We start from the raw sequence: 127,272 nt of genomic DNA, 5'->3' as shown, positions 1-127,272 counted from the left end.
ACTGCATGTGTGTAGTGTACATTTTCTGTAGTGTACGCTATGTGTGTATTGTTCATTGTTTGTGTGTGTAGTGCACACTGTATGTGTGTAGTGAATGTTTTGTTTGTATAGTGTGTTGTATGTGTGTAGAATATGTATGCAGTGCATGCGTGTAGTATATATCTGCAGTGCATGCTTGTAGTATATATCTGCAGTGCATGCGTGTAGTATATATCTGCAGTGCATGCGTGTAGTATATATCTGCAGTGCATGCGTGTAGTATATATCTGCAGTGCATACGTGTAGTATATATCAGCAGTGCATGCGTGTAGTATATATCTGCAGTGCATGCGTGTGGTATATATCTGCAGTGCATGCGTGTAGTATATATCTGCAGTGCATGCGTGTAGTATGTATCTGCAGTGCATGCGTGTGGTATATATCTGCAGTGCATGCGTGTAGTATGTATCTGCAGTGCATGCGTGTAGTATATAGCTGCAGTGCATGCGTGTAGTATAAATCTGCAGTGCACGCGTGCTAGTGCGTGGAATCATGTCTTCAGCACCCGTGTGCAGTAAAAGTACACGTCTGCCCTACATTGTGTACATGCGTAGCTTTTGTAATGCATTGTGTATAGTATGTCCATGTATGTCTAAAGTGTGTAACGTGTGTATAGTTTGGTCATGAATGTGAGGATGAGGTCATATTCGTACATTGTCAATCGTAATAGGTAGAAGCATACGTGTGAAGCGCTTCGACATGTAGATGTGTTATTGTGGTATGTGCGAGTGCGTGTGCACGAGTGTCCGAGTCGGGTTGAACCCCGACGTGAACAGCCATTGTAAATATGCATATACTCACGTGTCTGTCTCTGTCTCTGTCTGTCTGCTTGTCTCTCACATCCAGATTCATTACACGACTCATGATACATTCCAATGATTATACAGTCTTAAATATTTAAAGTCAATCTGTAGTTGTTCATATGTTGGTTAAGGAAACATATGTTTGTTTGTTTTATTCGTTTGTGGCTTAACGCCACACTCAGCAATATTCCACCTGTATGACGGCGGTCTGTAAATACTCGAGTCGGGATCAGACAGTCCTGTGGTTGCCATCATGAGCATGGTTCTCCGTAATTGGGATACCATCAACCAAGTCAGCGAGCCTGACCATCCGATCCCGTTAGTCGCCTCTTACGACAAGCATAGTCGTCCCTTACAGCATGCATGGGTTGCTGAAACTTATCCTCGCCCGGATCTTCACGGGTATGGGAGTGAGTGGGTGAGTTGGGTTTTAACCCGCTTTTAGCATATACCAGTTATATCACGGCGTGTCAGCTTAATGTGGGAGGAAAGCCCGAAGTGATGCAGGTCTCTGATGTTTACAACTTCGGTGAAACCCACGAGCACGGGTATGGTGCTGACAAACGTAGAAACATAATTGGGACGAACCGGGATTCGAACCCACAATCATAGGTTTCTGGCGTGCCAAAGGGACGCAACTCAGCACAGCGAATCGTGGCGCCTCAGAGGACAGGGCCACCCGTGCCCCCTTCACGGGTTTGGAAGCACATGAGTAGCTACGGCTCAGTGAATTCCAGACAGATTCTCTTTCACGAGCTGAAAGTTACGAGTATATCTTATAACATTATAACATCCCCACTTTTAGACATTGACAAAACATCCTCGCATCTTTGATGTGTTTTTAAGCCCTGGAGCAATTTGTCATTTGGATCACGTGTTGTACAATTAAAACACATCTGTTACGCTACTGCATTGTTTAAACGCGCCTTTATTTTTCAGTAATGGTGAGTTGGTTGTCAGCTATAAATGCCCACATTGCCCTGAACTAACATTCCGACATGTGGACCTGGAAATGAATTGAAATAATTTCAGTTTAACACTCAGTGAAAGTTTGCAATTGTCGGACAAATATGTCGCTTTTTCACATTTAAAACATCAGAAAATAATTCTGTATAATTTTGAGTTACATTATGTTAACGAAAACGATGTCCATGTTAAATATAAGTAATTAGATAACATCCCATGAAGAGAACGAAGAAACAGACAGGAAACAGTTGTTTTTATCTAAACATTTTCCATGAAGGAATATTTGGTGAAATTCCCCAAATAGGGATGTATTTTAAGTTAGACAACATTCTAGTACATGCAACTGTCAAGTGAGAGAAAATCAACTCGCCTCCTGCTTGGCGAATCTGTTTGACGCACTGATTGTGAGTCGCTTGCTCTCTTTAACCTGACAGTGCCGCCCAAGTTGCACGTACCGCGAGTTGACACAGGCGCCTAGACCGAGTGCGAAAACTGCTTCGCCCCACCCTTTATCCTGACAACTGTACCTTTGTATCCCGATAAAGGACTGTCACTGTCTATCTGTATCTAAGCAGGTAAATGTTTGACGAGCTGTCATGTTTATAGGGAATATAGGAAATATACCTGTCATGCATGTCTGAGGCCATTCATTTTGTTTTTAAACACTGGTTAAATGTTCAAGTAAATGACAAATTGCAAGACAGGTAGACAAGGAAATTAGCTGTCGCAATATACTGACCGCGTACCGTGTCAATGGGACATTGAGAAATTGGATATGGATATAGCAATATGTATAGTAACGAAGTTCTTTTCTTAAGCGGATACGTTAATTTTCAACAGAAAAGTAAAAAAATAATGTACATCAATCTTAAATAAGTTATTAACTAGCTTATTTTGGCTGAAGTGATAGCTAGTATTTGTGAATAAGTTCACATGTCGTTATCGAACAATGAGTCTATTCCCGAATACATAATTATTTAATACGGGCAAACTGATTTATGTCAAATACAGGACGTCTAACGAAACTGGAAAAAACAATCTGAGACTATGCATGATAGTTACCTCCTAACTATACTATGCATGGTAGTTATGTTCAACCTGTAACTATGCATGGTAGTTATGTTCAACCTGTAACTATGCATGGTAGTTATGTTCAACCTGTTACTATGCATGGTAGTTATGTTCAACCTGTAACTATGCATGGTAGTTATGTTCAACCTGTAACTATGCATGGTAGTTATGTTCAACCTGTTACTATGCATGGTAGTTATGTTCAACCTGTTACTATGCATGGTAGTTATGTTCAACCTGTTACTATGCATGGTAGTTATGTTCAACCTGTTACTATGCATGGTAGTTATGTTCAACCTGTTACTATGCATGGTAGTTATGTTCAACCTGTTACTATGCATGGTAGTTATGTTCAACCTGTTACTATGCATGGTAGTTATGTTCAACCTGTAACTATGCATGGTAGTTATGTTCAACCTGTTACTATGCATGGTAGTTATGTTCAACCTGTAACTATGCATGGTAGTTATGTTCAACCTGTAACTATGCATGGTAGTTATGTTCAACCTGTTACTATGCATGGTAGTTATGTTCAACCTGTTACTATGCATGGTAGTTATGTTTAACCTGTTACTATGCATGGTAGTTATGTTCAACCTGTTACTATGCATGGTAGTTATGTTCAACCTGACACTATGCATGGTAGTTATGTTCAACCTGTAACTATGCATGGTAGTTATGTTCAACCTGTTACTATGCATGGTAGTTATGTTCAACCTGTTACTATGCATGGTAGTTATGTTCAACCTGACACTATGCATGGTAGTTATGTTCAACCTGTTACTATGCATGGTAGTTATGTTCAACCTGTTACTATGCATGGTAGTTATGTTCAACCTGTTACTATGCATGGTAGTTATGTTCAACCTGATACTATGCATGGTAGTTATGTTCAACCTGTAACTATGCATGGTAGTTATGTTCAACCTGTTACTATGCATGGTAGTTATGTTCAACCTGATACTATGCATGGTAGTTATGTTTAACCTGTAACTATGCATGGTAGTTATGTTCAACCTGTTACTATGCATGGTAGTTATGTTCAACCTGTTACTATGCATGGTAGTTATGTTTAACCTGTAACTATGCATGGTAGTTATGTTCAACCTGTTACTATGCATGGTAGTTATGTTCAACCTGTTACTATGCATGGTAGTTATGTTCAACCTGATACTATGCATGGTAGTTATGTTTAACCTGTAACTATGCATGGTAGTTATGTTCAACCTGTTACTATGCATGGTAGTTATGTTCAACCTGTTACTATGCATGGTAGTTATGTTCAACCTGTAACTATGCATGGTAGTTATGTTCAACCTGACAATATGCATGGTAGTTATGTTCAACCTGTTACTATGCATGGTAGTTATGTTCAACCTGTTACTATGCATGGTAGTTATGTTCAACCTGTAACTATGCATGGTAGTTATGTTCAACCTGACACTATGCATGGTAGTTATGTTCAACCTGTTACTATGCATGGTAGTTATGTTCAACCTGTTACTATGCATGGTAGTTATGTTCAACCTGTTACTATGCATGGTAGTTATGTTCAACCTGTTACTATGCATGGTAGTTATGTTCAACCTGTTACTATGCATGGTAGTTATGTTCAACCTGTAACTATGCATGGTAGTTATGTTCAACCTGTTACTATGCATGGTAGTTATGTTCAACCTGTTACTATGCATGGTAGTTATGTTCAACCTGTAACTATGCATGGTAGTTATGTTCAACCTGTAACTATGCATGGTAGTTATGTTTAACCTGTAACTATGCATGGTAGTTATGTTCAACCTGTTACTATGCATGGTAGTTATGTTCAACCTGTTACTATGCATGGTAGTTATGTTCAACCTGTAACTATGCATGGTAGTTATGTTCAACCTGTTACTATGCATGGTAGTTATGTTCAACCTGTTACTATGCATGGTAGTTATGTTCAACCTGTAACTATGCATGGTAGTTATGTTCAACCTGACACTATGCATGGTAGTTATGTTCAACCTGTTACTATGCATGGTAGTTATGTTCAACCTGTTACTATGCATGGTAGTTATGTTCAACCTGTAACTATGCATGGTAGTTATGTTCAACCTGACACTATGCATGGTAGTTATGTTCAACCTGTTACTATGCATGGTAGTTATGTTCAACCTGATACTATGCATGGTAGTTATGTTCAACCTGATACTATGCATGGTAGTTATGTTTAACCTGTAACTATGCATGGTAGTTATGTTCAACCTGTTACTATGCATGGTAGTTATGTTCAACCTGATACTATGCATGGTAGTTATGTTTAACCTGTAACTATGCATGGTAGTTATGTTCAACCTGTTACTATGCATGGTAGTTATGTTCAACCTGTTACTATGCATGGTAGTTATGTTCAACCTGTAACTATGCATGGTAGTTATGTTCAATCTGAAACTATGCATGGTAGTTATATTCATCCTGACACTATGCATGGTAGATATGTTCAGTCTGAAACTATGCTAGTTATGCTGTAACCACCTCGCGCAAGGACATATGTAGGGTAGAATTCCTTCTGATGCTAAACATAAAAGCAGGATACTGGAAGGTTCCTGTCTGTATCAAGCAGCGCCTGAGGTGACCCCTTGACTACCTTCAAGCACAAACAAAGGTTCAGATGACCCAGCTGTCGACACGCTGCAGATGCGGATGAGCATCTGTGGATTTGTATGTGGATGTGTCACAGAAGTAAAGTGACGGGCAAAATAAAGTATTCACATGAAAAGTGGATTTGACCCAAACATTACAAACATCGAAACGTTACTAAGCTGAAAACGAAACACTGCAAACTTCAGGTCGACCACGCACCTGTGATACCCGCTCAAATACCACCATCGAATAATCATTTCTTGTTTCATTTTTATCCAGCGTCAAATATGGGTGTACTTTCTTTTTTCCTGCAGTTTATATTTTCTATCTGAATAGCAACAAAAGACATATCTCAGTGTTCCCATCAGATCTTGAGGAATTCATTTCTGTATATGTTTATATACATATATATGTTCGAGGAAATGTAAGCGAACAAATTATACACGTGTGTCCATCATTTAAAAAGTAGGAATTTTAATCGTTGTCTCCGTTTGGATTCAGCCTTGCTTGATATCGACTATTTGATGACTTTAACTTTTTTAAACAGAAAACAGGTGTTGCTACTATACCAGCGTTAGAGCGTTAGAGCGTTAGAGCACAGCAGGCCTACTCCTGGTCAAGTCACGATGACCAGAAGCGCTCATACATCACGTGTTATTTAGTAACATGTCAGCATATGTCAACGGCGGCTGACCAACAACATTTGTGTGTGTTTTCACAGCGGTTATATGTAGTGGCACTGGGGGACTGTGAACCCCTGTCACTCCAGAATGTGGGGTTCCAACTCCTGCCTGATACTTTCAACATCAACGAATCACAGGTACGCTGTTATGTCCCACTTAATTTGATGTAGAGTCTGACGTTCTCCAAAGTAACGGGCTTTCACTGTTCTGAGGCTGATCTGTGAAGGCATTAGCGTCGACTGTGTGGCTAGCTGTAACATCTTATAAATGAGATGGGGTTACATCCACACTGCCAGCTACGGATAAAACGATTTTTGCCAGCTCCGGATATAACAACCACTGCAAGCTCCAGGTATACAACTACGGTCAGTTCCGATTATAACAAATAAACTCAGCACCGGATATAACGAAAAAACTCAGTTCAGGATATAACGACTACTGTCAACTCCGGATATAACGACTACTGTCAACACCGGATATAACGACTATTGTCAACTCCAGATATAACGAAAACAGTCAGCGCCGGATAGGACGACTAATGTCAGCTCCGAATATAACGACCACTGTCAGTTCCGGATATAACGACCACTGTCAGTTTCGGATATAACGACTAAGTCAGTTACGGATATGACGACTAATGTCAGTTCCGGATAAAACGACTACTGTCAGCTCCAGATATAACGACTACTGTCAGCTTCAGATATAACGAATACAGTCAGTTCCGGATATAACGAATACAATCAGCTCAAAATATAATGCTTCTAGTATGCTCCGAAGCGAATAGACATCACACGTAGTAATCAACAAATTTAAAATACTTTAAAGAGTTCACTGCATCTGTTCCTTCCCATGATAATTTGAAGAGAAATTCAAAACATTTATTAAATGGGAATTCGCTGTGCAGAGTTGCGTCCCTTGGGCACGCTAGAAACCTATGATTGTGGGTTCGAATCCCGGTTCGCCCCGATTATGTTTCTAGTTTTGTCAGTACCATGCCCATGCTCGTGGGTTTCACCGAATTGGTAAACGTCTGAGACCTGCATCACTTCGGGCTTTCCTCCCTGATTAAGCTGACACGCCGCGATACAACTGGAATACTGTTAAAAGCGGCGTTAAACCCAACTCACTCACTCACTCACTATTAAATGGGAAATTCGTGAATGTTCAGTTCTGAATAAATTCTCACTAACACGATGAGAGAAATATTTTATGGCGCATCAAATATCTATTGAAGGGGGATAACTCTTGAGAGCTACGTTTCACGATCATATGACAAGGCCAGACCAGGGGCACAGCGACGTGTTTGCGATGCACACTTTCTGCTTATTCGTATTATACCTATTTACTTTAGTACTCTTTATATCTGCCATAACCCTTTCTACATAAACAGAAGGCATATGCGTGTAATGTAGGTAGGAGGTGAGACAAAAAGTTTTTCTCATTTGTCAAATCACTCAGCAAATTAAACTTACGACCTTTAACGTACGTACATTCGACCCTTTTAGGTTGCTTACGAATACGTTTATGGTGTTTATATCACTCTGTTTAACTGTTACGTCACTACGTACTACTATTCTAGGCGTATGGTCTGTGTGCCATCGTTATGGTTGCTTTAGCGTCTTTTTTTCATTTCACTGAGTGTAATTTCACGCGTCTATAGTCAATATTCATCGATAGGAGTGAAACATGCTCGTTTTTACCGCGCTAAATTGAATTTGGAACCGAACGTGAGGTTTCAGACATTAAATTTAGCGCGGTTAAATCTACAGGTAACTTAGCTCCATTCCTCTATGACCAAATAAAACGCGAACTCTTTGATGTCCCCAAATATATTGAGTGAGGCGGCATGAGTCCAGTGGTTTTAGTAGGTTGTCGATCCGAATTTACGGAATCACCGACAAAAGCTCTTTTAAAAAATATGTCGCTCTATATGGTCAAGCAGTTAGTTTGTTTACACCGAAATACTTCACGCGAACTTATGACAGGCACGGAAAGCATGTACATATACCATGGCAAATTCGTAAACTAACACGAGGTTGGCACCCCTAAAGAAACATTAGCCAGCCTTGCAAAAGTTCCGTTCTACACCGCGCGCGTCACATTGTGACGCAAAAGATATGACGTCACAGTCGTATATAGAAAAGCGCCAAATAGCAAGCTGTCTATTGTCTACAAAACGTGAAATACTGTCTCCTTGAATATGTCTATCGTATTTTCTGCACGAAATATATTGCCAAACATCCTTTGAATAGTGTAGTAACCGCAACGTTCCATGTTTTAGCCTTTTCTGTACATTATTGCTTCAACTACACTGCTTCTTCACTAGCCTTGGTCTCACATCACCATTCCCTGTTCCTCGGGCCACCTGTAGTCGCCATAACGTCATGTAACAGTTCAGCTCTCGGATTCTGAAACCAGTCAATAAGTGCATGTCTTAATTTGAGTCAAGATGTAACACCCAGTACTTTGTAACTAGACAATCACTTTGTATGCAACTTGATCAAGTGGTCATTTTCCACGATAAAGGTCGGATACGTTGACACTTTCAATGGTATATCTCGCATACTCGAACACCATCCAGCATTGACGTGACTATGCTCTGTACTCTCGCATACTCGAACACCATCCAGCATTGACGTGACTATGTTCTGTACTCTCGCATACTCGAACACCATCCAGCATTGACGTGACTATGCTCTGTACTCTCGCATACTCGAACACCATCCAGCATTGACGTGACTATGTTCTGTACTCTCGCATACTCGAACACCATCCAGCATTGACGTGACTATGCTCTGTACTCTCGCATACTCGAACACCATCCAGCATTGACGTGACTATGTTCTGTACTCTCGCATACTCGAACACCATCCAGCATTGACGTGACTATGTTCTGTACTCTCGCATACTCGAACACCATCCAGCATTGACGTGACTATGTTCTGTACTCTCGCATACTCGAACACCTTCCAGCATTGACGTGACTATGCTCTGTACTCTCGCATACTCGAACACCATCCAGCATTGACGTGACTATGTTCTGTACATGATGTTGGCGTTTTATTTATAGCAAGAAATCGATTTTAAATTAAAAAGTTACAAAATGTTCAAAGAGAATTTCATATACGCTTATTAGTCATTTTTGTATTTTTTTCTCATTGGATTTCACTGAATGGTTGAAACAGTTTCTCCCCAACATGAATTGATCTCCTTGGTGATCTGCTAATGTCAATGTATGTAGATTGCTTTAGTTTACAAACACATCATACACAATTCCGTCAACACACTTGAATGTAAGGCCATTTATTTATTGGTTTACACTATGTTTTCTCTTCAAAATCCCATAAAGTTGGATCTTCGAAAGAAAAAAAATTGAATTGAATGTTTTGTTTTTATCTAAGTGATCTCTGTAACGTAGTGCCGGTCGTGAGAAATAAAGAAAAGGTTTATAGGTTATTTCAATGACAAGTCTCTGAGTTATCTTGACAGAACATGAATCATCTTCATCTCCACCACGTTACAGCAGTCGGTCTCTCCCCTTCATCAGCTGAATACACAAGAAGAAGTCAAATACATCTGGTGATGCAGAATTCAGCCGATGGAGTGGAATGTACCTGATGAAGAATCAGATGGAGTCTGGGCGTCGCACCCACGATTATAGGATTCTCGCATGCTTACAGGACACATATGACCCGTGAAGATTCGGGTAGACTAATCTTGGTCCTCAGCATTCTTTGCTCGTCGTAAGAGGCGACTGACGGGATCGGGTGGTCAGGCTCGCTAACTAGATTGATGCACGGCATCGTATCCCAATTGCGTAGATCGATGCTCATGATGTCAATCACAGGATTGTCTGGTCCATACCGCCGTCTTTCAGTAGGAAGATTGCTGAGTACGGCGTTAATCAATCAAACAAACCTAAGGGACATGATTCTGAACAGCGAATCACATCCGCTTAGGCTGCGTTCACACAGTGCCGATTATGGCTCCCGTTTGAGATCAGACAGCGCTACGACACGAAAAATGGAAAAGTCGGATTACTATCCTCAATGGAATGTCCTATCATTGTCTGAACGTAGTCGTATACGTTCGTAACAGAGTCCTACGGATCGGGAAAGGTCCGGAGAGGTCGGCCAAGCACTCCCGATAGTATGGTGCGTCCTGTAACATTCGGGAAACTCGATTTTGTCTAGTCGGATTACAATCCTGACTATGTCGTGACAGATTCTGCGGTATCGGATCAAAATCGTAACAATGTCCTGTGTTGTCTGGACAGTGTCCTATAGATCGGGACGCTGTCGTTATGAACAGGCATGAATTGTTCATTGCCGTTTCTTGTCGATTGTGTCCAGATCTTGCCGAATGCGAACCGTCTTTGTCGGTTCACTGTCCGGGCACTGTCGGATCGCATTCGTGAGAATCGGGACGCTGTTGGGACAGATTCGGTCGTTTTTTACCATGCGGAAGATACAAATCTGATCAGATTCGGATTGGAAACGTGAGAATCGGGACGAATTCTGCTGGGAACGGTTGAATCGGGACGCTTCCTGAACAATATCTGATTGTTGTCGTGATCAAATAAATGTGTTTATAAATTTGTGAATTGCCCTCCACGAATCACAGGATCTGGATCAGACTTTTGACAAATATTAATCGGGAATGGTCCTATGAAGGAAGGCAGTAAAGATCCTGAATGTGTAACTGCGCCCTTAGAAAACTGGGTCATCCGTGCCCCTTGTGTACTCATAGGCATGTATAGAGACATGGATAGGCTTCCTTTGAAATATTTAAGAGCTATTGATTACATGTCATGGGGTACTTGGTACAGTATTCCCGTAAGACGCCCCTCCCCGTCCCCATCCCTCCACCTCCCTCATAGGTTCGTGTATTATTTACCGCGACACGCAAGTTGTTGGATAGAGACGTTAGGAGACCCGTGTCCTGCTGTACAAGCGAGCTGCCACTGCTGAGTTGGCCACCACGGTGTATACAGTACATAATCTTCACTCTCAGTAATTGATGGGCACATCCAGTTCATGGTATTGACTCGGACCTATCCTGTCACGTGGATTACAGAACAAATCACCTGGTGGCTGGAACTTGTTTTCGACGTTGAGCGTTGAAGATGGTGGTAGTCTTTGGTGCAAAGTTTGAAACGATGTGGTCAAGTCAGCTCTCTTAACAATGAAGGATCTAACCTGGTAACTCTACTTGATGAATGAACAAGCGTTGGGTACATAAACGTCTCCACGGTGTGTGGGATCATCACAGAACACGAGCTTGATTTACGGATTTTCTATTCAGTAAATAACGTATTACTAAGGAAAGTGAAATTTTGATCAATAATAAGCAATATTTGCTTATTCTCAAGCTCTACAAGTAAGCTTCATTTTTCCTTCATGTAGTTTCGTAATTGCGTGGTAAACATGTTTGGAACTTTGTTTCTATAATAGAACACTATACCTCAACAATGGACATTGGCACAATAGAGCTTTAAGAACTTACTCAAAACTTTCTTTTTATTCTTATATTAAGCTATATAATGTATTTGAAAATTATCTAGATAATAAATATCTAGTCAATCGTATTGCTTTGAGTAATTTTAGATATTCTGATCATACTTTGCTAATTGAAAATGGAAGGAAGTACAATATACCTAGAGCTAAGAAGACTATGTTCAATTTGTGTAAGACCTGAAGCGGAATCTCAATATCATTTTTGTGTACAATGTCCCTACTATGACAGTCTGAGACGTCATGTTTTACCTTATTATTTTTAAACAAATGTAACTTTTGAAAAATTTGTAACATTCTGTAATCTAAAACCCCATGCATAATTAATGCTTTAGCTAAATTGATGTTTCTTGCTTTTAAAAAGCGTAATAATCTTCTCATTGGCGCTGAAATTGTCTAATTCTGATATCATATATTGTATAATGGGTCGGTGGCCCCTTTACTGAATTAAAGCTCTCTCACTAAGGGCCAGTACAGTTCATTGTTTGGATATGATATCGCTAACTTAAAATATTGTCAATTGAAAATCAAATATATGATTATATGATATATAATTTCTTTTGCTCCCCACTTGGGACGGTGTCTCAGGGATCGGTAGCTTCCGGCTGGCCGGATGTTCACGATGACTTGAAGCCATGTGTGAGAAATTAAAACAAAACAAAAAAACAACAATGAAAATATATGCTAGTATCTAATTTTAATTATTTAAAAGTGTGTACACAAGACTCGTGCTAGACTGCCGGCCCTTTCCAGAGGCTGGTTGACAGCTATAACGTCATTTGGATCAAGAGCGTCTGAATTAAAAACTCCAAGTTAATTACCAAATCGTCTTTATTTCTTTCACGTACATGTGTAGGTGTAAAAAAGTCAACCTGTCATTAAATACGGATACATCCTCCACGGCAACATCAACTCCCAGACTGCGATACATGCTGACTCTGTAACTGCAGTGTGTTTTTGTGTATTCCAATGAAGGAAATAGGAGCCTTGACATTTAGCATCCACTTAAACTGGCTGAGGATTGAGTGTAAGCTTCCTTCCTGTGCATGTCTTCTGGATTCAGTTCAAACATGTTAATTTCAAAACCATTTAAACTTTTTAAAGTCTTGACGTAAGGTAATTACATCTCAAGTGGACCGCCTCCATAGTCAAGTGGATAGAGTGTCTGCTTGGAGTGCGTAATACCAGTGGCTCGATCCCTGGCCGCGTCATACCAAAAGACGTTAAGATGGTACTTATTGTTACCCTGCCTGGTGCTCGGCTTTACGTGGATAAAACAAAGACTGGTTGTCTCGAAGTCCGTATTATCTGACTGAGTGGGGTATCCATGATAAACTGTCGTATGATTCTTCAAGTGCAAGCTCTACAAAAACGACAATAGTCCGGACTGGTACAAGAGGCACACATATACACCCACGTCGCTATGTAACTAACAAACTTGAACGCGACGTTTTACCTCATTTCACCCCATCCTACATCTCAATCGGATTAGATTGTCACTGGATTGTCTGGTCCAGACGTGGTTATTTACAGACCGCCGTCATATAGCTGGAATATTGCTAAGTGCGGCGTTAAACATCAAACAAACAAATCTAATCGTCGGTTCGAATCCAAGATTTGACCCAGTTATGAACCTTAGTCTTTCAACATCATACCTAGACTGACTTTTAGTCCGAGAAATATAGTTATCTTATTTAAAACTATATATGTGCGCAATAAAAATAATAAAATCCAAATGCAGCCCAGAACAAACCTTAATTTCAGCTGAGGCAATCTAGACTTGCCAAATCATTCTAGACTTGAGTTGGACTCTTTCGTTTCTGTAGGGTCTGGGAGACAGAGTACATGATACCGTCCTCGTGGGTTTTACAAAAGTGGTAAATGTGAAAGACATGTGACACTTAGGGCTTTTCATCAACATTAAGCTGACATATTGTGATATAACTGAAATACTGTTCAGTACCCTAACCCTAACCTAACCAGACCTGAATGCACTCATTCATCACGTGACCTCACGCCATCAAATACGTCGTGTCATGTCACGTCACGTCCAGTCCCGTGATGGCATGCAAACACCATTCAACGCAAACACCACGGGGGACATGTTGCAACATAATATAAACAGCTACGCAGAGGTAAATCTGAATCAATTCACAAAAAGTAATGACAGGCGGGAAGAGGCCGATGTTGCTATTGTTCCACTCAGCTATTAGCTTTATGCATGCTTAATTCTTCTATCTTTTTATCTCGCTACTCTCTGTTGTTCGGAAATTCGCGTCTATCTTAAAACAGCAACGGAGTGTCATCTCCAGACAAAGGGAGTCTGCCACCAAATGACTTGCATGTCCGCCATCTCGGATGTACTTAACAATTCCCCTTCCAATATAACGGAATTCTCAGTTTACTTAATGCAGAAAACCCAAACCTTTTACACTAATGAATATAAATGATTCGACTGTTATTGTTGTTCAAGGTATAATATAAATGGCGGGAATCCAATTTACATGAAGTAGCATGCCCTCGAGACATGGGGTGAACGTTAGTGCTGCAGCAAATCCCGTCGGGGTTAGATGACCTTGTAAGAAAACTAAATGTGGGTTATCTCCCTTTAATCAGTGTGCGCATTAAAGTCTCAGCGGTCGAAATTCAATTTCTTTACAGTAATATCCCATGGGAAATCCCGGTCTACCATTATCTTAAGGTTATATCTTATTCCATATACTCGCTGTATACATATTTCGGATCTGCCATTGATTCAATTCATCGTTGCTGCTCAATCACACCTTGAGAGTGGAACCCGGGGTCTGCATGATCGGCGTGGTGAAAAACAACAGTAGGGTGCAAGGTTTTACACAGGGAGGATTGGAGACTTCTAATACATCCCAAGACGGTCGAAACAATTCTAGGTTATATATCAGCAGTCTAAGACAGCTAATCCTTCACAATCAATGTCACTAATGTGAACACCTACAGTGCATATGTCGAGTCGACGTGGCGCATTATCGCATGCTCGTGGGGCATATGGACACCACGTGCAACGCGTCACACTACATCCGTTGCACGCGATCCAAAAGCTATCTGACCGCCTCTGGGATCTAGTGGATAGAGCGTCTACCCGGGGAGCGGAAGCTTGGTGGTCCGATCCCCTGGCTAGAAGATGGTACTTGTTGTTACCCTGCCTGGCGTTCGAGACGAGGGCAATAAAACAGGGATTAGTCGGATCGGGGTATAATGTGTCTCAGTGGTGTATCAATGTTAAACTGAGACCTGGTATCTCACTGGGCAAGCACTATACAAGCGGCATGAATCCCGACTACGAGTTGATTGTGTGTTAACATACCCGACGGTATGGTGTGCCTGACCCAGACTCGATCAGTTACAAACCGTCGTGAAATAGCTGGAAAACTGCTGACATCGGCGTCAATCATCACTCACTCACACTAACTGAATCATGTAAGTGTATCGTGCTGAGGCCACGTTGACACATGTTGGTATTCTAATAGTTTTAAATGTATCTCACAACAAAGTGATACAAGGAAATGTAATGCATTGTATCTGGTTTATTATCGAATCACGACATCTGATGCAAGCGTGAATACACGCTGCTGCAATTTCCAACAGGCAACATAGGCTACGGTCAGTATGGAAAACAGTCGATCGATATCAAAGAGAAGTGACACTAAAAATATCATTTGAAACCATTTCATTAAAACATAAAGTGAAAACAGACTGAAAAATCAATTATTTTTATGGCAAAATGTGCAGATCAAAGACATGAATGTTAGTTTAAACACTGGTTGAAAATAGAAATCACAGCGCGTTTCTATTCTACGTTAAGGCTTTGAACCAAAGAAGGAAATGGCAGCTGAACGCGTTCATAAAACATAGATCCAGGTGTTCGCGGTCTAGTGGTCGGCTCTAAAAATGACAATCGCCTAATGATTAAGGTATCGATTAAGCATTATAATCTTCATATTATGATGGACCAGCAAATCAAGTATTGCCTCTCGTTCTAATCTCCAATATTAGCATGCCCTCTGATCACGGCAGACGCTATTAAGCAGATAAGCTGTTAATATGTCGCGCTGCAAGGTATGTCTGGTCTTGCAATCAGAAAGGGATTTAGACATGAGCGATATTTGTATATGTGATTACACAGTTGTTGACTGTTGTCAGCGGGCAGACATTTCCAATGCATAAACTTCACGAGACTGTCAACACTATCCACTACAATGGGCGCTATGCTACTGTGAGCGACTTGTATGTGACATCGATTGATTGATGGCTTTGAGGCTTGATAAAAATTCGATTTTTTACTGTTATTGAAGAGCATACTTAATGCCCTGTCAAGTAATGGGCTTTGATTTAAGAAGTAAATAATAGCCTTCGCGTGTTTTAGAATTTCGGGGGCCACGTTTGTGTGATGAAGAAATTCTATGTCCGCTGTCAGAGAGACTCAATTTACTTTTGAGTCTTTACAGATTATTGTCTCTCAAAACGGTTTACTTTCGATCTACAATGTAAACGTTTTACATTAACGGCATGTAATATCGCTTTCTATATACCGAAACATTCAGTTTAAGATTAAATAACAATGGTATTACAATGGTTTAACACCACGGTAAAGATAGTCATTGAATCATATTAAAGGCCTGGAAGACTTAAGGTGACACGTGATATAAAATACGTCACAATTCAATTCACTTTCTGTACTCGTTAACAGTACAACATTTTGATGTAATCTCGCTGAACAAAAATGTTATGAAATCGCAGCTCGACTGGTACTTTTATATAGTATTGGCGTAATATCAAGGCAGGGTCCTCTGTGGTATAACTAAATGCTTTATCTGCAAGTCCACGCTACTGCTGTCAGTTCTTGTTGAACGCTGAAACTTTCTAAAGCATTGTCAATATTTAGAAGGCGCTCATATTAAAAAGCAATAATCCGAAAACACTAATAGAGCTCTCGCGAGGAAACACTGCCCTGACTTCCAGTTTCAAATACGTTTAGTACATCACGAAATCAGCCACGGTTTATAGTCTGAAAAAATGGAATCAATTCTATGTACCCATAAGAGATGATGAAAATAACTGTGTAAATATTTTCGTGTAAATGCAATGATTCGTCAAGTCGAACATCTATAACTCGATATGTCCTTTAATGTCATATGTATTCTGTAAAAAAAGAAACGCAAAAATGATTTTAGAGGTATATTTTAACTATATTTTTACTCACAGATGGTAATCTATTGTTCAAAATTGGAACACATCATTGCCATTAACCCAGTTTTAATATGGCACACAGTTGATTTTCAAGGTGAAGGTCTGATCTCAATATCTTGTATGGCCACCATTAGAGTCCAAACTGCTTGGCATTGTCGTCTCATGGAAGCAATCAGATCCTGAATTGTGGACTGGGGAATGTTCACCCACTCTGCCTGCAGTGCTTGTGTCAACTGTCGGAGGTTCTGTGGTTGTTGCTGACGTGCTCACAGTCCTTGCACCAAGTGTGTTCTACCAGTGAAGGAGATGGTTGGTAACATCAACACACTGCCACACCAAATCTGTCCACTCCCTGTATGCAATTTCGTGCATAACGTTCGCCGCGACGCTTGTAAACAAGACGTCGACCATCCGCACAGCGAAGTATAACACGTGACTCGTCACTGCACAAACTTGTCTCCATCGCAGTTGTGGCCATACCCTGTGACCTTGACACCATTGACGTTGCCGTCGATGATGCAGGTCCGTCAAAATGACACCTCGAACTGGTCGTCTAGCGATAATACCTTCAGCTGGTAAACGGTTCCTCGCTGTCTGGGTTGATATCGTACGCAATCCTGGTATTGCCGTGGTTGTAGAGTTGTAGAACCGTGACGGTTCTTTCACGTAATTGATGTAGCCGTATGAATCTGTCCTGTGCTCTTGTATTGATACGTGGTCGCCCGGATCTGGGAAGATTCCACAATCCTGTAATGGTGCTTGGCGCCACGTAGAAATTCCTTTCTACGGCCAAAGATCATTCTTCTGTTTGTTCATTCATTCATTCTTCTGGCGTTGTTGAGTTGGGTTCTTTCAGTCGTGGCATGTTAACGCTGCAAACGAAAACCCAACGGTTTTTATAACCCAACAAGTGATGGTGCACGTGCATTTCATGTTGGTGTGTTTCGGTGGCAGGCTCTTACGTGATTGTGTTTTTGCGATTTCTTTCGACACAAAGCAACCACAACCCATGCAGAAATGACCAGCTCATTTTTGGTATTAATTTTGTGAGGAGGTCGGCAACAAATATGTTCGATTTTACTACTTTTGCGTTTCCTTTTATGCAGAGTATATAATTGTATGTTCCAGCAGAACTAGATACCAGCAGTTCGAACTATGGTACAGTCCGATGTTCGAGTTTACGAGGTTCCACCTAATAGAAAGAAAGACGCTTCGTATATAACGAAGTGAGTTAAAGATATTTTGTTATACTCAGAGTCGACTGTGAGGTGTTGGAGGGTGTGGTATGGACCAACAATAAATCTCTTCTGTTACACTTCAGTCAGAAAGTACATTTGGTATAATGTAAGATCTCGTTTTACTTGGTTAAAGGATCTTTTTTACCCATAAATATATGGTCGGTCGTCGAAAAGAAATACAACATACATATGTCTTATAACATACTGTTTTGTGATATCTTAAAATAAGTCGGATCGGATCAAATTAAAAACATGATAATATCAAAGGGTTGCTTAGATGCCTATGTTGGCCTACTTTGAATTGAATTAATATGAGGGCATCTTTACCAGACAAGCGTGTCCACATGCCTGTATGAAAGCAGAAGATGATGTGTGTCCCTTGTAATGAAAACGCGACATCCAATCAGATCGCTGTTCTTATCATGACTTCACAAAGATGACTTCCACAGCAGACGACCTGGTCGATCAGAAAGCGGACCAGAATTGAGATTACCACACTGACAGACGAACAAAATGTCAGATTACCACAGTAAAGATAATTATTACTGCCTTTTTTCGCTCTTTCAATAATAGAGACATGCAGACTACACAGAATCAACGAACACTGCACATCCCTGGTAACATGAAACGCGCAGCAGGTGTCGTCCAAAATAGCACTGCATCTCAGTCACTGCCATAAGTGTACAGTCGTTCGAAACTGTCATTCCACGTTTGTTTTCGACGGATACGTACAACAAGTACTTCGGACTTAAAAAGCTTTATCGACCTGGATCACATACGTATTTGTGCTACTGGCTCATTAAAAAATTACTTTAGGTTTTGATAATTCTTTCTAAAGAAACGACAGGAGTCTTTAACGCTTGCGACAGCTGCAAAAAGATATATTCAATGAAATAAATTTCAATAAATGTCAACCTTTCGAAAAAAGTGACTTTCGTTTGGACAAAAACTAAACATTCGTTGTGAGCCTATGCGAGCACGATAGATGACTCATGTATTGACTTGACACCCTAAATGAATTAATTTTGTTCTCCAATTTCTATAATGCTCTAAAGTGTTCAGCGGATGACGGAAACACGACGTATTTACAAATGTAGGCTACAGAGGTAATTGAAGCCTCACCGATCTGCGCAGTGGGAGGATGGGCTCCTTCACCGCCGCTCTCTTTGACAACTCTGCTATTTCTGTTTCGTGCAAAATCATGTTCATGACATTCATCTCTGCCCGAACAGATGGCGGACCTTTCTATTTGGCAGTTGGTCTTCTCTGAATCAATTCAAATCTCGTGTTAGCGGAGTGATTTCGCTTAAAGCAACGAACCGCAGTTGTCTGTGGCACCAAATAGAAGTACATAATACGATTAAGATTCTCCCCGCACCGAAGCCGACGATCATCCGAATCATCAACATACCCATACACTTCTTCACACTACAGGTGGAGTCCTCTTGACCTTCACCTTCCAGACAGTCACTTGGCCAGCGTCACGTGACCTCGCGCGGCGTTGAACAAGCGCGTTATTATCGACCGGTTAATTGAGGTATACCGTGTCCATTGTGGAACCATGAACGAGCTGGCCAGACTTTGGTAGGAGACGTCAGCTGGATTATTTTATAGACCGCCACTGCGAGGGCAAGATGTCGGTGATCGATTTTTCAGAAAGGGAGCGCGCGTGAAGTGTGAGCAAATATCGCAGCTATGCGAGCAGGTCGGGTCAATACTGTGTGACGAGGTGGGGGAGGAGGAGGAGGAGGAGGAGATGATATTGGAACAGTCCAATCGCAGAACAGGGTCAGGATCAGATAAAATAGACGATGCAACTGCGGCATTTTGTTAAGGCTTAATTTTCGGTTTTCAGTGGTGACTTTGCCCATCTGAAACTGTCTACGGCACACAATTAACGTTGGTCTCCAGGGTCCACGATCCACCAAGCGATCTTAGGGCAACGACTGTCGTTAGAAACTTTAACATACGACTGGTGATAGTCGCAGCGCTCAGATCGATTTGTGCTACAAAGCCCATGTGACCTTAGAACGATGGTTTCAGGATAAACGAACACTTAGCCTATAAAAATATGCAATTTTGATAGAAACAAGAAACTCCAATTAAATAAAAAAGGCGACCAAGTGAGATGGGAGATTCAAAACATGAGGAAAATCTAGACTTGCTTCAATTAGAACTTTGCATAACAGAAAGGGTTGGGCGGAAGGGAAAAGAAAATGGTTCAGGGACTGTGAGACAGACTAGTGTCAAGACCAACCGTCCGTAATGGCGTGGTCCTCTCCCTTTGCCTTCGCCGAGGATCTGGACGTAAAATACTGGATCTGATGTTATTAGTGCATATCGATATCAGAGTATCAGAGTTAGTGGTTCTCCGAAAGACGTCTTGAAACATGTATTTAAAGAATCCATGATTGAATACAGATTTATTCATGTTACCAGATGACGTTTGTATACTACACATATCACGTTTGCGTCTTCCTAAGGAACAAACCTTTCTATTCATCTATATAATAGCTGCAATAAAGTGGAGCTTCGATCAGCCAAGCATTCGTATTTTTGCATCCCAATATAAGCTTGCATCCGGACAAAGTCGTCAATACTATATCTTCTTCATGTTAGCCAGAAATAGCTGAACTCCTGTATACCAAACGCCATTCTGCTCCCAGTGGCAGGAAGCGAATCACGTCGTGTATCGACACGTGCCTGTGGGCATATCGGTACCAGGCGGATATTGTTTACGTCAGGACTATATACTTGTCGAGTGTGCCAAATGTGTATATTCGTTTGACGTCGGGTCTTTCACAGTTGTCCTATGGTCATTGCGGATGAGTGAATATTGTGTGAAGCCACATTCAGCTTTATTCCAGATATCCCTCGACGGAATGTGAATAATCGAATCTGAACTGGGCAAACCAGTGACTTAAAATGTTATCAACGATCAACACCATCGAGGTGCAATCACGACCAGTGACGTCACCGATTCAATGACGTCACATCTTACAACAAGTCACAGAGTGCTGGGGACTTTACGAACCCGTGTCCCCATGGGGTTCGAGCCAGAAGAAAAATAAATTCATAAATAATACCCATGTAAGAATCGAATCCAGACCGTACGTCATACACGACACGCGTCTAACATCTGGCCACCTACCAGAGGAGCCGTGTATGTTTCGTCCAGTCTGCTGATTCCAGCGAATTACTTCCTTAAAGACCTCGGTCAATAATTAGGTTGAAATCACACCCTGGCCGAACTAATGGCAGCTAATGCCCCAGGCCGTGACATTATAGAGACATCGACCTCTTAGTGTCATGTCCAGGGCTGTTTATCTGGCCTGTGCGGATCATAAACAGGTAGTTAGCCTAATGCCGTTCTCGCTCCTAACACCACTTCCAAAGCCACAGAAAGGCATTAAGGCCAATCACGGTGCATGGCAAGCCAAAACCAGACGCATATCTTTAGCTGTATTAAAGCAATATTAAGTGGACGTTAAAACGTCGATGAATATTTATGATATTCATATTCCTTTAAACTAGCCGCAACATTAATAAGTCGGACTGCTCAGGTAACCAATGTCCCCGGGAAACAAAGCAGTTCTTGAACCTCTACCGGAATGCAATACCCGGGGGGACACCACCAAGACGTACGTCAAGCCAAATTGTCCGGATTTTGCTTCTCTTGTAATGTGTTTTATGGAAGGAACGGAACAAGAATTATTCCAGTTTGTATATTGTTGTCGTGTTTATTGCCCCAGGGCTGCCAATGGCAGTCACTGCATCAACAATGTGACTGTTCTGTATCTGTAATGAGAGAGGTAAACCGTTTGGATGGTAATGTATTCTCTACACTATTGGACATTATACATGTTTCATGAAACACAGATTTCCCCTTAAATAACTGCATTCACAACTTTCAATTGATAGGCCGGAAATAGGACAAATAAATGAAAACCTCGTTAACAAATTTTGGATACTATTAAACTATATCGAGATGTCAGTAATTCAAACACAAGCTGAGTGTGGATACGGCACCTATACCCATAAGAAGTCTGCAGACAAGTATGGCCTCTGCAAAAGATGTATCCAGTTCACGGAGTTTTCACTTCATTTAAAAAAAGAAGGTGACAAAGTGTACTGTGTCTTTTGTAAAAGCAAAAGAGCATCTATTATCAGCTAACAACAGATCAAGAACATATTATTTTATCGATTGCCGAAAACCTCGTGCTTAAACAGACAAACATAAGCTCCAGAGTGGTTGGTGATTAGCCATTACCAACTGTCATCTTACTGACATTCCTAATGGTACTAATGACCCAATCACATGCTATATCGACTGATTATTGTCAAATAACACATAGATTCACTGTATACATCTGTATTACCTTCGTGTATTTGCCCTTGTTAAAAGTAGCAAACGGACAGGTAGTTTATTTAATTGCAGATGTAGAAAGAAACGAGTCGCTGTGCAAATCAAACCGCCAATGCCTCAGGGGCGTCATGCTCAATATCTCGTTAACTACTGTAAAACAAGATGGGAGTAAATACTTCATACATACCTATACTCGTGATTCACTGTAAAAAACGAGGATAACACCAGCTGTTCACGAAACAGTGGCCTTGATTCATGATATACACAAATATTAACATTTCCTCAGGAATTGCATATCTTGTTGGAAAAAAATAGAACTCGAGTCTCCATGTTCATGTCGATGTGCGTCATCGTGGTTCAAAGCTGCAAGCGTTTATGTACATCAGTGGTAATTAGGGAGCGATTCAAAAGTTCAACGTCGCAGCAATAAAAACGAGCTAAGAAGCAGTCAACTTGACATACTCGAAAGTTCTTCAGCATCACCAGCTGTGTGAATCATTGCGAACTAATATTCGCTTGACAGGAAGGATGTCAATATTTGCACAAGAGTTTTGGGTAGAGGGATATCTAAAAACGAAGGAATTATTTTTAAGGCCTACATTTAATGTTGAGTAAGCGTCTATGTCGTACATGATATATGTCATTAACCTGTTTTAAAAGGCATTCATACGCATTTAGAAGTTAACAACATCATTATTGTTTGTAACAACGTTACAGTACTATAATGTTTATGAATAACAACATCATTATTATTTGTAACAACGTTACTGGCGTCAAATGTTTGAGGTTTGTGGCCAACACTATAAAACAACCTTAGTGTCACGACTGTCGCGAGTCTATGTTAAGATATGGGAGTAAAGATCACCTTAGCGCTGAGATCGCTTTGTACAACGGCACCCAGCACTATAGAAACCTACTTTGTCATCACGCATCTTCGTGGACAAGCGCTATAAAACCCAACTTTGCCATCACGTATCTCAGTCTGCCAGCACTATAAAACCCCACTTTGTCATCACGTATCTCAGTCTGCCAGCACTATAAAACCCCACTTTGTCATAACGTATCTCAGTCTGCCAACACTATAAAACCCCACTTTGCCATCACGTATCTCAGTCTGCCAGCACTATAAAACCCCACTTTGCCATCACGTATCTCAGTCTGCCAGCACTATAAAACCCCACTTTGTCATCACGTATCTCAGTCTGCCAGCACTATAAAACCCCACTTTGTCATCACGTATCTCAGCCTGCCAGCACTATAAAACCCCACTTTGTCATAACGTATCTCAGTCTGCCAGCACTATAAAACCCCACTTTGTCATCACGTATCTCAGTGTGTCAGCACCATAAAACCCCACTTTGTCATCACTGATCTCAACGCTCCCGTACGGCCTTAATCGGGCCTCTATCATCTAGTCGTTAAAAAGATTTAACATCGATCTTTGACTTTTAAGGATATTTTGTTATTTTAATGGACTCGGGTCGTTCCCAAAACTACTGTAGAAAATTGGCAAAGATTATCCATGACCTTTGAAATGCGATTTGTTAAAATACTGTAATTACAAAAGCATTAAGGCTGCCAATAATAAGCCCTTTGTATAATGAATGTCACGATATACGTGACGTCTGCTCGACGTCTGGTCCGAGGCCATGTGACCACAACTAGGTGGCCCTGTGAATCTGACGCACCAGGGATGTCATGACGTGTGCAAAAATTTGGAAATCTGTTGCCAAAAATTTGGAAACTTTCATCAAATATTTCATCCTAACATTTGTAAAACTTCTTGAATGGTAATTCTGAATTTGAATACATAAAGACAAAAAGATGAGTCTTGTTTCATCTGCCTCGAGCTTTTCTCTGTGTACTTAATGTACAGTTCTCCACATTTTCTTTAACACTTTTTTAGGACGACCGAATTAACCACAGTCAGCGAGTAATTGACCAGAGTGAAGATTAATCGATAGGTTGAGGCAGGGCTGATTGGTACATCATTTAGCACGTTGTTCACTCCGGATGGTCGTTACGTAGACACCATGGTAACTATCGAAACACGATACCCACGTAGTTAGGATAGTTTAGAGTGGGGAGGGGGACATCTTTATGCCAGTGTGGCCTAGTATTAGAAAGACCTCTTTATTCAGAAGTGACCTAGCCTATTTTCGACCAATATGACTTAGTGAGCCTGATTATAATGTACCCTATTACATCTCGGCTGACCGAATCTTCACTTACTGAGTGCTTAAGGAAGGCAATCTTCCCGTCAATACTATATGCCCATTGAATACTACATCGGCAACAGTTTGTGTGTACAGGGGTACAATACTATATGCCCACTGAATGCCAAATCGGCAACAGTTTGTGTGTACCGGGGTACAATACTATATGCCCATTGAATGCTTCATCGGCAACAGTTTGTGTGTACCGGGGTACAATACTATATGCCCATTGAATGCAACATCGGCAACAGTTTGTGTGTACCGGGGTACAATACTATATGCCCATTGAATGCAACATCGGCAACAGTTTGTGTGTACCGGGGTACAATACTATATGCCCATTGAATACTACATCGGCAACAGTTTGTGTGTACCGGGGTACAATACTTTATGCCCATTGAATACTACATCGGCAACAGTTTGTGTGTACCGGGGTATTTTAATAAAAGCGACAAAGCACTTTCTATATCCATAAGAAATCTCTGCTAACAGAAGAGTCCATTGTACAATTCCGACTATATCATGAGCATGTGTTTATGTACAACATTATGAATAGTGGCTCGACTATACCAAATACTTTCCGATTTCTCAGAAGTATTATAAGGAACACACGTTACAATTCAAAGAATATCGAATTTTAGCCTTCACTATATATGGACTTGCAGCAATTCAATGTATTGTGGTGCTGCCGCCAATAGTTTCGATGAAACTCACAACTATACAACGTCAACACCAGAGATTAAACAGTCTCGATTATCTGCAGAAACAGATTCCACTATTGGGCGAAAAGGCAAAACAGCGGTGAAAACTACATGAACGCATCGCTGAAAAACAAGTGATGACAAACACAATCCGTAAATACTAGAGTCGAGACAGTGCTTGTCTCTATTTCCCAAGATGAGACTTTAACATAGTTCGTAAGTAAGCATCTACTCTTTGAAAGACCATTTATAGAAGACAGTGTCATGCACGCTTACGTTAAAGCTGATTAACGTCAGAACCCACGAACAGTGGCCCTAACGATGAAGTTCTACTGGTGCGGTTAATAGAACCACCCAAAAGCTTCTCACCCTGAATCAACACAGATCAGCGAATGCGAATATGCCTCTGCCTAAGTGATGTCCTCGATCTACCTTCTCTCCTGGGTTCTAGCGTTAAAGTCATGAGTTTGGTCAGTTTTACCACTTATTTGTCAACCAAATATTTGTTTTTAGGAAATTATCCCATTTTCCTTCTGTCGTATGTTGGTGAGAAAGTACTATTTGTCAAAGTCGCTTTGAACAGCAGGTCAGTCCGGTCACAGCGAGTCAGCGTGATGTAAGAGGAAAGCCCGAAGGGACGTTTACCACTTCTAGAGATGTGTAAAAAAGGATTTTTTGTAAGAAATGATGATGTCAGCGTCTTCGCCATCGTTGCAACAAAACAAATTCAATGCTCTTGCCAAGTGGATTCTGAAAAACGGAAACTGGATTCAATTGGAATACCTTCTGTGCGTGCTAATGACATTTTATTTGAATGTAATTTAATGTAAAGAAAACGTGATTATACCAAATTACCTCCGTTCTCTTATAACAACAAAGACATAACTGTATGCCTGCACCTCACCTCGGGGATCTTTACGAGCCATGAGAGTATGGGTTGATTCAATTTCACCATTATCTCAGTGTTAGGAACCCTTTCACCGAGACGAAACAAACATTTGCAAAACAAACTATTTCTCATCTTACGAAGTTTCCATTGATTATGAGCACGTGAAGGAGTAATAAAGTTATATTTAAAATGTAAGACGCAGACGTCTACATTTCTATATTGGTCCGAACCTCCTCATACCAAGGTGTTCATTCCGGATTGTTTGACTTGGTATGTTACAGTCGAAATAACGGAGTTTGGCGGTATTCTATTATGAAATGCACAATGTATTGTTTTAAGATATACCAGGGTTGCACTAATACGGAAAGTCACTTCCGCCTGTGTTAAAGTACAGAACCATCCGTCTACTTTGCAAATAATGGAAAATAATTATGATATATTACACTCGTGTCCTTTAACGGGTTTTTTACTGGGCTCCAAAAAGATAAGGCTATAGTGACCTTTGAAATGGCCCTCCTTCACTAGCGGACGTATGTGATGTCGCTGGAACCATTGAATCAGGATATTGTCAAATTACACAGTATGCCTGTCGTTTAAAAAATAAGTGGCATTTTACCTAGGCTTTTTTTGCCGTGAGCAAACGGATACTTCATATCGAATATTGTGGCATCATATCGTTTGACTGAAACTACTGATAAAATAGAAGTCTTAAAATATTATGCTCAGTGGATCAATACTGAAACCAATGTAATTTGAACACGATCCACAAAAAAGGATCAGCTCAATTATTTTGTTTATGTTTATTTCGCGCGGATTTACGAACTCTCCAATGGAACATAACACGTAGTCCTCTGCACAGGAGGAACCAATGAAGTGAAGCCAAGAAAGTCCGTCGGACAGTAATTGAATGGGTGACTCCCTGGCGTTTCCTGTGCTTTCGTAAAGCCTGACAGTGAGGCACAGTTATTTGCGATGTTGTATCATGTTCTAATTGAATGAGTTCGACATTTTTAGCTTTCTGTAACGACACGTATGCAGCACTGGCCCATATTCTGAAACTACCTTCGTCAGTGAGCTCAAATTAGTGCTATCCTGCCTGTGAATAATCCACGATTAAGGGCGTTTTTAACTGATTCAATATTTGTTTTCATTGCTGCAGGATGAGGGTCAGGAAGGTTTAGTATACACGATGTCCGTAAATTATATAAAAGTGTCCAAGAGTTCCTGTGCATCACTGACTATCATTGGATGTAACAAACATGAATTCATCACGACAGTGCCATCATATGTCCTCTGTTAACGTCATATCATGCTGAATGTGGCGTGGGGTTAAATGTCAGTGCAGAAGTCAGTATCGGGCATGACCATCATAAGTAGTGTTACAAGCTTGCCAACGGTTCCTCGCTGACGATACGTGATGTTTGAGGAATGCTTGTGGGATGTCATTCCAGTTCTGGACCAAGGTCTGGATTAACGTCACTGGTTTGGAAGTGGGCGTAAGCGACGTTTCATTTCATTCAATACATGTTCGTTGGGCGACAGATCTGGCGTGAACAGCAAGCCGAAGGAGTCTGGGGATGTTCTGTTATCCAAGGAAGATTTAACCAGACCTGCAACGTGAGGGCTTTCACTGTCCTGCTTTAAAGTGATGTGACGTCCATGGTTGTGAAGGAACGGGAGGGTGGATAACGCGTCACGGTACTGTACACCTGTCGAATTGCCATCGATGGGCACTACAGGGTTCCTATGATGTGTACGTGATGCCTCCCCACACCATTACGCTCCCACCTAATGCGGAATATTGAACAACACACGCGTCCGCGTAACGTTCCATCCGACGTCGATACACAGGCTGACAGCCATCAGTGTTTTGAAGATGAATCCTGGACTCATCTGTGAAGAGGGCTAAAAAAAATGCGTTTTTTACTATAATCTGAACCTCAGATGTTGTCTTGATCATGCCAGACGCCCAACCCGATCACGTGGCAGCAAACATTAATGTAGGATTGGAAGTCATGGTCGGATGTTATGCACTCGTGATCTTTTTCTCACAGTCGTTGCACAAGTCAGTGGATGCTGCGGGTTGTCCATGTTGCAGTTGAAGCTGATTTCGGAGGTGAACCAAACGGATACGTTTATCTTGCCGACGTGACGTTACTCTGGACGTGATCTGGCCCTGGTGATGTCAGTCTGTACCCCATGTCACTGTTTGGTGTTAGGATGAACACCTCAACACCAAACATATTTTGAGCAATTTCCTTTTTAAGTATTCAAATTGAACACGAACACATCCACTCATTTTCAGTTAGTCGTGGCATAAAGTTTACGAGGTCTGCCCGTCAACAAGATTGCTTTTCACAGTTAAAACACCTCAACGAATGACTCTGTGTTTGAATCGACTCGGTCCCACGTGTATTGTGAATGTGTGGCAAATTTCTTACTCATGGGATTTTATGCAATACAATTTCAAGGCCGTTATGGGTAAAAATGACATAGAGTTTTCACGTGTGATTATCATGCATGATTCTGAAATATCCATGGCAATTTTATATTAATGGGTTTTTTATGGTGCGCAGGAATTTTTTTTACGCTGGTATATAATGATTCTACGCAAGAAACTAGTTTATCTTGGTACTGGAGACGTCAATTCTCCTTCCTACTTTATAAAACACATTTGCGTGTCATCTTGCATAAATGCAATATGTACCACGATAAAAGAATTAAGTGTGTTACAACTTTAAGCTTTCATAATCAGAAGATATTAACACGGTCTTTCAACTCTTTTCATAACATATACTGGTACATGACTATAAGTACAATTAGTTTTTTAGGCAATATGAGCATAATGTCATGATAGGTTTTCTCGATTGTAAATGTCTGCTGTAACTGACATTGAAAGCTTCTTCTGACAATGGCACCCAGCTACAATTTCATCGATAAACTTGATACATGGACGATAAAACCACTCGCACTTACAGCCCCCATTGTCTCTTAGCCGCTGTCCACATACCCAATGTACACATGGGATCTCGTCCTGCAACACTCGTGATTCGGGATTACACGAGACCACGTTGATGCCGCCGAGACAGCCACGACAGTTTCAGTCGTGTTGGAAGCCGCAACGAACAGACTGTGTGCTCGACAAAGTCGGATTGAAGTACTTTTTATGGACCTTTTGTTATAGGAAATGAGTCGACTGGGATACAGTGTTGACAGGTCGGACTTTATGCGCCGTAAGTCCTCAGATCCGCTTTATATGTTCAGCAAGACTTCTGTCTGTCGAAGACAAATACTCTTCGCGTGATCTTAATGCTAACTTGTCCAACGCAAAATGTGTCGTTATAAAATCGAACGTCGCGTGGGCGATGGTGGTTACATATGTGCGTATATGTCGCGAATAAACACTGAACAAGTGAACGGCTTACAACTGGTCTACCAAATGAAATAAACGGGTTATGACTAACCACATTTTGAATATTCTGATAAAAATGGGTGGAAACATAACTTAAACCTAAGATTAGAATAATAGAATAATTAAAGACCTGTCTCCAACCAAGAGGATATCCATGTGAGTGATTTAACATGCTGTAAAATCCTACGAGAAACACTGATGAAAATTAAAAAAACAGACACAGACACGGCCATTCTTCAATTTCTATGTACCTACAATCCTAGTAAATGTAAAATTATACCCCTTATAAAACCTGCCTTGCAGTTTTACAGCAACGTAAAACTATGGAAAAATGTTTATCTGAGCGTTAACTTCACGAAGCACAAGACAGCCTAAAAATCTCCAGAAATCCTTTGTCCATGTAAATACTCACAAAATACACATCGATGTGGAACTCAATGCCCAATGACAATTAATGACTGCAAATTTAATTTTTGTGTGAAGATGAACTGTTATTGTCGAAAACAACATGAACTGCGGCAGTAGAAATATTATATTTGTTTTAACATGGGCGTCATGTCGTGAGAATTATATTGGGAGATCTCGCATCCAACCGAATCGTAGTACACAGGCAGCAAGTTTCAAAGCCGTGTTGTATAAATGTAAGCAAACACAAAGGTAAATGCGGGAGTGGCCTCTTTACCATCTTTCCGTCTCATAAGTAGTGCACTCACACCATAATGTATTTTCGCCTCCCACAAATGTCACTTTGACGTCAAAGGCATATTGACGTCACAAACATAATGTTGGCCGTCGCCTACGTTTTACGTCTCACGCCATTGTCACATCATAGGTATTGTGACGACACAAATACTGCTGTTGGGCAACGTTAAAGTTTTCATTACACCCGAAGAGCCGTTGAGCGGCCAAAGACCAAGTGTACATAAAGGAGTTATGACAAGCACATGGACTCTGTTTTTTGGTATATTTAATGCTTATACGCCTGGAGAAATCTCAATCTATTTCTAAGATTTAGTTTGAGAATACAATATCTAACAAACTAGTTCAATTCTAAAAAACTCATATTTTATTAATTCTTACACGTGAGGAGATAATACAAACATGCACTTCTCGTGAGACTCGCGGGACTTGTGCTCAGCGATCTGGAATCCATTGCTATGTGAACGAATGCCTGGCGCTTTGTCAAGATACGTGTGATCAATTATAGTCAGCCTTGCATCATGATAACTCGCAAAGCCAGGTAACCACATGCTCTTGTATCCAAGGTGTCAAACCATTGATTAACAAACACGACAATAAAACACATGGTAGCGCTAACAACAGCTTGCAACACTTAGTCGCCCAGTTAAGTGCATTTCTGAATTGCATGTAGCTGTATGATCACGTACACGTAAATCTTTAGAATTCCAGAAAAAAAAGGGATTAATTTCGGAGGGTGATTGATGCAGGTGTACGTGTTCAGAGGCAATGTATAATCTCTGTAGAACACAACTCAGCTGGTGGCAGCATCATATTCTTAAGTGTATTCTTTCCTTAAGTAGTTCCATTCATTTACGTACACGACGGGTTTCCAATGGCGTATTTGCATAATACTGATTTTCATTTACAGCATGTCCCCTGGCGTGCTGTAAAGTCATTGAGCATTATCATCAGAAGGAGGGTTGAGAAGGATGTGTCCCATAGTCAAACATTTAAACATCAACACACAAAACCGATGTATATGTGAACGAAACTGTCAAATGTGATTTCAATGAAAAATCCAAGAAATTCACGTGTAGCTAAAAAAATTACGTTGAAACCAGAAAGCAAAAGCCGGAGGCAATAATGGTGCCAGATGTTCGGATGTGACCGAACACATTTTTGCTCTTGTATCATTGGTCGTGCGTGATTTCAATGACAATATTCGGTTGGTTTTTTACAAAATGTAAAGTCAAACCCAGATAATGAAAGAGTTCTGTGTGACAGACTTCATGGATGACTATGGATAGTAAGACTCAATGTCATTATGTACTAGCATGTACACTGTCCAAGTACGCTTCACGCGAGAGAAACGTTGAATTTATCAACCATAAAAACGTAAGAATAATCTAAAAACATACCTTCCTTTGAATACCGATTCACTAATCGTTAATACCGCATTTATATCTGTTGCGATTTTAAAATCTAACATGAAAAGTTCGTTGACAAATTACCTTCTGTCGCGATGGATAAAACAGATCATCAGAAAGGAAACATTTCTGATCATGAGTCAGAAAGATGTCAAGATAAAAGACAGATTTGTTTTGGACTGAACTTGTTAGTGACATAATGTTTTTTCGGCCAGTGCTTCAAGACATTGCCCTTGTTTCTCGGGAAGGAAGAACCAAACCAATTCTCGCTGATTCCCGGGGTGATGGCGATCCTGAAACTGCTGCAGTGTTAATTATTGATGGCATAGCACAATGGTCGGTTTACGTAGTAGTGCGCAAGGGCGAAACATATCGAAGATGTCAAGGTTCGTCTTTTAATTAAGCTAAGAAAGAAACAGTAAGAATGTTGTTTATTTTCTCAGTTATTTTATTCATTGCGAAAGGGAATGGTTTCAGATCCATTATTTCAACGTGAGCCCCTTGAAGTGTCTTCGTGGCACCACTGCACTCGGAATTGTGTCGTTAATGACCATCCTGCAAGTACAGGATGAACCTTCAATAGATGGGGAGTCCTTGAAAAAAATCTAGAAACCTTTCTTGCTGATTTTAGTTTTATTAAGTTTTAAGTTCCATGTTTTCATATTTCCAAATATGCCCATATCTAGGAACATTAATCTTATGGCACAATTCCAGCGAAATGTACAGTATGAATACAAATACCTCACAGTGTTGTGAAAGCATAATAAAAACGTAATGTTAAGAATATGACTTAAGAATGACATAATATCGTCTTTAAGAGGCCTCAATGAAATTGAGAGATTAATTTCATCAAACTCGGGTTCTTTTAGTGAGTGGGTATTGATCTCTATAACCTAATGATTCCGAGGATGAAATTGGTATTGGCAGCCAGGCAGCTGCTGAGACGGTCTTCAAGGCTAACATCTTTGCCCCAGATTCTCACAGTTTACTCGCGCTGCCTGACATGACAGGCTAGACTGTATGCAGTTCTCTTGTACGTGCAATGACAGACTTTGTGGTTATAGGGGTAACAGGACTGGCTCTGACCGTGTAATTGTATCAAGTTGGCGTGAATCCTTGCTTCCAGACTCGAATACTTACAGACCGTCACTATATGTTTGGATTAATGCTGTGGACGTCAACTCCGTTCACTCACTCACTATAACTGCTGCTACTACTACGACCAAAATGACTATTTTAGGGTGTCATTGAAGCATTTATCACCATGAGAGTCATCGCTTTAGAATTACTGACATCAACATTTCATTAACTGTCATCACCAGCAGCAACAGCAACAGCGAAATCTTCAACTTAAATATCCGCGTTTATTTTCTTATCGTTAGAGTCGACTAAATTGGTTCAGAGGGTCAGGTGACTTGGTTGATAAGACTTCATAATGTATAAGCCTACTTTATACTGCTGTCCGCTGCATCTAACAGCAAACAAACAACGCTTGACGTCCTTAAGGAGTAGAGAAGGGACAGTTGGCTCCTGGTATGCACGAATCTCCAGCAACCAAAGCATGTACATAAACAGAATGGCAATTTGAAGATTTGATATTTGCAAATGTCATAAATGAACACAGTAGGAATCACAAAGACCAATTATTGGTCATCAGCAAATTAGCACAACGCAATTCACCTTAGCTGCAGTGTCGGTTGTTCGATGATTGTACTTTGAGACTAAAGCTGTGCGAATCCGACTATATCAAAAGCAATTATTTATGGATAACTATCAAATAGTGACGACACCAAGTGTTCGCGAAAATGTGACACCCGTTACAAACACATGCATGGGTAAGTCAATTGATTATCTGGGGAAAAAAACACTTCTGGAACATACATGTATATTATAAGTGAGAACGGAATTGCCTCGGACATAATTTTGGTCAATGATTCGTCACATTTGGAAATGCCCTTCACTTAGATCTTCCTAGAAACGTTTCAAAAGCATGCTCGATTGCACCTCAAAAGTTGTGAAATGTAAAGATTGGAGCAACTGGAATATTGTTCGACATGGAAGAAAGTTGACTGTTGGGAAGTTGAAGTCATTCGTTATACAGCCTGGAAATGTTTTGTCACTTTTAATCTTTATGCATACCTCTAAATATTTATGAAACAGATGAGGCGATTTCACTGGTTTCGTTTATTTCTAGCTCATTTTGGATAAAGTAATTGACTATTTGACTATTATTGAATGGTATCAGACCATACATATGTGCCTGAAGTTTTGTTTAACTTCTTGGACAAATTAACTTGTTTTCGTTTTGTTCTGATTGTTTTGCCAAACGAACAAAACTTCTGACTCGTAACAGATGGGATGCTGTTTTCTTGCCTAAATGTCCCATCCTTAAATTCCATATAAATTTAGATCATCTAAGGGGAAGTGCAGCATTTCACATATTTCCTCACTAAACTTCATATGACATTTTCTTCCATTTTTTTAACAAATTGTCGCGAACCTTTGAAGATTGGAATGTAACTACACATATGGTCACCACGTGACGAATGCCCCACGGATCAAGGAATTAAGTTTTCCCTTAAATTTGACTAGTGGTGTACAAAATTGAAAATAGGAAAAAGACTGCAGTATACTTATTAATTGGTGTCTTCACGTCCTCCGTACAAGGCGCCATAGAGATAAGGCAAACTAGTAACCCTGTAATATATGTTTGATGTGTGAAGTCTTCCTACAATACGTGTGGCCAAGTGTGAATAACTGGTTTTAAGCAGTAACATGTAGACGATATTTCATGTATCAACGACAATATCTCCCTTCCCCCGTCACGAGATGAGAGCAACATGAAATTTTACGATAATCCTATTTATCATATACTTTCTGTGTAGTTTTTTTCATTGAAAATGTAAAATCCTGAAACGTAAATTCTCCCTACCTGATACACAGGGACGTTTCACCATCCCCTGTAATTGGCGCGTTGCGAAACGAACAGTCTCGATTGGCGAGTTAAATGAGAAATTTACAGTTTATAACGAAACATTTTCAAGAGGATAACAAACGGCAAGAAGCGATATGAACTCCACAAATGACCATCTGTCATTATTTTGCCTTGTCAATGAGGAACTAACGTGAAAAGGAAGTCAAAAGTTTGTGTACGTGCCAGATACTTACGATAAAGGGAGACAATTTGCGGGGAGGTAGCTCGTGTATGACTATAGTTCCGTCAAAGTGTTATGTTCACTGCTAGGGAATATCAAATGTTATGTTCACTGCAATGATAATACCTCTTTTCTCAACTTTAGGAGTACATAATAAGTTCTTGCTTCACTGACGAATCATAGATCCCCAATATATGATGAGATACATTTTGTCACATCTGGCCAATGACTGTATAGGAGTGTAAGTATCTGAGAACAGTTAAAACAAGGAATGTGCCGCAGTGATTCAAACGAACATAATTATACTGTATGATTTCCCCTTATTTTAATTAAAAATGAGAGTTAGCGTTTCAAGAACATTTGCATATTTCAAAAGTCACTATTAAAGAAGCTGGTAATGTCGTAACCAGCTCAAGCAAAAGGCTGACGTTACCAAAACCCGGAAACGCTGGCAAAGCGTAATGTCCTCAATCTTGAAATTAATCAGCATGTTCCTTTCACATGATATGCTTCTTCAATGGCATCCATACTTACAGCTGTTTGTGAAATCTGAACCGCGTCATGCCTCCAAAACACCTCAACTGAGGCCACGTGATCTAGACAGAAAACCAGCACAAAATCCTTCACCAACTTCTGCCGTTGAGGTCGCAGACAAAGAACACATTCACATTGCGACCCTAATTCCTTTTCTATATGCATAAAACGACAAAATGGTCCATTTGCCAATTACAAGTACTGGATTGACGTCAGTGGCGATACAAGTATGTTTTACGACATGCAATTCATCCCATGGATCCATGTGGAAAATATCATAAAACGACCATCCGTGACAAATGTTGGTAAATTAAATATTAGCCACATTAAAGCACTGACGGTTCTTGGGGATACACACATATACATAAGGACTGTGCCATAATGGCGCAGCATCATAATTCTCCAAGGATCCGTCAGATGAGACACAGCAATTTTCAGCAGGAACCCTCGATGAAGGAACATCACTTTAACTTCATTAGTTTCTGTGATAAAAATTACTGCTGTTTTTTTTAAATAAATGGTTTAAACGAAAATGACTTGCTTATTCGCCATTCGTTATCCATGGTTGCAGATTTCAAAGTCATCTCTGTGCAAGGCTTTGCAGATCAAACCTGATTAATTAAATGTAAATCCGCCCTACTCCCATCCAGGCTTTGATGAGTGGGCTTGCAGAGGAAGGAAGGAGAACTTGGCACGAGCACTCATGCCATATAATGCCTACATAATGATAAGGTGACTGATTAAGACATATCTATACCACGCTCGATGCACGCATATAGGTTAATGTTCAATGAACATTATTTCATATGTTAAAAGGATGACATCTTTTGAATCGATTGAACTATATGGGTCTATTTCATTATATTATTCCACAATTGCTGACATTTCAAGATGAAGAGGAAGATGAAATTGAGGACTTTTTAAAAAAGAAATGCGAATTTCTTCAACTTAATTATTCCAATTGCTGATAAGCGATTGATCATTTAAAAAAGTTGAGGTTGAGGTTGAGTTGAGTTGAGTTGAGTTGAGTTGAGTTGAGTTGAGTTGAGGTGACGTTTTAGTAGTTACTGCTATTTCTTTTCTATGACGATCATTACTAAGGTGGCACACATACCCTTTTCCCAGCCACTTGCGCTCGAGGATGCAACGACCGTAGACAGAATGCGCCCCGATGTTTGAATCTGCTGGTAGTATCTATGTAAGGTAGACAGACTGTCAGAATGATTGAAAAACTGACAGAAGCTAGATAAATTGACAGACTGACACATTGCTTGACAGACTGTCAGAATGTTAAATAGATCAACAGACTAACAGAAGCTCGACAAATTGACAGACTGGCAGAATGCTAGATAGATTGTCAGACTGACAGAATGCTAGAAAGATTGTCAGACTGACAGAATGCTAGATAGATCGACAGACTAACAGAAGCTAGACAAATTGACAGACTGGCAGAATGCTAGATAGACCGTCAGACTGGCAGAATGCTAGATAGATTGTCAGTCTGACAGAATGCTAGATAATTTGACAGACTGACACATTGCTTGACAGACTGGCAGAATGCTAGATAGATTGTCAGACTGACAGAATGCTAGATAGATTGTCAGTCTGACAGAATGCTAGATAATTTGACAGACAGACACATTGCTTGACAGACTGGCAGAATGCTAGATAGATTGTCAGAATGACATAATGCTGGATAGATTGTCAGTCTGACAGAATGCTAGATAGATTGTCAGTCTGACAGAATGCTAGATAATTTGACAGACTGACACATTGCTTGACAGACTGGCAGAATGCTAGATAGATTGTCAGACTGACATAATGCTAGATAGATCGACAGACTAACAGAAGCTAGACAAATTGACAGACTGGCATAATGCTAGATAGACCGTCAGACTGGCAGAATGCTAGATAGATTGTCAGTCTGACAGAATGCTAGATAATTTGACAGACTGACACATTGCTTGACAGACTGTCAGAATGCTAGATAGATTGTCAGACTGACATAATGCTAGATAGATTGTCAGACTGACAGAATGCTAGATAGATCGACAGACTAACAGAAGCTAGACAAATTGACAGACTGGCAGAATGCTAGATAGACCGTCAGACTGGCAGAATGCTAGATATATTGTCAGTCTGACAGAATGCTAGATAGATCGACAGACTAACAGAAGCTAGACAAATTGACAGACTGGCAGAATGCTAGATAGATTGTCAGACTGACAGAATGCTAGATAGATCGACAGACTAACAGAAGGTAGACAAATTGACAGACTGGCAGAATGCTAGATAGACCGTCAGACTGGCAGAATGCTAGATAGATTGTCAGACTGACAGAATGCTAGATAGATTGTCAGTCTGACAGAATGCTAGATAGATCGACAGACTAACAGAAGCTAGACAAATTGACAGACTGGCAGAATGCTAGAAAGAGTGTCAGTCTGACAGAATGCTAGAGAGATCGACAGACCGACACAGTGCTAAACAGACTGTCAGAATGCTAGATAGATTGTCAGACTGACAGAAGCTAGACAAATTTACAGACTGGCAGAAAGGGGACGCTTGTGGCCTAGTCGTCTAGGGCCCCGTAATTCGCTGTGTAGAGTTGCGTCCCTTTGGCACGCCAGAAACCTATGATTGTGGGTTCGAATTCCGGTTTCACCAAAGTGGTAAACGTCAAAGACCTGCATCACTTCGGGCTGTTTATTATTTGTTTTGATTGTTTGTTTGTTGTTTAACGCCGCACTCAGCTACAAGACGGCGGTCTGTAAATAATCGAGTCTGGACCAGACAATCCAGTGATTGATGTCATGAGCATCCATCCACACAATTGGGATACGATGACATGCATCAACCAAGTCAGCGAGCCTGACCACCCGATCCCGTTAGTCGCCTCGTACGACAAGCATAGTCACCTTTTACGGCAAGCATAGGTTGCTGAAGGCTTATTCTAGCCCGGATCTTCCTCCCACATTGAGCAGACACGCCATAATAGAACTGGAATACTATAAACTCACTCACTATAAATGTGACAGCGTGACATAATAAACAGAACGCTGGTATTTATCTATGCTTCTTTAACGTGTGTGTCACAACTCATTATCCATAGCGTATAGTAATTAGTTTATTGCAAATACTTGTACCTTCATTAATAACGATGACAATTAGAATTCAGAAGACGTGATAATTGACGCATGTAATGGATTAATCTCGATTAACACGTGGTGACGTATGACAACACGTACGTTTTGCAATATGCACCGTTACCCAGCTGTTATACCGAGGCAGGGCTGGTATTGTTGGAAGAGAGCATTTGAAAGGTATCATATGTGCTACTTTGGTAAATACAACTTCAAGCCTGGCACATGCTGATGACGGAACAGAATAGCTGCACATGTAACGTCACAACTTCATGAAGTCACATACTTTCAAAATTTGATTAACAGTAAAATATCGATAACTCGAAATACTGGGGGCCGTCGAGCGATTTCGAACAACCTGTAGTTCGAGACGTGGCAACTTGGTCTTTATTCCCATTAAAGGGTCTTTAGACCATCAAGTTAGATCGTTCCTTACGAAATATGACTTAAGGGAGTTCGCGATGCCACGATATTGCGAAAGAAAATGCAATAAAATGTTTGCTTTCGTCTAAGTCTACTGTCAGATGAAAATGTCATACAATGTCAACCATAAAGAAGCTGTGTATTAAAAGGCCTATCGATTGCTGAAAAAGCCTTGTGAGTAACGAGACAATAAGAAACTTCAGAGCGGCTGTTGTTCAATTAGCCATCACCAGTCCTCGCATTTCTGGCAACTTCAATGACACCATCACGTGATAACTATATCGGCTGGCTATGGTCATATTGCTCATACATAGCCGGTATTGCTATCACGATATAACATTGTCCACAATAGGCTGCCACACAGGGGATAATTCCTATTGATCTATTAATCCCAAGATAATTTATCCTGACGGTGCCATTGTTTCTCGAACAAGTTCTTTTCTCGCGAGAATTGCACGTTTTAGACATCTGCACGTTCGTATATATCATGTATTGGCACTTCGTGGCGTTGACTTGCTTTAGGAGTCGAATATGAGAATGGCACTAAAGAGAAACATGGTTTATTCTTGTGGCATTATAGAGCAAACTTGCCGTTACGCCCCTTGTACTAATGGAGGATTGACGTGGATGTACTGATGATATACTAGTGTGCCATACTTAAATACCTCATTCCTTACAATATATTGAGACCAGCCGCAACATGTGTTGCTTTTAACGAAACCGACATGTATAACCACCAGGCTTGATTGTGTAACTGAATTTTGAGATTGTTTTTAATAATGCGTCTGGCAAAGACAAGGGACAACTAACTATAATATTCTGCTTGAATTATTCCCTGTCAGGAATGCCTTTCGGTCGCGCTGGGGACTAAAAACGTTTTACAGTGCAGAGTGGGTTTTATAGTCTCTGTTTAATTAAATGAACAGAAATACTGACGACCGCCAAATGTCTGCAAGTGGAACAGTAACCTTATCTGGAAGAATTACACACATTCTGGCGGCTATGGTTATATCTCCATGATAAAAACAGCCATGACGTCATTGACAACTTTCCTTCCACTAATAGGACACTATTCTGGGTCTGTCGGTGCATTATTTAAAATTTGGTAATCAACGTCGCAGAGATGGTGCTTTGGGCATATTCTTTTAAATTAGTCGTGGTTTGAATAATAAATGTAGCCTCCTTGCAATACACACACACACACACACACACACACACACACACACACACACACATACATACATACATACATACATTTCAAATATATATTCAATTCTGATGTATACAGATACAATGAAATATTGATTATGGTTAAATGGATTATTCTACACCAAGTGTGTATTTATTTTATTTTATGATATTGACAATGTAAAATGTTCCTTTACCATTTGAAGCAAGACAATGGTTTATTTGCACAATTACATGAGCAAGACATGTGCATGTGCAAGACAAGAAATGTGCATGGTGGCTTACTTAGATATTAGATTATTATATATATTAAATTGAATTATTATCCATCCGCGGTTTAATTTTACACTGTCGTGTTTGTTTGATCTTTCTTGTATCATGTCGGTTCGTTATGCCAAAGGAAATCGAGATGCGCGAAAACAGGGATTGTAGCTAGCGTGACTTCAAGTCTGAGTTTAATGAGATTTCTCAAATATAATTGAATGAAGGGCGAGAGAGAAAACCAAACTGTCACTTGAAATAAACTTTATCTATTCACAGAAACGGGTTCTAGAGTCTAGATATTTTGGAAAGTATAATGGTTGATCACGCGAGAAGTAGAATGTGTCGTCTGCGAGAGCACGCGGGTTGTCAGAGCAGACGAGAATTGATCGCTTTGAAAGCGAGGCTGAGGAGCGACATCACATCCCGGAGTCTGAAACATTCACCCAGGAGCTTGTGAGCCAGGCATGGTCTGGAACAGCCAAAGGGATATACCAGCTGAAATGTTAATATAAACATCTTGCCTGGCTTCGCCGTAACTGTCGATGCTGGTGTAACTGATTTGAAGCAGCGGTGGAGGAGTGAATCGTTTTGCTGATGAAGTGAGCGTGACGGCTGGTAACGTGGAACATGCGACCAAACAACAATGGGTTCGATAATTGATAGCAGAGTACTGTGCTTCCTGGTGACAACGATAGCTTCAGGTAAGAACCGTTTCTGCATCTTCCCACTTACACCACTCTTCCCCATCCGACCCTCAAGGTGGGGGCCACACACCCAAACGAACACACATGTATTACAGTGCCATTGATGCCATAAGTGCATGGTTCTGATAAAAACGGACTGTCGCTGTTCTTGTAAGACACGATACTTCTATAAAGTAATATAGGCCACGATAATGAGCTTATTATAATTGACTGTATTATTGTAGCTCAGGTGCTTTCACTGATTACTAGCCAGAGTTACAAGTCTGATTTTGCGTTGCGTGATTAATACAAAGGTCTGCAGAGATGTGAGAGAGAATTGATTTTGTTTTGTATGATCCATGTTTACGCTTGTCGTTCTGCCAGAATAGCAAAGCTGGAATCTCAACCTGTATAGCTAGACCAAAACAGAGTGCTCAGTCGGGGCCAGTCAACGTTATAGCATACACGCTAGTGAGAAAAGAATCATAAAAGGTCGATCGTGGTGCAGATGCGTTGTTTCATGCCTGTTAGTCAGCCGATCTACACACAAAAATTCATACGTTATAACTTCATTCCCCTCACACCAGGGGGAATATGGAAGGTCACCAGCTTCTATACAGTGAGGACCTTGTAATATTACTTGCAAAATGGATTGTCCTTTATTGAATTGTTCGTAACTCACAAAGCTCGATTATACACCTTTCAGATCGGCTGATAATAACGGGATCGTTGTTGTCCCCGAACGCCCGAGCTTACACCGCGTTAAGCCTTCTCAGAGGATGCAGCAGTATTGGACATTCGGTGTCTGTCGGAATTGTTCCACTGTTTCCGAAGTGGATATTGTGTGAACTGGGGATGAATCGAATTTGATTGTTATTTTGCTTCAGATGAATGCTTCCTTCAATTGGATTCCCTATAGTTGGATTAGATCGTTGATATACGTTTAGTTTTCAGTCATGATACCACGTTCAATGCCGAAGTGCCTTTGGTAATCATTTCCAGGCCAAATGTAATGATAAAAAAACACTAGAGTGCAACGATATTGACTCGTGAAATAAACAATACCCGTTTCCAATACTCGTATTGTTAATAGGGACTTTAAAGAATATAACGCATATTATGAAAACTTTTGAAGACAGTTTGTATTTGTCGTATACATATTTGATGAGGTTGTTCGCATATTTGTTAAGCATCCATTAACTTATCATTTAATGTGCCATGGAACCAGCTACGGACTATATATACTTGACTCGCAAGTTCATTACACAATGTTAGTATTTTTGATTGGTCCGCCGCCACTTCTAGTTTATTGGAGTGATGGTATATTCATCGAGTCAAACCACGGCACCGAGGGAAAATACCACACTTTACCCATAATCGTTGCAAACATGATTAATTATTTATGTGATTACTGTGCTAGTTACGATCGTGGATTGTAGAACTGTCGAACACACTATGGGTAATTGTCTTTGTTGTATGTATTGGCTACAGCTAGTTGATATTCTACAGTGCAGTGAAGTGAAACGTCAGTCCAAATAAAACATGAATATTATTGGAATATCTACATTAAAAAAGTAATAAGGCATCTGACATTTATGAACGACACATTAGTTTCTTGTAGTATATTGGAGGTAGCCATTAACGAAGTCTTATACATGTGCTTTGGTGTTGTACTGATATAGTTATACCACCGTCATATAGCTGGAATATTCCTGAGTGCAACCAACCAACCAAACAAACAAAACTAGCCTTAATGCACACGTATGAGTTTCAATGTAGGTGTGGACCCATGAAGATCCGGGGTACAACTGGTCTTCAGCAACCCATGTAAAAAGCGACTAACGGGATCGGGTGGTCAGGCTCGCTGACTTGATTGATGCATGTCATCGTATCCCAGTTGTGTGGATCAAAGTGGAATGTTGCTGAGTGCGGCGTGTAGCAACAAACAAACAAACAAACAATGTAGTTGTGGCTTATACCAGTACTGAAGATTCGGTACAGATTCCATATGCTGTCTCCACGTGGAAACAAACCCGGATATGCTCCTCAGTGAACGGTCACATCGTCCAAAGGTATAATCCCCATCCCCTAAAAAAATTAAACCAATTTAGGGAACAAACATGTTTATAATGTTAATGTAAAATAAATAAAATTAATTAGGCCAGGCAATTGGGACTCGGGTGTAGATCTTAGGTTCCATTCAACAAATAAATATATTCCTTACAATGCTACGATGTATTTGCAATTGCACTGCATCTTCATAAAAATTGCAACCGTTTCATGAAAGGCAACAATGGGACTAATCTATTTATTCATGATACATCTCGATAAGGGCCGCAGTTCTAGACCCCCGATGCATCTACACGCTACGCACAAGTCGAAAATGAACAAACCAGCATTCTCAAAACCGGAGAGACGTGGGATGAGTAAATTGACCTGTGAGAAGTACATGCATACTCTATACGGTTATACTGATGAGTTAAATCATGAAAAAAAGAACTAGAATCGCATCTGTGACGTCAAGACAGCATTAAAAAAGCACGGGACGGACAATGCGATATACGGACAATAGATATCTACAGCTTAGATGTTACATGTATATCCAAAGGTCGACACAGCTCAATGATCGAGAAATCTTTACTTTTCAAAGTTGACTGCTTGTCTCTGAAAAATGAACACAGACGTTTGTGAAGATTGTACACTGGCATATCATTTGACATTTGAATATCAACGCTGAGAATGTTTATATTCCAGTGCCATCTGGCTAGCCTTCATTATCCGATCCATGTGTTCTATCGGCTTTCCCCTCCTAGAGTTTACATCTACAAGTTAATGTAACTCCAGATATCTTAGTATTGAGTTCATTATGTGTGTAGCAAGATGGTGTCGGATATGTACGTGCCATAGCTCCTTGATAAAACACCTAACTTCCAGATAGCATGGATGCTATACAGAGAGATAACATGTATGCTGTACAGAGAGAAAACATGCATGCTATACAGAGCTATAACATGTATGCTATACAGAGAGATAACACGTATGTAATACAGAGAGAAAACATGTATGCTATACAGAGAGATAACATGCATGCTTTACAGAGAGATAATACGTATGTTATACAGAGAGATAATATGCATGCTCTACAGAGAGATAACATGTATGCTATACAGAGAGATAACATGTATGCTATACAGAGAGAAAACATGTATGCTATACAGAGATATAACATGTATGCTATACAGAGAGATAACACGTATGTAATACAGAGAGAAAACATGTATGCTATACAGAGAGATAACATGCATGCTATACAGAGAGATAACATGCATGTTATACAGAAAGGTAACATGTATGCTATACAGAGAGATAACATGTATGCTATACAGATAGATAACATGCATGTTATACATAGAGATAACACGTATGTTATACAGAGAGATAACATGTATGCTATACAGAGAGATAACATGTATGCTATACAGAGAGATAACATGCATGTTAACGTTATACAGAGATATAACATGTATGCTATACAGAGAGATAACATGTATGCTATACAGAGAGATAACATGCATGTTAACGTTATACAGAGAGAAAACATGTATGCTATACAGAGAGACAACATGTATGCTATACAGAGAGATAACATGCATGATGTACAGAGAGATAACATGTATGCTATACAGAGAGATAACATGTATGCTATACAGAGAGATAACATGCATGCTATACAAAGAGATAATACGTATGTTATACAGAGAGATAACATGTATGCTCTACAGAGAGAGATAACATGCATGCTATACAGAGAGATAACATTTATCAGATAATGGGTAGGTTTCTCGGCAAGATAAAGCCAACGGATAAAAACGATATCCGTTGGGGTCATATGCGGATAGAGATGCAAATATCAAAGGTCAATTAGGGACTACTTTCACTGTTTATAAACAAACATGGCGTCGCCCTCGTCATTTGGCGATCGAGTCAGAATTAACCATCGGGGATCTGGATAAACTACAGGGATAATTGCTGGCATTATCAAAAGAACTAATATACTGAAAATCAGCGCCTAACTGTGACGTAGCTAAGGCATTTTATAAGTTTTGGCAACTTTGGAGATATAGATTTCGAAACAATTTTGCGAGGGCACGAGGCCTAGCCAAGCGGGATCAGTAGCCATATCTGTGCTTGTAGACCTCTGCGGCTTGAAACCTTCTCCACAAATTAAAAAAGTTGGATTTGGCCGAAATATGTTTGAATTGTTACCTTGTTTCGTTTTGTCGCTCTGTGTACATTTGACCGCACTTCTTAACGTTATGACAGGACAGACCGACTGTCAACAACGTCTGACCGTGGCCGTGACGTCTCATAGACTAGGGTTAGAGTAGCTTCCCTTTGACAAAGGGCAGTTACTCTAGCGGTCATACCGATGGATTGCCGCCAAAGGAAATAAAAAACAACTGTTGTTTTGCGTATATGTTGCTTCGCCACTGTATAAGAAACAGATTTCAGTTGGAAGTATATTGGCTACTGTCACTGTCCGACTGACACGTCACTTACCCTGTGACGTAATAAATATTAATGCGCGCATTTCAGGAAAACTTGCAATGTTTCGGTAATGTTTGTGAGAGAGGGAAAGCGATTTTGAAGCACCGAATTAAAGAATGACATTATATGATAAAGAGGTTATCACGCTTGTGTGTTTGGGGATGGTAAATATCCTGTATTAGGAAAAAACACTATGTATTTAGCTCGCCAAGGCTCGCTAAATGCAATGTTTATTCCTAATGCAGGATATTTACCATCCCCAAACACACAAGCACGATAACCTCTATGTATGCTATACAGAGAGATAACATGCATGCTATACAGAGAGATAACATGTATGCTATACAGAGAGATAACATGTATGCTATGCAGAGAGATAACATGCATGTTAACGTTATACAGAGATATAACATGCATGCTATACAGAGAGATAACATGTATGCTATACAGAGAGATAACATGCATTTTAACGTTATACAGAGAGAAAACATGTATGCTATACAGAGAGACAACATGTATGCTATACAGAGGGATAACATGCATGATATACAGAGAGATAACATGTATGCTATACAGAGAGATAACATGTATGCTATACAGAGAGATAACATGCATGTTATACAGAGAGATAACATGTATGCTATACAGAGAGATAACATGCATGTCATACAGAGAGATAACATGCATGTTATGCACAGAGACAACATGCATGCTATACCGAGATATAACATGTATGCTATACAGAGATAACTTGCATGTTATACAGAGAGATAACATGTATGCTATACAGAGAGATAACATGCATGCTATACAGAGATATAACATGTATGCTATACAGAGAGATAACATGCATGCTATACAGAGAGATAATACGTATGTTATACAGAGAGAAAACATGTATGCTCTACAGAGAGATAACATGTATGCTATACAGAGAGATAACATGCATGCTATACAGAGATATAACATGTATGCTATACAGAGAGATAACACGTATGTAATACAGAGAGAAAACATGTATGCTATACAGAGAGATAACATGCATGCTATACAGAGAGATAACATGCATGTTATACAGAAAGGTAACATGTATGCTATACAGAGAGATAACATGTATGCTATACAGAGAGATAACATGCATGTTAACGTTATACAGAGAGATAACATGTATGCTATACAGAGAGATAACATGGATGTCACACAGAGAGATAACATGCATGTTACGCACAGAGAAAACATGCATGCTATACCGAGATATAACATGTATGCTATACAGAGATAACTTGCATGTTATACAGAGATATAACATGCATGCTATACAGAGAGATAATACGTATGTTATACAGAGAGATAACATGTATGCTCTACAGAGAGATAACATGTATGCTATACAGAGAGATAACATGTATGCTATACAGAGAGAAAACATGCATGCTATACAGAGCTATAACATGTATGCTATACAGAGAGATAACACGTATGTAATACAGAGAGAAAACATGTATGCTATACAGAGAGATAACATGCATGCTTTACAGAGAGATAATACGTATGTTATACAGAGAGATAATATGCATGCTCTACAGAGAGATAACATGTATGCTATACAGAGAGATAACATGTATGCTATACAGAGAGAAAACATGTATGCTATACAGAGATATCAATGATAACAATAATAATATCAGCATCTCATTAACATGATATAATTCACTTCAAGATATTATCAAATCATCTGAATTTCTTATATTAGCCAAAGAATATATGGTATCATTCAATAAATCTATCACGATATGTCTGCAACATTGCCGATGTGATGTTAAATCTTAACTCACTCACTTACTCAATAAATTTATGACAATAATTATTTTACATTCTTAAAAGCTGTTATCCGTAAAATGGATATTTGGTGATATCATTATAAAATACTGATAACATGAATATATTTTTCACTTAATGTTACAAAAATGTTTTGAAGACCTGTGTGATTCAGGTAGACTAAAATCTAGTCTCTGAATTGAACATATCGTACATAAAAAAACAGTTGTTCAGTTATCTTAATAAAAATATAATAAAAAGGAGCCCAGTGACTCTCTTCATTTTCAGATACTGCAGTGATCTAGACATGCCAAACATTATAGACTTGCATGGGCTGTATTTGATATATATTTGTATCGGGGTCTGTAAGACAGACTATGATTCAGGTTTCAATGTGAGAAGAGATTACCATGAGGCCCGTCAGATGGGATAGATCTGGACCTTGTCTACGTGACTCAACCCTCGCTGGGTTACCAGGCATGCATGCTAGCTTCAAGCTACACCTGCACAACATATCCCGCCGTCCTCATTTCAGTTGTCATATTTATATTCGTGCCATTGAGAGTGTAGATGTACGCATTTAACCTTTGCATCTCCATATGCCCACACCTCTGGCTTATTAACTGTAGTACATTGGATTGCGACTCAATACAGATGGTATGGAAGAATGTCAGCAATTCAATTGGTGAACTTGTTTTTCCTGAAACAAAGCGGAGACGCAATTACTTTTCAAATGGCTGAATGTCTGTAAATTTGACCTGGAATTTCTTACCGTAATTGTAGACACACACACGCGCACGCACTTACGCGCGCGAGCTCCGAACTACATGAATTTCGAAGACGGGTTAAAACCTCGAACCAGATAGTACTAATAAATCGATCGTGAAACTTGACCTTGACCTCTCTACTCATCAATACGCCATTTTGTACATGTCCCTGTGGAAGTTTTGACTTAAAAAAACAAACACATTTTGGCAGCTCATCATTCCCAAGCAGTGCCAAAAAACAATCGGAAAACGTTTTCCGTGGATTAAAGACCTCGTCCGCTAGGGAATTAACGGAGGAAATCTAAAGAAGACAGCTTTATGACAACCAGAGGAGGACCCGCTTTGAAAGTGTTCCAGAACGACTGCAAGACCTGTCGATATGTTTCTTCCATGCAAAACAATATTTAATTACCTGAAGAGGAAGCGATCAAAAAGGACAACATTAAGGTACCCCTCACTGACACATGCCATCTCATTGATTGGCTGTCATCCAAGGAACGGTTCCAGTGTGGATGTCGGGTCTGTTGATGGTATCAGACATGATGATACTCACTGAAACCCCAGCTTACCAATCTGTAGACCATTGCTTCTGGTAAGGGTAAATGAAGGAATGGAAGCCGTACAAAGAATTAAAATAACATCTAGACGTTTATCGTTATAATTAAGGGCTATCAGCCTCCCATCGACATTCAATTCCCAAAGTCCTTTACCATTATCACGGGGATGTGGTTCAGCATTCTGAAAAGTCAATAGTTCTGAAATGACGTGCTGGTCAGCGATGTCTTTAACGTCTATTTTTAAAATGTGCCTGTGGTCTCGTGACAGACTCCGGGGTCAGTAAACATTAATCAGCTGTGCATAAACACCTTCACAATAACTCGGAGGAGGAAACAGTATGAAAACATAAATGTGAAGGTTGCTGTTATCGCCTGTAAGCAGTGCTCTTTCAGTTGTTCTGGAGCTTTAAGAACTCCCCTCAGGGTTTTACAAGAATCCCCTCTCTGTCTGTGTCAGCGTCAGAGCCCTGTGGGGAGTTCTACAGTACCCATGTGAAGAGCCAACGTGGCTGAGCAGTTTTAGTTTGCATGGATGTAAAACTATCGCACGAAACCTACTGACATTTCATCTTCTTCGGGCGTTACTTATATATCCTTAAGTATGATGTTACAAGTGCTTACAAACATATAAATATACATTTTGAATGAAATAAGAACATTGCAGTGTTTATCACCATCTTGAAAAGATATGATTAACATCGTTATATGATGTTAAAAGCAACACAATTGAGAGGAATCTGGCTTCCGGTGATAGGTGTACGAACTGATGCTAAAGAATGATCTACCCCCAACAATCTGTGACATTCCGCAGACAAGAGAATTACTCACTGAGAATCTTAGGACCTTAATTATTGTTAAATGTAGAGTCATTTGTCCTCAGTGATTGGTATATCCATCCATCTATGCGGGTTTTTTTAATCAATGGAATTGCTTTCCTAATTCAAAAACCATCAAGACACTGACAATGTTAATTTCATTTGACCCAAACTTTGCAAGGAACACCACACTACATTCCTCTACACCGGATTGTGCCGGATTGTGCCAGATTGTGCCAGATTGTGCCGTTCCAGTAATACCGTCTAGATTAACGAATTGCAGGTGGATTAACGAACTGTTGGAACGGAGAAATGGCCTTTCTGTAAAGACACCCCTAACAGCAATCGTCGGTGGGAGTGGTTTCGTTGACCAAATTAAACATGTCTAGGACAGGTTGGATAATCTTTAACAAACATAAAACTGGCTGTACAGTTATTTCATTTTTTATAGCATACTTTGGCCTTAACGATATTTATTATAGAAAAGATTTATTTGACTAAGCAGGAGTTTTAGCTAAAAATACTTACGAGAATTCGCACTCTCATCTGTCCCGCGAGGAGAACGAACAATCCATTTAAACCTATACTGACGAATCATTACAATGACACCAGGTGTTGTGGGGCGAATTAGCATGTCTATTGTGTCAAAGACACCAGGTGTTGTGGAGCGAATTAGCATGTCTATTGTGTCAATGACACCAGGTGTTGTGGAGCGAATTAGCATGTCTATTGTGTCAAAGACACCAGGTGTTGTGGAAGCGAACTGGCATGTCTATTGTGTCAATGACACCAGGTGTTGTGGAGCGAATTAGCATGTCTATTGTGTCAATGACACCAGGTGTTGTGGAGCGAATTAGCATGTCTATTGTGTCAATGACACCAGGTGTTGTGGAGCGAATTAGCATGTCTATTGTGTCAAAGACACCAGGTGTTGTGGAAGCGAACTAGCATGTCTGTTGTGTCAATGACACCAGGTGTTGTGGAGCGAATTAGCATGTTTATCATGTCAATGACACCCCTTGTTGTGGAATCGAATTAGCATGTCTATTGTGTCTTCGCCATCTCGATGTAGAAACAGGAAGGGCATTAGATGGACGAGATCCGGCAGCCAGGTTTAGGTCTCATGGCGTGGGTGAGGGCGAGGGCGAGGGGGTCACGCCATTCAGTTTCAAACAATTCAGACAATCAGCATTAACCATGTTCCGTCCAGTCGTCCAATTGGTTTAATGTGGTTAAATTTGAAATAATCAAAAGTGGATCCTGGAGAGCCGCACTCACTACTCAAGTGGTAATCAAGGAAACGATGCTTTATTTCCCCAGTGCTCGTCAAATACAGACAGACTGGTTGGAATATTTTATTTATTTGTATTGGGCATGTATCAGTGTTTACTTGCTTTTCTCAGTTTAATCTGTAGCATTGCGAACTATCGCGTCATCGTGCATGAGTTTACTTTGGTTTCGCTCGGGCCTCGAAGTTTAACATGAAGTGAGATTTTGGAGAAACAGACGCTGAAGTACTCGTCCTGTCCGGTGTCCCAAATTCGAATCGTTTGGACGCCGGACAGGACGAGTGCTGTAACGTCAAGGGTCAGATGGCGTAAATTTGTTCACTTATTTTATTGCACAAGTTTCAATTCTTATCGAACTACTCGCCTCGGCTATATTATAAGTGTCAGTAAATAAATGCATTCAGTATTACACCTATATATATTAATCAATAATATTCATAAAGAACATTCTGATTCACGTAACAGATTCATGCTAATAGACATTAATATTTAATCATCATACAATTTGGAATACAATGTCATCAAATGATCACAAAACAGTTTTGACATATGTTTTTCATTAATATAGGTGTAATTATAATATTTAATAACATATTTCGGAAGGTATACTCTGATCATATTCAAACCAATGTCACCAGTTTGTAGGCCTACATAGTTCGTTGTCTAAGAAGCCGCGTATTCGCCGTACAGATTTTCATTCCTTTAGTGTTACAGGATCCGATATTTGTGGGTTCGAATCCGCTTATACCAATTCTTGTAAACGTCACTTTGGCGTCTCCGCCAATATTACACTGCCGTGATATATTATGGGAATACCGACGGTATAATGGTCCCCCTGACTCGCTGTAGGCAGTATTTAATTTACGTGATATTATAGAATTAGGCAAAATCTCGATAGGTTCCAAACCTTTTATAAATCCCCTGAATCTAGACCCCATTTGTGCAGCTCATACAGAACAAAACGCAACGTTGATATACAGAGAGTTTTACATATCCGAGCGAGACACAGTAATATTACGTTATGAAAACCTTCCAGTTTTTTATCGGAAGACATGTAAAGACCTGCTGCCATTTTCATTTGCAGTCAATTTGTACAACCGATATTCTTTTCTTTTACAATGACAAAAATATCCCCGGATCGGAACATAACCACTATAGTTGTAAAAGTCATCTGAACATTAAGTACCTCCCACTAAGTTACCTCCGACGGTGTTACCAGCTGGGCGTGAACATGTCCCCACCTGTCTGTGATCAGCGGTAAGGGAAGGTCAAGGCCAGTGCTTCACCCCTGAGTTCAAAGGCCTGCGCAAAACAATTCATTATATTCCCAAGCCACTAAACACTCGGATAATTTTGTTATTCGAGACTGCACTGGGAATCGCCTTCATTATGACCCATGCCTCATTGTATCGATATATACTGTAAATTGTTCGCCGGATACGTCTGTACTAATTAGCAACATGACTTTCAATATACGCAAGGAACAGGGGGCTGGCTACACAACCTTGGCTCATGATAATATGTGTCTGACTACAATAACACAATACGTGTACGGTAGATCTCAAGTAACAATTAGAGACACAAAGTAATATTTGCCAAACCGGGTCGCCTTCCACGAAACCATCTCAGCGATACGACTGCCGTAAGCTTATAATTAGATGAACTTCAGACAGACCAAGGAATGGATCACTTTGTGGCCCGAAACCCTGATCATGTTCAACATAATAAAGAATAGCTTACCATTTGGCCATCACGACTTGTTTAATATTATATTTCGTATTCAAAACATATACATAAAGCATATCTTTCATTATTTTGTTATGTACAGTTTTAGCACCAAGCCACATGTGACAGATACGATTTTTTATACGTGTTATGTATGCACTGAACCCTGGCTAGTCCGGAAACAAGACAATACTAACGTTCAAATACAATTATAGGGGCACCATCTTTTATGAATAGTAAATCCGAACACATCTCATTCCTGACGATGGGACGGTACCGTCCGGATTCGATAGTACGATTCCGACATTTTTTCTTATCGCTATCAAAAAGCGATGATACCAGGTGTTCGCGTCAAGGTGAGCGCATCCTGTCCCACCGGTCACACCCGTAACAAACACATGCAAAGACAAGCCAAGCTAACTGCGAACACCATTTTTGTCATTGTTACAACAAATTTGGAATTGTCCTCCACATGTCAACTCGAAAGGGTGCACGGGAATCACGCACGCACGAATACGGTGTTAGCGTTGGGCGTCTCAACGTGCGTGATTCCCGTGCACCCTTTCCAGTTGAGTTGATTGGTTCAACTGTGTCATATGGCCCCGTGACGCATGGGTAACATTATGGCATTATGCAGATGGCTGTTTCAATGAATGCTCGTTCCACCCGTGACGAACAGGTCTGGTTGTTGATGAAATAAAGTGATAGCTAAATAGACAGATTTTTTATTCATGCACCGATTCTCTTTAAATGTAATATCCAGTTATGTATGACTGTTTAAAAATCTCATACCAACTTTGACTGGAGTAAGTCCGATAGTTTTCCAGATATTGAAGTAAACGTAGGTACCTTAAATTACCTTCCAGATTATACATACAAATCCTTTTTAGTTTAAAAGTTCTGTTCGTTCTAAGTTTGTTGTTTCCTTGTCGACCCGTTTCTCTGTACAATATAATCGTTTATACAACTTCGTTCCATGTGCATACGTGCAAAGTTGCCGGTGTGTTTAACACTCTGACATTTAAAAATCACACAAATTCTTCCGAATTCCAAATTTCAATTTCCTATTTCTATTTTTAGCATTCATACCAAGCTATTTAATCTTTAAGACATATTCCTGAAGCGATACCGGTGTCTGGCAACATTTATTCACTGCCTTACAGCGGGTGGTACCATATCAAAATTCCAATGTATATCAACATTAGGGACAGTTTTTCGGAGGCCAAAGAAAAATGTAATGACTCTATTCTGCACAGCATTTACGTCATAAGTACCCCACATAGCAGAACCATATTCAACTACTGACAACACATGTAGCAATTGACGTTAACAGACTCCCGCAGTACAAGTCACAAATCCAAATAATCTGTGTATAAGACACTGAAGCCGCCAATCCATCACAAATCTCAGGAACCTGTGCCTGAGAATTACGAGTACGTGAATATCGAAAGAAGTTTCCTTGACGTAACTTCAAACTAATGCTTACGTTATCGAACCAGATACATTAAGATGAAGTCCGTTTCCTACACTCACAACACAGACTCATGCACATCAGACAGTTGTTTCCTTTACCACAAGGCATATGCATTCAGGCCTTGTCTTATCAAAGACTGGTATTTTTTACATCAGACTTCCACAAACATCAAAGGAAATGAATTCTGGTCTTAATCACATTCCCTTCAGTAGATGTCAGCTTTATGCGCTAATATCAACTTTAATGTTCACCGCTGCATTAGTCTGGTTGATATACACCATCGGACGGCCAAATGAGGTTTTAGTGTTTCCAGCTGTTCCTGGCGCGGACGTATATTGCATCCTGTTTCACAAATAAAACACACATATATTATACATTATATATCGTGTGCATGTCAGTGATAACTAACTACTTTGGTCACACTAGCGAACATTAACAGTAATGTTATATAGAGTTTTATGTAAGTCATAGTTAAGCGTCAGTGCAAGAGGATAGAGGGCAAAATAACTGTGAAAATGATGTGAATAGGCCACTGAAAATCAGTGATGACACCAGGGCCCACTTGCACAAAGCGATCTTAGCGCTAAGATGATCTTAACTCCCATACTTTAACATAGGGTTACAATAGTCTTAGCGCTAAGATCGTTTTGTGCAAGTGGGCCCTGGTGTTCGCGAAAAGGGTTAACGGTAGCACCTACCATTTAAACAATTTGTATCAAAAGGCCTGACGCCGCACAGCAGTACTCCTAAAACACTGACGACCGAAAGAAAGGGTTTCCTGACTACAGGGTCCGGTTTCAAAGGGTTTTCAATACATTGTGAATCTAAGAATGAGTGCTTGTATGTGTAGAGAGTCACAGATAGGTGTGTGACAACTTATTGAAAACGAAACGTCGACAATGAGCTGACTGCATTCTGCTTTTTAAACTGAGAGTTGAATACATTATAATTATACATTAGTGAATAAATCATAAGTAAAAGTCGATTTTATTTTTGTAACATAATTAAAACATATCCGTATGGCTTATCTAAACCACGGAGGTCCTACACCCACGCCTGCTACTTCGCACGTGCTTTGTAATGTGTAGTTTAATATGGTTTTATGAGAATAACTAGATAAACTATACGTCGATAGTATACGGACAAAAGAAAAAGTGATCTTGCAACAAGCATCCTTGGTTCTTCTTGGAGAAGTATGTAACAACATGGCTACCAGACCAGTGATCGGTTCTCTGTCAGTTATGCATATTGTTCTCAAGAGTCGAACTATTGCTCATGACGGAATGGACCCAGGGGTGATTTTCGAACTTCGGAAAGAACAAGATCACAATTTCCTCGACGCAACTTTAACAATTGTAGTTTCCCAAGTATACCACACACAAATGCTTACCAAACTTTGTTAAATAGACAATCTCCTGAGAAAGACGACGGCCAAAGAAATCGATGAATATGAAGAAGGTGAAAGATCATGTGACCAAACCCAAACCTATTTCCGGATAATAACTTCACCTATTGATGTATCTGAACCATATTCAGTCCGTAGACATGGTAATGGACGCCGTCCATCATTGCCTGACAATGTATAGCAATATTAAAATGCAAAAGGTCACGTGTTGCAATGTAGTTCAGTTGACATCAGCCGACACAGTTCGTTGTGCAGTTCCTCCAACGTACCCCTTAGTATCTGATTGGTGTGGGTTCGAATCCAAAATTCGCCTCGAATATGATTCATGGTATGTAAGCACCGTACCGTTTCCCGTGGGTTTCATCAACCGTTAGCGACCTACTTGTTTGTGGACTTCCGTAGAATAAGAATGAGGTTCTCCCGATCCGGCACTGTCAGGTATCCTTGGTGCATACCGTAACAGATTTTAAGAAAATAACTATGGTATAAACTATATCGTTAAATGTTCTTTGCATTTTATAGGTACATGCTAAATAGAATTCAACTCTTTGAGAAATTAAGTTCCATCGAAACACCCAGATGGCGTACACGCATAACGCTTTGTTATTTATGAGCAGAGAGGCTTCATACGAACTAACGCAGGTTGGTTTAATGAGTTACCATCGTCCAATTAGACGTCTACTTTATTGATTTTACTGCATCGTAAACAACGAAATAATTTGAAAGATGCCAAATGATTCTTAGTTCTTTTCTGGATTAACCCTACCGTATATACTAACAGATAGTGTCCATAAGACAACACATATAATGGTTTAGAGATAATCTGCAGACAAAACCGATATTTGTTCTTAACAGTTAGTTTATGTGAAAAGTATATAAATTTATATCACAGCTTGTTTTAAATTCTGATCCGGAAGAAAGGAACTGTGACAGACGGAAGAGAAAGACAACTGACAGTGGACAGACACGTGACAGACGGAAGAGAAAGACAACTGACAGTGGACAGACACGTGACAGACGGAAGAGAAAGACAACTGACAGTGGACAGACACGTGACAGACGGAAGAGAAAGACAACTGACAGTGGACAGACACGTGACAGACGGAAGAGAAAGACAGCTGACAGTGGACAGACACGTGACAGACGGAAGAGAAAGACAACTGACAGTGGACAGACACGTGACAGACGGAACCTGTTTCCATGAATCCTGAATCCTGCTTATATTTCCTTAGTGACACAAAGACATAAATACTGACATATGAAATTTGACGTAATGTCGGCAATACCTCACTCAATTGTCGATTCAAGATGTAGTGATACGTGTGATTGTTGTCAAACATTCCTTCATAATTGCTTCATTCCATTCTGATAACATAGGCCTGGAATGCAGGGAATGAAATGTAAGTGACTCCTTATGCGAGAAAACAATGTTCCAGGGTTAAAGGGTTATCGAGCTAGCGCTATAGCATTGCAATAACAGATGTATCTACCCCATTTGTATTACTACCATTGTAGTAGTACATCAAGTACAGTGGTAACTATAGCCACTAGTATTACAATAGTAGTCGTTTCTACTCAAACTGACCGCCATCTTAAACAAGGGACTGGTCGGCTCGGAATCAGTGTGCTGTGTCTGAGTGGAGCGTCCATGGTAAACGGTGGCATGGTATCTCAGTAAGATAGCACTATAAAACTCACACACACACACACACTCACACACACACACACACACACACACACACACACACACACACACACACACACACACACACACGCACGCACGCACGCACGCACGCACGCACGCGCGCGCGCACACACACATACACACTCTAACACACTAACACACTTACACATACACATTCACAGCAGTATAAAACCATACACGAACACACACGCACGAGACGTTAAACATCGTTTCACCTCATCTCGCGCCGCCTCGCCTCGCCTCTACACATTGGTCACCATAGATAACGGAGTCAGTGAGGTGTAGTGAACAGACACCGCCGGTGTTCGACCGCACCCATGCCCAGGTGATGTAGCTCACACTGTCTGGAAACGCGACACACGATTCAACACTGCTATTCCAGATGACGGTTATCTGTTGACATGCACAACATGGAAGGTCTTAAAGTCTTTGAAGTTCTCTTAGACGTATGGATCGACAACTAAACAACGCCTGAAAGAGCAGAACACAGGTTCTGGTGTTCCACAGAACATGTACATCTTGAGGTACGTTGACTCCCCACGGGGATCCAGATCGATGCAAGCTCGCCTTTTTAAAAGAAAGACCAAATAAGACTTTGGCCCAGGAGAGGCATTTAAATGCACAGTGTATGCCAGGATGGTGAAACTAGATACTAATGTTGATTAAACCTCTCCTTTTATGAAGTAGAATGTGTACATGTTATTTATTTGGAGACGGCAACAATTGGCATGTCTGCAGATTGGGCGTTAACGGCTTTCCTTGATGTTAATTGGGTTATTAGCTGTTGACCTCTTCCACTAAGTGTGTGTGTGTTTGGGTTCTTTGAACGATTCGACAGTATTTGACAGAAATGCTGACTTGGCAATAACTTAATGAAAGTAATCAATAATCACTTTATAGCCAGATTTCAATGGTAATTATATTTAAGCTGCTGCTGTTTGAAATTATCCCGAAATTAGAATACGATATTGTAAACCTTGAATTCCCAAATCAACTAATGCAGCAAAACAAAGAATGTCGTGTTGATCCAATTTCTGTTGAGAACTACTTTTAATGATATTTTACAAGATCGCGGATCGATACATAAAACGCGTGATGACGGGTCTCATGCATGACGGAACTTTTTACTAGCCTCAGTGCATGAGAAGTGATTTGGGTCGAGTTGCGTATAAACATGTGGAGCACGACTCTCTAGCGCGTATGAAACATTCATTTCAATTGAGTTTTCGCGTTGCACGTCTAATTAAGCAAAGAACATGTGAATTGTCAAACACGATTGGCTAATAGGTGAAGATGTCGAGGCGTACCGACATTATTTTACTAGCAGTGTTTGTATGAACGTGGTGCCCAGGCTGATCAAGTATGTCTCAAACAGGTTTTGACAGCTACGTCATATTGATTCAACTGTAAATCTGCCGAATATCCTCTGCGAAAATAAATTGCTTTCAGAGTCTCGTCCCATTCGCGCAGCGGGCATCAATGCTTCCACCATCGAGGAGAGTTCCGGGAACGAGAATTTCTCCAAATGGCAGTTAATTAGATACATGCAGATATGTGTGCTGGTTTTTCACATTCCAGTTGTGATTATTTGCCGCAGAGAGATGATCTAGTCAAGACAATGTGCCCCTCCTTTACCCTCCTCCTCCCTTTACGGTGGAACTGGGATGAGCAAAGCCAGAATCAAGTGGGCGGAATTCGTCCGCGACGGCGTCCACGGCTCTCGATGTCGACTCAGGGTTCGGCTGTTGATTTTCAATATCCTCCCTGTGCCAACTTCTAGAGGGGTAATAACGTTGTCTCTATTTCTTACGCGTTAAAAGCTGTAGAAGAATGTAACACTGTTTAGAATACATTCCCACCAACTGTTCTGGGTGTGTGAAAACGATCTCACGGGGATCGCCGAGTAATCTGATTTCAAGCAGGAAGAAGAATGAGACTATCACAGTAATCATTACAACAACACCCCTCCTTGATGAATTGAATGGTTTATTCATTTCATTTTATTCTGATACATTTGTAAGGAGTTGGACATTGCTATAAGAAATGTGTCCATTTCGCTAAACCGACATTTTCTTGGTCATCTTCTAAATAGACTATTATACCTGCACTTTCAAAGCTTTGTGCTATTTGCTTCTTAAGCTGCCAGTGCTTGAAAGAAGAACAATCAGACTAGGCGTCCGTAGTCTGTATTGTTCTTGACGTATATTAAACTAATAACACTATTACAAATTATAAAACATTCTTGCTATGAGGCGTACAACACTTAAGTAATGATTGATGATACATAATCGGTCTGAGTCGCATCCTGTGTCTGTCATCTCGCTATGCCACGACTATAAGTCTACCGTCTCGCCAATTTCTGTTATGCCCTTTATCTAATATTTGTATTCCCTTTAGCGTGTAACTCATTCATATTAATATCTATAAAGGGGTATGTTGGTGGTTAAAACGTTCTGTACGCCGACTCCCTCTAGCCCATCTGTCCCACACCGTCATATGTCGGGTTTAAATCTAAACGCGCCGTAAAACCCACTACATCACTCACTTTCTAGAAACTGGTCACGACTACACAGTGAGCAATATTCCTGCAAAATCACGGCGGGAGACACCAGAAATGGGCTTCACACATTGTACCCATGTCGGGAATCGAACCCGGGTCTTCGGCGTGACGAGCGAACGCTTTAACCACTAGGCTAACCGACCGCCCCATTTCTACACAGAGGGACAATGTCATGGATTTTCAGATCCATCGGAAAGTATCACTTTTTCTATTAACTATTAGTTGTGTCTCTCGATGAGTTCTTACTGCAATACGTTTAACTCGAAATAAAACCCTCCTCACTTTGCTACATTTTGTCAGTGAGTGGTTTAACGACGGCGGTTTCGATTCCCGATAGCGTTATACCAAAAGGCGTTAAAAGATGGTACTTGTTGTTACCATGCCTGACGCTCGGCATTAAGGGGGAAAAGCAAGGACTGGTTGGCTCAGAGTCAGTATACAGTGTCTGAGAAAGGGAATCCATGTTAACCTGCGGCGTGGTATCTGAACGGCTAGCACTATAAAACTGGCATAGGTCCGGACTACTACAAATAGCTAGGTTTGTTTGGAGCTTAATGAATTAACAGTGGTGCACAATTTAGTCTGAAGCATTGCACCAGGTGTGTAGAAGGTTCCCATATTGCCATGTGGCCCCTGTCTATGGTGCGCGTCCTTAATGTACGAACAGCAACCTTCAGTAGTCATAAGATTAACACTTTTGTACAAGCGTGTCCTTTTATTGTTGGGTAGTATCGTTGTGGCTCTACAGACGCAAATAATAAAACATAATCACTTTGACCGTACACAGAACACATGTGGCTGATTTCACTTCCTAAAAACGTTTCACAGTTCGTTGTGAAGAAACAGCCAGACAGATTCAGAAAGTTCTTACTTCTCAGTGTCAAAAACCACTTCAAAAGACAAAGCGTCAGAACTGACGTTTTTGGTCCACTAGCACTGCATAATTTATGTGAATGAGAAATAATATTTAACTACATTATCACAGTTATCATAAATGTTGTTTTTAGCTCAATAACAGCACATGCATACTGTAGGGGTAACTTGAAGTTTGAATATGTGCAAGTAAGGGTGAGTGTAGAGGTTTTCAACCCGAACGAACGAACGAATGAACGAACGAACTAAAACAACACAATTGATTACAGCAAGCCTTTAAATGCGTCTTTATTTTCTAACTGGAAACAGCCACTGTTGTGTCTTAAGAAATTACTTCACCCTTCACAGCAAGATATGAAGGTAGTTCACTATTTAGTGCGTAGCACTGTCGTAGGTGTGTGAGAAGGTCCTTACCTAGCGTCTGTTAAATCCAAGGACATTAAGGTCCATAGTCTTAAGCCTTAGTTGAAGTTTGTGGAGAGGTAACCTTTTCTTGTTGACCTCTTTGACCCAAACTGAAAAAGGTAATGACAATAGTGACATCATGAGTAACAGACTTGTACAAGGTTATATTCCTCCCCAGAAAAACATCCAGTACTCACCATGATAAAGATGTGCATATTTATCATGAGCAAAATCCAAACCATAAGGCTTGATCAAGGCACTATATTATTACCCTGGTCAGTGGATCAGTCGGCACTCGATTCCCACTGTCATCTCCCTGGGGATCATACAACCCAAGCTGCCTGTGAGGCGCTAAAAGGTTAACAGTCACATCCCACCGGGTGCCCATTCACTGCAGAGTGAACAGTGGCATATTTCCAACAAAGCCACTCGCCTAAGGCGACAGTACATGTAGCTCCATATGCGTCAGTGGAAGTAACTTGTGAGTCATCTGATCACAAGAAAGTATATAATATGAGATATTTTGCTTTCGTACAAACATAATTCAATAGTTGTCGTCTATAGACGAGAAAACCACGTGAAAGGGTGACAGTAATGACTTGGAGGAAATGGTTTGAATGCAAATGAGACGAACTCTGTTTAAATGGCCAAGAAGCAGTTTCTGTTGTAGAAAATTGATAAGAACAAATGTTACAATTATTTGAAGGAGCCAGACTGCTATGGTAAAGCGGGCATAAAATGTAAAAGCGGCGTTATAATGCCCAAATAACGCAGTTGCTGATAAAAGGCTTTAAATCAATTGAAACTTTTGTTCAACGAAGATTTCTTGTGTAGGATGCTCATGGGAACATCGCATAACCATTAAAGCACCAGTGTTGTACTCCACATGGCCATCCTGTTCAAAATAAATTAACGAACAACACTTTCATCATGATGTCTGTAGTTACCGCTGACGTAAAGAAGAATCCGCATAACCAAAAAAAAGTTCATTTTCTAATACCGGTATTTTAAATAAGTAGTATGTTAAACAAAAATAACCATCTAATGATGTAGCGAACACGAAGGGGCCCTTAAGGTGATTACATGAATACTAAAGTTCCTGTTGATTTAGTATTTCGGCCGTTCGACAAGGCCCGATTTGAAAAAAAACTGAAAATATTGTAACCTTTCAAGTCATCCGAAGCTCGCACCAGGCGTTATTAGACCACACTGTCAATACAGATTGGGCTGGAACCATAACATTATATCGTTATAAACCATACACCGAGTTAATAATATTCGAGTTAAATGGGTTTCTCTGTAGCTGGGCAATTTGTGTTAGTGACGTCCTGACGTAGTTTTACACTCGCATGGAGTCAGTGATTGCGAACCCAGTGAAGCGAAACGTTGCTCACGATATCTTTGACGATGATAGCCATGTATTTTAAATATAGAAAATTAGAAAATTGAAACAATGCCGACAATTTTATAAGCCTTCACAGTAAGAGTAGTTATATTGACACCGGATGTAAAGGAATTAATAACCTGTTCAGTGAGCAGCCACATCGTCAGAACGCGCTTTAAATGCCTCTGAGTTGGTTAGAATCTCCTGAGTGATTGAAATATAATGCATGGTGATCCAGTGTATCATCTGGGGAATAGTTTCTAGTCTTGGGAGACGTCAGTTGCGTTTCATTATTTTAGATGTCTGGTGTATTGGAATTATATCAGATAGTACGTTCACCATCAACAAATTAGTCGTGTCACATATTATGATGTCATTCTGTGGACGTTGCCGACGACTTTGTCTATTATGATCTCATCCCTGACCTGCAGAAACGTTTTCCTGCTTTGGAAATTGATAGAATGTGTCTGAGGCACTGTTTATTGACCTCAGTTGTCATGCCGGGTAGATGTGCAGGGCACCTGGTGTCATTGCTACTTAAGTGTAGGTTACCAACACATGGAGTTTGTCGCTACCATTGAGACTCCCCTTTCTCATGTACCCTTAATACCCTTAAGACATTGACGTCTTAGTATATAAATATTTGACACAAGGTTCATGTTGGGAGCAGCGCAAGAACGTCACATACCACGTTGATAATATATTTGTGTTGAATGTAACCTACTGGCCACTTGCATTGTAGTTGGTTGTGCTCAGTGATTCAGGAGTCAATGTATATTTATTCACGCCAGTGTAAATGTTTCCTCCCCGTGAGCGGCTCGGCATTGAAGTTGATGTATGGAGAAAATGGTTCAACATAAACTCAGGTAGACTTACCTAGCTTTGCTCTATTGACTTGTCTTATTGACGGCAACTACCTGAAATGATAAATTTAAATGTTACCTTTGAAGGGGATGAAATATACCACGTGTCAAATTATGTCATCGGTTATGTTTGACACACGTCTACCTTCCTCTACACCAGATATGAAACACGTCTCTACCTTCCTCTACACCAGATATGACGCACGTCTCTACCTTCCTCCACACAAGATATGACACACGTCTCTACCTTCCTCCACACAAGATATGACACACGTCTCTACCTTCCTCTACACCAGATATGACACACGTCTCTACCTTCCTCTACACCAGATATGAAACACGTCTCTACCTTCCTCTACACCAGATATGACACACGTCTCTACCTTCCTCTACACAAGATATGACACACGTCTCTACCTTCCTCTACACAAGATATGACACACGTCTCTACCTTCCTCTAAACCAAATATGACACACGTCTCTACCTTCCTCTACACCAGATATGACACACGTCTCTACCTTCCTCTACACAAGATATGACACACGTCTCTACCTTCCTCTACACCAGATATGACACACGTCTCTACCTTCCTCTACACCAGATATGACACACGTCTCTACCTTCCTCTAAACAAGATATGACACACGTCTCTACCTTCCTCTAACCCAGATATTACACAAGTCTACCTTCCTCTACACAAGATATGACACAAGTCTACCTTTCTCTAAACAAGATATGACACACGTCTCTACCTTCCTCTCAACCAGATATGACACAAGTCTACCTTCCTCTACACAAGATATGACACACGTCTACCTTCCTCTAAACAAGATATGACACACGTCTCTACCTTCCTCTCAACCAGATATAACAGAAGTCTACCTTCCTCCACACAAGATATGACACAAGTCTACCTTCCTCCACACAAGATATGACACACGTCTCTACCTTCCTCTCAACCAGATATAACAGAAGTCTACCTTCCTCCACACAAGATATGACACAATTCTACCTTCCTCTACAACAGATATAACAGAAGTCTACCTTCCTCCACACAAGATATGACACAAGTCTCTACCTTCCTCTACACAAGATATGACACAAGTCTACCTTCCTCCGCACAAGATATGACATACGTCTCTACCTTTCTCTACAACCAGATATGACAGAAACCTATTTTTCTCTTAGATGATAGTATACATACTACCTTTCCTACAGTGTATACGATGGAAGCATCCCCGTCTACCTACCTCTACACCAGGTATGACACAGGCCTACCTTCCTCTACAACAGATATGACACAAGCCAATATTTCTCATAGATGATATTATACACACTACTTTCTCTACAATGTATACGATGCAAACATACGTTCCTCTTAGATGAGGGGGGCACGGGCGGCCCAGTCGTCTAAGGAGCCATGATTCGATGTGAAGAGTTGCGTCCCTTGGGCACGCCAGAAACCTATGAGTGTGGGTTCGAATTCCGGTTCGCCCCGATTATGTTTCTAGTTTTTTCAGCACCATTTCTGTGCTCGTGGGTTTCACCGAAATGGTAAACGTTTGAGACCTGCATAAATTCGGGATTTCCTCCCCCATTAAACTGACACGCCGTGATACAACTTGAATACTGTTAAAAGCGGCGTTAAACCCAACTCACTCACTCTTAGATGCTATCACAACATCCTATTTTTCTCCAAATATAAAACGCACCTCTTAGACGATATTCCACTCGCCTATATTTTGATATGACACTAGTCTTTTTTTCTCTCCTAAGATATGACACTGGTATCGTCAGTTAAGTTCCCGGATTACTCAGGTCCACACTGTTCAGCCATTTTAAGTTTTTACGAAGTTTAACGAAAGGGCTGACGAAAGTCTCTGGTATTGTGGCTGTTTGTTGTGCCAGACACATATTTACACAACGGACGCAGTCTGGAGGGTAACTTTGAAACACGTTTACTTAAGCAACACATGGTAAACCTCAAACAATTTGTTTAACCTAATGACTCAACAAACGCTGGATACGATGACATGTTCTATGCTAATAATGCACATGCAATACTTATTACGGTGCGTGGGGTCGTGTGATGGATGTCTGTTGTCATGGTAACATATGGTTATGATTAATACGAAATGACTTTTGGTATTAACTGAAGACGGAAGAGTTCGCTTGTATTGTTTACGATGACGTCATTCCCACTACCGTCATCAACTGCTCGAGGACAAACAACGCTGAGTCACCCAATGTCCTTCACTCGCCCGACCATGTGCTTCTCATGGCTTGGACATGTGAGTGTTAATATTGAGAGTGGCAATGCATGAAGGCCCACTCACACCCTACTTGGAGTTTCATCGTGTTGATATATATATATATATCTAGGAATATTGCCACCAGATTTCCATGAGTGAGTGAGTGAGTGAGTGAGTGAGTGAGTGAGTGAGCTAATGCTTTCCGTTACATCGGCAATATTTCAGCCATATCGTGACGAGAAGTTATACATATTTAATACATAAATTTAAACTAAATAAAGACCTGTCATCGATGGGCAGTAAAAATAACTAGAATATCACAGATTAATATTTGAAACAAGCATACAACCATAAATCAGTACAATGTAAAAAAGGGCTATACATCGCCAGCATCTGAAGGAAGATCCCAATGCTAGGGCCCATGGGGACTTACAGTACTTTTGCTACATGCATGGACCCCAGCCGAAATTACATCATCCCTTCGGTTGTTGCCGATTATTAACAAATTTAGCCAAACGTTAAAACAACACATATGCTACGATTAAAAACGTGGTGGAAATAAATATACTTTGAAAGACGTGGTCTTACATACCCTCTCAGGGAGACAGTGCTTTTACACTACCTTAACCCCCTATGAGGATATAGCCACTAACAATCTCAGTTAATTATTTATTTATTTACAAAACATAGTAATCAAAATTTATGAAACTATTCAATTTCCTTTAAAAAAACAAGATTAAAATGAGAACTTACCTGATTAAAAAGACTCTTGATGGATGAAACTTTGAAATATTGATCCCTTGTGATGAAACGTAATTAACTTTTCATATGTATAGAGAAAAGAAATGCAATGTTTGCTCACATTATCTGTCTGTCATAACGTTTAGAAAATCTATATAAACGGATATAAGAGTACACATGGGAAGGAACACGGTATTTTGAATGACCAAGGAAAGATATAGAGGTTAACAAATTGATGAAGACACAAAGTTTTGAATGAATGTGTGAGGTTAGACAATTGCAGATGATGATGTACATACAGGACATTAATGTATAGCTGGTTGGCTATGTACAGGCTAGTAAATACTTCGAAGGTTAGTTGACGAGGCAGATGGGCATATGTAGGTAGGTGAGTGGAAAGATGAATGACAGACATGGAATATTCATGAATAGATGATGTATAGGCAGAATAATTATTCTGACAGGGTCGGATCAAGGACAGCTGGATAGATAGATGGATGAATGACGAGGGTTGATTTCTGGTTGATGAAGTGATGATGGGTGGATGAAGTGGTGATGGATGTGAAGTGATGATGATACATGTAGTGATGATGGGTGGATGAAGTGGTGATGGATGTGAAGTGATGATGATACATGTAGTGATGATGGGTGGATGAAGTGGTGATGGATGTGAAGTGATGATGATACATGTAGTGATGATGGGTGGATGAAGTGGTGATGGATGTGAAGTGGTGATAGATACATGAAGTGATGATGGGTGGATGAAGTGGTGATGGTTGTGAAGTGGTGATAGAAACATGTAGTAATGATGGGTGAATGAAGTGGTGATGGATGTGAAGTGGTGATAGATACATGTAGTGATGGTGGGTGGATGAAGTGGTGATGGATTTGAAGTGGTGATAGATACATGTAGTGATGATGGGTGGATGAAGTGGTGATGGTTGTGAAGTGGTGATAGATACATGTGGTGATGGTGGGTGGATGAGGTGGTGATGGATGTGAAGTGATGATGATACATGAAGTGATGATGGGTGGATGAAGTGGTGATGGATGTGAAGTGGTGATAGATACATGTAGTGATGGTGGGTGGATGAAGTGGTGATGGTTGTGAAGTGGTGATAGATACATGTAGTGATGATGGGTGGATGAAGTGGTGATGGATGTGAAGTGATGATGATACATGTAGTGATGATTGGTGGATGAAGTGGTGATGGATGTGAAGTGATGATGATACATGAAGTGATGATGGGTGGATGAAGTGGTGATGGATGTGAAGTGGTGATAGATACATGTAGTGATGGTGGGTGGATGAAGTGGTGATGGTTGTGAAGTGGTGATAGATACATGTAGTAATGATGGGTGAATGAAGTGGTGATGGATGTGAAGTGGTGATGATACATGTAGTGATGATTGGTGGATAAAGTGGTGATGGATGTGAAGTGGTGATAGACACATGTAGTGATGATGGGTGGATGAAGTGGTGATGGATGTGAAGTGGTGATAGATACATGTAATGATGGTGGGTGGATGAAGTGGTGATGGATGTGAAGTGGTGATAGATACATGTAGTGATGATGGGTGGATGAAGTGGTGATGGATGTGAAGTGATGATAGATACATGTAGTGATGGTGGGTGGATGAAGTGGTGATGGATGTGAAGTGGTGATAGATACATGTAGTGATTGTGGGTGGATGAAGTGGTGATGGATGTGAAGTGGTGATAGATACATGTAGTGATGATGGGTGGATGAAGTGGTGATGGATGTGAAGTGGTGATAGATACATGTAGTGATGATGGGTGGATGAGGTGGTGATGGATGTGAAGTGGTGATAGATACATGTAGTGATGGTGGGTGGATGAGGTGGTGATGGATGTGAAGTGGTGATAGATACATGTAGTGATGATGGGTGGATTAAGTGGTGATGGATGTGAAGTGGTGATAGATACATGTAGTGATGATGGGTGGATGAAGTGGTGATGGATGTGAAGTGGTGATAGATACATGTAGTGATGATGTGTGGATGAAGTGGTGATGGTTGTGAAGTGATGATGATACATGTAGTGATGATGGGTGGATGAAGTGGTGATGGATGTGACGTCATGATGGATACATATAGTGATGATGAGTGGATGAAGTGGTGATGGATGTGAAGGGATGGTGGTGGTGGTGGTGGTGTGTGTGTGTGCGTGTGCGTGTGTGTGTGCGTGCGTGTGTGTGTGATGAACAGATGAAATAATGACAGACGGGTGGGTGCATTGTCGTAGAATGGATAGACAGATGTTTGGAGGGTGGATTGTTGAAAGAGACTAGGTGATAGATGTATGAATAGTAAGAAATACTATACGGATGAGTGATAGACACTGAATGTTGAGAGGATGGCAACTTCATTATCAAGGCATTCAAAATCAAAGCCGCGTCATTGGTTCGTCAACATCCCTATTTTCATGAGTGGGTGTCTTTGATGAAGTAATTACCTATGTCCGTGCCAGGAACTGCGGGATTCCCTCGTCACTGATGTCTCATTTTATCGCCGCCATCTGTCGCTCTATCATTAATGATGAGCAGCCCGTCCTGGAGCCGATCACCAGCATCAAAGATGAAGAGTTTTAAACATAGTAATCCACTGATGGTTTAAATAATGTTGGACCGCAGGAAGCCAATGCAATGCAATTACCACACTGATGTATGTTTTATTAAAGGTAATTCATTAACGAGACGTCCCGCTTGTGGCTCAACGTTCAGTAATCTTTCCCCAGCTTACTTGGTCATTTAATCAGACGTTACATGCATGTACTCTTTAGGGAAATATTCACAGTCTTTGAAAGAAGCATAATGATCATGAATCAAAGTTAAATAGAACTACATTTCTTTTGTCATTTGAAACTTTATTGCGTAATTGTGTCATCAATAATTTATCATTACAGGAGTAATCATATTACACAGTTATTCGGGATGTGATAAGAAGAGGAAGATGGTACGGAAAGAAAACTGATTGCTGAAAATGTCAGATGACATGTGAAATTTATCATTGGACAAAACAAAGATAGCACATGAAGAACAAATCACATTTATAACAAAACACTGTTGGCTGGCTTGACGAGGACACATGATACAACCAATTTACCACAAGCCGTTTCCTACAGCGCCATAGAAAAGTAATAGGCCCCCAATGCAAATTTAGTTCATCTTTCAAAGATGTGCATCGTTCTGCCTACAGCGGACACAATTCACGTAAATGACTTTTTTTGTATGACAAAAATATTGCAGTGGTCTAATTGTATATAATATAAATGAGACATTTTGAAGGGGCGCCGATATGATTAGTATACATAGGATAATGGAAGTTACCACGAACATCGATGGCATCTATATCTGTAGCTAATGTATACTCTAAGGAGTTCATTTACGATATATACTAAAGCATCTGCCGTGTATTCTAGGGAGTTTATTTGACACATATGATAAAGTATCAAACGTATATTCTAGGGATTTCATGTACTATATCTAGTAATGCATCTAACGTATAGTCTAGCGAGTTCATTGAACACACATGGTGAAGCATCTAACGTTTGTTCTACAGTTCAATGACTTTTGAGTATGAAATAGTGTTAGGCATCAAACCCGTCCGTGAATTATGTTCACATCCTAAATCCAGGAGGACATTATAAAATATAAGATTGTATCTAAGATTCATGCAGTAGTAGTTATCTTTTTCACTATTTGATGAAGGAGACGGGCAAATCAAACTTAACGATTAGTAGACGAAGTATTCTTGATGTCACAAACGGCTAAAAGTTTAAAAGGTTGTGACAATGCTTTTCGAACAATAAAAATAAAGTTTAGCTTCAAATCAATGAAATGTGTAAATGTTTTTAGAAATATTCCAGCCATATCATGGGAGCTGGGGACACCAACAAGGAATCTTCACAAATCCGTTTTGGGAATCTTCGGCGTGATGAGTGTAGGCTTTAAGCACAAGGATATGGTACTATCGCTGCTGAACAGAACGGTTGCTGCCAACAACATGTACAAAACTGTATTGTACTCTCTTTGTATGACCATCTTTGCAATACATATTTAGGAAATGACTCCATTGTCTTACCGCTGCTGACGAAGATACAGCTCGATATTTCACGTCACTACCCCATAGCTCTATAGACATACCTCAAAGAAGATGTTGACTTTTGCGACGGCTGTTATTAAGCACATGAACAATGTCCAGCTTTTACTCAATAAACTGACATGTTACGTTGGTGCATTGTTAGAACTGAACTCTGTGCGCTCTGAAACACTATTATTAGCAATTTTCTTTGGATGCGATCGATGTGCGTTTAAATATTTAAGCGTGATCTCGGTGGAACGGTTTTATGTATGTGTTCAAATGCTGTCTCCGATGTTCGACTGCTCATTCCCATTACCAGAAGACATAGATAAAGCCAAGTGAACATACTCACTCATTATAAAACATGATGGGTAGGGGATGCCTAGCATATCTCAGCTTCCTCTGACTACCAGCTTTGTGTAAGGGCTAATTGAAAATAGCATGTTGTATGTCTAGGGATTCAGAAGAAATAAAATCCTCGTTTGTTCAGTTTGAAATATCAGCTGGTGTGTTTAAATAAACAGACCCCATGGGGATCTGTATTAGAATAGGCCCCCAACACTCTACTGCTATTCGAACAGGCGACAAACTGAGACCGGGCCGTCAGTCTCGGCGATTTCATAACGTTGCTCATAGTATCAGTCATTGGTTTGTTTGGCCCAGACTCGTATATATACAGGTTGCTATGATATAGCTCATTGCTAACTGCGGTGTTAAACAAAACGAATTAAGAGGGTGTTAAATATCCAATTTCATTCTAGGGGACTGTTACTGTCTTATAACGATAAATATAATTATATGACATTTTTAATTAGTCGAGTGGTAAGTGAACGTGCACTTCGGAAAATAGACCGGGGTTCAAATCTTTGTTTGGAATACATTATGAAGGAATGCAGGATTATACAAAGCCTTGTTAACGTCAACCTCTATTTACGCTCATTAACAAAGTCGCTGCTATACTTACGAGCAGACACTACCTGTCCGTGTACACCACCACAAAACAATATACAGAGTGAGTATGTGTCACGCCGTTTTCAGCCATATCACCCTTTACCGCCTTGAACCCAATCTACCCAAAATAAGATCTTTTACTCCATGCATCATCTCCCTATCTGAAGATTTGACAAATCCAGGCGCGACCTTCTAAGGAAGGTCTTCACATGGGGCGATATCGCATACGAGAAAATGTTTTGTTTGGATCTGATTTTAACGAAATTTACTTTGTACCAATATTTGGCATAAAACCCGGCGTTCGGCGCCACGAGCTAACGCTGGAACCACTAGGCTACTCTCGCCCTACACTTGGAACTAATAATAGGCACATCAATAACCCTGACGTTAAATATGTGTTTTTTGTCTGTTTCAGTGTTGGCTATTGACTGCTATGTCTGCACGTCTGTGGATCGGTCTAACCGTGACTGCGAAGACCCGTTTAACCATACTCGAAAGACCTTCCATCTGATAGAGAGGCACTGCATGTATGGCTTCTTCAGAGGGACACACTGTATCAAGCTGAACGGACATAGGGGTAAGGAAGGGTTGCGGTTTGCACATTTCTACGGTGGCCCATTAGGGACATGATAACGGTTTTGCAATTTTGCAACTTTTAATGGATTTTGCCCAAAATCGTTCCGATTACACTACGCTTTTTCACTTTGTTCAGCAAATCACGAAAACCTTGTTTCAACGTTATAGAAAATAAAACAATAAAAGAAGAAATATGAATATTTAATTCATAAAAGTAAGATAGGAAAGTATGATGAAAAGAAATGCAATATGTCGTGCATATCAATGACCTGAAAATACAACGCGAAACACTAAAACGAGAATCAAGGACAGTAAATGGAGTTTTCAGAGTAATTTGCAATTTAAGATTTTCGTGATGGGTCTGAAGTTTTTCATTTGACGTTTTAATGTACAGAGATTCTCGTGTCATTTTATGTAAGCTTGAGACATTTGTCGAATCCCAAAAATAATACTCGTGTAATACTCAAAGTGATTCGACACATGCAGCAAACACTCAATAATGCTTGATCCTTATTGTCCATGTAGTTGATGGCTCTGGAGTGTTTGAGCGTATGTTATAGATACTTTTATCACGGGTGGTTCGTCTCTACCTAAAAGGTACGACTGTTTGCTTGGATTTGGCAAATGAGCGCCTTTCTCTCCTGCAAATATAAATTTGGTTATTCTCGCGTGTTAACTGGATTTGATGAACCATAATACATAAGATGCAGTCAGTCAGATTTTCCGCATGACACCAAGTATTAGATGTAACGAAAGACTCAACGGGATACCAGTTCTCACAGTTGATGGTGATGTCAAAACAAGGTCAGTTTGACATCAGGCATTACTTGTTACATTATGAAAGCGACGATGTTGTATTTAATACGTTTCGCATTCAAACATATTTAATTTGATGTCTGCATTTAAACATGAATGTTTAGTTATACCGGGTCTAATCAATAATTAGGATTCGAATTGTTTGTAAAATTAAATTACTTCTTGTCCACACATGTAATAGTAATTACTTACTTCAAGCATATTGGAATATTGCTATATTGTACTCACTCACTCACTCACAGTATTCTGTGATCCATCAATGTATGCCTCAGTAAGCATCCAAGCCAGTATTATGTGGATCTTCAATGTATGCCTCAGTAGACATCCAAGTCAATATTCTGCAGGCCATCAATGTATGCCTTAGTTAAGATCCAAGCCAGTATTCTGCAAGTCATCAATGTATGCCTCAGTAAACACCCATGTCAGTATTCTGCTGGCCATCAATGTATGCCTCAGTAAACATCCATGCGAGTATTCTGCGGGTCATCAATGTATGCCTCAGTAAACATACATGCCAGTATTCTGCAGGCCATCAATGTATGCCTCAGTAAACACCCATGCCAGTATTCTGCAAGCCATCAAGGTATTCCTCAGTAAACACCCATGCCAGTATTCTGCAAGCCATCAATGTATACCTCAGTAAACACCCATGTCAGCTTCCTGCAAGCCATCAATGTATGCCTCAATAAACATCCATGCGAATTTTCTGCGGGTCATCAATGTATGCCTCAGTAAACACCCATGCCAGTTTTCTGCGGGTGATCAATGTATGCCTCAGTAAACATCCATGCGATTTTTCTGCGGGTGATCAATGTATGCCTCAGTAAACACCCATACCAGTATTCTGCAGGCAATCAATATATACCCTCAGTTGACACCCATGCCAGTATTCTGCAGGTCACCAATGAACGCCTCAATAAACACCCATGCCAGTATTCTGTGATCCATCAATGTATGCTTCAGGGACCACCCATGCCAGTATTCTGCAGGTCACCAATGTACGCCTCAATAAACACCCATACCAGTATTATGTGATCCATCAATGTATGCTTCAGTTAACACCCATGTCAGTATTCTGCAGGTCACCAATGTATGCCTCAGTTGACACCCATGCCAGTATTCTGCTGGCCATCAATGTATGCCTCAGTAATCACCCATACCAGTATTCTGCAGGCCATCAATGTATACCCTCAGTTGACACCCATGCCAGTATTCTGTAGGTCACCAATGTACGCCTCAATAAACACCCATGCAAGTATTCTGTGATCCATCAATGTATGCTTCAGGAAACACCCATGTCAGTATTCTGCAGGTCATCAATGTATGCTTCAGTTAAGATCCAAGCGAGTATTCTGCAAGTCATCAATGTATGCCTCAGTAAACACCCTTTCCAGTATTCTGCAGGCCATCAATGTATGCCTCAGTAAACATCCATGCGAGTATTCTGCAAGTCATCAATGTATGCCTCAGTAAACACCCATGCCAGTATTCTGAAGGCAATCAATGTATGCCTCAGTAAACATCCATGCGATTATTCTGCGGGTGATCAATGTATGCCTCAGTAAACAACCATACCACCAATGTACGCCTCAATAGACACACATGCCAGTATTCTGTGATCCATCAATGTAGGCTTCAGGAAACACCCATGTCAGTATTCTGCAGGTCATTAATGTATGCTTCAGTTAACACCCATGTCAGTATTCTGCAGGTCACCAATGTATGCCTCAATAAACACCCATGCCAGTATTCTGCAGGTCACCAATGTATGCCTCAATAAACACCCATGCCAGTATTCTGCAGGTCACCAATGTATGCCTCAGTAAACACCCATGCAAGTATTCTGCAGGTCACCAATGTACGCCTCAATAAACACTCATGCCAGTTATCTGCAGGTCATCAATGTATGCCTCAGTAGACACCCATGCCAGTATTCTGCGGGTCATCAATGTATGCCTCAGTATAACTCCGTAAACATATCTACCAGATTTCTACGGGGTCACCTCCTATCAGTGGAAAATAACAACTCAATAGAGACCAGACATACAAATCAGTCTAATAATGTCTCGATGACATAGGAATATAGATGGTATCCTATGTGGTACAGCAACAATCATTTTCCGGGTTGGGGAGAGTAAGTAAATGTATTTTTCACCGCATTCAGCAATAGTCAAGCTATAACGAACGCCTTGGGCAGGGAAACCAGACAATGAATGTCTACGCCCTCGGAGCACAAAGACATACATACAGCCAGGTCGGCACACCGTAACCCTCCGATCTTTGTTAAATAGCTCTTGCAACAAGCAAGGGCTACCGAGGATGTTCTCTGGCCCTGAATCCCAGAAGGGGCTCCTGCTAAGCACTGAAACACAGTCAAGATTGAAGTGTAGTTGCTCCTTGTGACATGGTTTGAAATGTGTCCATGTGTTGTAAATGGCTACCCGGTTGGAGAAGGTGTAGTGTTGATGTGGTGCCTCACATATTCAAACAGCTCGTACTGTACACCCCTGAGGAGGCTGAGAATATAATTTATATGCAGCCCGTTCCCTTCGCTTGTGTAATGATATTATCATGAAAGAGTATGTGACACTATGAAGTAGCATTTGATGGGGATGGTTGGCACGTGTTTGCAAGCATAAAAATGTTTCAAGACAATGCTGGAACAAATTCGTTTTACTTACAGAAATAAACAGTCTTGAAGCAACAGAAAAACACTATTATGTTTCAAATTAAAGAAAAATGTGCATACTCAGCAGATATATTTATTCCTGAATTATCGTACTTAAGGTGATCACGAGTGAGTAGTTTAATTTTACAACGCTTTAAACAGTCTTCTAGTTATAGCACGGTGTGTCTACTGGATGTGTCTGCTGAATGTGTGTCAGCTGGATGTGTCTGCTGAATGTGTGTCAGCTGGATGTGTCAGCTGGATACGTCAGCTGGATGTGTCTGCTGTGTGTTTCTGCTGGGTGTGTAAGGAAAGCCAGAAGTGACACCCATGTCTACGAGTATGGTGCTGACAAACCTAGAAACATAATCGGGGCGAAACGGGATTCGAACCCACGATTATAGATTTCTGGCTTGCCCAGTGGATGCAACACTGCACAGGCGCCTTAGACGTACTCCAGGTCTGTTTATATCAGTGTAATGCTGCATTCATGACAGTTAACATAATTTTACAAACCCTAAGCAGAAATCAGAATTAGGTGAATATTCAATATACAATTTGCCTTTATTGAAAAGTTATTATAAGCCGTCTTTGGTTTTATATGCACAACAAAATCGTGTTATGAAGTCTTCGTTTTTCTTGACTACAAGAAGATTTCAGCAAATGTGGCACCAGTCATGCAGCACATACAATCATTTTACCAATTCAATACAACCAGAAATTGTTTGGGCATCCTAATCGATGCAATGTAAATGAAATCTAGATGAAGTTTCTTGAAGGAAATAGACTTTTGATAGGTACTTTAGAAGAACTGTTAGATTTTTTCAGATAAACATTATATAATTACAAACCATTAACAGAGTTTTTACACTGCTCGTAATAACTTTTCCAGTACTGAAACATTGTCCATGCTCCTATAGACTTAATATCGTCATTTATAAATCGCTCGTAGCCTGAAATGTGGATACAAAATGTAATTTAAACTTCACTTCCCTATGGGGATGAGATGAATAAATGTCAAATGTTTCATTTGAAACTGATCATAATTCGCTTCTGGGTAAATATTCTGATGAATCACTGAATTATTTGTTGATGAAACTATCTGTACAGAACAATCTGTGGTATAAAATTGCGTTTACCATTATATTTGTAAACTGGAACTTTTGTCAGGGCGCGCCAGACATTACTTACGTTAACAACACGTGAAGTATCATTCAGTCATCACTCACGAGATATGTGACCAGTTTTAAACTAGGAAATGAATTTATCGAATTTTCACATGGCCCCAGAAACGGTTGTCGCGCGATTCTTTACCTTAAACAAACACACGGTTGCCTGCAGTTTATGAGAATTTACATTTGAAAATATATCGACTGGATATAACTTCTTTCCCCAGTTGATATTGACGATGGTTTGTTCACAGTCGGATGACACTATAATAGAGCAGACGCGGGAACAGATTGTGTTGGACACAATAATGGCTGTTCTGCTGTGCAGACAAGTTTGAGGCTTTCCTTTACTGTTAACACGACGCAGATGTTGACTGAAGGTCAATCTAGATATAGTGGCTGGCTGGTTTCACCCCCTGATCTCACTGTGTCGACACAACCCAATATACGCCACCTTGAGACCTCTCATTGTAAGAAATGTAAAACTGGAAAATATACCGTTTATATATTCATTCAAGTTCTAAATTAAATCTAAATATGCAAGTTTGACTACAAAGGTTACCCAGCGTCGATTATCAATGTTATCATTGTGGAGGACTGAACGCGTATGCGAAGCAAAACGATTTAGTTGAAAATGAACATTTTCCTTCGATCTTAACATCCCTTTCAGTTACAAATATCACATGTAGAGAACAAATAAAAGAATAATCATATTAGATTGTTTTAGTATATATCAGACGAAATGCTCAAATGGCATCTTTGTTTTTTGTTTCACAAGTATCAACTATGAATAAAATCATAATTTGCGTTATTTTGTGATTTTTACAGATATAAAAGACGACTATATATCCAACATGCTTTAAAATAGATCCTGTAAGTACGTTTATCTAACGAACAATATGAACTGTCTGATTTAACAGACTTATCAAACTTAGGAGTAAGAAACATCGTTTTATGATTTAATAGATGTTGTAATGTCTGATGAATTATGATGTTAATATATTTGGATGCGCAATAAGGTTTATTTGCAACAGCCTTATTTGTTATTCGTGTTCAACAAAGAGTGCGTGATATAGTGTGTGAGTGGTTATTGTGCGGGGAGATCAAGCTTGTAACCATCCATGGGTGTGCAAGGGAGTCTTGGTGATTCAGTAACATTATGTGTAGAAAAACCTCAGAAAGGGGATTTAGGCAAATATACACATGTGTATATTGTTACGAGCTTATGTAAATGCAAAAGGTTAACAAGCTTTGAAGGAAATCATTTCGTACAGAAATAAAGTGTGAAATCAGTAAATGACTTGCCAAGATCAATGAATAATTAACCTTAAATTATATTTAAGCATATTTTAGGTCAATCACAAAAAGGAAACACAATGGGTCAAATAAGTACCAGCAGCTACACGTAACAGTCCCCATATCAGTACACTCTCCAGTGTCCAGAATGTTAGAATGGGGTTACCTCTAAATTACTGAAGACCGCAGACAACAAGCCACGACAGCACTCGAGAGTTATTAGCGGGTCAGTCTTTTGTTGCCACCGATTACCACCACAAATATCTACAACAGTCTCTACTGCCACATAACAAATTATATGGGTGAAAAGGTTAATGCTTGGCTTGTTTGTAATAAATTGTATTGACCTTAGGTGCATTCAATTTGTACATTTGTCAAGAGGAAAAATGAATAAATTCATAAATATTAAAAAGACAAATTCAAGAAGACCCTATCTCAAAACTTTACAAGATGTTTTCTGTTAACACGGAAATTAATAATAATAATAATAATAATTAGCAAAGCTGCTGATGCTGAACTATCTGCGTCACATCTATTAAGTGTTGAGCATGCATGCACAGAGAGTTAGGGGTTGATCTGATGGGGTTAGTGTGGTAAGTTGAGACTATTCAGCCTCCACGAGGGGGCCGAAGTCTCCTTCTTCAAAGACTGCAAATGACACAGGATAGTAAATGTTGACGGAGCACGGATCCTTGAGATGTGTGTAAATGTGATATTGAGTGAAGGTATTGATTAGAAGTGATCGTAAATGTAGCAGTTGACGACAGATTTGTTTAGGGGCGACTTGATGTGAAAGAACGGGTTGTTTAGATCGACTGTAAATACTGTGCTGAGTGTGTATATCGGGTGACGACGGCTCCGGTGAAACTTGGAAATGTCGATGGAGTGAAAAAAGCGGTGAAAATGCTTACTTGTGCTGTTTTGAAAAAACGACGGTGGGATGAAAGACACTTGATATGAAACTCATTGTTAAGAGAAATAAATCGACGGAATGAAACAACAGTGAAATTGCAAACTATTGTTGTCAGTGAAAATATCGATGGAACGAAACACCATGACTGCAGCATTGTTAGTGACAGTGTCGGAGTTAAATCATTGTGAATGGTTCTTGGTGAAAGCATCGACAACCCAGTGGCAATACGAGCAGTGTTTCATGAAAGTGAAAACTGAATTCCAGTCATTAATAATCATAAATAATAAATCTTGTGTTAACATAGCGTATAAAGTGCACAAAACTTCGTGTTCAATGCTCCAAGCATTGATAGTGTTTGTTAAAAAGGTAGGCTTTAAGAGCATGAATAGAAGGAGATAATTTCACATTTACATTATAAATTCTTTGATGGGGATTTAGAGGTTGGATAAACGTGAATACATGACACTTTTTATGGATATGTATACACTTTGTTCCAAATGCGTCGGTTCATATTTTCACGTCCACATTTCCTAGCTTTGCTGCATCTATCACAACGAGTAAAACTACTGCTGGTGTAATGCATGTAATGTAATGCATTCAGTGGAACTTGTTTTAGAAAGTGAGGTGAGGTGAGGTGAAATGGGGTTTAACGTCGCGTCCAAGATTATTGCACTTATATAGCGACGTGTGTTTTAGAAAGAACTATGAAAGAATGGAAAATTGACATGGTAACATGTTTGTTTGTCGGTAGTGTATAACAGCAACGTGAATGATGTCAACATTCAATCCAGAAGTGGCTCCATACTTTGCACAAGGGGACGGAATCCAACCACCTGGGTAATCATCTGCCAGTGAATCCAATGAATTGAATCGATACAAGGCACCGGTTGACTGTTCACGAATGTTCCAGACAAAGAAATGAAGAACACTTGGTAAAGAATCATAGATGTTCTGCTTCTCTTGTACTTGGAAGCAAGTGAACGCAGTAACTATAGGCAGTACCTATACAGGACTACACATTAGACGTCTAGCCTATCTGATGTGAACTGACAGTAGACTACAGCCTTTTTACAAACAGAATAATGATACTCGCTTGCAGCCATCAAGACCAATCTGGTCAATCTCAACTGTTGCCTCGGGAACTTAACCAACTGGTAGAAGTTTGGCAGTATATTATGCTGAAATACGCCCATCACATGATTATATAAAACACAAACGTGCTTTGTGTACGACTTGAGATCAAGATTCGACAATAACAGTTATTATGTATTTTAATAGCAAGACAACATTTAGTGCCGAGAGTAAATTAAAATTTTAGTTTCCCATTGAATCGACAGTCATTTTCCTACCGACTTGGTTCAAGTGTAGTGTTGCATCCCTACGCTTCGTTAAGTTTAATTTGATCGCCATAGCGCTCCCGCTCCCAACTCCAGCTCAGCAACGGGGACGCATCCCTCCCTCCCTAGTAACAGTAAATTGATCAGCTGTCAAATCTACTCTTGGAGCGAGATCCATTCCTGAATACCAAGGTATACTTGCGGCAGTGCCAGCCAATCGTTAGTGGAATCCAATGTGTGTTGATTGAGCTATTTACCCGCAACCACCAGGGAGACGGATTAAGCTATATTTCATGGAGCTTCGTTCATAGTCAAGGGGTTGAGGTTTATATCTGATATTCATATTTTCCGACAATCAGTGCAACGCCAACACAATAACAGACATTGATCAGTAATGTGCCAGTAAGTACGTATTAGACAATTACAAAATGACATTGAATGACACGCTAGCAGCTCCGACATGATTAATTCTTATCAATGACATATTGATTGACAAGGCGTGGGCCTCGTACTATTAGCAACCGTTGTGTATGTATATGCCAGTCAAAACGTAATTGACATCACTTCCTGTTATGCACGTGACTCACAATCACATGTTCAATACTCTACAGCCATGGTCATAATCCAGCGTTTGGAAAATTATATTTAGGTTTGCTTCGCAACACTGAATGGAAATGACCTAAAATATTCGCTGATGGAACTTGATTTAGCCCCGTTGGTAGTTGATGACTTGTGTTTATTTCCTTGTATTAATCATCTTTTGAAAGGAGATTCACGGACTGGATCCATTTGGACACACAGCTGAATTGGGATTTTATTCCAAGTGCATCTCGTACAGGTTTGAATAAGCAGCACCCTTAACGATGTGAGGACCTGCTCAAAGGACCTGCTCGAAGGACCTGCTCAAAGGACCTGCATGAGGTACTGGAGGCCATTTCTGACCCTCAATCTCCACACGATGACCGAATTAGAAAAATATATGCGTGTGCAATGGATATATATGGGATATATAAATTTGCTATATTTTGACATTGGTTTCAGTTCTTAAACCTTGATGGGACAGGAGACTCAAGTTTGTATAAATCAGCTAGGGACCGACCATTTGATAATCTGGGGCAGGCTGACCGGGGATGGAGAAACATATATTGTCCATGAAAGTGATTGAAGAAAATAATTTTGCTTCAGACTGTTGACAAAAAAGAAATTGTCTGCCACAAAAATATATTGCTGTGAGATGATAAGAAAATATACTGAACCGCAAAAGAAACGTCACCATGGATAGATATATATACGAGACCGTATTTGTCCAAACACTGTAAACATACTTTTAGACATATTAAAAAGATGAAACTTGGCAAAACTGATAATCAAGGTTGAAATTAAAATGTCAAATGTTCTTAAAGTGAAACACAACATTATTCTCTGAGAAAGTGGCATCACAAGTCAGTATCTCGTGTGTCCGGCATGTTCATTGATGACTGCCGTGCAACATCGATACATGGAATGGATGAGGCGGTTGATGAAGGCCATAGGCGCTTGAGCCCACACTCTGAGGAACTGGCGTGTCCCCATGGTCTGTCGAGCAGTTTCCGCAGCAGTAACAAAGCGATCTTGAAGATCTGTCACACAATCTGACGATCCTGACGTCGGGTGATGAATCTTGTCCTTCCACTACGTGGTCGGTCATCTGTAGTCTTGGTGGTCTGGTACCGTTGCTGGAGCCTGTATATGGTCCAAACGTGGACTTGAAATGCATTGACAAAAATTACCCAGATATTTCAATGACAATTTTTCATGCAATGTTACTTGGGGTGACGTTTCTTTTGCGGTTCAGTATATTTAGAATCATAGTTTTATTTAATAAATATCTCGTTTTGCAGCTGTAGCTGAAAAGAAATATCTAGTGTCCATACAACAAATACTAATTGTGTGCTTCATTCGTATTTATGAGAGGTCTTGCAACATGTTATTAAATTCGTATTATGTTCAGAAGTGTTGCCGGACTACTCAAGCGCAGGTTCTTTCAGCACCTCAGAATCCAGATATGCCCGGTATCACTGATTTATTGATAACCTGTTCCTTGGCAGAATGTTGAATAGGGATGATGTTTTTGTTTGTTATTTAATTGAAGGAAAGATTGCCATGAATGAATAGCGGGGACATGTGTGGTGCGTGAGCGGAATGAGTGAGTAGGGTTGGACATTATTTTAGTTTTATCCCTGTGTGTCAGTTTTAAATGTATCGAATAGAAAAGTTCGTAGACACACACGACTCTATTTAGTTTTAAATGTGTGGAATAGAACAGTTCGTAGACACACACGACTCTAATGAAACCAACGAGGACTGTATGGTGTTAGAACCTTGTGGAAATAAAATATTGATTGACAAGCGACAACTAAGACTATATGAGATGTCATACTAGCATACCAAACTGACCACGCTAATATCCAGAGGTTCCACGTGCGCACGGATGAAGAGCAAGCACTGACTGATGATGATAATCGGCGGGATGTGACGGCACGTTAATCAAGACAGTTCACAGTAGATAGATCGGGCTTATCCGTCGTATTGGCATTACTCATGGGCTCGCCAGTCACGTTGGCATTACTCATGTGCTTGTCAGACACGTTGACATTACTCATGGGCTTGTCAGTCACGTTGACATTACTCATGGACTTGTCAGTCACGTTGACATTACTCATGGGCTTGTCAGTCACGTTGGCATTACTCATGGGCCTGTCAGTCACGTTGGCTTTTCCCTTGGGCTTGTCAGTAACAAAGGCATTACTTTTGGGCTTGTCAGTCACGTTGACATTACTCATGGGCTTGTCAGTCACGTTGGCATTACTCATGGGCCTGTCAGTCACGTTGGCGTTACTCATGGACTTGTCAGTCACGTTGGCTTTTCCCTTGGGCTTGTCAGTAACAAAGGCATTACTTTTGGGCTTGTCAGTCACGTTGACATTACTCATGGGCTTGTCAGTCACGTTGGCATTACTCATGGGCCTGTCAGTCACGTTGGCATTAATTTTGGGCTTGTCGGTCACGTTGGCATTACTCATGGACTTGTCAGTCACGTTGGCTTTTCCCTTGGGCTTGTCAGTAACAAAGGCATTACTTTGGGGCTTGTCAGTCACGTTGACATTACTCATGGGCTTGTCAGTCACGTTGGCATTACTCATGGGCCTGTCAGTCACGTTGGCTTTTCCCTTGGGCTTGTCAGTAACAAAGGCATTACTTTTGGGCTTGTCAGTCACGTTGACATTACTCATGGGCTTGTCAGTCACGTTGGCATTACTCATGGGCCTGTCAGTCACGTTGACATTACTCATGGACTTGTCAGTAACGTTGGCTTTTCCCTTGGGCTTGTCAGTAACGTAGGCATTACTTTTGGGCTTGTCAGTCACGTTGACATTACTCATGGGCTTGTCAGTCACGTTGGCATTACTCATGGACTTTTCAGTCACGTTGGCAATACTCTTGGTCTTGTCAGTCACATTGGCAATACTCTCGAGGTTGTCAGTCACGTTGGCATTACTCTTGGGCTTGTCCGTTGTAATGGCATTACTCTTAGGCTTGTCAGTCACGATGACATTACTCATAGGCTTGTCAGTCACGTTGGCATAACTCATGGGCTTATCAGTCACGTTGATAATACTCTTGGGTTTGTCAGTCATGTTGGCATTACTCTAAGGTTTGTCAGTTACGTTGGCATTGCTCTCGGGTTTGTCAGTCACGTTGACATTGCTCTAGGGTTTGTCAGTTCAATGGCATTTCTCGTGGGCTTGTCCGTCGTATTGACATTACTCTGGGGCTTGTCAGTCACGTTGGTATTACTCTTTGTCTTGTCCGTCATATCGGCAGTACTGAAGGATGTGCTGTGACTCATATCATTACGTTCTTGTAAAATGTCTCTATGATCATATAATAATCCCCATAATCAGGCAGGGACGGGACACGTGAAGGAGATTGTACGTGCGCCTCACACACTCGCATGGCGCTCAGGCCGTCGAACGAAAGATTAGAGAGATTAAAAGTCACTTTTTAACCAGTTTGTGGTTGAAGCAAACCTAATTCTGAATGGACCATTGCTCAGTGTATATGTACACGTCGAGCAAACGATTCTTGCTAGACTTGTAGCTGTTTCTGGTGTTGTTGATCTTCCTGGTGCTGCATATCATTCACGATAGAGAGCCCAAACATGTTTAGCCTGTGAATATCTTAGCCACAAGTAATTGAAGTTTTGCAACTCGATAAATTAACTATTGCGACAATTTAAAACAACATACTGGTGCATAACCGACTCCTCCTGGTTCATATTCCTGCATGAAAGTGCAGCCAAGGTATCCGTGGCGCCAGTATCTCGTTTACTCCACAGTAATCTTCGACCCATGAAGTTCCAGGGTAGAATAGGTCTTCAGCAACCCATGTTTGCTGTAAAAGCCGACAATGCTTGTCGTAAGAGGCGACTAGCGGGATCGGGTGGTCAGGATCGCTGACTTGGTTGGTGCATGTCATCGTGTCCCAATTGCTTGGATCGATACGCATGATGTCAATCACTGGTCCAATCGAATATTTACAGACCACCGTCATATAGCTGGACTATTGCTGAGTGTGGAGTTAAACAACAAACAAACAAACAAACCACCTTCAACCACAGAAGAATTAGCATCCCTTCATATATGTCAAAGTCCAAATTCACGTTAATTATAATGTTAAGTATGTGTGATCAGGTTTCGGCCATGTATTGTTGTCACTAATTAGAATCATTCCATCTACAAGCTCAGCTTCTTTAACGATTTGTTTTCGCGTGCCCCAAATTCCCACGAAGGCAACTTTATTTCCGAAATCTCCACACAATGGTGCGCTTTTCAGACACTGGTTTAAACTGTATTTGCATCGCGTCTCATTTATTCGATTCGCTGCTTTAGCCCTTACCTCACCTCATCATTGGTTCTGCTTGTGAACTTGACACTTAGGGCATGGGGGAGGACTCTGTACTACTTTGTCCTCACTGACGCCAGACATTTCCCCTTCATATCAAACAGAACGTACACACAAAGAAACACAGTCTTACTCTGATCCTGCTCATTTAAGGTACCCATCACAACTTGGAATTGGATTCCAATTTGAATTGTCACCAGGGTTTACCGCTAGATACCGATTTCAGACAACAGTCCAGCCATTTCGTGACACATTGTGCACTTTATGATAAAAGCCTAAAACTTGGCATAGTTATCGATTATGCAGGTTAAACCTATCCTTGAATGTTGACAGATCTTGCATATTGTACCAGGGGAGTTGGTACACGCGTGTTCTCGTTGCGCGGAACACCCGAACGCGAATATTGCTAAAAGGGCCGTGAAACCATATCCACTCACTCACATTCACTCATATAGACAGTATTGTTACACGTATCATGTCTGTTTCAGAGGATGGTTCCCACATTCTGGTGCGACACTGCAGCAACGACAACTGGGGCAGTCACTGCGGCCTCATCAGATTCGAATACGAGAGAAGGACTGAGAAGATCTACGGTTGTCTCGAGTCATGTGATCATGACGGCTGTAATGGCGGCGTAGGCGTCGCAGCGCAAATAATCACAACCCTGCTGTCGAGTATAGCAGTTGCCTTCGTGGTGTGGTGAAAACTATTAAACTTTACGGGGATTTTTCTTAACTAAATTCAAACCCGATCAAAAGACGCACTGAGGAGTCTTTTCCTTTCGTTAACGGTTGTGAGTGGAGATTAAACATGTCAACATTCCGACTCCGATATCAGATCCACATCTATGCATGAGACCTTTGTTTCATATGCACTATATTTTTTTGTATACGTTACCTCCTATCTGTGGTTTGGTCGGAGAAGAGTGAGCTCAGTTGGCTGACTGTTCGCTCTCTGGAGATAGTCAAAGCAAATATAGTATATCTGTGCGGAGTGTTTGCGGATGGCGGAATCGAACGGAGTACTGTTACTTCTTGGGTGTAAGAAATGGATACAGTTTAGGACCTATGCTATATCCCAACGTTGTGCAGCGCATATACGTCATGGCATATATCTCAAAATCCACAGTGATATGATTGAGTACCCCCAAGCATGGAGACGAAGTGGCGTAGAAGGAAAGTCGTAAGTTCTAGCGTGGAAGAAATGGAACACATTCACACGGTGTTGAGTGCATCGGACATATTTAATAGGATGGACCAGGGACTGTATCCGTACACAATCAGTACGAAGCTTGTATTCAAGTGCATGCATGCACACAATAGCATGCATACACCCGCCGTTGATGAGGGGACTGACCTACATCCTGTACAGGTGGAAGGGACGCAAGTGCAATATGAATGATCTCCCTAAACCAGAGTATTTAGATTGGGATATGCATCGTAAACGAGACAAATCAACATCTGTTTGCGTTTCTTACAGATATCATTTTTGCGACACCATGGCACATCTCGCCGATATTATCTGAACCGAATTTTGAGAATTTTAACGAGATTGTTTGCCAGCACTTGGCGCCAGGACTTTTAATCCGATATCATAATATTCCATCAGCATGTTACGTCATTGTGTGTCCATCCACAGCAGCTAGTTCCTAAAAATCAAAGAAAGGTCTTTGACGACTGATCAATCATAAAATCCGGTATATACCACAAAGATAGCTCACACCCTCCTAGAAATTGGTTCTGCTTGTATGCGACCTTGTCCTTTGGACAAGGGAGTGCACTTTAGTGCTCCTGTAGATACAGTTGTAGATGAAACATCTGCATTCATTCAACGGGAGAAGCGACAGAATCGCCATTGGTGGTTAGACATCGAGTCGTGTCCATATTATTCAAACCTGGTAGGGACCTTCACTGATGCAGCACCGCCGCACAAATACAGACAATGATGTCTCTCGGTTGATGATGTGATTTTGGTTTTTTGGTTTTCGTTACACGTGTCGTTGTTGAATACTAGTTGGACACCATAGAAGATTTCATCTTTTGTTTTTACGGGCTTCATGTGTAGTAGTGTAGACTCACTCCATTGCTTGCCCCACACAGTCGAGCGTCTGGATTGGCTTGCCCCAGTGCCAGCTACTGCTATGGCTCTGGTTGGAAACGTTGTAAAAGCAAGAGACGAAAACACTGACAGGTTGGCTATAACACTCAAATATTACACGCGCAGCCAGCCCGGAGAATAGGAATCCATGTACACAGGTCACATGTTAACGTGTTCATTAAACGGGTCTGCTCTATCTCCATAATTTGATTTTCCAGTTTGTGAATTCTTAATATTTAATGATGTGAGGTAAATGGTAAATATTTATCTGAGCTGAGATTCATGTTCAAATGAGAATGAAACAAAAGTCATTTTTAAAGTTAAATTCTCCCAGTTTATCCAAAATCCAAGGAATGGGTGATCAGTCATGATGGTCATACGTTTTCTCTTGCCCTCAAATATTTTCCAGAAATTAGCTCCTTCTTAAACATGAGAATGATCATTCCATGATCCTGAGAATTTATTGTAGTACTCTGTCCTCTCGCCTGTTGTGTGACGTCATCACACCAGCCCCAAGAGGAAATAGATGAAATAATGTTAAGACTAGACTGGCAGATCGCTTGATGCACCAATGTCCTTTCAATCTGTATTAATGGATATTGATCATATATGGTCACAGTGCTAGAGAATCTAATAGTCGTTGAGGCTGGAGGATTGTTGCTTCAAACCCTGGTGCTACGACCAACAGCGAATTCACAATTTCATTTAAAGTTATTTTTGTGATTGGTATATGGCTAGTCTGTTGTTTAATCATTAAAAAAACTTTAATATTGAGCTGACAACTGTCAACTATGTCCTGTTCAACATCTTGCATCACATGTAATACCATGTCAGTGACATGTGTTGTTTTTGCCCAGTCACTATTACGGGTCTACATTGAGGACTAGATGACCACAGCTCATTCCTGATGGGTCTTGCATGTGTGTGAGCTGGGCGTGTCTGTTAGTCAGGTTCACCACGTTTGCCGTCGTGACAGATGACTGCGACGTACAACATACTCACTGTTCACGAACTAGGTCCAAACAACTTTCAACTGTGTGAAATGAAGCGTTTTCTCTTAAACGTTAAATGTGTTCCTCACTTACATATTCAGCAACTGTTTTATAATAATCTTTTCCTTTCGCTGATGTATCTCTCTCCTGATTCCATGTGTGGGGTGACCGTCAGCCTACTGGATCATCTCCTCTCCTTAATCTATATTGTGTTCTCGCATTTAAACTTAAACTTTTGAACTTGTCAAACCGAGTTATGGTTGAATGTTAGCAATATCATTATCTGTTTACCTTTATTCGTTAGTTTATATTCACTATTCGGGTTAAATGTTAAATGGCTGGTTTGATTTTTGATATGCAAGTACGAACACGGTTTCATGTCAGAAGCGTTTGAAACGCTTCACAAATCTGGATGTATCCCACTCCATATGGGACTTACAGTCTCTCAACTCGTAGGGGTGTGAGCAGAGCAGTCTAGAAATGTTCCCATATAATAACTTAAACTGAAATATACATGCCTTCGTTCGTTGCCTGAGATGAATGTAATATTTATATATACAGGCCTACCCATTTTGACTTTTTTTTCGTCAATTATTTATGTGATACTCGTCATTTGACAATCTTTGTGAGTGCCCCACCCAAACAATCACGAGGCATGTTTGCCCCCTCAATGTGGTCGTCGCTATTTGTATCATAGTTATCGTGTATTTTCACGGTTAAGTTTCAAATGTTTATTATTTCCAACCTGTGATTGCACCGTGGTTGTGTGTCGTGTTATTACAAGAGTTGTCTCCCCTACACCACTCACCGCCCGCATGCTCATCAAGACGATTTACACACACAATGATGTTCTATTGATACTCAAATTTGCTTGTGTCGCATTTCAGCAATTACATTCAGTTTGTTGATGTGAAATAAAATTATATACATGATACGGTTTCTGGTCTGTCATTATTCATACAGTTGTCTACGACCTTGACAATCAGTGTATTGGAACCTGATAGTATAATGAGTTTACGTACATTTATTCATCTCAATCGACCCTTTGCCGTGCTCCGTTCGCCATTGACGCCCTTGGCCTTGACATATCCCGTGCTGCATATTTTATTTATAGCCAATCAGATCTCTGGTTTGTTTTAGTGCGAGGTATATCAAGGTCAAGGTCGTCAATGGCGAACGGAGCTTGGCAAAGAGTCGTTTGAGATGAATAAAATAAATGTACTTAAACTCAATATGATATCAGGTTTATGTGTCGCGAAAAGAAGACGATGTGCAGGCTGACATGTGCCATCGGTTTAGCGTGAACTTGACGCGTGGTATTTGTGTACACGATCAAATAACTAAAAAATACATCAGGAAGTTAGACGCTTAAATTCTGAGCAGGGATTTTTTTAGCTTCTGAAGACGCAAGCTCCCAAAGTGCGGCTTCAATATTTTTCCATCTATGTCTCATTATGAAGCACTGACACTGGATGTGACCATATACTGTAAAACGTGAAATTAACGCGAGCGTGAATTAAATGCGAAAAATGCGAGTGGTCTTTGCTCGCATTATTAAACATCGCATTTATATCAACAATAAGACATTTTGGATAGCAGAAATACAAACTTAGACATACGCTGAAAACAAACAACTATGTATTCCACATCAATGTTTATTGAGCAGCACTTGTAACAAGTACATAAACAATGTCATTCAAACACTAATTACATCCTGTGAATTGATACTGCTGGGGTGAAGACAAGCGTTCTACTCACTCAGGTCATCACTTATCACACCTGCAAGTCCAGACAGACGCCACCCAACACAGTGTCTTTGCTCTTGGCGACTGCATCAAAGGCCGACACGAGCCAGCGCGCACGTATTGTTTTATCTGAAGTACTCTACTCAGCGCTAATAAGCGGTGCTATTTGGTGTGTGATTGGATTAATGTAAGGTTGGATTAAGGTGAGGATTCTCCTGTAAACCTGACAGAGGACGTTTTGTTTAGATATAAATCCACTGATGCTTGAGAGGAGGGGGTGTCGCATTCATATTGAGTCGCATTTTTGGCTAGGGGCCAGCGGTCGCATTCTTTTGGAGACGCATTAATTTCACGTTTTACAGTATCTGGTAGGTTCATTATATTATTTAAAAAATCTTGGTTGAAGCTGAAACTGAAATAATGTCTAACCTCGATACAAAATCCAAGCGCCACCCATCCCAGGATATCGTGGGAAGACAGCCTGAACTGTCGCAGGTGGATTTCACAGCTATAGTGCTGTTGATAACCAAGGATCATATTTCAGAGCGAACATGGTATTCCTGTTAGACATATGTATGCTGTAAAGACGTTAGCACCATACTGGTGATTGTCATACCGATGTCAGCTTATTGAAAGTCGCCAAAGGCTTCAGAACAATGTGTCCTACGTTTTTCGTTCAGATCTATATTCACATAGAGAAACAGTAAAATATCAGCTTAGTAATACGACTACCAAACTTTGTTTCATACGCAGGAACTCCTTTTATTGCCAATCAATAGAAAGATTTGTCCAATGCCCGAGACACTTCCGACAGAGCATACTAATTTGATTGGATGATGCTTATTGCCGTAATTACCCGAACACATGAGTAGTTTATCGTGTCTGGATCAAATGTATAATAGTGCTTCTTTGAATGCGTGGACATGCCGGTGGAACACACACTTCCATCTGAACGTGTCATCACACGCACGCACGAAACAACGCACACACGCACACACTCACGAATGCACATCGCTATATAAGTGCAATAATCTTGAACTGAACGTTAAACCCCGTTTCACTTCACCTTGTCATCAGGTCATCGAATCAGAGGAAGAACTACTCCTCCGTAGCGACCTCAACTCCGTGTATGTAACGCTGTCACGGACGTTGGAATGGCTTTCTCCATAAATGTTCAAAAGGAAGCCCGTAAATAACGAAGTAGTATTAGGTTTTAAAGGGAGGTTTTCATCTTTTGTTGTTTGTCTTAATAACATCTATAAAGCCATGTTGTTTTAACCTTATTACGAGTGTTATGTTGACGTAAAATGGGAAGCGCTTGTGACCGAAAAATATTAAGTACTACACAACAACCAAGTCGGTTTCTCCAAAGCTCGTGTAGGGTTGTCTACAATTACTGCTCTTTAACCCCAGAAAAATGTGTTAAATCGGGTCCACTCGGCTTATTCCGCTACCTATATAATATAATCGGGTCCACTCGGCTTACTCTCCTACCTACATAATACACTCGGGTCCACTCGGCTTATTCCGCTGCCTACATAATACCACGGGCAGTATAAAGTAGCCATATTGCATGAATATAATGTAAAACGGGGGATTCCAGATGGCGGCCCGTGTAGTTCTTATGACATGATGGCTGTTTTTTGAAGGCAGATTATTCTGTGTTTAAACTACACTAAGTATACACTTGAAGACAATGGTATATAGCAACAACTTAAACAGTTATGTAAGGTTCACAACTGCCGCCACGGATCTAGTTCCGCTTGTCGCGCCATCAACAATGGTTTACAAAGTCCTTAAAAGGTTTATTGCTTCAATATGCATCTTCTCGAGGCAAGGGCGTTAACTGTCTATAAAAGTCCACGTTCCACCCTTGCCACGAACTAGGTTGGAATTGTGTGGCTCGATCGCAGCGCCACCATGTCCATTACCAGATATGTCCCTCCTATTGACCAATCAGATTCCACCTCTCATATCACTTGCACAGTCAAGACGATCTGATCGATAAACAAGATCTATATTTAGCAAAACGGGTCGTACCTCGCGAAAGGCATCAAATCACTTGAGAACCTTGATTAAAAACTTGAAAAGATTGTAAAGATGCACTGCAAATCCTGCAGTCGACCGAAATCTGCAATCCATGTTGTTTACGAACCGGATATCTTGTTTGTTACGCGTTTTTATTTGACTATGCATCTCTTTAGACCAACTCCAGAATTACAGGCTTGTTCGGCATGGGGAGAAACTGGATTTTTTATATTCATTTAACTGCCTTGCCACCAGGAAGATGTTCATTAGTACATCTTCGGCCTTTAAAATGGTTTCATCTGTAAAATATATCAGCTTAATGAAACAAATAGTTTTATCTCAACTATGTGTTCCCTTTTCAGTATGTGTTTTATATTTAAAATGTGTTTATGTGTATAGCTTTGCTACAATTGGTTCTAGGGGGCACGGGTGGCCCATTGTCAATCGTCTAAGGCGCCGCGATTCGCTGTGCAGAGTTGCGTCCTTGGGCACGCCAGAAACCTATGATTGTGGGTTCCAATCCCGGTTCGCCCCTATTATGTTTCTGGGTTTGTCAGCACCATACCGTGCTCGCGGGTTCCACCGAAGTGGTTAACGTCTAAGACCTGCATTACCTTGGGCTTTCCTCCCACATTTAGCTGACACGCCGTGATATAACTGGAATACTGTTAAAAGCGGCGTTAAACCCAACTCACTCACTCACTCACTCACTACAACTGGGTCTATCATCAACAACAGTACCGTTTTGTCTGTGATACATGTTCCATATATAGTGTATCTGTTCTACATATATACATACGCAGTTGCCCAAATTTGACATGCGCACTATACACATCGTTCCGATGTTCTTACATACAACGTCCAACATACTTACTAAAACCTACATTTCAGCTGTCACCAGAATACTCGCCTTATATAAAATTGGCTCAGCGATCAATCGATATCGCACCGTGCGTCAATGGTGAGGCAGTGTGTATCATAGACGATTGGTCAATGCATCCCGGCGGTAGCGCAGTAATACGACAGCGACAGTTTATTGGGTACACAATCGGATGCTACACAAACTAATGATGTAATGCACGGTATCCAAGTTACAGCATACATACATGTGCAAATGGCTCTTGCAGTAACAAGCACGTATCCAGCAGTATATTATTATTTGATGATATCATGCAAAGGGCAGCATTATTGCGTGGCCGATGGCAATTAAAACAGACACATGTTCGTTGTCGATATGTGATTTTATTGCAACTAATCGATCAGATCGGATCGATCAAGACGCCTGTTGGATGGAAGCTAGGGTGGAGAGACACAACACAGACACGATCTCGAGATACACATACATAATACACGAATACCGATACACAGGGCGTGCACGCTGAGCTCCACCGGGAAGTCAACAGTTATCTTCCCTTTGTGCCTTCAATGTAGTGACGTCATATCCGCTCTCAAATTTGAGAGGAATGAGTAAGTAACACGTACATTACCCCGCTCATTCCACCGTATATTCAATGCTGGTCTAAAACGACAGAGCATGTCCTACTTTCAGCGAGTTCGAGCTCAGAGTGTTCGTTTGAAGGGCGGTTACTATTTTTTTTACCAGCCTCCAAACGAAAACTGCCTCTGTGTTCTGATGAAGAAAAAACGAACTATTCATACAAATTCTACTGGTTCTAAGCGTGGCCGGTTACTTACAACGGTTACATCTCTAAAACGGGCCTAATTAACATAAATGTCGCAATATTACGACAAAAGTAACAATGGCGTGAACCTAGTGGACGATGTCCAGCGACGTGATCCCGCCGGGTCAGAAGGTGTGTAGGACCCCTGTTTACACACGACTGACCGCAGAAGCAGGACGACTGACCATGTACACCATTCGTGACTACTCGTGTCATTCCGGTACAAGCCGAATGGCTGGTTACGGAAAAGGGCGAGTGGTGACGAAAGCATGTAGACGTCTGCAATCGGTATTGACCATTCACAATCTGCCACGTGACTTGACTCAAAATGTACGTCTTCGGTAGTTTATTGATATTTAGTATAATTTTGAAGTTCGTCGAAGAGGAACACATGATTTTATTGAGGATGGCGACTTCTTTTGCAGTTCTTTCCCGCATCAAATCTCCTTATTGCCCTTTCATCGGCAGCTTTACAAGCAATGAAGTGGATTAGAAATGAAGAAGCGATCTTGTCACAGAAGTATTTAGTGGTGCGTTTTCATGCTGCCGGGAGTTGTTTTCCTCGACATACAGAGCCTGACACAACAACTCCTGAACTATTACACCAGCCAGTATATGTACACGTGATTTTAACGTTTCCATAATGAGTATATTTTGCTATACACAAACAATTCAAACATTACAAGACGATTAAAACAGCACATTCTGACAGTATTTTGAGAGCTAGCATCATAATAACATCGTATCAAGTTATACTATATATAGTTTGTTATTCATGTATGAACAGATATATGGCGCATTGGCATTTAGTCGCATGCATACACAACGAGCTTTTTTCCCAGGCTGAGTTTACAGAGAAATTAGGAACAAGCCCGTCTGTTGCTGTTCGAACAGTCTGAATTATTTCGATCTGGTCGTGTTGCTTCAAGAATGGCACGACGCGCCTACAGAAGCTTCTACGCTAATGAGTAACATCGCTTCCTATCCATCATCCGTAGTGCACCTCGCTAACAATGTCAGCACTTGATGTTGTATTCACGAATAGATGGCACTAATGCACGTCTACAGATTTACCACCACAACTACTACATACGTTCTCAGTGGGATAAAATCGTATAGAACCGACTGTTTTTCCTCTGATATTTATTAATGATGATATACATGTGTATATTTAACTTTGTTGCTAAAGGTCAGATCTTCATTTGTGGTTATATTTAAAACTAACTCTGACTTACTCATTTACATAACATAAAGGCTATTCGTACGTATTTATGATAAAACGGATATAAATACATTGTCTTTTCCATATATTTTTTAGATTTAAACATTTGTGTAAACGTAGATATTGTTCACAACGATTGTGTTTCTCAAATATGATCTCTTTAACAGGAGAATTAAATTTGAGTCATTCACAACCCATGGCAAAATGATTCCTTGGCAATACCCACAGTAGACAGCCTACACGAGAGCGCCCTCTGGCGTCGACTAGGTTGACAATACAGTGTATAAGGATCACTTCTAGGATGTGAAAGAAAGATGGGATGGCAGAGAATAAGCTGCCACTCTAGATAACGATGGTCCTTGATGCGGACCCAATATACATACACACCAGACACCGTTCACGAACACACGTCGCCATATGACGTCACACCAGTCAAATGAGAAATCAGTCACGTGATTGCGGTTTGAATACCATAGTGACGGTTGACCAATGAAAATCGGACACGCCATAGAATGTCGTTGTAGGTATGTATCTGACTTTAAATCAAACATTTACACGTGAATGATTTCTTGTTTGAGTTACGTCATCTTATGCTTGAGTTAGGTTGGATTTTGTACCCCTTGAAAGTTTTAACGTGCCACTAACTTCACTCATTGTCTGCATAAATAGATTTCTCCACTTAAGACATTTGTTTTATAACCGGCCAATGATGCATAAGATGATGTCACGTGACTATCACGTGGTGTAACGCGTCTTAAACACCAACGAACAGTCAAAATGAAAACAATACATGTATACACACATCTCCCGTAACGAAATGCAAGAAATATACACATTAATCTCTGTAAGATTAATAAATAATAGGTACCGATCAACTAACAACACGGTGACCGTAACAATACGTTACGTGTATAACAAGCAGGTTTGCCGTAACAGTAACGTGTCGGTAAGTAACAGGTATTATCACATACCATTGCTCTACATCCTGAGTAACCATGACTACAAGACATAACTGGAACCACTACACAGCATATGTACACATAATATATGGAACTAAACGGGAGTTCTGCATAGAATACTTCGGACCCCAATCTATAGTCTCCCTAAAGTCTTATCATGCCGGCACGTGTGCAGCCAATGAAGTAAGTTCATACACAAGCGCGTGGGGTGAGTAATGTGGTGGGAGGGTGGGAGTGTTTAGACAGAGGGTTAAAGGTGTAAGGGGTAGGTTAAATATAGAGTCTTTGGGTGGGTGCGGAGGGGGGGGGGGGGGGGTGGGGGGTGGGGGGTGGGGGGTGGTTAGTTACACTCGCGTAAATAGTGGGAGGATGTGGGAGGAATTTCAATCTAATCTTAACATGCAAAATCGAATTCTGTGACAATATATGATTAAAGCTGTCTTTCTTGCAATGGTTTACAAACATTCTCTGTGAGAGAATCATATTAGTGGTTACGACCCCTGTCGATAATTAAATACCAAAGCGTATGGGAACACGTGCGCGCTTACTGGTAATTGGGCGATAAGGGAGAGTCGAGCACACTGGCTCTGTCGGTTTAGGAGGTAGCGCTTCAGTAATATACAGGCATACTGAGGGAAGTTTGACTTAACTAGGGCGGCAGGGGCAAATTAGTTGGATATGGAGCAGCTTGGTCTAGCCTGCCACGACGCACTTCTCAGATTCACATTTCGAGCATGGAGTCTGGAATATATTTCAGATATATTTGAATATATATTTTGAATATGAACACCCTTAACTAAAATATGTTCACTCTTAAAGGGAGGGCAATACACCAGCGAGAACATATATGCAGGTGTGCATCTGTTGTTTATGAATACCATGTATAAAATATGAGTCAGATATAACACTATAGTGTATTCATATTCAATAATGATGAGTATTGTTACGTGAATACAATGTTGTTTTCGTTCAAAAGTAAAAAGGGACATATAAGAGTAAGACTGATATAACTGCTTGGAGAGGGGAACATTGGCGTGTCTACTCTGGGGTGGGACCTGGGGGTAGAGTGAGAGGCTTTGGGGGTAAGGGTGGGGCTGATGCGGTAGGACGGGGTACCTTGTGATATGGTGATGCACTTCACAACCAGCATTGTTACGTCTGTGATTTTTATTAGGTTAGTTACAACAGTTTACCGTTACAAGTATGATCTAGTGACTGAGAGGAAACATCGAATACATAGAAGCTACATGTACACTTAGTGCACAGTAAACTACATGACTAGATACCCACAAGCAATATTTAGGGATCCACATTTTTTCCATTTTTAACATTACTGATCTCGGTGTTAAACCATACATTTTAATAACATGCATAAGAGTCTTCCATGTCTTATGATTCGACTATATCTTAAAAATAACCAAAATATGAATCCAAAAATATTTTCTACTTACAGGATAATGTTATAATTCACCGTGAACGTAAAATGAATATATCTATCAATATCTATCAATATCTATTACCAATAATATCAAGAACATAAGGAGGAAAGTCCGTTATTGGTTTCCAGTAACCCTTATTCTATATTCATTAACATTGGTGATGACTGCAGAACCAAGGCCGTCACAAGACAGGCAGGGACATATGGGACATCTATTTGAAACACGTTAAACTATGTACTACAACACAACGCATTCATTGTTATAAGAAATCCTGTAGAGTTTCTATATGAAGTCACGTCATACAGACGTGTTGATGGAGACTTGATGTCTCCCTATCATACACAGGGTCAAGCCATCTCGAATCATCTTACGTGTTATTCTAACGTATTATTCCCATAAAACAAAACAAACTTAAACCTTTCCCAGTCGGACACACGACCGTAGTGTCTTCGTGCCATGCTAACATACTTAGTCGCTCACGCAAATCTCACGTAACAGAGTTACAATCCCACAAAACTAAATGACCAATTCCATTCTGAAAGCCTATATCAATAATGACGTCATACTTAGTCCTTAATCAGACAAATAGCTCTTCCGTAAACCATTTCCCGTTTTAACATTTTACAAAGCAATATCAACCATGTATTTCAAACATTATGAGATCAAATACACATATTACCTGGATAGCATCTCATTGGCGAAACAACATCTAACATGACGAGGGCATACGAAGCACCCATATTGGCCTTAGCCTCATACCCAGCAGTCATGCATTAATATCCATTACCCAGTCCACAGTTGAATATCCTTTACTCGGATCGTTGTACCATATCCTTGATTCGGTCACAGTATCATATCTTTAACTCATTTCCTGGTTTCATTTCGTAGTGGCATATCCTTTACTTCGGTAATAGTAGCGTATCCATTGCTCAATCATTAGAAGTATACACGTACTCTGTCCGTAGTGGAATATCCTTTGTTCCAGCAATAGCAGCATATTCAGCACTCATTTCCTAGTAAAATATCCACATTGGACACACAACTCATTCACGAAGATATATTTTATACACAACTTATTCCATTTAACTATCCTTTCTTTTAATTGAAACCACGTTCTTCATGGAACCATTTTCGAAAGCAGATCTTACTGTGCTATGCAAGGATAAGCTATCTTTAAGAAGGTGGCTAATGTTGGTTAGTACTACGCCCCCAAGGCTCGAACTCAGACACTGAATGGCTCCAGATGACCATGGAAGCATTGGTGTTAAGTGTCGATGGATTTACAACCACAAGATCTTGGAAGAATGGATACAATGTTCTACACATCATATACAGCAATGCATGTCACGGATTGTTTGATACATGCATATTTCAAATCGATATCACTGTTCACGTGCAGGTGGTACTGTGACAATACCGATTAATGGTGTTATATATACATGTCAATAACACGTAGTTGATTAGCGTTTTACAACCGCGTGCAGAGTAACGGATCCATGAAATATTCATTGGGATGCACCTTGGTTTGGATCATATAAGCTTTATGCGACATTCTCCGTGAGGAACTGAGACTTGGGTTGTAGACGATTGTCACCATTTGATCGTAATGTTCAACAATGTAGTTGTGGCATAATAAAAACGTGCTATACCACTATGCACAACACAGGAAATGATGCCGCCAATGAACACGATTCATATCAAGATCAACCTATTCCCCAAAGAGATTCTTCCGAATCGATATCCATTAAAGATGATTAGAGGACATGATGATGATCTGTCTGTCAATATATTCGTCAGGTCACACAAGGACGATGTGCAGGATCACATACACACATTGTTCATCTCTCACGTTCATGGTCTTGATTGTTCTTGGAGATCATTGATGCAAACACATGCGTTTGTCAGGAACTCATTAGAGGATAATAAAGGAATAGATAGCACAAACAAACACGCAGAGCAGCATTACTTTAACAAGAGTCCTTTGTCCAGAAGCGTTATTACTAATGAGCTAAGAGAAGAGAAATGCTCTCTTCTACTCGTAAATGTAGCTTACCTGCCCCCGGAAATTCACGTAAGGAAGTCAGTTCTCCACACGCCAATTACTGAGCTCTTCAATCGCTAGAGGTGCATGTTTTGGTTATATTCTACACACGAACCGTTGCAGATGCCTGAAAGCGCATCTTGACTCCATATTGAAAAATTGCCAATTCTTTTATCAGGACCTTATTTAAAGTTCTTGTTGCACATTGGACCGGCTCAGTTTCCATTCTAAGCTTCCTGACCATCGTGTGAACGATGCCTTCTGGCAGTGGGACCTTTATCTACATTATCAATGTCACAACATACAGAAATGTACATTAAACTTCATAATCTAATCTCTTTAAGAATATACTCCACTTTACTATACAAATACATCAACATTCCTGATCAAATCTAATCCATGATCGCTTATCACAGTGTTGCCATCTGAACGGTAATCACATGTACCACACCTATATATCATAACTTGAACATTGACAGCATTGACATGCTTCCAAAAATATCACCTATCCCTGAGCCTTACTCCTACCTGATTAGCCATTGCAGCAGCAGGATCTCTCACGTTTATAACAACAAAGTCCGTCACATTACCACACATCTAGAGCCCTCGTTATACTGCTGCACCTGGCTCAAAACTGCTTTCACACTGGTTTTCCAAAGGTTTGCAATTTTACACATTGGATACAATAGGACGTTCATAAAAACCTCCTGAAATATGCCTGTTTCGATAATTCATGTATAAATGGTATTGACACATTCAGTACATATGTATCATCATTTTGTAAACTAACATAAACTCAATGCGACTTGTCGAAAAATCATAATCGCTAAAAAAGGTTAATATCAGATTCCATGATTATTACTGTGATCCAACAAGTTGGGCATCACTGATTTGCTTTGCATGGAGTCATGCCTGTAGAAATTTGCGCAAAAATGACACTTCTCATATACTACTGGCCAAATGTGTTGGAGGAAACAGTCATGCCGCTTGACCATATAACTTTGGTTCTGAGGTAACTAAAACCAACACAGGTATATTAGATACGGTAACATCAATACGTTGTGAATACGCATTAGCCTTCAGGTGATCAATACGGATGAACGGTGCTTCTAATGGGGTGTTTCCACGTCTATAAATGAGTCTATTATATGCTCTTGGTAGGAATGTGTCCGTGTGTGACGTAATCAGCTTTATTTCGCGTTATAACGAAGTGTTGAAGGAACCAGAATGACAGATTCAGCAGCCTGAAAGAAGCTCTGTGATGAAAAGCACTAGCGCCCTCTGGTGGTGTACCGCAAGGGATTTAACCCCGTATCGACTACATCTACTATGATTGCATCTGGGTAGGACTGGATACGGCATGGCGTCCATCTACTACACTGGACATTCGGTTTACTTGTATCCATGTTAGCTGCTTACAATAGGCCTTGACCTTGTCAACAGATGTGCCGGTCATTTCCTCATTCCCGTAGTTTCTGATAGATCCGAGGAATGACAAACGTTGCTATGGCAATTGTGAGATACGTGGGAAGATGAGGTATGACAGCTGGTCCCATATTACATAGCGATTCCCCACAGTGACAATACCGGATGCGAACACCCCTCGTGCCACTGCGGGCGATGCACCCGGGTTTACCCATCGACCCACACTGGCGGATTATACGGACTTCATCCGGTACTGAAAACAAAACGTACCTTGTCAATATTAACATCACATCATTATCTCTAAGATCAAAGTTTCAAGATTGTTTAATCCATAATTATTATGATGAATACATTACCCGGCAAATAATAACGCGTGAAATTATTAAAAGGTATCTTGTAAACATAGATTCATCGACAAGAGCCAATCAGTACAAATGATAAAAATGTCGTGCCGAAAAGAGAACGGGAAACAGTCTAAACGAAATCGAAAGCAAAAACGATTAGCCATTTTGCTCCCCTCCCTCCTTATTCCGAGTGAAGCAATTTGCATCTCTTGTACTTACAGACGGAGACGATTTCCGTTATTCTAAACTTAATCGAAGTACAGTCAAACTGACACAAAATCATCTATAACACCTAAACCCATCTCGGTGTTAACTTCAACGTCGTCATACATAGCTGGATGTCTTTAATTATACCAGCACTGAGAATCATTTCGAAGTTATAGTTTTTTCCAAAAAGTGTATTGGCTTTCGTTGTTTCAACACAACTCAACATGTAACAAACAGTCAACTTAAAAACGAGTGCAATTGACATCTCAAGATATACGCTGTTGGGAAGCGACCAAACAAGCGCAGTCTGGAGGAAATTATTGATTTGTACTCCCTTGATTTGTCAAGTAGTTCGTTTAGAAAGGGAGATAATTCTGTTTACTCACGTTCTTGGACCATTTTGCGGCAGACGGTGTACGTCTTGTTACCCTCAAGGAAATCACACCTCTGCTTGTACATATATTGTTTTTCTTCCGGCAAGTTCCTACAATCATCGCCGTGAAGATAGGAATTACAGATGAAACACTCGATGGCGAGTCCTGAAACAGAAACAAACACAGTCAGGTGGCGCTGACCCGGCTGAGAATGTAAAGTCGTGGACCATTTTGGCAATATCCCCTGCATGATCTGCACGTGCACTTTTGCTCAGCACGTGCAACGTCTGGTATTTCCGCCTGGTGAGGACTGAAGGCACCACAACATAATAGAGAACTCCCAAGGCTGCTGACATTTCGGCTCAGAGTGTTTAGTTCAAGCATTATGTTTTGGGCTTTCAATGTATAACAAGATGGTAATACTTGCACTGAAATGTGTTGGAAAAGATTGTATACAATTCCGAGATTATACAGTAAAATGTTGTTACTACAGACGACTACATTCTTGGAGCGTCTTCTTGTATTTTGAAGGTTTTCAAGATTCGATACTCCGGAAATTTGTTAATCCGGTCGATTCCTTTTGGAACGGTACCACCTGAAATAACGTCTCTTTATTTCAAGTTATTGGCTAAGAGTCGAAAAAATTAACGTTTGTGGATATGCAACGAATAATCGAAGGCCAATGACCCAAGGTATAAGCTCCCAAGGATCCTGAGTGGAGAAATATAATTGATAGAGTCTGTGCACGAGATTCTGTCGTTTGTCCCCGTTTGGTGTTAACGTCAAGCAACTCGCACATCATATACCTACACAATAACCAAACCAGTAGCATGTTCATGGTGTAAACCATGGTGACACTCAACCATATAGCCGTCTACCTAACATCCCTACAATCCTCATGCAAAGCATTCACAACCATTGAGCATTTTCCAGGCTTTACCAACTGTGCCTGAAAACAAAACGGTATTACAAGCAGAGTTGACTTAACGTTTGGAGTCAACCTGAAGAAAGCAATCACCATAAGTCATTATCTTAAACAGGCATTTGAGAAAATTGGGTCAGTGTGAAGATCCACGTCGCATTATCGATCCCTGTGGGCGAGATATCCTCTCCCCAACTGGGCCCTGGTCCGGCATGGTGTGGTCCGGTTTGGAGCACGGAATGGAAGAGAACCTTGGCGTCGTGACGTCACGAGGAGACGGAGGGGGTGGCACGCAATATCATTCATTAAGTTAATGCCCCAATCCAATCAGTTTGCGGTTATACCCGGTCCTCTGTAGCATCAGTATTGAGTTCCAATGAAACAGTCGCGCCTGATAATGGATTTTGGTTTGTGAAGACAAGATGAAAAGAGTTGGCAAATATTTCAATTGGTGAGCTTTATTGCGTAAGGGGAACTGCAGTGTTGTGTGTACAGAGAATCGTTAGATCGATATCTGTCTGCATTAGCGAAAACAGTCATATTTCTTATAATAATACTGAATAAAAAAGGCTCAACAACAGACGAAAACCAATATAATCGTGGCGTCGTATGTTCAACTGAATAGAACCCGAGACTGATTGTTGATGTGACTGAAACTAGAATTGGTATCAGCTATACGAGTCGTTGTAGATAAAGCCTCTTTTCTAAAAAAAGAAATGAATGAAGTAACGATTGTTATAGGCTATAGGTGTTGACAAACCAATTTATATATATATATATATATATATATATATATATATATATATATATATATATATATATATATATATATATATATATATATTTATATATATGATTTCATAACTTTCATGTTATGTGAAGCCAGAAAACATGGTGGTGAACCTAGTTCTTTTCGAACTTGACTTGATTTCATTTTAGAGAAATTAAAATGACAGTGCATAAAAGACCAAACACCCTCTGGATATTTCTCTAGAAGGCGTTTAGAAGTTGGTGGTTCACAAAAACCACAAATACAAAGTTTGGACACAACCTGTTGTACCTCCGCCAGGTCCTAGCCATACCAACTATAGGTTTTGGTGTCTACATTTCACAACTATTTGGGTAGAATCTAGTATGCTCTTTCTACGACTATTTCAAAGAGCGGCTTGCGACTCTTGCTCAAAAGTTGTTTGATCAAAGTTGCATGCTTCAAGCTGTAAATAGATAATTTGTCATCAGGACATACTCCCATAAACATTGTGTTCCCTGGATATGCTGGCTGCCCTCAAAACTGTATAGTGAAAAAAATATAATAGTTCGGCTTGATTTAAAGCAGTGTCCGAAAAACGACCCTTTCTCCCTGTCTCAATAAATCTCCCCTCCCCGCTGAATATTAAGTGATCGGTCCCAAATAGCCAACGCACATAGACATGCAACAAAGCAGAAACACTTTGAAAATAATCAGCAGAGCAAAACTAACACGATAATGAAATTCTGCTGTCACCACAAATACCAGCACTGAATGATGACTTCATGCAATATGTAAACGTTTTCCAAACAGCTGAATAGTAACATAACCGCTGTTGTATTCCTACACCAATATTTGCTCATCATGTGTGCACAGTGTAGTAATCCATTGTCTATTATTGACGTGATAGTACCGGGTCGACACAGGGATTCATAAACCACAGATGATAATACCCTCCAGAAATACTCTTCAAAGAAGCGTTTATACCGCCCCCCTATCGGTCACGTCTGTGTGTCCCTCCGCGTTACGTCTAACAGCCGTGACACAACAGAAACACCCTTCAAAGTAGTGTTTATACCGCCCCCCCTTTCGGTCACGTCGGTATGTCCCCCCACGTTACGTCTAACCGCCGTGACACAACAGAAATACTCTTCAAAGAAGCGTTTATACCGTCCCCCTATCAGTCACGTCTGTTTGTCCCTCCACGTTACGTCTAACCGCCGTGACACAACAGAAATACCCTTCAAAGTGGCGGTCAACCCCGACTCACTCGGTCAGTTGCATGTGCACCTACAGCAAGATCAGAGTCGCATGTAACAACCACGGCATGTGATTCCTATATGCGATAGCATTATGACATAAGCTACAGAATTCTCGTCATTCGGGGCAGGCTGACACCGTGCTGCCAGTTCCTCAGACTCTGGGGGATCAAATAACAAGAAAAGGGCAATAGAACGACTCGGCATCAATAGCTCATCTCGCTAAGGACTGAACAAAGCCTCCACTGTATGGGGTTCCCTCAGTACCTCATTGTATACAATTTGAATATCATATACATTCAAACCGCATTCACAACCTGATTTATGTCTGACTTGAGTGTCTCCGAAGAATCGTGGAGTTAAATCGTAAACATGTTCTTGGAGAAGCTTTCTTGTATTCATAACCGTCATGAATAAATTCTCTATAGTCGGTAGAACGTATTGATTTGTCTGTGCCTTTTATCTCTGGAAGCTCTGCACCTCCACGCACCCTTTCACCTCCCCCCTCCCCTCTGCCAACCTCATCCTCGCCCACCGCCTTTCACCCCCGCTCCAGTCCCTATGCCCCCTGCCCCCAACCGACTGTCACCCATAGCCACCCTTCCAACCCTACCCTTTACCTCATGCCTTCCACACTATCCCCACCTGCCACACCCACACACCCTCCCCCTCCTTCCACCCTAACCCTTCCCGCCGACCTCCCAATCCTTCCATCCTAACCCCTCCTGCCACCCCCACTCATCTTGTCACCCTCCCCATCCTACCACCATAACCCCTCCTGCCACACCCACTTATCCAGCCACCCTCCCCATCCTTCCACCATAACCCCTCCTGCCACACCCTTTCATCCTTCTATCCTTCCACCATTACCCCTGCTACCACCCCCACACATCCTTCCATCCTCCCCATCCTACCACCATAACCCCTCCTGCCACACCCACTTATCCAGCCACCCTCCCCGTCCTTCCACCATAACCCCTCCTGCCACACTCAGTCATCCTTCCATCCTTCCACCATAACCCCTCCTGCCACACCCACACATCCTTCCATCCTCCCCATCCTTCCACAATAACCCCTCCTGCCACCCCCACACATCCTTCCACCATAACCCCCCTGCAACACCCACTGATCCAGCCACCCTCTCCATCCTACCATCCTAACCCCTCCTGCCACACCCACTGATCCAGCCACCCTCCCAATCCTACCACCATAACCCCTCCTGCCACCCCAACACATCCCTCCATCCTCCCCATCCTACCACAATAACCCCTCCTGCCAGACCCACTCATCCAGCCACCCTCCCCATCCTACCACCATAACCCCTCCTGCCACCCCCACACATCCCTCCATCCTCACCATCCTACCACCATAACCCCTCCTGCCACCCCAACACATCCTTCCATCCTCCCCATCCAACCACCATAACCCCTCCTGCCACACCCACACATCCCTCCATCCTCCCCATCCTACCACCATAACCCCTCCTGCCACCCCAACACATCCTTCCATCCTCCCCATCCTACCACCATAACCCCTCCTGCCACCCCCACACATCCCTCCATCCTCCCAATCCTACCACCATAACCCCTCCTGCCAGACCCACTCATCCAGCCACCCTCCCCATCCTACCACCATAACCCCTCCTGCCACCCCCACACATCCCTCCATCCTCCCCATCCTACCACCATAACCCCTCCTGCCACCCCAACACATCCTTCCATCCTCCCCATCCTACCACCATAACCCCTCCTGCCACCCCAACACATCCTTCCATCCTCCCAATCCTACCACCATAACCCCTCCTGCCACCCCAACACATCCTTCCATCCTCCCCATCCTACCACCATAACCACTCCTGCCACCCCAACACATCCTTCCATCCTCCCCATCCTACCACCATAACCCCTCTTGCCACCCCAACACATCCCTCCATCCTCCCCATCCTACCACCATAACCCCTCCTGCCACCCCAACACATCCTTCCATCCTCCCCATCCTACCACCATAACCCCTCTTGCCACCCCCACACATCCCTCCACCCTCCCCATCCTACCATCCTAACCCCTCCTGCCAGACCCACTCATCCAGCCAACCTCCCCATCCTACCACCATAACCCCTCCTGCCACACCCACTCATCCAGCCACCCTCTTCATTCTTCCACCATAAGCCCTCCTGCCACACCCACTCATCTCTCCACCCTACCCATCCTACCACCATTACCCCTCGCGCCACACCAACTCATCCAGCCACCCTCCCCATCCTACCACCACAACCCCTCCTGCCACCCCCACACATCCTTCCATCCTCCCCATCCTTCCACAATAACCCCTCCAGCCACACCCACACATTCTTCCATCCTCCCCATCCTTCCACCATAACCCCTCCTGCAACACCCACCCCATCCTTCCACCATAACCCCTCCTGCCACCCCCACACATCCTTCCATCCTCCCCATCCTTCCACAATAACCCCTCCAGCCACACCCACTCATCCTTCCATCCTCCCCATCCTACCACCATAACCCCTCCTGCAACACCCACCCCATCCTTCCACAATAACCCCTCCTGCCACCCCCACTCATCCAGCCACCCTCCCCATCCTACCACCATAACCCCTCTCGCCACACCCACTCATCCTTCCATCCTCCCAATCCTTCCACCATAACCCCTCCTGCCACACCCACACATCCTTCCATCCTCCCCATCCTACCACCATAACCCCTCCTGCCACACCCACACATCCTTCCATCCTCCCCATCCTACCACCACAACCCCTACTGCTACTAGCCACTCATCCAGCCACCCTCCCCATCCTACCACCATAACCCCTCCTGCCACCCCCACACATCCTTCCATCCTCCCCATCCTTCCACCATAACCCCTCCTGTGTGTACGACGCATCTAGATGCCCCTAAATTGTAAATGAATTAAGATAGTATCCTCTCACAACACTGTTCTGTTGCATTCAGTATTAATAGAATAATCCGCGCAGTTAGAAGATAAATGTGAGGCCACAAAAATATTTTATAAATTTGCCATTAAATTCATGATCACATCGCACAAAAAGTAAAACAGAAATGTTTTGTCAGTCGGTGTACAGAAGACAGAAACTAGCCCTACTAGTGTATTACACATGCACAAAGGCACTCGACATGCTCGTGTTCGCCGATAAGTCTAAACTCGGAGCCTGAGTCCACTCAATCAGACTGTGGGTACTGGCTTTGGGCTTGTTTCGATAGCAAACAAGGGGATAATTAGATTGGGAGTGATTTGTAAACAAATGCATTCATCTTTGCCAGATGAAACAGGATCAGCATGCTGTGGCTGAGAAGCTGGGAGCATCAGGGGATATGCAGACAGGCCACTTCTGTGTGGCATAGACGCAGGGTTTCACCTTCTCTTCGAGAAACGGTTCATCCATATGCAAGACAGACATCACATACATCGTGATGAACGTGTCGTGCAGGTGTTGGAGTCTGAACCATGTGGTCTCATGTGTCTGTGTACAATCTTCCTAACAATTACCCAAAGGATTGTCTTGCGTTCGGAATGACCAGATGATTCCTTAATATCGGTCGTAGTTCATGTGTTCAATAATTTGCCTAATACTTCACAAAATGCTGGTTATGTCATCATTCAGCGTTCTTTCCTCGTGATGAGACAATACTCCTGTACCGTCCACTAGTCCCAGACTTCTTGTTTTATACTGAAATCTAGTTATGTAATATCTAAACCACTGGACCCTGTAGACTGGCTGTACTTGGATTTGGCTACGATTCGCTCTGTTAATTGTATATTTAAGTGAAACGGCATTCAGGTATTCAGCTGACAGCCCCAATGTCAAGTTTCATGAGTCTCGTATGTAATATGTGGTTGCGTATCTAATGTTCTCAAAGTACATAGAAGCATATATAAGAACTGTTCGTAATGCCAGCCATGTAAAGTACACTGATATGTTACTGTAGAAAACATCATTGAATCATAGATTCAATACTCATGTGTTACTGAAGGATGCAACTTTGAACCATGTATTAGCTATTCCATGCTTCAGTGGAAAACATCCTTGTATCATGTAATAAATACTACCATACTTCTGAGGAAAACACCCTTGAACCATGTATTATTATTACCTTGCTTCTGTAGAAAACACCCTTGAATCATGTATTAAATACAACCATACTTCTGTGGAAAACACCCTTGAATCATGTATTATTATTACCTTGATTCTGTAGAAAACACCCTTGAATCATGTATTAAATACAACCATTCTTCTGTAGAAAACACCCTTGAATCACGTATTAAATATATGTTCTATCATACTTCTCTGGAAGCTTTTTTAAAACATGTAATATAATCACCATGCTTCTGTGGAAAATATCTTTGAACCATGTATTCATTACTGCCATGCCTCCGTGGAAAACACCCTTGAGCATGTTGAATCATGTATGAAATACTACTCTGTTACTGAAAAAAACCAATATTTGAACAATGGATTAATGTGGAAAACACATTTACACCATGTATACAATACGGTTATGTTTCTTTATGATACACATGTACCTTTAAACCGTTGATTAAACACTGATAGCTTTCTGTAGGAAGACATAAGGCGACAATTTCACGACATCACATGCCCCACAAGTGTTAGGGGGACTCTTGGGCGCGATAAGCTATCAAGTGAACCATCGGTGTGTCTCAGTGTATATCTCTGTTCAGAGAAGATACGATGCACTACACTCGAAACTAAAATAAGGAAGTTACCCATCGGGTCCAAACTGAAAGGAGACCCGAATGCACCTTCCTGATAAACATACATTCCAGCCTTGTCATGTCTTTGAACATCTTGCATCGACACAGCCGGTGCATTCATTTACGTGGACAATGATGCAATGGTATGGGCTGTTCTAACCTAAAGTAGCATAGTGCAAATTAGTAATTATATCGCTTCCTGCAAATTGTTAAAAAAATCACCTAGCCAAAGAAACAAAATGTACATAAAACAACATCAGGAGTTGATATGTAGGGGGGATATGTCATCTCCTGATGACTCTTGTCTGGTACAACTCGGGAAAGGAGCTTCGCTGGCGACTTATACCTCACGTTAGGCTCATTGCCATTTTATACCTTCAGTTCAGTGAAGAAGAAAATAATTCTGTTCAGCATTTTTCAAATCTCAAAGGTACCATTAGTTGACCACAAGACAGATCTGTTATAGCAAGTTTCATCGAGACATATTCAACAGTTTTGGAGTTCTGTACCGGAAACGAGCACTACCCTATTTTCCGTAAAGTCCAACTTGTCGTCATGAAAACATAAAACAATATAAAATAATATACATTTCAAATCATCATAAGGCACCAGTTCACCACTAGACTGATCTGTTATAGCAAGTCTCATCGAGAAATATTCAACAGGCACTTTCCTCATTTTCAGTATAAGTCCAACTTGTCATGGAAACAAAAAAATATATAAAATAAACATCCCAAATCACCAAAAGGCACCAGTACCCCACTCGACTGATCAACACAGAAATCAACAAGAAATATTTAACGGTTTGGGAGGCTGACAGACGGACGGACATGTACAATAAAACACTTCTTATATTCGTGTTCCGTGACTATCTTGACGTTGATCGGAATAATGGATGAATGAGGCCCCCGTGAAGGGAACGCCCAATTGCTCCTAAGGCAGCCGGTACAACGAAGTATTGTGTAGTGTACATGTATTACAAGAACATTAATGTTCATAGCAAGAGAAAATGGTTAGTCGTGTCGATTCTGCAGCAGGAATTTTCAATGAAGTTTCAAATGATCCAACATGGTCCAGTTAGACTTAACATACTGACAAGCGGCATTATCTCTCTTCAAGGTTTCTGACAGGAGACTCCAGGCGTTCAGAGACCCTGTTGACAATAGTCAACACGGAACGCTCTGTATGCTGGGAAACCTGATGAAGACCCTACTGCATCATGGGACGGATCTGATTGATCGTCTGCTCCCCTTCGACCAGCCGACCAGTTTGAATGATACATCTCTCGATCTAAACCCCGGCGAGCTCTGCCACGTGATTGCTGACTTCACCTCCACAGTGGTGCAATCATCACGTGACGACTTCAATCATCAGTTACCCAGTGTCACTGCACTCGCTCCTACAGAAATTGCCCATTAAGCATGTTTTCCAATGACCCATTGACTCTGCCAGAACGATTTAATGGTAGCCCGTCTATAAAGCACTGATGTGTTCTCTCCATGTGTGGTTATTCTGTACCAAAGTACTGCATGTATAGCTACTGGTGAAGCTGTTTGAAACTTTGCTTTTATGTTGAATCATTTGATGCTGCATTCCCCACAGTTTCTACTCCGCACGCATGTCTCATAGACAGTAGACACTTTAGACCTAAAAATCACGTTTTGATTCGTGCAAGGTATCCCGATACCTGTGTCCTTAAACGAAATTATATGCAAGTCACTTATTAGAATGACTACATCAATGTCCTTTTATCCATACGAGGATGTTCTGTAAATACCAGCCAGTAACACTTTATACACTTGAAATAGCAGCCTAGCTTTGAGGTAGTGTTGCTGAATGAGCAATCAATGCGGACATCCGGGGCTTTATTGATATCTCCACAGCCGACACTTTACATCTTAACATGCATGAGTAATCCCCAGTATCCCAAATCATTACTAACAGAAAAAAGAACATGTTGAGCCGGTAGGGTGGTGGTGGATGTGGTGCCTGGCCAACTCTCCACCACCCGGTGTCATCCTCAATATATGGGGTCAGTGTTGGAATCTTGTTCTTTGTTCCAGGGGGTGGATGTGCAAATTGGTTTAAGGATCGAATACGTATATTACCTGAAGGTTTTGTGTGTGTTAGAGTTAGAAGTGATCCATCCATACAACTGTGATCATTAAGAGCCTACATTGCACTCGGTAACGGTGACAGGTGTGCCATTCAATGTGTGTGGTACCATGTCAATTATGTTGCGATATCCAGTGATTGCGTGTGGGTGATTATGTGTATGTGTATGTGTTGAGGGCAATTTAAATGAGATTCAACGTCCACTGTATAGGATTGAATGTCATCCGAGTGTGAGGGATTGAATGTCATCCGAGTGTGAGGGATTGAATGTCATCCGAGTGTGAGGGATTGAATGTCATCCCAGTGTGAGGGATTGAATGTCATCCAAGTGTGAGGGATTGAATGTCATCCAAGTGTGAGGGATTGAATGTCATCCCAGTGTGAGGGATTGAATGTCATCCCAGTGTGAGGGATTGAATGTCATCCCAGTGTGAGGGATTGAATGTCATCCCAGTGTGAGGGATTGAATGTCATCCCAGTGTGAGGGATTGAATGTCAGTGGGATGTGTGTGAGTCCGTGTCCGTCAAGTGTGTGTGGATTCAATGTCAATCCACTCTTATCAAGTGATACTCATATGAATATTAATACACAAAGTTCGTTGTCAATGCCAATCGTCTCACCACGTCACCCACGTACACCAAAAGACCCGAGTTTCAAATAGACGCTGTACCTCCAATAGACGCTGGTAGACCAATAGACACGTGTTTCAAATAGTCGCTGGTTTGCCAATAGACCCGAGATTCCAATAGAGTTCCCCAATAGACAATGTACCTCCAATAGATCCGAGATTCCAACAGAGTTCCCCAATAGACAATGTACCTCCAATAGATCCGAGATTCCAATAGAGTACATCAGAAGATGCCGCATGTCCCATAGACCCGAGATCCAAATAGAGTACCTCAACAGACGCCGAACCTTCCATCGACTCGAGTTCTTAATAGAGTACCTCAATAGACGCCGCACCTCCGATCGACCCGAGTTCCCGATAGAGTACCCCAATAGACGCCGCACCTCCCATCGACTCGAGTTCTCAATAGAGTACTTCAATAGACGCCGCACCTCCCATCGACTCGAGTTCTCAATAGAGTACCTCAATAGACGCTGCACCTCCATTACACCCTAGTTTTCAATAGACGTTGGTACACCAATAAACAGATATCGGAGATACCATTGGTCTCGAGCTTCCACTAGAATCTGGATCAAAACTAAATTGCAAAGAAAAAGGCCTTGTTTCTCAAACATGCCGCGTCAAAAGCAAATTGAGTGAGTAACCGGGTCGAGTAGTCAGTAAATTAACGTCGGGTCATTATAATATCATAGTCAATACGCTACTTCCCTTCCCTGTAACCTTGTCCCCACACATGCATATTTTAAAGTCTCTTTCACTCCAGTACCAATGTATCCACGGTTTTATCGACATCGTCAATGACAAGTGAAGTTCTACCGATTTTATACATTTGACCACAGCAGAAATCTACAAAGAATAACGGCGAAAAAAGAAAAAGATGTAACGAAAAAACAACAAGACAACTCTACTTTGACCTTATCACTTCCTGAAACTGAAATACACTAAAACACATAATCATCTATCACTAAGCAAGATAAAGGTTAATGCTTCTGTCTGATTATCATATATCTGGTACAAAGTGTGCCAACGGCTGCGTCCTTGTAAAATCTTACTACCAACTATATCCATCTACCGGAATAGCAAATAGTGTTTGGCACCCAATTTGTCATCCCTGCCATTGCCAATCATTACCTACACCGTCTTGTAGAGTGACAATCAAACACCTATTACTGGTCATCCCTTCCATCGTTCTGAACAGGCCGTCATCTGCCCCACGTGAGCGACAGGGCCACACGAGTGCGTGCCGTTACGTGCCAGGTGCTACTGAATCTTCCTCAGCCCAAGTTCCGTCGCTGTTTCAACGTAAATATTTCAATCAACCCACTGGTGGTTTTATATCCACCAGCAACTGCAGCTGCAGGAGGGTCGATATATGTTTACAACTTCGATAATCACTCACTGATTCACGTACGCGCTGGGACTTAATTATTCAGCATTTCAACCGAAATTAACCAGTGCTTTCTTCGGTTACCCTTAATGATATTTCTGTGTAGATAAGCCGTATGTGTCAGTATTTGACAATTGCTGACTGGCTGAGAAGGGGAAGTCGAGTGTGGCGTCACTTCGTCCTTGACGTAATGTCAGGATATGGACCAGCGTGCACCAACTGCACAAACCCAGACAGACATGGATTGACTTATTGTTTGATATTTGGTGAGTACTGAGCAGTTACTGTGGCATGTTATCAACATATCGTGATCCACAGTTACCATTAAAATATGGGATTTAAAACTCGTGTCATGTGAAACCCCGTAAGATCGAAGTCCTGGGACCATTAAAATATCTCGTCGTATCCGTAATTTCGGTACAAGTGCCGACGGTGCACCATGGTGCCTACTCTGCTAGGATCATAAAGTTGCATCGTCTTCATCTTTATAAATGATATATCAAATTCGAATTAACAAGGTTTCACTGTAGACACAACGGAGTTAACTGTGTACATGGCGATAAAATGATACATTATCTCGCAATGTCCTATGGTAAAGTTATTGGCTGCGTCTTCGTCATGTAAAGTTTTACAAGTTAATTATTCACGTTAACGAGCCCCAGAACAGGTGAGGGCGCTATTTCATTACATTATTGAAATTTTATTGTAATTATGCATCTTTGATCTTATTTGAAAGACTCGCAGGTCTTCGAGGCATCCATATTCGCATATTGGAACATAGCTGAAGCAATATGCAAAGGACATTCAGGAACCAACGCTCACGAAATCAAAGTGAAAGTAAGCGATGACATCAGGTGTTGACGACAAGGTTGGGCACCTGCCACTACTAAATGTTAGTTCATCACATTCTTCGCCTTTGCATATTAACGTTATTAATAGTTTAATCGTATTTTATTCTCATGAAAAGGATTGGGCACAAGTTATCACAACTTAGAACGCCCTCTCCCATATATTTACATGTGTGCTTATTTACAATAATTAATACATCAAATGACAGAAAGGAAAGAAATAGAGAAACGTATGTACATTAACATTGCTCACTCGATCCTATTAAGTTTTAACAGAAGTATAGCTTGATAAACCAGTTACAATTCTTGCTGCTTCCAGTTGGAGTCACTCTGCTCTTTGTACAACCGTCCCAAACTTCACATACATATTCAAATCGTGATGTAATAAACAATACATAAATCTTGTTTAACACACTGCAACTGAGCATAAAGCTTTCTGAAAGAATCATCTTTGGTGTAGTTTTAATAATTGAGTCAATATGACATGACCACTTGCCTGACAATATGACTCCCAGATGTTTGTGTTTTAACATTTTCAATGTTTTCATTGTCCTAAACTAATTTCGATGCGGCTCTTTTGAGGAAACATGAATTGATTTTGTTGTGCCGGAATTAACCAGTCTTGAGCCCATTCATTAATTTTGTTTAAATTGGTATTCATAGTAGTTTCTATTCATTCAGTGTTATTGGATGATATGCCCAGGGATATGTCGTCAGCAACAATCTGGTTGAACGGTTCAATTTATCAGTAATATCATTGATGTACACGGGGAACAGGAAACGGCCTAGTAGCGATCCCTTTGGCACATCAGCTTTTAACTCTTCAGGATCAGACGATGTTCCATTTAAAAAGACACGTACGTAATCAACCAGCCACACCAGTAGATGATCGTTTACCCCAAAACATAACAATTTATATATAAGCCCACTGTGCCAAACGCTTTTGAAATATCACAGAATACCATACAATATAACTCTTTGTTATCGACTGCTTTGAACACTTGATAATATAATTCCACGAGTTGGTGGACGGTCGAGTGACCAGCTTCGAATCCTGAATCAGTTGATTGAATAAGGTTGTTTAATTTATCATATTCACCTCTTCCATAACATCAAATTTCTCTAGTAAATGATGATTAGGTTGATAGATGTGTTTTCACTGATATATACGTGCCCCTATGATCACTATCTATATTATGGAAATCAATCACTCCAGAATCATCAACAGAAACATCTCCACTTACAGTTATCGGATCTAGTAAAGTACACGCTGTTTTAGAAATCCGAGTAGGTTCATTTTTCAAACTGTGTAATTTTGTTCTGTCTAACAAACCATTAATATGACGATTTCTCGCAGACAAAAGATTTTCATTAACATCTCCAACAATCACTAAATTACATGTATATCGAGCGCATTATCAATACTGTCGTCTAGGCGATTCCAGAAATGATTCTTATCATACTATGGTCTGTACACGAACCCCAATATTAATGATTTAGTGAATATCTGTATTCACATAGTTTCATCAAGAACATTTTCTAATACATTCAATCTTTTATATGCAAACGTTTCATGTACATAAACGATTACCCCTTTCCCAAATGCATTTCTATCTTTTCTTATTGGTTCATGGTAGTTTTGCCATCGATACGCATCATTATTGACTGTATCATCCAAATGCGTTTCAGTGAAACAAACAACGTGAAAATCGGAACAATACTCACTTAGAAAAATTAACTTATAGCGTACACTTCTTGTGTTGAGGTGAAATACTGACACAGATTTCTCGTGCTGCTCATTTTCACGGTTCAGTGAGCCCGGGTTGAGCTCCATGTCCCCGGCAACCTATATATACAGGAATAGCAATAAAACAATATTCGTATAGCCCGCTTTTGTGTGTAAAATACAGAGATATAGAATGAATACACATACTTTTCCCCTCTGTAAGGTATAGATACCTATCAATACATATCGTACGTGAATAACGTCTATGAGTCAGAATTGCATAAAATACATTGATGTTGCTCTTTAGTGTGTATAAACTATGGTGGAAGGGGATCCTGCACACAGCGCATAGGCCACGGATAAGGTGAAGGCAAGTTTGACTCCTGAGAGTTTCTGGGGTGACGGCCGTGCCCTACATTGTACAACGAAGACGCATGTGATGGCTCCGTTCACCAAGCAGTGGCTGTGTATCCGATAGAATAGAGCCGATGGGAATAGAGCCAAACTTGGAGCCAAACTTGCAGCTTGGCTTGTATGGTCCCTACTGAGCTGAGAGCGCAAAATGAAGCACACTGGTCCGTTGACCAGGTTAATAACATGACGCTATGAGCATTCGTTGTGCGGAACGTACACAACATACATACATGTCACATTTACTTTACATACGTGATTAACAGTCAAGTATAATCTTTAAGGTATCCAATACTTCGATGTTGAGCAATGGCACCAGGAATAATGTTAATTACCAGTGATGCCAGAATCATGCAGAAGTATTCGTGAGATCTATCTGAGAACTGATAGAAATAATTCAATCCCCTACACTGAAATCTCGTTTACTCGAACTATTTGACGTTTAAAGAATGTAATTGTATGATTCTTGCAGAAATAATGGCCATATATCGACACTCCGCTTTTTTTCGAATTACGTATAGGACAATGCATTTGATATGGTTCCTACGACTTCGAGTTAACGAGTTTTCGCCTGATACAACGAACACTATGAAATTTTATTATCCGGAAGATCTTGAACGATCCTGTGTCTTGATATTAACACTCCGCTTGTCTCCAGCCACGGATAACTCGATAACACCATGGATAAAACCAGTGGAATTCCAGTTAATGTGTTTTTTCTGTATGTTCAAACGCCTTAATTTCACCATAATAATTGCGTTGGTTATGACGAGTTGAATAGCAATCGATGAGTTTTGATACAAATGTTGAAAACACTCATTAGGAAGTATAAAATCATCAATACCCACTAATTTCATCAAATAGCTGATGAGATCGATAACTTAGTGTCGGGGCTAGTGACGCGTTTAAACTGAAACATGCCATCATCCAACTCCATAAAAGGACTCGTATTTTAAGCCCCTATCTGGTAGTTATAACGACGGATCGTCAATTCAACCACATGCTTATAGATAAACAAATCAGAACATGCAGGAAACAATCCAAAGTTAACAATAGCTTACTTTTACATCTGTTACGAGATGTTATGATATATTCTAAAGATAAGGAAAACTATCATATCTAAGGAAAACAACTTCAATGTATCTTTGAAACGTATTTATAGGTGTGTCATAATTTTAAAAATACCTTAATACTGTGATTAGCGTGCATTTTTTCCATCAAAGACAACTCATGGCGTGAGTTGGACTTTGTTACATATCTCAACCAGACTCTTTGATATCGTTCACAGGCTTGTCGAAGTTTAATACGGGAAACGAAATTACGCGACCAAAATAACTTGAAGACTTAACTGATTCTAGTTGCCGGCCTGAAGGATAAACAATCTACTAGGCACTTTCAGCGGGATATACCGCGACCTCATCTCAAACGATGTCAAAACGATCTTAAAACAGCATTTCTGCCTTGAGGGATGAGGTTGTGAAATCAAACATTGCGACAAATGTAAAAATGGTAAATTAAGCTTTTGAAGACGTGATGTGGATGTGAAGACAGCACCACAATGCCGTGTAATTGCTGACACCATATGGAGGAAGTGTTTATCTGTCTTGAAAAAAAACCTTCTTGCCAACTGTATATACAATTGCTAGTGTTCCTTCCCACACATCAAATGATTGTTAGAAAACTTTACTCTAGGAAGACGAGCTTCACGTCGATTGAAAAGCCACTGTTTGTGTTGATACTCTCGAAGAGAAATGGCGATTTGCTTCATTTCAGTACATCTGGCTTTTGTAGTGAGTGGGTGAGTTTGGTTTTACGCCGCTTTTAGCAATATTCCAGCAATATCACGGCGGGGGACACCAGAACTGGGCTTCACACATTGTCCCCATGTCGGGATTCGAACCCGGGTCTTCGGCGTGACGAGCGAACGCTTTAACCACTAGGCTACCCGACCGCCCCTCTGGCTTTTGTAAGGTATAAAATCTCGTGGCATGAAAGCTATGCATATTTTATCGGCAAAGGCTGCTTTAATGTAGAGAGGCGCATGCCATAGAATAAGTCTCGATTTACAAAATGAAATGATTCAGGGAATATGTTCATTTGCCAAATGCATTAAAATCATCCCTTTCCGAAACATTTTATTTTTGTTGCAGTTTGTTGTTTTCGTTGTTTACGTTTTATAATTAAATACTAACCGAACCGATCTACAACGAAATATTTTTGTCCATGAGACTTTTAATATGAAGTACATATTAAACTTTTGAAACATACCTAATAGTACGGAGTTTAGTTTTCGGGATGTTATTTATACCTGTAGGAGCACTATACGTTCAGTCGAATTTCGACAACTTCGCCGTCCTATAGAACTGTGGCATAAATGGACGTTACTTTAAATACAGATCCAAGGAAAACAAGCGAATGACTTGGATTTGACGCCCTTCGAGCATCATTCCATGCGTTATCACGACAGGATACACCAACAATAGAGCACTGTAGCTGCTTAAAGTCGGGATGGAATGCTGTGAGCAAGTCTTAAAGACACCACGACTTGCATTATTCTTACATCTCAATAGTCATTGTAGTGTGAGAGATGTAAAATGGCATACGGACAAAGGAACAAAGCGCTACGAATATGTAAATATGAGCTAAAAATAGGCTTCACATACTTTTTCATGTCTCTTAATCCATCACCTCCAAAAAGAAACAAATGTGGTGACTGGTGCCAAATGTCTCAATCAGCAATGCGTCAAAACACCATACAATTTGGAATTTGGACAAATTCCATTGTCCTTGGGAACTTCACAAAGGATATCAACGGAGTTAAAAAAATATTACGCATTATATCATAATGATAGACAGAAAATATAAAAGATTCTGAAACTATTAGAAAATAGTATAAATTGAAAAACACATCACGGTATACATAATTTCTATCGTATTATTTGAAGTGGCATATCCCAAAATGTTTGTCCTTGATGGTAAATACACCATTAGGCCCTAAACCCGATCCCGCTTTCAAAGACACGGTTAAGTACTATATATAATACACCATGAACTCTCTTTTGTACTCTTCAACAAGCCATGTCAACATCCACTTCCATCCACGGAGTGCCGATGCTCCTTCAAGTGCAGAAGAGCGTGTGACGCGAGTCCCCCGACAACCAGCCGGGGGCGGCTATTGAGAGCACAGCCATAAGCCTTGGATCTACTGCAGGTCAGCTAGAAATAAATAGCAAGACTATTTTCATAAACTGCTTAAATTATCGAATAATTCTTCAAATAAACAGTTGTGTTGAAAGCGAGGGCGACAGGACAATATTTACTTATGCTAAGAAGTTCAATATATATTGAGCCTCTCGCTGAGAGTCCCCCATAGCGGGAACAGATCGATAAAAAGGAAAATTGGCTTCCGTGGTTACAGTAAAATCAGTTGGTGCTAAAAATAGGCGGAATCGACCAAACAGAAGAGTTAAATATGGCCGAAGTTAAGAATTCTCTGCCGGGCACTTCAAATCCAACGAATGATTGCAAGAAAACCATGATTGGTTAGCAATATGTGTAGGGCCTACAGCAGGTGTCCCTCCCCGTCTCTCCCACCACTGTGGTATCCGTGGGTCTATAGATGTTGGTAAAACACGTGTGTTGTTGTCCAGGGAGGTGTGATTCACGCCCTCTCTGTGCCCACAGAACCATCACTGCCTCAGCTAACACAGACTTCAGCAGTCATGCAGGTCGCTCGCTTCCTCTCTCGTTACAGATCACCACATCTCACCTTGTGGCCGTTTGTTACCTTCATCCTGTTGATTCGTTAGACGGAGTTATGTTAAAACATGACTGAATTACGATACAAGGGATTCCAAACAATGAAATGAAGTCTCATTTATTTAAAGATGAAAAAAATGATCATATTAGGATAATTGCATTGCATTGTTTGAAGATCGTGATGATTTTGTAATCAGACGTTAGATGCCCCTTGTAGCCCGTCTCCACCACTTACAAATATTCTATATGAGTATTTCAAAGCGTAAGTATTTTCAAAACGGCCTTTTTAACAGTAGCTCCCCAAAAAGTTGGTGTAAAATGTCAACGACATATTATTAACGCAACGGTTACATATAACTATGAGTGGTGACATTTGCCCCATAACTGGTTTTAATGTGCTATGATCGTAATCATTTAAGTCGCATCTACGATGCCATAAACGGCCAGATCCTGTACAAAACTACGCTACATTATATCTAATGTTTGATGAACTCCACTTACCATTGTCTCGGTCAACAAGCAGTCAGTCAATATGACAGTAGCTTTCAAGTTAATAACAACGAGATGAATCCGTTTGAAGCTGCATCCTCCTGACATTCATACCATGACGTGCTCTTGCCAAACTTGCATTGCTAGCAACACAATCATTCGTTATTAGCCTCATCTCATCGTTTTCGCGGCCTCTGTATGGGGATCATATCGCTTTGTGGCAATTCCCGCCTCTGTTGTGTATATTGGGTACTAATCTATTAGATCTCGTCCATAGTAGGGATGGCGGGAATACCCAACTACGTCCCACTGTTCATGTATGTCGTAAAACGAGACCAAAATGGTCTGAAGGGTAAGACAGATTGTGTGGTCTGGTTGTGTTTATCATTTGCTGGTTTGGCTGATCTTGATTCGGTTACTTACAGAGAGCCTGACATAGCATTAATATTGCTGACTGCAACATTCCTTATTCATTCATCAGATACCAGAGACATCACGAAATGTAACATAACAAACTACCCCGTTATAAAGAATATCATGCAATATGAACGTTAGCTCGTTATAAAGGGGACGATAGATAAACATTGAAAAGAACGGAGTTTCGAGACTCGGATGTATTCGAGATATACAATCACGAGATTACGAGTGAATCGTACTGTGTTTCCGCGTTAGTGTGGACATAAACAATAAGGTGGAAAGTCAGCCTTCTCAAGACTTTCGTATTTAAACATCTTTACATATACAAATGATCGGTACTTATATATACGTCTTTGTTCGTACCAAGGATTCGTTAATCTGACAGTTTCACTTGGAAAGGCATCATTGGATTAACGGGGTCTGTATAAACACGAATGCCGCGACTATTGGCATCTGGAGTATTCGGACTATTTCCCCGGCCCATCAGGTACTTGGAGAGAATCGATGCATTGCCAAATGCCTATGTAGAGAGCTACATATTCTCTATTATTATTACAAACGCATTCTGTTCCGTCTTAGCCACGTGATTTATGTGACTTATGTAAGACTTGGCGTCGGGGTATGACGTTGCCATCCAGAGTGTGGGATGGCAAGCAGACAAAGTGTCGGCGTGTAAATTCCTGACACAGTAACGGTACTAAGCGACGGTTTGTTTACAGCTTCTAAAAAGAGGCAGTGTCTTGAGTGCCCGTCGCCAACTACAACGACTCCTCCGTATGACGCAGCAGTCTCGTGCCATAAGGATGTTGCTCTACGGTTCCAGTGCTAAATCGTGAAATTACTCCCCGGAAGCAGCGTCTCCTACGCTCTAGTTAGCATCGGTTGTGGAGTAAAATTGTCCCATAAATATGCTTGTAAATGCTACTTAACATAACTTTAGTAATGCCTTTGAGCAACGTTACAAATATCATGCTTCTATCTGAAAATGACATGCAACAAATCCATGTGATATTTGTTTGGCATGTAAACATGGAAATCACATAATAATGCACACTATGTCAATTATTAGGCTCGGGATATACATGGTACTAAGCTAATATAGAACTTGTTGCATTCAGGTTTATAAGGCCAGTCAACAAGCTAATGGAGGGTTAATGTGATATCGTATTGTTGTGCTTCTGACTGTGAAAAGTGTCAACCTGTATTTATGAGTGATGGTCGTGACAATAAAACTCAACATAGTATATTTTAATGAAAGAGCGTATTATATGACGGTATTCCAAACTACCACGCTCTGTGATATTTAGGTACATGTCACGGAGAAGTATTCCAATCTCAGATACATTCTCCCACATATCAACATGAAAATGTAATAAAACATGCGTCCAATGATTCAGCCGACTCGAGGAATCAGGTCAGCAGATTTAGGGCTGATGACTCACAATCTGAGGCGAAGAGGACCCTCCCAGAATTACATGAACACCCAGAGGATGGATACAGCAGCTAGGCGGCACCAAAGAATCCCGGGGTGAGCCAGTTGCTCGACGAGGGGACCTGCATTTAGCCCCGGGGTGAGCCAGTTGCTCGATGTGGAGACCTGTGTATACACCGAGCCCATTGACAACATCCTACATCCTATCGTGCTTCTTCTGATTGCGACCAGATGTACATTAGGAGTCCACGCATAGATAAAACAAGGTCTTACTCATACCACGCCCACTTCAACCACATGTCAGTTCCAGCCTGCTATCACATCAATTTTATTGCTGCTATGGGAATAACCTTTCTCTTGTTTCCACGGACTGAATACAATCAATATATGTATATACATATCACCTCTGTTTGCTTTGGGGACATTTAAATTTAATATCCATGGGTTTAATCGTCATCTTCGTTCATACATTGCAACGTCAATGCCGGATATACATGTTAACGCCAACGTCATTGTCATGGATACATCCCAACGTCAACGTCATAGTATGATTTTAATGCCAACGTCAATGACATAGACCGTTTTAATGTTAATGACAGACAAGTTTAAAAATCAATGGCACATTACATTAAAACATCATTGTCAAAGACAATAACATTCAAGTTTGTATTTTTGTGTAATTCATGTCTTTCTTTCTTTGTTTGTTGTTTAACGCCGCACTCAACAATATTCCAACTATATGACGGCGGTCTGTAAATAATAGAGTCTGGACCAGACAATCCAGTGATTGACATCGTGAGCAACATAATTGGGATCGATGACATGCATCAACCAAGACAGCGAGCCTGACCACTCGATCCCGTTAGTCGCCTCTTACGACAAGCATAGTCGCCTTTTACGGCAAGCATGGGTTGCTGGAGAACTATTCTACCCCGGATCTTCACGGAATGTAATTCATGTAGTCGCATATAATATTGAAGACCATTGTACAGAAGAGTGATATAAAATTGACGTTGTGGGCCATTGCCTTTGTTGTTACACTTGCAAATAATCCATGAATAGTGCGTTTTAAAATATCTCGCTACAAATGTTCCACCTGATATGAATATAAAGGTTCTAACATGTATTAATGACAATGCGCCGCCGCTTACCACCATCAACCCAGACATAAATTCCGACTGTGGCAAAGTCAATAACCTAGTGATGCAGACCGCAGCCGTTTGACACTGTTAAAGGAAATACGAATTGATTTTCTTAAAGTCTCGCTGACCACAGTAGCAGTGAATCTCACGACGTTTCATCTGTTATTTTAACATCACACATATAATTATATGTTCCTCATCATTTCACACAAAATTAACGAAGACGCCAGTGTAAGCGCTTGTCTCTCCCCGAAAATTCCCCGAGTTATGTAAGCGGCACAGGTACCAAAACCCCTGTAACGTGATCCGTTGCTATCAGTTAATTAAAGTGAACCTATTTGCAGTCACCCTGTAGCCTAACATCGCATTCCCCTTCCAATAACCTACAGAACTTGAGTCAAGGGGACATGACCGACACAGCCCTTCTGACACCCGACCTCACGTGGCGCGGACACTGTGATGGTCATTCCTGCGTTTTTCTCGGGCCCAATTCGTTCGACAGACCTTCCTTGACCTTCGTCCCAATCCCTGGGAGCTGCAGGGGTCCCCAACCACTAAAACCAAATTAACTCTGACCTCCTCCACGACAGGGAGAACAGCATTAATATCGTCTGTCGATTGAACTCAGTCCAATGGTAACCGGTCAATAGCCTACATGAAACACCTTGGTTTGATCGGAAAGTAGACACCAGACAAGAAAGGCTGGATTTAGACGAAATACGTGCTAAATCAGTTGACAGGGTGGAAATGACGATTAAAAAAGCGTAGTGATAAAAACATTGTCTTTTGGGGCGTTTAAAAGACATTAATATCGCCAAAGGAACGCCATAGGAATAAGACGACATGCGGCTGAATCAAGATTGGCAATATATATCAAACTGACGTTTCTGATTAAGCACTGATTCTTACCTTTCTGAATAAACAGGCATACTGCAAGAACAAGCACACACGTCGAGGTAAGCCATTTCTTCGCTGACTCCATTTTCGTTCCTACAGAAATGTCAAAGTAGTACACATCCGGGCATCTAATTAGTGATCTCGGCAGCTGGAACGCTTGATTGCAAACACATCATAGTGCGATCCTAGCAGAGAATTGCAGATGCACACTAGAAACAACCACCGTCTGTCTCACACGCTGCCACAACATGCGAGTATGTCCTCCAGCGCTGACACCGCGCGTTCCGCTCACTCCTCGCACGCTCACGCTCTCCACTACCACGAGAGTCCAACTACCTCCAATGGCGGCCCGCTACTAGCAACATGAGAGACTCGGCTGATATCGAGCGTTAGCGGTTCTGCAGAACGTAATAAGCAGAGAGACCCAACAACTACTGGAGACTGGTGAAACTGCCTAATGGCATTGGCACGAAGGAAGATATAGCAGGCAGCGGTCATCTGGGGCACGGAGACGGCGGACCAATCTTTAATTGTCACTCGCGAGAGGGCTGATCTCTTTGCACTGATTAGAGTTGATGAAATTGACCAGAAGCGGTTTTTGATATTTTTAGACATACATGTTTCCAATATTTGTTTTGGCTGTATTTTTTAAATTTAAACTATGTGAGACATTGCAGAATGATAATTAGTCCAAATGAACCAAGATTAACAAGCGCGTTAACTCAGTGATACATGGTAGGTCAAGGGTGGCGCCATTAGGCAGAAGAGAATCAATTCCATCCCTGCTGAGACCACTTATGTCCTTGTAGTAGGAGATCTTTGGTCTCACCAAACCCTTCATGTGCTTGTTGTTGGCAAATATGGTCACTTATAATTGTAACAAACATCGTGGATCTTTGGTGTCATGGGTTTTTTTGTCGGTTAACCCGTCAAGCAAACTCAACCAGATGTGGTGGCTGCATCATTGTTACGGGGAACCATGTTTGTTCAATCGTTTTAGCTTTTTTTTGGGATTTTTTAGGTGTTCAGGGTTGTTCGTGTTCATATTTTCGTTCTTAGTGTTCTCCGTGTTGGTCTTCTTCTTATAATACTCAGGTCCCGTGAAGATCCGGGGTAGAACAGGTCTTCATCAACCCATGCGTGTCGTAAAAGGCGACGATGCTTGCCGTAAGAGGCAACTAACGGTCAGACTCGCTTACTTGGTTGATGCATGTCATCGTATCCAAATAGCGTGGATCGATGCTCATGATGTCAATCACTTGATTGTCTGATCCAGACTCGGTTATTTAAAGACCCTCGTCACATACCTGGAAACACACAAAACGAAACAATTATACTCCGAATCTTCTTAATGTTCTGTGCGTCTTCTTATTATCCTCACCATTTTCTCCTTATCTTTTGATGGGTTTTTTTATATTATACGCTTGGTCTGCGCAGTGTCTTGTGGGTCTTCTTAATATACCCGAGTCGTCTTCACTCCGGGTCTACTTTGTGTTCTGTTTGTCTTCTTACTAATCTTCTTACAGTACTCTGGGTCTCCTATGTGTACTTGTTGTTTGTCTTCTCGCTAGTCTGAGGGTCGTCATTTTTACACTCAAGTCTTCCACGTGTTCTGTTTGTCTTACATTATAGCTAAAATGGATAGAATTATCATTAAACCGCCCGCATGTTATCAGAAATCGGCGGGCCACTGTAACTTGATAATGCCCTCATATTACTTGACGACGGGCCATTATCACGCCCGTTGTTAGGTGACGTCATAGGGTAGGGGTAGTGACGTCACGTTTAATAGTGACGTCATCTGGTTTGTTCTATGACGTTTCCATGTTTGTAAAAGTGGGTCAGTGACATTCGTGTTGATTGCAGTAAATGTTTCAAAACCGATATTGTTGTTTCCTTTTATTTGATGACAAATTCCATCCATTTTAGCTATAATAACGGTAACGCTATTTTTCAGGGCATTATCATTTGCAGAAGCCCTCGGCCTTTTCAACTGCCCTCCTTCGTCGGGCAGTTAATGGAAAACCTCCGGCTTCTGCAAATGATAACGCCCTGAAAAATAGCGTTACCCTTATAGTACTCAGGGTCTTCTGAGTGTACTAGTTGTTTGTCTTCTCGCTAGTCTGAGGGTCGTCATTTTTACACTCAAGTCTTCCAAGTGTTATGTTTGTCTTCTTACAGTTGTCCGACAGGGTCCTTTCTAGTTCTCGTCCGCCTCCGTTGTCTAGTGGATAGAGCGTCTAAAACAAGGACTGCTTGAGTCGAAGCCCTATAAAACCGGCATAAGCCACACACACACACACACACACACACGCACGCACGCACGCACGCACGCACGCACGCACACACACACACACACACACACACACACACACACACACACACACACAAGGCACCACGCTATATGATGCAATAATCTTGAACGCGACATTAAACCTTATTTTACTTCACCATCGTACTACTCTACGTGACTTCTTACTATACTTCAGGCCTTCTAAGTGCCTTGTTTGTCACCTGCTAGTCTATGGGGTTTCGTACAACACTCCGGGTCTTCTTCGTGTATTCTTCTTCACCTGAACTAGAAATAA

The 127,272-nt window shown here is 40.9% G+C and overlaps 2 protein-coding genes across 2 annotated transcripts; one reads left to right on the top strand and one right to left on the bottom strand.

Annotated features, from left to right (window-relative positions):
- The first annotated feature begins 40,948 nt into the window (after positions 1-40,948).
- Positions 40,949-89,222, top strand: LOC124144577. Its single transcript, XM_046514058.2, has 3 exons — positions 40,949-41,261; positions 71,896-72,057; positions 85,688-89,222. Exons 1-3 carry the CDS (start codon positions 41,204-41,206, stop codon positions 85,900-85,902), a joined length of 435 nt encoding a protein of 144 aa, XP_046370014.1. The 5' UTR covers positions 40,949-41,203; the 3' UTR covers positions 85,903-89,222.
- Positions 89,223-97,103: 7,881 nt separating this feature from the next.
- Positions 97,104-125,219, bottom strand: LOC124144578. The gene is made up of 3 exons (XM_046514059.2): positions 124,697-125,219; positions 101,767-101,919; positions 97,104-101,082 (listed from the first exon to the last, which is right to left on the bottom strand). Exons 1-3 carry the CDS (start codon positions 124,767-124,769, stop codon positions 100,865-100,867), a joined length of 444 nt encoding a protein of 147 aa, XP_046370015.1. The 5' UTR covers positions 124,770-125,219; the 3' UTR covers positions 97,104-100,864.
- Positions 125,220-127,272: the final 2,053 nt, after the last annotated feature.

This window comes from Haliotis rufescens, unplaced genomic scaffold (genome assembly GCF_023055435.1).
Source record: "Haliotis rufescens isolate VD_foot unplaced genomic scaffold, xgHalRufe1.0.p SCAF_11, whole genome shotgun sequence".
Classification (NCBI taxonomy): Eukaryota; Metazoa; Mollusca; class Gastropoda; order Lepetellida; family Haliotidae; genus Haliotis; species Haliotis rufescens.
The sequence above is the reverse complement of the archived record's forward strand: the minus strand, read 5'-3'. Positions and strand labels throughout refer to the sequence as shown.

What these genes read in the sequence shown, in the direction of transcription:
- LOC124144578 (XM_046514059.2), bottom strand. Translation starts at nt 124,769, where the DNA reads ATGGAGTCAGCGAAGAAATGGCTTACCTCGACGTGTGTGCTTGTTCTT. An exon ending in ATGCCTGTTTATTCAGAAAG is followed by an intron (nt 101,920 to 124,696) that starts GTAAGAATCAGT and finishes TTTCTGTTTCAG; the next exon opens with GACTCGCCATCGAGTGTTTC. An exon ending in CCGCAAAATGGTCCAAGAAC is followed by an intron (nt 101,083 to 101,766) that starts GTGAGTAAACAG and finishes TTTTGTTTTCAG; the next exon opens with TACCGGATGAAGTCCGTATA.
- LOC124144577 (XM_046514058.2), top strand. Translation starts at nt 41,204, where the DNA reads ATGGGTTCGATAATTGATAGCAGAGTACTGTGCTTCCTGGTGACAACG. An exon ending in GGTGACAACGATAGCTTCAG is followed by an intron (nt 41,262 to 71,895) that starts GTAAGAACCGTT and finishes TGTCTGTTTCAG; the next exon opens with TGTTGGCTATTGACTGCTAT. An exon ending in CAAGCTGAACGGACATAGGG is followed by an intron (nt 72,058 to 85,687) that starts GTAAGGAAGGGT and finishes TGTCTGTTTCAG; the next exon opens with AGGATGGTTCCCACATTCTG.